At 40.7% G+C, this 131028-nt stretch overlaps 1 protein-coding gene across 1 annotated transcript; it reads left to right on the top strand.

Moving 5' to 3' along the window:
* Positions 1-9585: 9585 nt before the first annotated feature.
* RNF150 (ring finger protein 150) lies at positions 9586-124523 on the top strand. Its single transcript, XM_009097501.4, has 7 exons — positions 9586-10067; positions 75233-75483; positions 81492-81563; positions 81975-82057; positions 88187-88283; positions 93814-94024; positions 117537-124523. Exons 1-7 carry the CDS (start codon positions 9602-9604, stop codon positions 117653-117655), a joined length of 1299 nt encoding a protein of 432 aa, XP_009095749.3. The 5' UTR covers positions 9586-9601; the 3' UTR covers positions 117656-124523.
* The last annotated feature ends 6505 nt before the right edge of the window (positions 124524-131028 follow it).

Here is a 131028-nt window from a genome sequence, read left to right as displayed (position 1 = left end):
TGTCTTCAAAAACTTGCCTAAAGGCTGATTTTCTAAAAGCCAAAAGGCTTTTGATAAATATGGCAAAATATTTCTCTTAGGCCTCTCTGGACTATTTGGAAGCAAGAAAGCATTTGGGGAAAAAACTTCTTGATGGCTTACATGTGGCAGGACAGGTAGGTGCTACTAGTACTAAACCAAGCACTCTGCTTAGAATTGAAGTGTTCAAGGTAAAGAAACCAGAACAAGGCTGTGCTGCGCCTAGAAAAAAGAACATTAGTTTTTTACTAAATGCATGCTTTCCATGCATATTGTGATGACTTTTTGTCATCACAATACAGGCAGGGCAGCTTTGCTACCTACTGAAATATTTGGATAGTTTTTACTGATGTTATGGATAGAAGGAAGACAGTGATTTATAGTGGAAGTAAGTTTTTCTATATTCATGCGTAGCTTAGAAGTCAACTAATGAATTTCTACAATCTTACTCTGAAAATCAAAAATTATTTTGTAAAATTTGAGAATCATAATGAAATATAAACCTCTTTATACATTCTTGAAACACAAACAAGTCGAAAATTTGCCTTTTTTTTCTAATTTCTCATAAAACATGGAGCTAGGAATAATACCTGATATTAAAAACAATGTTAACAATTAAATGTTAATAACATCATTAGCATTGTAGGAAATCAGAGTAGGTGATCATAATGGACTCTCTTACAGGAACCCTAATTAGTCTTTGCTATCTGTATCAAAAACAAACAAACCCTTACTGACTCCAGAAAAGCCTTTCCTTCTCCCAAGACGATGTTATAATGAACCATTACATTGACTAGTATGACAACAAAACTTTTAGTCTCTTCACAAAAAGCAGCTTTTAGACAACATATTGACTAAGGCATACACCAAATAAAGGTGTAATGTAATAAAGGGATTTCAGCAATTTAACTCTGTCAGACAAACAGCAATGTTATTGCAAACTGCTGTGCTCAATTCTTTAATTTAAAAAAAAGTTCCCCATCAGAGATTAGAACTAGAACTTGATAAACAAACTTTCTTGAATGTTTTTTTTTTTTTACTGAAAGTGTACTTATAAATCATTCATCAGTTCTTCCCCTGCATAGGCCATTTCTCTGTCACTCCAGCATGGCCATTTCTTTGTCACTGTAATTGTAGTGATAAACCGTTTATAAATGTATGAGGTATAAGGACGCAATACAAAAGATAGGGCTGTTATCTAAACTCTAATACAATGTCTGAAGTATTTGAGTGATGAGTTCAGAACACTTATTTTTGAAAACTAACCTTACAGGAGGACAGAAATCTAAAGCACAAAGTGGATGAGAAGAGGCAATAGCCCAAAATTTAAAATCTGAGCTCTATCAATTTTTAAAGTAAACACTCTGCATACTTTTTCCTTTAATTCATTTCAAAGTCTCAATAGGCTGTGGTCTAAGCTGCAGTCCAGGTAACAAATACCCTTCCACTTGATCCAGGGAAGGAAATAAGAAAATGAGACAGCAAAATCCTAGGCTCTCATTTTTTTTAATGGGCTTGGCATTCCTAGGATTCAGTGCAATTTTCATTCAAACTGGTGGTAAAAATACCATTTGAAGAGGAATTTTAATATCTACTTATGATAGTACTTCCCTTGAGGAGTAACACTGCTTCTAAGAACCTGTTCAGTCACAGCTTTCTGCAGCAAACAATCTTAAGAAGCATATGTTTAAGGAACATCCTAAACTATTCTTAATGTACCACAGCATTTTGGCCTTAACCTACAGATATGAAAGTCTGGAAGTACAGAGCTCGTAAAACTCTCTGTGGTAGCACCGTCTGGTGTCTTCTACTAATGCTATTTATGCTATTTTTAGGGAAAGGAAAGGAAAGAAATATCCTGGCAACCTTTGAAGCTAATTTTGGATAAGGACAAAGGGGATTTCCTGGATCATCTCATCCAAACCTTGCTATTGCATGCCATCATTTAATAATTCCTTCACATCAGTTTATCATGTCTTCTTTAATTCCAGTTAGGTAATGAGAAAATTACACAGTTCTGTTAATTAAAAGCTTTTCTATTTTTATTTTCTTTTATATTCATTTATATATGATCAACTTGCAGTCTTTCTCTTAAGGGCCAAATCCTAAATTGCTGTTTTCCTTCCACTGCATTTAGCTTTCCTGATATACCAACAGAGACCATCAAATCCTGTTTGGTTTTCCCCTTGTTGCCAAGCTTTTAACTTTCTCATAAATAATTCTTTATTCCCTCAGTCTCCTAGATGCCCTTTTCTGCATCTTCTACAAGGGCAGCTCCAGGTAGGTTTTCTCGAGGCATCACATGGAAAGGTTTGTATGGCCCCCATCACTGCTGATCCTATCTGCTAATGCATTTTAACGCCACATTTGAAGGGGGGGGGGGGTGTTAATTTGTGACACGTCGTCTTCATGAACCACTATCCCAACCAAGAAGCTTCCAGTTAAGAGCAGAAATATGTGTTTCAGTCTGTAAATTCATGACCTGGCATTATGCACTATTGAATTTCATCACATCTCTCTCAGTTGGATCAATAAGATTTTGCTGTATTCCATACATGCCTTTCTCTTGATTGCCAATGGCACCTTATTTTATGTTGTCAATTAATTTCCCATTTTGTTTGTATGCACAGTGGTCATTTATGGTCCTGTTAACAGTGATCAATCCCAGGAATCTCTCTCAGGAAATTTCTTTCAGTAACCTCACCCATCTGTTTTCAGGAGAACATATTACTGTCTTCCATTTGGCCAAGCATCTGTGACACTGTTTAAATCTTCTGTTTAAGGTCATTAGCAAGGTGTACTAGTACAGAATGCCCAATTAATTCAGGTATATACTTCCCATCTCTCAAGCAAGACCAGGAATCTCTGCATATGTTTGAATTGCCCCAAAAAATACCCTCTCACCATTATCCTGGATACATCTTTTTTTCATTATTGCAGGCTTGATGGTGATTGCTCAAGGAGCAAGATGCACGATTTGTGTGACTACTGTCTGTTGTACAGCATATTCACTGACATGTTTCAACTAAAATAGTGCAAAGCAGAATCCTGCCGATAATTTGAAAACTGCAGTAATGTTTTTTATATATTGTCCACAATATACGGGGGGGGGGGTTTCTGCACAGAGATTCAACTCTGTGTTTCTTTTAGGCATTAGAGAATAGCATGAAGCTGGCAACCTCTGCTTCCAAGATTTATCACTGCACCACAGAAGTTACGAGCCACCTAACAAGCACTTAGCATGACTGTCTTTGCTCCAGGTCACATGAGTTTCCAGCATGATCATCTCTAACCACACATTTCTCTGCAGCTTCTGCAACAGGTTCTACTCATTACGCAGTCTTGATTAATACTTTTCCAATTTGTCTGTTTTTTTAGAAAGAATCTCTTTTATTCATTACAGTTTGGTTTAGGTTCTTCACAACATTTTCCCTGGAAGATGATTAAAACACTAAAAACTGACACCATTTTGGAGCTGTGTGTTAAGATACTCTGCCTCAGCAGGACTGTGCTTCACTGTCTGTGTCTGACAGCACTAGAGCAGTGAGCGCAGAAGCAGAAATACAAATCTGAGCACCATTGCACTGTTAAGCTAAGTGCTGTCTCCAGTTGGTCAGGGTGACTGTTTAAGGGAGATGTTCATCACAGAAGTTCCCTCATTTCCCCTCATACTGTGGACTGTGGAAGATGTTAAGTTTAAAACCAGAAGTTTGGGGGGGGGTCCAGGTCAATCTTTGATATTTTTAATTACACATGCTCTGCCTTAGAGGGAGACAAGTAGGAAAGGAGCAGTACATAAGGTGAGAACTTATAACCAAGTTCCTTGAGTCCTGTAGGAGAAGCCACCTGGCCACTTTGGCAGGAAGTGCCCCCTTGGCTGCCCTGCAAACCTGGGGTGGGATTTTGCCTGTTCACTTTTTCCTGTGAGACATCTAAATACCTCCCTTTATAGGAGAGCAAGGGAAATAACCTAATAACAGGCGAAAACTAACATTTTGATATTTTTACATAGCAAAGGAAAAGCCAATATTCTGACTAAGGGCTGAATAAATCTCTAGATGAGATTAATGAGAAATGTGGAAAATGCTGAAAGTTTAAGGGAGCTGAATGAGCTATTACAAAGAGAAAGAAATTACAGAAAAGTGACTCTTTCTTTCAACATATTTTTAGGAAGCTATAATAGTATAAGGAACAGGCAGAAAGGAGTTCATCAGTAGCCATCTCCTGGGGTGTACTTTACCAAAAAATAGTCTCTAAAGAGAGACACTAAACAAATATGATGAAACTTGGCAGGTTTTGCCTTTGGAACACAGTGCTTGGGAGCACTATCTCACTATAAAAACTTAATAGAGATCAAAGAAGGTAAGGCTCCTTTGAACTATTTTCATAGTTTTTAAATTAAAATATCACTTTCCCTATAAATTCTATGGAACTTATCCTTTAGCTCCACTGTACAATTTATTTTGGCTGTAACACCGATCCCTTTTTGTCTGGGACATAACTCAGAAACTTTCTTTAAAGTGTCAAAGTATTCTCAAGAACATTTCAAATTTACCTAAGTAAATGAAACCAGAACAAAGAATGTTACAGAGAAGTAGAATTAAGGAGTATCCCAGTCTAAGGCAGGATTCTGGAATAAAGTGACAGGTAATATAGCTATTAGCATATGAATAGGAAGATGGATGGAGTATTATCAATGTCAGGTAGGACAAGAAAAGATGTATGCTCAATTAACTCTCTAAATGAACTGACACTGTGGGGTTGGTGACTCAGAGCACAGTATTGGCAGCAAATAGGTGAGGGGATGGTATTGTTTTATTGTTTGCATGGTCTCCCAGTGTTAACATCTCTTCTGCTCTTCTCCAGCTGTAGAAAAGAATAAATTTCAATCCAATAGCCAGAGAAGGCAAAAGAACTTCTCATGAGCACACGCAGAGAGGTCATATTTGAGTCAGCTTTCCTGCTGTCCATCAGCATCAAGAAACCTTCAGATTGCACTGAATTTAGCACTAACCCCAGGTCTCTCCCAATCACATATGCTAGGGCCTTAACCCCATGGGGACAGTCACACCCAAGGCAGAAGGAACTGACCAGAACCTCCTGAGAGGAGAGATGAGGGACTTCTCACCTACCCTGTGCTGTGTATCTTCCCTAAGTTTGCTTTTGCCTGTGCCCAGTTCAATGCAGGATGACTGACCTTTGGGACTATCTAGGTCCTGTATATAATAAGGCATCAAGTTTTCACACTCTGCATTGTTTCCTGGATGATCTTCTCTCTAGTGATAAAGGGAGCCAGTGCACCTGGTATAGGCTTTTTCAATATCCTGCAATGCCACCTTCAGTATTCTTCTGGATAAAGATTCCTAAATTCCAGGTAAATCCCCACTTTGGTAGAATTTAGGCAGCCTAGTATTTTAAAGACTAATTTTTAAACCTTTTGCAATTTTACCTCTTGGTAAGGTCCACAAAACACTATGGGATTCCATAACAGAGGCCTTTAGTAACCTGGTGAGATTTCTCATCTTTAACTAAAGAAGTTTCTACTATTTCTTTTGAGATCATTTGTGTTTTGGTACAGACACACAACCCAGCACAATGCAAGCATAGCAATTACCTTTTAAACCAAAAAGGGTATAAACTAATGACTTTTACTTCATGAAAGGGTCAAGTGTTGTGGCATATGCCAGAGATAGTCATGCAGTGAATTTCAATGTGTCCTTTGCTCATTATCAGCTGTTGCCTAAATCCCTCTTCTGAGTTTCTATACATTAAGAATCTGGAGCTGGAGTTTCCCACATGCCCACTTCTCCTCTACTTATTAATCCTATTTCACACACTCAAGTTTGAATATGATGGTCTTGTAGCTTTATGCAAGGTATAGTTCAGATGGAATTATATTATTATTATTTCACTTCAGAAACATGGAAAAGGGGGAGTAGAATTTGTCATATGTTGTTAAATTCATACATAACATTCAAAATCCAGAGATACATCCCTCATCACCCAATGCTACTGATACTGTAAAATTATTTTCAGTAGGATATAAAAGTAGAGATTGTGCTTTTCACTGTAATTTGGGCAATGAGATTTGTGACAACGCCTAGTATGCTTCTATGGGTTTCAGTTTTTTTGAAAGAGAGAACATAGGATAGCGTGGGGTGGTGGCAAATGTCTTGCTAGCCTGAGAAGAAACATTTACAGCTGTACTTAATAGAACTGTGTTCTTGTGCCAGGACAGAGCTCTGGGGAAGATATTTCTGTGAACAGAAACAACACAGGAGGCACCACTATCAACTATGACACCACACTGGGTGATTTTAAGTCAAAGCATTGAGCTAGTTAATTGTAGTTCAGCTTTCAGCAACAAAGGTAATGAAGTATTCTGTTTTCTTTGTTCAAGAGTATTTTCAAGGTGAGAACTGACCACTAGATTATAAATTAATTGTGAAGAATGTCACATCTTACACTTGAAGCATGCTTTTGATCGGTGTTTGTTTATTATGAATATAAGAGCAGATTGTCTTTCACTTCCCAGGACCATCTCACTTCTGAATTTTCTCCAGTAGACAGGTACTCTTTAATCAACTCCTTTTGCTCTGAGCTGCTCTGTCTAGTTTAAACTTTGGTTCCTGTTATGTTTTATCCTCTAGCTTAAAGAGCCTATTAGTACCTGCTGTTATATCCCTGTGATGGTACTTACACAATGTAATCACATCACCTCTTTTCTTGAAAAGCTGAATATATTGGGCACCTGAAGACTCGCCCTGGAGAGGAACTAGTTCAAATTATTTTTAGGGTTCCTTTCTTAACTTTCTCAAGGTTCTCAATAACTATTTTTAAAATGCAGATAACAAAACTGGACAGTTTTCAACATTTGTCTCACTGGTGTTTCAAGCAGATCAAAATTTTACTATTTCCTACTTGTTGCTCCTCTGAAATATCCAGGGATAGCTGTATCCTCTTTAGGCCCCTTTTCCTAGGAATTTAGGACAATTTTTTCCTACTCTGACCCCCACACCCTTCCCTGTGTGCAGAGTAAACCACACACTGCTCCAGAGTGGCTGGCACTTTGTCACTTGGAGATGTGTTTTTACATTAAGCTCCATTAAAGCACATTCTGTTTCAACTAAGTTCATCTTATCTGGTCCTTAAAAGGTTACAGTGTAATGAGGATGTCATGTATCATTGAATAGCACACTTGTCAACAACCTGTAATGGACGTGGCTGTGTAACTTTACTAATCACACTGATAACTTCCTCACAAAAACATGAATTATATTTGCTTGGCAGGCCACTTCCCCATAAAAACATTTTGTCCATACATTGGATTTTTTTTTTCTCTCTTGTTTTTCTTCAAGTTGGTTAATGTCAGCCTAATCAGCCTGTAACTAACTGGTCACCATAATTAGTTTTTCTGGACCTTATCAGGAAGCTGAACACTAAATCTTTCAAGATTTTCCTGTTATGGTAAGGTTTACTTGAAGTGTTAGAAAGATAGTTACTCTCTCAGTTTTGTACATTCTTTTGGTATTTTATTGGTACATATGTGCCATTTTTCTGGGTCTTCTGGTTTTCATATGTTCTTAGAAGATACTTCTTCTTTTGTGAGTCCATAATCTAGCAAACATGTTCTCCCTTTCCTTCCAAATATAACCCTGAAGTGTTTCTTTAAAAAAATATATATTTTTTTAGCTTTCTCTTCCACTAATACTCCTTACACTTCTAAATATACAAATGCTTTGTTGCCCATAGCCCCTGCAGGCATGGGTTTTCCCCTTGGGGCTTTTGCTTCTCGGATGAAATCTCAACACTTTCTAATTAATATTGCCATCTACTTTTGCATTTCAAAGTTAGTTATACACAGTAATTTTTTCTTCTCATTTGCTGACTTTGCTTATTCAAGAATGGGCTTTCAAGGGAAATTTTCCTCTTGCTTAATGGTAGACTTCTTGGTAAATTACTATATTTCCCTGTAAACTCCTCTATTTTATTCTCCTATTCATATTTTCCTCCCAAATGCACTTTTTTCAGCTTTAGGGAATTAACTCTTTCAAAGCAGCATGTGTGTGTCTAAAACATGGTAAAGGCTTGTTTGTTTGGATCATGGGCAGGTGTGAACATAATCTGGAAAGAGGCAAATATTGACACGAGTGAGATATTCAGGCACTCATTGAATGAAAGTGAATGATATTTCCAGCAGCAGGTTTTACTAAAAGGAGCTACAATAGGCACTACCTATAAATCATGGAAGACATTCTTTTGTTACTGAACACAGTGATAAAAAAGTGGAATTTGGCCATCATTTGCACTAGTATAGACAGACACAGAGTCTAGCTGTGTTTTGATCCTTTCGAAAGGTGTCAGTCATGGCCAAAATTCTTTTGGGGTGTTTCATTAACTGAAAATCCCCGTCTGGGCTTTCACCGAACCAGAAATAAGCACATCGCTTAACTGCCTCCAAAAAGCTGCATCATTCTTTCTGTGGCTTTCTGTGCTCCTGTCAGCCACATCTGATTTTAGTAAACTCGCCTGTCCTTCCATTCCGGAAAGTACAGCCGGAAAAGTATTCGGTGTGTACTTAAAAAATCTCTGTACAAGCGACCATCCCTCTGAGCTGCGCGCCATCGTTACACTGTAACTCTGACATATGCAAACTTCTTAGCGTCTCCCGCAGCAGTCAGGAAAAGTGGGAAAGCCAGAGCAAAACTGAAGATAAAGCGGGCGCTCGGAGGTGCCGAGCTGCGCTCCCGGGAGATGCCCGGATCCCAGCACGGGCGGCCCCGGGACCGGCCCCCCCGCTCCCAGGCCGCCGCCAGGTGGCGCCGCCGCGCCGCTCCCGCCGCCGTCGCTTCCCCCTCCGCCGGGAGCCCCTTTGCCAGGAGCCCACTCCTCCGGGAGCCCCTCTACCAGGAGCCTCCTCCGCCGGGAACCCCTTCGGCAGGAGCCCCCTCCGCCGAGAACCCTTTTGCCTGAAGCCCCTCCGGCTGAAGCCCCTCTGGCAGGAGCCCCTCTGGCGGGAGCCCTCTCCGCCGGGAACCCTTCCGCGGGGCCGGGCAGCGCTGCCCCTCTGCCTGGAGCCCACACTGCCGGCAGCCCCTCCACCGGGAGTCCCTCCACGGGGCCGGGCAGGGCAGACCCCACCACCGGCAGTCCCTCCTCCAAGAACCCCCTTCGCCGGCAGCGCGTCCGTGGGGCCGGGCCGGGGCCGAGGCGGCACTGGGAACTGCGCCGCCGTGTGCGCGTCTGGAACTCCCCCCGCGCCGCGCCGCCCCCTCCGCGCTCTTCCCCGGTCGCGCTGCCAGCAGCGGGGGAGGCAGCTGTGCGGGCAGGGCGAGGGAGGGGAGGAAGGAGCAGGAGGGAGGAGGAAGAGGGGAAGGCAGAGACGGGGCCAGCCCGAGGAAATCAAACGGCCCCGACATGAATTAGGCAGCGGCTGCAGAGGGGAGGGCCCCCTCCCCCGCTCGCTCGCTGGTCCCGCACGGCGCCGGCGGGAGGAGCGCCGCCCCGCTTGGAGCGGCGGCTCGGGGCGCGCACGCACACACGGACCGGCGGCGGCCGGGCGGGAGGGCGGGGGGGCCGGCAGATGAAGATGGCAATGTCTGTGATCCAAGCGTGCCGCAGCCTGGCGCTCTCAACATGGCTGCTGTCCTTTTGTTTCGTGCATCTGCTGTGCCTGGACTTCACCGTGGCCGAGAAGGAGGAGTGGTACACGGCCTTCGTCAACATCACCTACGCCGACCCGGCAGCCGGCAGCGCCGAGCTCCGCAGCGAGAAGAGCGAGTGCGGGCGCTACGGCGAGCAGTCGCCCAAGCAGGACGCCCGCGGGCAGGTCGCCCTCTCCGCCTCGCCCGCCGACCGCTACGCCTGTGACCCTGGCACCCGCTTCAATGCCCCGGCGCCGGGCAAGAGCTGGGTGGCCCTGATCCCGCGGGGAAACTGCACCTACAAGGACAAGATCCGCCACGCCGCCGCCCAGAACGCCTCCGCCGTCGTCATCTATAACGTGGGTTCCAGCAACGCCAACGAGACCATCACCATGCCCCACGCAGGTGAGCCACGCCACCCCCAGGGGTGTGTTGAGGGGGCAGACGGATGGATCCCCTTTTCCAGCCCGCTCTGCCCTCCCGCATTCTTGGGGTTGGAGTTACTGCGGGAAGGTGTTCTTGCACCCCCTGACAAGGAACAGAAAGGGCTGTGGGCGTCGCTGGGTTTTGGGTGCCCACCGTAGGGTCCACGGAGCTCCTCTCCGTGCTGCCATGGCAAAGGATGGATGTGCTGCTAACATATCCATAGCAATGCACGCCGGTGCTCTAGGAGGGATGAAAAGTTTGGGACATGCAAAGTTTGGGTCTAGTCAGAGGAATGGGACGCTGATCCCACTGTGGGTTACCGGTGTTTCGTTGTGTCCTGAGAGTCCTCTGGCAGGTGCCGTGTGGGATCGAGTGTGATTGAGAGATTCGAAAGAGGAGAAGTTGCAGTCTTGTGGTGCAGGCTTATCAGGAGGTGCAATAAAGTAGAGAACACGGTGTCCACAGTATTGGCTGCAATGATTTAAAAGCTGTGAGATTGAGTAGGAATATCGAGTATCTGATTTGGTGAGAACATGAGATATGTTGTCCAGGACTGGGATGGGGGGAGTGTTTCACTCTCCCAGGTGAATGTTCTGGTGGAGTTTGTGCTTGCAGTGTCAGCACGTGGGTGGTCGCATCCCAACATGTGCTTTTCAACTAGAACCCAGTCAAAATCCAGTCGTTCAGAATAGCCTAAACCCTGATTTATGCCCACCAAAAAAACCCCACTGTTTCTCTACCAGTGCTTGATCTGAAATAATGTTTTAGAAACAGTTCACCAGATTTATATTTAGGGACAATGTTTTCTGCCAGGGGTCACTTGTCTTTTATACCAGCTGCCTATGCCACAGAGATAAGATGCCACCTATTGCGAAATCTCAGTTTGGTTTCCATCCAGTAACTGATCATGCCCAGCTGTTTCATGCTAGTTGAATCTTAGCAGAGTTGGGGTAAATTGAAATACAGAAATGCTGCAAAACAGGATGTTATTCTAATGACATGTTACATTTCCACAGTAAACTAGTTAGCTTGGATGTGCTGAAGCGCAATTTGTTGCCCAACTGTAGTGCTAAAATAATGCTGGTAGAAAAGCAGTAATTTTCAAACCTCTTGGGTCCAGCCTGTTTCAGAGATTAACCACTTGTATTGGGCAAATTAGTTTTTCTTTGGTAGGGTTGATGGAAGATGGGGCTTTTTTATAGTGTTTTCCTTTGGTTTTGTGAGACAAAGCAACTCATAACCTCTTGAGCTTCCTAAAACTATGTTTTATAACCTGCCCATGGTTTAGCAGCTGTTCAGATTATACTTCTTGCTACTTTAAGTATCACAGATTATATACTAAGAAGTATAAAGTAGTAGGAGCTTGGCATACTTATGCATACTCAAAGTAAAGCTCAAGTTGTTTTAAAACTTAAGATGCAGCATAGTTTATTCTTTTCTAGTAAGTTTCTCTAAAACTGCCAACATGCTGGATTAATTAATGGTTTCCCTGTTTATAAAGTATACACTAAGCTGTTTTCCCACACAAATAGTGTTTTATTAAGAAACGGTGGGAGTAAAAAATGTGTTTAACCTTTTAAAATGTTAGAGCTTTGGTTTGTTTTAAAGTCTAAGATGAAGTAGGGGAGGAAACTTTTTTACTGCAAGTGTCCTTAGATTTTAAAAAATATGAACATAGTATCAATTATCCTGGGAGCAGCTTCTTCTAAGTCATATGATTCCAGCAGATTTGTCCTGAGAATCCTTTCTGAGTACTGAATTGATACCCAGCAGTGGGTTTGTACAGCACCAGTGGCTGAAATGAAAAGAAACTTTCAGAAATTAATCTGGACTTGTGGAATATGATCAGTGAGACTGAAGGACTTTGCTCATAGATTTGATGAAGTTGTCTTCCTTCTAGGGATTTTTGTTTAGTGAAGTTGAATAATGGTTGTTTGGCTTACCTTAGAGAAAACCTATCCTCTGCACGTGGTCAAAACTAAAAGGAGTTTTAGACCACAAGTCTGATGGAACAGAAGAAAAAATAGTTATTCTTAGATATTTTGCAATCTAGCAGGGATTCAGAACTTTACTCTCCCTCGGTACCGCTGTTACTCTGGGACAAAGTGAATGGTCAGGCTGTGTAAAATTGTGGCTGCAAGTTTCTAACTTGGAGCCTTTGACATTTGTTTGTTCCCAGTCTAAATGATAGCGCAAGATTCAAGGGAAAAATGAATCAGTTTCTCGGTTTCTGAGTTCAGCAGCATCTGCAGTGCTCTGCCCACGCGAAATCCTGGAGTGAGAAGTAGAAAATTCCATCCTGGAAAATACTTGGAGGTTGAGAGGAAAGGGTGAAATATGACCTAAAAAACAGTTTTAAAGTGAAAAGAAATATGATGTTACTTCCATATTATTTTTTATTTCTCTCTCACAGATATTTTTGAGGTTTCATAGAAGCTTACAACTCTTCCTATACAGAAAAGTGTATCCTGTTGCATAACAAAGTGGCTTCTGCCCTTACTAAATAACTTTTAAGAGCAATACTACTCCTAAGAGTTTTTTTTCCCCCATGTACATTCTTCTCTTCTGTATGATTTGCCTTCTTTCTCTTATTGTCACTTTCTCTCTGTGCTTGTTTTTCTGCTCCTCTCACCCTCGTTTCTTCATCTCCTGTGCTTCACTCCCTGCCTTAACCATGTTACTTTGCCATTTCATAGTGCTTTGCCCTTGCCACTTTCTTCCCAAGGCACTCTTTCTCTTGCCAAAGGACTTACCTCATGGCTCTGTGTTTAATTATATTTCCTGTTTTCTGCTGCAGTGCATGCCAATGTCCCATTGCTCATGTAGTGCCTCCTGATTTTGAAATCTATAGGCAACTGTAGCAAGATAATGTGTGTGAAGTTGAAGGAGGCTTCATAGACCTCCCTCCCACCACCCCCAAATCAAAACCAGGGTAGTATTATATCAAAGCTTGTTGTGGAAATCTTAAAATGCAACCCTTCTGGATTTATTTATAGAGCATACAGCACAAAGTATGCAATTTGAACCAGTTCCGTCACCCTAATGAAAGACTTTGCTTTCAGGGAACTTGTACTGAGGTCACTACTAGCACACCCAGAAGGATGAGGTGGAGTTATGACATCTACATTCACAGGGAATGTGGAGCTTTGGGATTTTTCTGCTAGGATGTCTTTAGCTTGTGTATCATCTGCTACAGCCTGTGTAAACTGGCATCTTTATTTTTATTGGCTTGAAGGATGGCATAGGAGCTGTGAGTATGACTTTGTTTGCATTTTGACTAAGTAGACTCCAACCAGAGAAGGAAAAAAAGCACCTAGAATTTCTATTTCAAGTGCTTTGCATTTCTTCTATATCAACTTTCCTAGCAGAAAAGTAATAATATAGTGGATGTTCTTTTTTCTCCAGAAGAAATCCATAGTGTTGGCTGGGGTTTCTAATTGAAGTTTTTTCTTACTCAGACCAAAGTAACCATTATCTAGGTTTGGAAAGGCCCCAGCCACTGTGTCTACATTTAATAATTTAGAATTAATTTGCAGTAGTCTTACTACCTGTTGTAGCTTATATCTTAACATTTCCTCTGACCTCTGAATAGAGACAGTGAGAGCCTTCCAGAAGGTAATTCAAGGTGAGAACTTCCTTCTCTACAGTTTGTATTTGAGGGAACCTACATGGACCCTTTCTGATTTGGGAACCTGTCAGGTGCTTGGGGCAAGGAAGGTTAACTGTGATTGTACATGATTCATATGTGGGTAAAAATCAAATCTATAATATTCTACATAGTTTCTAAGATTCAGTTGGAATTCTGAGGTGCATCAGATTATCTCACATATTGTTAACGTGTGAAGTAAATTTCATCCTATGTATTTTGCACCAGGAACATATGTTAGTCAGGCAGACCCTTTGCAATAATGGGCAAATGCCTCTTTTGTTTTGTAGTGGCTTGTACACACAAGGGTCACATAAGTGGTCTAAGATGAATTCTGACTTCTCCCCTCCCTCTCTGGCCCTCAAGTGCAGTGGGTGTATGTGCCAGACTGCCTGAGGAGGGTATGGCCATCCCATTGCAAATTCAAATGTGTCCTTCACACGTGCTGCGAGGACTCAACCTGGGAGCATTCAGCTCAATAACAGTCTCTTCCTTTGTACTCAGATTTTTGTTCCTTGATCACTGACTAGTCTTACCTTTTACATGTTTTAAGATGTGTTGCCAATAGCTTGGGCTTTGGTCTGCCCTGTAGATTTGTACTGATGTGCAAATTAAAAACCGAAGTTGAAATTTTCTCTCTTTACAGACTTAATTCAGTACTGTAGCTGCATTTGTTTCATTATTAAAACAATTGTTTTCCTAAACTTTTGTGAAATTCTAATGAGGAAAATGTGCTGAGATCATTCACACTGAATTTACCTATGGAAAAGTGTGAATTAACTGGGCTGGAGATTTCAGCCTTCCAGAGTCTGCCACAGTTTTTTTCTTTTCCAGGCACCCGAGATTGATTCCTAATAGAAACTTACTCAGTGGGAAAGGGAGATGGAAGTTAGTACATCTTTGAGCCCTGTCCATTGAGGCATTGCTGGGAAGTACTGCCATCCTTAGCACTCAGAAGAGCTGCTGCTTCCATCACGTAGGCCTGGCTTTCTGCAGAATTTGAAAATCTAGTTCTCTGTGATTATCAAAATTCAGGATTTCTAGCTGACAGGCTGTCCCACTGCATTCCCTGGTGAGTCATGCTTGTGCTGCTAGTTCTGCTCTGAAGAGGTTCTAGACTGCTTTACTGCCCATGTGTTCAGCTATGCCAGGTGGAGAGGGCACTTGTGCTGTTAGGTAACTAGTTCAGGTTAAACTGAATTGAAAGGAATTTATTTGATCCCCAAGGACTAGAACAACAAAATAATACTAGACCCTGGCACTACTTGGGGCAGCCACTTCAGCTTGAGCACTGAGTTTTGTCATTAGATGAGACACTTTCTACCTTGCTGAGTCTTGCATCTTTCAGCCTCACAGCTGGGTCCTGTGTCTCCTTCAGGGCTCACTGCCGACTGTGGGAAGTCAGACAGTGGAAGGACACTGAGCTTTGCATCAAGTAATAAGGTATAGCTTTCCCTACAAAGTGATGAAGTATTGATTCATTGAAGATTTCATTGATCGTCCGAGGTTGTTGATTGCAAAAGCAGTTAGATTTCTGCTTTAGTTATCTGCAACATTTATATACAGTGACATTCATACAAGTGTTGTCTTCAGATCTCTGCAGTAGGAAGTGACACAGCAAGAAGAAAATCTTCCTCAGGAACAAAACTGTATCCACATCCACACTAACTGCTGACTGGTAATCTGGAGCAACTCCTTTTGGTATTTAGTCCTTAGGAGAATGGCTTGCTTTTGAGAAAGCAGTGATTTGTCCTAGTCCCATTGATATTTTGTCTTAAAAATGGCATATCTTAGCTTGGGTTATTAGAATATTGTGGCAGTCTGTGGCTTAGTGTAGCTCACTAATTGATGCAGATATATTTCTGTGCTACCTCCCTTCACATCACAGAGGATGGGAACATTTTCAGCAAAGAAAGGGGGAGAAAACTAACTAGTTCAGTGTTGGCACTCTTAAGAGTCTTTTCCTGGTGAGAGAAGAGGACACTTTGTACTTTTCTCATGTAAGCAGGGCCTAAAAGAACCCATTATTGTGCAGCACTTGTCTGATGAAGCTCATGGTGCTTTGTCATGTGAGATGACTGAGTTTCAAGTGATGTTTGCCTCTGTAGACCACGAACCAGGCTGATGAAGAGTTAAGTCTTCATGAAGGGATAGCCCAACAACTTCTCCACTTCCTGATAATTTCTGCATAGCGAACCTGCACAGAAACAGCAATCATTTCAAGACAAGCCCCACTTCTGCTCTTTCAGCTACATTTGAGTAAAAGTCACTTGATGACTCCTTTGGTGCAGAAGGGAGTGAACAATACAATCATTGACTCATAGAAATCAGATACGGAAAAGACTGAGTAGTCCATGAAATCTGCCACCTTACTAATGCAGGGCTGCTTCCTACAGTGTTAGCATCCACTACCATCACAGTGCTTTTTGCTTAGCATCTTGCAAAGGAGAGAATTTTGTGGTGCTTCAGAAACAAATGCAGTCTGTGTAAGGCGAATGGTTCTGAGCCAAGAGATACAAAATGTACGAAGATGTTAATTAGGAATACTATACCTTGCAGTAATATTAAATTCACATAACTTCCACGGAGGCACAGCAACTAAAGGATAAGGTGAAAAGCCAACTGTATCCATTGTATGTCACAGGGGAGTTATATGGCAATTGTGAGAAGAAAGAAGTGGCAAAATATTCTGCAGTGGTTGTGTGCAAACAGGCTTTACTGTGCTATGTCTTTATTCTGCTGTGGGATGTGATCCTGGACTTTGTTCATGACCAGTGCTCTCATTTCACTCCTTAGTGTTTTGGTTTCTCTGGAAAAGAAATATCGATGGTTCAGCATCAGGTCAGGCACTGCACAGTTTGACTGGATTCTGAATGTGGATGAGCAGGGGTCAAGGATTCCTCAGAGTATCCTACCTTTCGTGAGTGCATTTGGATGTAGTATCTCATAATGTAATTCTCTTGAGAACGCAATTTCTCTTACCTGGAGGAGAAAACCCAAACCTGTTAAATGCAACCTTAACTTTAAAAATACACTGTATTAAATCTACCAGCTATATATCTACTGTCTGATGCACTGGCCACATTAGTATAAGTAGAAGTAATTCTTCAGCCAGATGAAAATTACTGAGTTGGCTTCTTACCAACTGCTGGAAACAATGTTTTTTAGTTCAAAAATGGATGGGGGAAACACCTCTTCATTCACCAGTTCTAAGAGATAGGTTGTAAATATTGTTTGCTTATGAAACATCAATACTATGCAGCTGTGTTTTACAGGAGAGGCCTATCAAAGGCATTCTTTACTTTCTGTCTCCTCTTCAGTAGATTATTCGAAATAAACCTTAGAAAACTGAACTGAAGAGAAATGAAGGAGATGATGAAAAAATTAAACTCTTTCATTGCTATTTCACACTGAAATATGAAAAGCTAGCTTACTCTATTCTGTGCTACTTGAAGATAATAGCTTTTAAAAATAATTGGTTTTTTTCTTTTCCCTCTCAAGAGTGGCCAGTAAATAATGTCAGTAAACTGAAGTGCTTGTTCATTTGCCTCTGACAGTATAATCATAGTGATATTCAATTATACTGCTAGACCTGAGAGTCTGTCAGAGTTTTGGTCTTGAATTTGATGTGTTTTACTGTGTTTATGTACAGGATAGTCCTGCTGTAAATTGGAAGGGTATTTTCAGTTTGAGGCAAAATAAGAAGGAAAAAAAGTTTATCTTTTTAGTTTCCAAACCCCAGAAACAAAAATTGCTGCCATGTAACTCCATAGAATTCTGGCTTGAGTATGTCTTGTATCCTTCTTAAATGTAGATAGAAACATTACATCTGCATAGGAATGCAGTTCCTCCAGGGATACATGGAATAGGGTTGGCTGGCAAGTGCTCCCTTGTGCTACACACTTAATGAGACGTAGCTTTTTAAAAATAAGTTGTATTCCATGGTTTATGAGCCTTTATCATGAGAGAGGACCTCAGCAGTTGGGTGCTCCCTAACAAAGCAGGTTTTTTGTATGGTTTTCTGCCAAGATAGCCCCGTACTACTGACATATTTGTCTATGAACCATCGTCATTTGTCACTGAAATGGGTTTAATGATATAGGATTTTATTCTTCCTCCCTCATAATTTGTTTCAAATCTTAGCCTTCCTCCCTTCTTATGTGCTCTTTGGTTTGCTTCTTACTGTTCAAGTCTCTCCTTACAAGCCATCTGTTTTTTGCAAGTCATTTTAAGAATATCTCACCATATATATGTATTATATTATTAAGGGAATTATGCATCACATTAATCTCTGGCTTCCAGCTTTATAAATCACACATCACTAAATTGTGCTCCTCTATTTGTTGTTTCATTTTGCAGTCCTTGTCCAAAAATTTTTTTTTTTTTTAATATGGTCACTGTTATTTTCCATTGAATGTGCCTGACATTACGCAGCCAGAGTATTCAGAATGGATTCGAGACTCTAGTGGGTAGTGTAATCTTTAATTAACATATATACCTAATCTTAAGATTGCTGTAAAATGTGTCAGCATTAGTTGATTATGTGGGTTGCCTGGGTTCAGACCCAGCACAATGAGCTCTGTGGTTTTATTGTTTTGGTTAAATTGATTTGTGGAGCACTTGAGAAGCTTTTGCACCTAATTGTTATTCTCATAGTGGCAGAGCATTTCCAGATTCTCAGGATCAAATCTCTGGGTGTCTAACAAGTTGCACTATAAAAGATTTCTTGCATTTTCCAGTTATGCAAGGGTTCTCTATCAGTATCTGATAAAGATCTCTCTGATTTTACATCCTGTGATGCTAGCTAAAATGTTCCTATTCATCTTCCTTTTCCATTTCAGTAGCTTCTATTAGAAGACAGGATTTATTTCTGCTTTTCCTTTGCCCTTTCAAAAACCTATGTGTCAGAGAATTTTAAATCTTCGGCCATATTTCTAGTACATGTCTGTGTTTGTACTCAAAAAATAAATCAGTCTTTAAACAGGACGGTCTAATGCTGCAGACACATACATGATTGCTTCTTATACTTGCACAGAGTATGCTTTCCCCTCTTGTGCCTTTTTAAGCTTTTATTATAATCTTATTGTCTCCTAGTTTTACCAGACATTATCATGTTCCTTGATAGAGGCAGCTTTTGTGAGACTCTATAATAATCTCTGTGCCTGGTCTCTTATTGCTCTTTATGTGTCCATGTGTTTGAAGTACCATCTGCTTGTCCATCAAATCCATACCTTTACTAAACACTTAATCAAAATTTCTTACTCTGGAAAATGAGGAGCTGTCTGAGTAAAATGCACTATGTCTTTTTACAATGCTGTCTTTGATGTATTTGCCTTGCCTTATATTTCCTTTAATCCTATACCCCTTTATTTTCTACCTAATTTTTTCTCTCCTTTGCTTTGTTGGGTTTTTTAAAATTATTATCCCTGCTTCCAGTAAATCTTTTCGTTGGACTTCTCACCCTTTTTTTCCATGCCTTCCTTTATGCATTTTGCACCTGGTTTTCTACTATTTTGGTTTTTTTCCCTTTCTGCCCACTCCTTACCAGGTTGACAGAAGGAGCCAAAGGCTACTTGCTTTGCATAAGCATTGACTGTAAGAGGAAGCAGAGCAGGATTATGCTTTTTTAGTGGCTTTTCCTTTGCGTCTGACTCTGGGTTTAAAGAGCATCTGCTGTCTGCTGTTCAGGGGGGCTTAGAGGAGTGGAACACTAGCAATGGGGAAGTCCTCAGAAGAGTGACAGACATAGTGCATTTGCTGTGCATAGAAGGGGTTTGTGCTGAACATTCCTAAGTCTTTTTCATTAATTCTCAAGAGACTAAATTATGGTCTCCTTTCTTTCATGCTCTTATGGAAGAAGATTAGGTTTCCCTGCACACTGGATGCTGGAAAAACTGATGGGAAATATTTCTTTTCAGAACTGTTTTTCTTAGGTAGTGAAATGGATTTTCGACAGAGTTTTGCAAAAGTTTTTGCTCTCTGGAAAAGTCTTACAGGTCTGGTTTGAATATAAATTTTCTTTTAGTAAATATTTTATGTTGCTGAATTTCAGTTTCAGAAGCAGTTTGGTTTCTCTTTTCCTTTTTTTGGTGATATATTACATTTTAATCAGCTTCTACCAGCTTTAGATACTAGCACCCTTCCAGAGCACAGACCTGACTTTTTCCCGACTCACTTTTCTCTGGGAATCTATGCATGCATCTCATCATCATCAGTATTATTTAAAGGTACTGACCTGACGTTTGCAGTGCTGAATTTCTTTTCCCTGTGACTGTGTGACAGCAGCTTTCTGTCTTCCCACTGTGCAGTTCCTAAGCTGTGTAGGATCTTTAGCCCTTGCTGCTTGTCTTTACTAGCAGATTTCAGCACTGTGTCTAGATACACATGGGAATGATACTCAGTGTGAGGTAAAGATTGCTCTCACAGACAAGGGCATAACAGGGATCAGTAGCTGTCAATGCAAGTGAAATAAATTCAGGCTTGTAGTATGATGCAATTTCCTAAATGGTTGCCCACACCTTAATGTTATTTGCATGGGATTTGATAGTTCTCTAAATGCCAAATCCTGGTAAAAATACCCCATTCTCTGGAGAAATTATGGTGGTATTTGTACAAGGAAGGTTAAAGAAGGTGTTCATAGTAGTTTTATGGTTTTAGGGTACTTCTGTGGAACTACTACCCAACTCTTTTCCACACTTGGAGACTCAAAACCGCTCTCGCAGCAGCACTGTATGATGGGCAGAGATAAACTCTATGGAGTGAAACATCAGCTTTTTACAACAGAATCTCTGCAAAGCCCTTAGCTGGGTGACAGTGATGAACCAATGTTAGCTTGGTATTTCTTTGTGACTGTTGCTTATTGGGAGGAAACTGCAAGAAAAGGCACTTGCAATAAAAACAGTCTGAGCCACTTCTATTTTTTGTGTCTGTAGATAGGTAGCAAATGCAGAGAGATGTCTATAAGCATCCAACCATTTGCTGAAGTTTGTCTTGCAGCATGAGAGATGTAAAAGCTTTTTTCTTCTAAAACTTTGAACTGTTGACTGCCAGCACAAGGAGATACTGTGATGGAACGCAACCTAGAGCAGCAAAGCTATCATAGGTGAGGATGAAATAGCTCAAAACATAGTTCAAAACATGATGGTACCATCATTCACTTTGCCAGAAAACAGCTGAAATAGCCATTAGACAAAAGTCACATGGATGAACCTGAATCTGGAGAAGTGAATTTATGTTGATGAGAAAATAAAAGCCATCAAAGTAGGTGGTGACCCCTGTGGTTTCCCCATCATGTGGGAAGTCTTCCTCTCAGAGACTGTGAAATGTCTTTGACTAATCCATATATCTTAAACCTCATTTCAGTTCTGCACTGACTCCCATTTCTCACTGGCACCCACTGTCATGATCTTTGGCATTTTCTTGTTTGCTGCTTCACTGCTGTTTGTCCCAATCCTTCCTTGCTGCCTTTACAGGTGGTAGGATCATTCCTTGAGATGATGATGTTCTTGGTCAGCTCCAGTTTGAGCTAGTATGTTTTTTCTCTCTTTGCATTTAGCAGTTTTGCCTGTTTGGGAATGGCAGGTTGCATTACTCCCAGAGTGCTGCCCAGCTGGATCCACAGGTGAATTAGACAGGGAAAGCCACCAAACAGCTTAACTGCCTGTGAAAGCCATGAGCTCTTGTCTAAGGCAGCTGGGATCCTCTAGGGCACAGTGATTCTTCAGGGAGCTCATCTGTCATCTTCACTCTCCTGACTTACTGACCCCTGCTTAAGAAGATACACAGGAGAATTTCTTTTTTCAATATTAGTGGGGGTTTGTGTATTTTTTTCCATCTAAAACATTCTCTTTTCTTGACTGTATACCCCAACAGCCTTTTTTTCTCCCTTTTTCCCCCCCTTTTTTTTCCTATATTGGTCTAATGACCAGAACTTACTGAGATGCAAGGTATAAGAGCCCAGACAATTTTTAAAACAAAAATATGACTACATAACTGTTTATTTCCAAGATTATGGCTTATGATGGTTGTTAGTGCAAAGAAATTTTTGTGACAGAGAACTGGTCTTATCTGGTTTCTAAATAAGCATGACATCACTTCTTTCTGCAATAATTAAGAGCTTTATTCCCATTAACTAATTTATTTAACCATCTTAATGCTATTAGACTTACAGAAAATAACAAAGCAAGCACTGAATTTTTAGTGGAAAATATCTCCTGTTGAGTACCTTGTACATTTGAAGTGTAGCATCTGTTTTTAGTTCTTAACCAATGCTGTGTTGAATTAGCACAATGATTACTGTTGTCTTTCCATATTCTGGCCACTAACCAGGAATATTTTTTGCCAATGCAAAGACAGCTCTGCAAATTCTATCACGAAGCTGTTATCTTTGCTCTCAGTAGCCAAATGTGTTGTGGATTAGCCCACAAAACAGGAGCTACTGTGCATGTGTAAAGCAATAGTCTTCTTGGTAGTAATGATAGCAGGGAGGCAATTTTAATGGGATCTTATCTGGACTAATACAGCAACTCCTAAAATGTCTTCCTTGCAAATGAGACCAATACTTAAAAACCACTTCTCACATTAGTAAGCTAGTGATTTGGCTATCATAAAAGTCAGTAGTAGGTATTTTTAAATTATTTCTAATTTTTAATTACATTAAATTAATTTGGAGAACACTTCATGGCCCAGTTGAGGAAAATGTTTGCGCAAATAGTTTTAGTTAAGCTCACATTTAGTTCTTGCTGAGAATGTACAAGAAGTTAAGCACCTTGACTGAATGTCACTGAAAGTGGTTCTGTGAGGAAATGTCATCTATGAAAGATGTAGAAGTGTCTGACATAGCCCAGAGGCTTATTACTAAGAATATTAGTGTGGTCATCTCAGGTGAAGCTTATGCCCTCTTACAGCACTGTGAGTACTCGAGATCCTTACAACAAGCACTTAATTTGAAATTATAAAAATAAAATACATATACTTTATATAGGTAATTAAAGTGGTTCTTAATAAATACCAATTAAAAGAGATGGTTTAATTATTTTTCCTTTCTCCACATAGTTTGGCTTCTCCCTTCTGGCTTATCGGCCATGTCTGAATCACATGAAGCAAAAGTGCCTCTCAGCTTCCATTGAACACTGTGCCCCTTCCATCTATGAAAAAGCTGGCCACCCAAACCCTTTCAAACCCAGATGCTGTCTGTTCTCCACTGTGTTTCATTTGATGTTTGTCACCAATGCATGCAGAGGAACAATCACAGCTGGCTTAAGATGACTTAAAATGTGTATCAACCAGTCATTTGTACTTGCTAGGTGAGCTAGAGGAGTTAATGTCATTTTGAATAGCCACACAGCATTTCTTTGCTAATCAGGGAGTTGCCTAAATTGGAAATACAATTATATCTAAGGCCAATCACACAGCAGCAGCTCCTTAATTTACACCCATTCCAGTCTGGGAACAATTATTGTAATGTTTTGCAGTATTGGTTCCAGTAGATAAAATTTTGCATCCTTCCTTGTGGCCTTATCAGTCTGTCAACTTCATTTTGCTTTCAGAAATTCAGGACAGGTTTCCTTAATGTTCCCAGCGGTACATACCAGTTTTGGATAGAACTTTTAGCCATTTAGGCATTTGTTTAGGTTATGTTGAGATGATGGGAAACTGTAACCAAGGAGGAAGGAAGTGTAAAATTAACAGGTGTTCCTCCTTTAGTCATTCCTAAAAAGCTACCTGCCATATATAGTTAAAGGGCTCTTCCTGGAAATAATCCAATTATTACTTCTAATTAGTTTTAAGTACATACAGGTGCCCCACAACAACTGTGTTAACTTCACAGAAAGACTTGCTAGACCAGGCAAATGTTAATTTAGGATACACAAGTGTTAATGAATACCTGAGGTGACTCCTTAGTGTCTTGAGTGCTTTGCAATTCTGTATTTATCACCACAAGACTCAAAGATGTTCCATAATCCATAATGTGAATGGAGGTGGAGGTGATTAGTATCTGTTTGTAAGTGTTGAGCTCTTCACAGGATTGGGCCCTACTTTGCCTTCTCCTATCTCTCCTTGATTAATAAAACAGAATTGGAATCCATCCATCAGTGAATTATTTCAGGTTTGATTAATTTATAAATAAACCTGATGTTCATGCTGTTATCCAACAGTTATGGCCACTGATTGGCAAGAGTTTCAGGATCTGAGAGTGCATTAAGTCTTTATTCATAAAGTGCACAATATTAAGTCAACTTAAAGAAAAAAGTAATTACAATTTCATTTTGGTTTCCATCTTTAATAATGGCGATGTCCCTATCCTGAAATAGATAATATTCACAGCATGTAAGCACCTCCAGGCTCTAGCAGTGAAGAGATTGTACTTTTTTGTTTTTGGGAAAGGGTGCTGCTCAGTGCAGACTTGCTAGCATGAAAACTGAAAGAATGTATGAAGTTTTAAATAGGTGGGTGAGTTTTAGGTCCACTTTTGCAACTGCTTTGAGGAAGCACACAAATGACTGGAAAAGTCACAAGAAGTTCATGGGAAAGAAAAACATCTCCAGCAGCAGTATTCTGATCTCAGTTGCTCATACATGGAGTATTGGGATTAGACTGGGCTCTAAGCTGACTTTTCACAGGCCATACTTCCCATATGCACACTGCTTTCAGACCAGCTCAGGTGCTGATTTCTGAACTTTCAGGTAAGTCACTATTTAAGAGTCTCCAAAGTTCCCATTTAATTTAATTACATTTTTGCATGTTATGAAAAGAATTCCTATAACTGTCCTGCAAATTCCAATTCCCAAATCTTTCCTTTAGAAAAAGCATTTTAAGATTGCTGATTTCCACAAACGCACTTACCTGTGCCACTGATTTGTAACCTTCTGAAATCCTAACCATGCTGAAGTCAGTGGCAAACCTTCCTAAGGATTTCATTGCCAAATAATTAAATCAGGAAAATGAATACCTGAACTCATTACATCTTCTGCTGCCCTCATAGTATTTAACACTTCGTCAAGTACAGAAGAGTCACCAAGAAACATAATACCAGGCTTTCACCAGTATTGGCAATGAAGTATCAGGAGTCAGCATTTCATGTGAATTGTACACATCTGTTGGATTCAAGCAAACCATCAGACAGCACCAGAGCTTCATGAAGATAATTCTGTAATTGCATAAAATGATGGGTCAGCCTGTGAGTGCCCTGGGCCTATAAATATTAACTGGCATTGAGTTCTCCAGCACATTCAACAAAGGGTCCATCTGGCCTCAAGTGAATTTATAAAATATGTAGTCATTGTTACATTCATGATATAGGGAGAAGTTCATTTTCTTGCCTTTTGAAGAGCTTGAGAATAGTAGGTCCTGTCTTATGTGTATTTCTGACAGTGGGCTTCAAAACTTTCTTTTTTCTGAAATCTGCTGTCAGCTAAAATTTGGTTACTGCAAGGCTTATGGCTTTTGTGTGAAGTGAAAGGAATTGGAAGCTGTGGTACTGTTAGAGCTGTGTTAGGAAGGGGCTGAGAAGCTTGGTGTGCAAGATGCAAATCCCTGCTAGCTTGTCTCCAAGGGCAGGGAGAGAGGGTGCTGCCTGACAAAAGTCATAGTTGAGCTAAAATCTTCAGAATCTTGAGCAGGTACTGTCTGGATGCACTGCAAAAATACCTGCTCTAAATTTGGAGAGAGAGAGCAATATCGTTTTCACACCTTTCTTCACTAACTGGTATACTAAGAAGGAATGGCAATGATGACAGCCTCGTCACGAGGGGAATGCTTCTGTGGTGGTTGTTATGAGAATGCTCAAAATTAGCATTCACTGTCTCCAGTGAAGGAGTGGAATCTGTGTTTTATGCCATCCATCTATATACCAAATAAATGTGGACAGTTGTCACAGAAATAGTTACAGAGACAACGTCTGTCCACATTAAGCCTAGCAGAGGTCATTTCTAAACTGCTCCAAGTCTGACCAAGATGGCATTTAACATAGGCTGAATTTGTTCCAGACAGAGGTTTATTAGTTATTAGATCTTGAAATACATGGCTGGATGGTGATCTTTTCTTTTTTCTTTTTTTTCCACAAGTTTTCTAGAAATACCATTCAGCTAAAGAGACCACAGTGTAGGCAATACCACATGGTGATTTCAGTGCCTTCATCCTGACATGCATATTGTGTTTTGAGTGATGCCAGTCTGTTTTGAGAGCTTGTGGGATTTTCAAAACCACTGCTACATTAATCTCATTTGGGTTCTCTAACATACTTCACATCACTCTTTTTCAGAGTCTGATTACAAGGTACTGAATGATGTTTTGTAGTGCAAATGGGCTGTTTTCAGATTTTTCACTATACCATCATTTTGGAAATCTTTAACTGTTTAACCTCTCTGTAAGCCTTCAGCATGCCATATTACAGTGAAATTCTCTGCTAATCAAGGTTGTTGCTAATGAGAGAATCACTGTCTCTCATTCAGTAGAGGCACTGAATCCTGAAGACATCTTGCCTTTTGATCTCCTTGATCCAGATTAATTGTAGGAGGCTAAATTCAGACAGAAATATCAGATGCACAGCAGTGCTTAACAGAAATGTTACAATTACATACAAGTATGAGAAATCAAAGGAGGGATTCAGATAGGTGGTTGAGCATAGAAATAACAGGGTAGCTAAAGTTCATGATTTCAGCTTGTAGTTCTGATCTGCTCGTATGTAGACACTGAGTCATCAGAGGCAGAAAAGTAATCGAGGAGCGAGAACATAAGCTGTCATACAAGAACCAAGGTAAAAAGAATTACCTGCATTTCATGTCCTCTCTCTGTGGGCTGAATTCATCTCTGATGCAATCCAAACACAGAGATTTCAGTAGGGAAATATAGCCTTTGCCTTATCTATTGCAGATAGATACAGCATGGAAAACTCTTATAATCAGCAGGTACTGTAAAAAGATCTGCATGGGTATTCATTTGTGACTTAAAAAGAAAGAATCTAATTAGCAATGTACTGTGGTATCAGCATTATGTTACGTGATTTTGTTTTCATCATCCTCAAAGCATGCCTAAATCTCAGAGAGAAATGAGGAAAACCATATAATCAACCATACAAAATCAGTCACAGCTGTACAAAATGTAGTGTGGGCAAAAACATACCTATTGGTGAAACCTAAAAATATTGACAGGTAACTGTGACAAAGCTTTGTTGTTTAAATGTGAACACGTGTAACACACACTAAGCATCAGCAGAGCATTATGAATTAGCCTGAGAAGCATGTGCTAAGAGGAATGTATTTCTGACTGAAGAGGAATTCAGTTCTGATTTTATTTCTGCATTGCCATGTTCTTGTCAAAGTACAGAGGAAGGACTCTGCCTGTTTAAAGCAGATTTGGACCCATTTATGCATATCACTCCCATGTAGGCGTAAATATCTTTATTTAGGGGTAGACAGCATGAATCTTTTGCCTGTGGGAACAGATGTGTGTATGCCTGTGTCCTTACTCACATACATGTATCTCAAAAAATGGTAACCTCCTCCAGGGAGACCAGCTACAGCAGGTAACCCGCACCTGGTGTCATACTCACAAAAGAGCCAAGGATGTAGAGATCCCATATCATTATTTGGCCAAGAATGATCTATGTAGACAAAAACAGCCCTATTTTTGATCTGCACATGGCATGGTGGTAGTACTTTTGCTGGTTTGCTTTGTGATTCATTTCAATTATAGTTCTGCAGGACGTGGGAAAAAAAGAAAAAAATAGAGCTTTTAAAAAAATTTAGAAAGTTCTAAGAAACCCCTCATCTGTCTCTTTCTCTGATTTGGGGGAATTCAGGAGAGAGTTAGAGAAAACAAATTGTCTCAGCCAACCCGAGTCCTTAACCTTTCAGGTATTATAATGCAAATAAAATTTGTTGTTCTGAAATGTAAATAAAATGTCTTGTTTTGAAATGTTAACAAAATGTTGATATAGACAACTCGTAATGCAATCCTGCAACTTGTACATGCACAGGTGTAACAGAGTGGGGACAGGAATTTGCCTTCTATTTGTCAGCTTTTCAGAATACTAAAAGCAAGAGATTCCATCTGGAGAAGAGTTTCTAAGTTTCTGAGAAAAACAAGATTAACATTGTTCATATATTGTTCCAACTGCTTGATTAGAAATGAGTCAGAGAGTGGTCTCTGTGTTCTTCTCCGTCTGGATATGTGTACTCCCTGGTAAGCTCAGATATGAAATTAAAAATCCTGTTAGAAGTGTTTAGATCCTTAGGTAAAAGCCTTAACTAAAAGACAAGGTTCCTTGTGGGATAATGAGAGATTTGTTTTACAGTGCAGGCCCTCATGCTGAAAATACTCATGCGGGCATGTATGATGGATGTAATGAACTTGCTTGATCTATTTATAGCATTACTCAGTGTATGTTTTTACCCAGATGGTGCTTCTTAAATTTCACTGGACTGTGTGTATGAGCAGCAGTTTACACTAAAGATCACACTGCAGAACAAGAGTCCAGGTAGCAAGCAAATATACTTAATTAAGTAGACTTTCACAATTAATTAATACAATACTTATGACATTTTTATGGTGTCTCTCTGCAAGAAGGATTTGTAACTTTCAAAATTGCTAGTAATAACTATCTCGTTTTTGTTTGGATAATTTCCTTTCCAAGGATAAATAAATAACACTCAAAATTGAGAATGGAGAAACATGCAAAAATGGTGGAGTTGCAGAACTACTACTCCAAGAGTGTGCCTAGGTGTGGATTCCAACCCTCCAGCATCTTCTTCATTCTGTACTGCTAGATCATTCCCATCCCTACAGCACCTTGCTTCTCCAAGCTTCCTATTTGATAGTTTTGGTTCCATATGTTTACTCTTTTCATATACTTGAGCTCCCACCAAGACTGGTTTGCTTTCTTTTTTTAGTAAGACTGAAATTTTCCTCCATTTTCAACTGAAGTCTATTTGTATTCACTTCTTTCATAAGTTATTCTTGTAATTCAATTTTTAAAATATTATCATTTTCAAATACTTTCTGAAATTCTGCTTTGATCTACCAATTTGTAGTTTTATACATTAAAAAATAAAAAAACCATGCCTGTCAAAGGGAAAAATAATCCACTCAATTACATTAAACATGCTTACATCAAACTATAGTTCGACCAAATGTCTTTTCCCATGTTCCTCCCCTCCTACTGAAATAATAGATTTCATGTTAAATGCAATATTTGAATAAAATACATTTTTGGGGTTTTTTTAACATCCATGGGCACTGAAAGGTGTTTCATCTGCTGATAGCCCGGTGCTTGTACAATGGTACAACGAACCAATGCTGGTACAACGAACTCACCCGAGACAGCTAATTTTAAGGCTTGATGGGACAGAGATCCTGACTGGGTGTGGTGATGCCTGCAGCTCTCTTTGGGAAGGTTATAAATGAAAGCTCAATGGGTCTAGGTTAAAAGTACAGGAGGTTTTTTGTTTGGTTTTGGTTTGTTTTTCTCTGCACCATGTGTCAGGAAGCTGGCTTCCCTTGTTCTGTTTGTTACTTTAAAAGCATTTGAAGATATAAATGCAATGATTTAATTGAGCTCGGTGATTGCCAAGTATTTTCTGTGACTTTTAACAGGTTCAATTACTAGATTGGGATCACATCAAAGGAACTGCAGGATTATTAGCATTACAAATCTGCTTCCTGATCAGAACTACTCAGCACATTGAATTTAAGGAGGAGAGATTAATATATTTCTGTAAAATGAATGAAACCACCTTCTAAAATAGCCTCTTGTGTACTCCATATAACTTCCCTTTGTAAAGAGCCAGGTGCTGTGAGGTACTGATTGTCAATTTTAAGCTAATGGTTCTAACTTTGGAGGCTCTACAGAAAAGCACTGAATATGGGAATAGTGCCCCATTTTCTCTTGTTCTCTTCCTTCCTTGTCCTTCTTCAAGCTGTGTGTCTCCCACTCCCATATTGCTGTTTGCTTCCCTTTTAGCTCTTCCAAAATGAGTTGGGTTTCAAAAAGACTTTTTTAAGATTAAGGAAGAAACTAGTTTTTTTTTGGTTTTTTTTTTCTGGACCTTATCAGACCTGATTCACTCTGCAGTCCCTTAGCTCCATGCTGGCCTCGCTGAAGGCTTAGTGAGTGGCAGTGCTGTGGCAGGAATGGCAGCCCGTGGTGAAGAGGACCATAACTCTGGAAAATGGCCTTGTTCCCAAAAAAAACAGAGGGTGGAACTGCATATGGATTAAGTCTTATGTTGAGCATCAAGTGCAGCTGTTTTTATTACACTATCTGCAAAACAGAGCAAGTAGTGTGCAGACAAAGCTCAAATGCCCCTTAGCAGCTTCCTAATCTGAGGTCAGTTGAGAAAGGATTCTCATTCCTGGATTCAACTTCCAGTTTAGGGGAAGGCCCTGTACCTAAATCCTTTGTACACTGAAATGTTTGAAATGGTTTGGGCTACAGAAAACCATCTGATGCCTTTGTTAGAGGACCAAGGGTCTGGAATTAGTGTAAATATCTCACACGTGGGAATGGGACTGTCAGTGTAATGTTTGTGCCCTAGCTTCTCAGTGTCAGACTGTTGACACAGTCCTTTTCTGCCATACATCCTTAGGCTGTTCATACTGGTTTTTTGACAGCATTTCTGTCACATCAGCTGCAGCTTCCCACTCTCCAGGTCTTGGCATGCCCTGTGGGTTGGCTGGCTCGATGATATTCCCTGTTCCCACAGAACCATCTCTTCCTGTAGAATAGCTACCATATCCTTGATGACCTCCTATCCTGTTAGCAGTTCACCCTCACTTTGCCTCTTTCCTCTCTCTTTTGACTGTGATTTCAAGTCATATCACAGCCACACTGTTCCAGGGCATGCATTTTCTCTTTCTTAGCCATGTACTTGCCTGATCATGTTCAATTAGTGGTTTTCCAAAGGGTGATCTCTGGTCTTCTTGTACAGTTTCAGTAACCGCATCTTCTTGAAGCTGCTCTAATATTCTGACATGTAGTGGAACTAAATGTAGAATGCCCATCTTCCTGTCCAAAATGTTGTAAGGGGCAGGGGAAGATTCTCAAAGGAAGACAGCTGAGGTCAGGGAAGAGCAATTACTTATGCTGGAAAATCTGTGAATGCATGTTAGGTGACTCTGCCTCTGGCTTCTTTGTGGTGGTGAGGGTGTTCGTAGTTCCCAAGAGCACATACAAAGTTCATGCTCATTCCTCGTGTGACTGCTGAATGACTGGTCATCTCATGTCAAATTTGAAGGAGCTAGAAGCACAACTCTTCTCGGGGAAGTTTTCTCATCAAGGCTAATAGCAGCATCTTTATGCATCTCCCTTCTGTCCTTTATGACTTCAATGAAAAATTAGAAATGGGCTTTTTCAACCTTTCTTTTGTGTACATAAGTACACAATGGCCTGCTTGGCCATTGTAGCTTCAAAGAACCATTATGCTTTCCTGCTCTGCCCTCCTATAGTCACAAGCCTCTCAGATCATCAGATGCTCTTCAGACCTAATAGCAGAAACTGAGCAATGTAAATCATGTCAAGATTGTGAAGTCCAGGTTAGCTGTAACTTGGAGTTGTTGGCTCTTCTGCAAAGACCCAAACAGGCATAATTCAGTCCTTAAAATCAAGGTAGGTCTTGTTTTACGGAGTTGTATCTGATCAGTCTAATTCATGAGTACCCAGCTGCACATCTCTCAATCACAATGAATTAGTTAATTTTTTATCTGTATTACACTGTCTAGGCTGTGGACAGCATCTTCTCCTTGTTATTTTTCACATCTCTGTGTTTTCTTGTGACTTGACAGAACTGAAATTATATCATTGCAAATAAATAGGATCTCAAACCTAAAGTAGTTATGCAGCTTTGAATATGGCTTCTTTGAATAAGACTTGGTGAATAAACTTGTCTGTGCTTAGGATTCTGGACTTTTTTAGTCCTGTGCTGTTTCCTTATCACAGATGTATTTTAATTAATTAATAGTTAATTATTTGTAGCACACTTGGCAAAGGTAGAGATTGTAGCATTTGAGAGATAAAATGTGAAGGTATTCATTGATTGCAGTAAGAATGGGAAAGCATTTTTCTCAGCACATGAACTGGTTTTTATTCTGTTTTGTAGATGAAGATTTTGGAGATGGAATATGCTAAAAATGGAACTTAATATGCTTCCACATTTCATTTGAATAGTCATCAAGCAACGCCGGTCTGTGTGGCATCGGAGTATTTGGTCGTAGTACTGCATAAACATGGATTGTTATTTCTTTGGCTGTTTGGGTCTCCCAGAGTTCAGTACATACTTCACATTTAAAATATATACTCACTTTGCATTTAAGAAGGGGCCTTTTGTATTAGGAAAACTTACACAAAGATCTGTGATGGACAATGGAGAGTAGCAGCCACCTTTATTAAATATTGCTTTTAATACATTGCTCTTAATACAATACAGGTTACAGAGTGGGGTCAGATGAAGATCAGTGAAGGAGGTGGATGAGGAGAAAAAAGCTGATACTAGAGTCTAGTATCAGTATAGGCTTATTGTGAGGCTCTCCATCACCAGCTGGAAAGCAATAATAGTAAAAAAACTTATTATCACAGAATCTTGTTAGGAAGCACATAGTCAGTCTGCAATTATTTAATCTTAATGCAAGAAAAATGCATTCTTTGTGTCTCTAGAAGAAAAACAATTAGTTACCACATTAATATAAAAAAGACAAGCATCATTAAATGGCTTTCTGTATTCTTATTCTGCTTTCAGCATTAGTTTTCTGAGTGCCGTGTGTATCAAAGTTATCATTTACAACTCTGTTATCTACATGTCAGAGAGCAGTTTATAGCTCAAGCCAGTTGTTTATTTTGTTGTTTAAACATAACGAGGAGTGCAGTTGACTGTCCAGTACACATACCTTGGCTTGGGATGTCTTTCTCTGGCATAGGATTGAAATGGTCCTGCCTCAAGTCAAAGACAACTTTTTTCTATGGCTCGGCATAAGACAAGTCAAGCTGGTCACTGATGCAAGTGCACTGCTCTATGAGGGCCTTTGACAAGAGGTTTTCTGAAGGAGTCTAATAACAAGTTTCCAGATTTCCTCATTGTGTAGCACATTGTCTCAGAATTACATGTCCTGTGCCATCGTTTCACACAGTTTCATTGACTCATCAGAGGCTGGTTGCCAACATTGTGCTTCATCTGTTAATGCTGGGAGAACAATCTCATGGAAAGGCAGGCATGCATGTTTTGGAGCTATTCAGAGCTCCAAACAGGACGAGTGCTGCAAAAGAGGAAATAGAAATAGAAATGACGAAAACCTACAGGTGTTTGGAGAGCCAGAAGGCTAGTGCAGGAGCTGCCAAAGAAAGAACACATAACAGGAAAAAGAAGTGGATGAGAAATACAGGAACATGAGATGTGGTAGAAAACCTTATGAAGGGAAAATTTTGAAATGTTTGTCAAGGCAAGCATTGTCCCCACACAGGAGTAGAGAATGTTATTTCCTAAGGTCTTTTCTGTTTCACCACAGTTTGATGATTTGATTTTATTAGATAGGGCGATTTTACTTCTGATCATTCTCATTTTCCCAGCTGAATGCTTGTGATCTAGCAGAAATATCATAAGTTTATGGCCTCATATAGAACTATCTCATTGTAATGTTGGATAATATTTGATAATGCTCAGTAGAAAAGGAAAGCTCATGGTCTAAAGTAGCCGAAATAAAATTTGTGCTAAGTATTTGCTACAAGTATTTTAAGTGGTATTTTTATCAATATTTTGAAAAGAAGTACCAATTCATTCCCAAGACCTGTGGAATGAAGTTCTGCTCTGTGTGTGCAGATGTTAACTTTGGTATGATCAATACACAGTGAGAAATCAGTGCTGAGTTTCCTCCCAGAAGCCAGCTTAAGGAATACTCACCTAGAAAACAGAGGGGTAGCACAAGTAATGCAGCTCATGTCTCAGGAGAATCTTGTCTAGCTCCAACTGAAGTCTTCACTGAGGACTGTGGTGTAGTCAGGTCCTCACAAAGAAACCTTTGGAGGGCAAGCAAGGAAGAAAATGCTACAAGTTGCATTTCCATGAAGTGAAAGCAGAATCCTAAATAGCATCTCCTCTGTGTAAAGTATCAGAGTAGGGTAATCTCAAATGCCTCATTTTCTGCAGTGCTTGTAAATATAACATCACACACTTGTTAGTAAGAGGAAAATGAGGTTGAATTTCCCTGTGAAATATTAAAAGATTGCAATGACACAATAGTGCAGAGGTGGAGGGCTCTGAATGTGTTCTGACATTACAGCTGTCAGCCTCCCTGTACATGCAGATGTCATACTGTCAGAATTCAATAGGGTGAAATAGGTTTTCATTTTAGATGAACAAGAACTCCAATTATAACCTCTTACAATTCCAATTCTGTACTCTGTGAATGTGTTTAACATCAGTTCAGCCTGTGGCATGTTGCCTGGAACTACAGTGCTAGTTGCAGCACTCTGCTATGTGTACAATAGGGTGGAAAAGGAACTTCCCTTAATCTCCCTGTATTTTTTTTTAAATGAGTCTTTAAACCTTCAAGTCGTCACTCTTACTGTCAGTCAAGAAATTAATTTCTCTTGATAATAGGTGAAAGTCCCACCTGGCCAATTGAGAGCTCTGTGGTTGTTTAGAAACTATGGTATCTGATTAGCTAAAGAAAAGAGTCTTGTTCTATGTTTTAACATTTCTGAAATAGATGAGATCAGAGTATGGAGTATCGTGGAGGAATTGTGGTAGCCCTGATTGTAGGAATAAAATTTTAGTTGGCATTTTTCTTGTATTTCTGAAGGCAATTATTTTGCTGAAAAAATCATGTAACTGGTGGCAAAGTCAATAAACTCTTCTACATTGTATATGTGACCCTGAAAAAATCTGCAAATAGGTCCTCACAAGAGAATGTTCATGCACTGAAATAAAAAAAAAAATGCTGCCAGGTCTTATGTATCTGTTTTAATATCGGGACAAAAACACAGCTAAAATATTTTAAACAATACAGTTTCTAAAAAGAAAGTGTTTCCATTTTAATTCCCTCTTGTAATAGCTTGGAATCACAATTGAGTTCCATTATCTTTTTATATTTATGACCTCATGCAACTTCCTGTATTACTTGTGCAAAAACTTTGCTTTTTTCAGCCAGATGGGATAATTTGTTACACTCAAATCTATACACTTTTAAGATATAAAGTTCTTATCTTGAAAGCTGTGCATTTAAATTTACTAAGTTTCTATCTCCATTTAATCATAGTCCTGAGTAGTAAGTTCACTTGTGGTTGCCTGTGTGCTTAAGCCCATGTCTGTTACTGTGGCAGTGAACAGTTGTCCTTTGAAGCCTTATGTGAAGATGAGAGAACACTCAAAGTACACCAAGACTTAAGAGCTAGAACAGAGCTTGCCTTATTCATCTGCTTGTTTGCTAAATGTGATATCACAGAATTTTGCTTACAGATTAAGAAAATTTGATGTGCAAGTTATTGAAAATAACTAGTTAAAGCTTCATATGTCTCTCTTCTCTGAAATTCCTTGCAGAATAAAAAAGTCAGTAAAAAAAAAAAAAATCTGTCACTGTAGCTGGAAATGTTAGTATTAGCATTAGGATATATTTCAACTGTAATAGCCAGAAAAAGCAATTTGTTTTGAAATCTCATCTGCCTACTATGGCATATACATTTCTATAGCCTTGCAGCTTTGTTGTGTTCATGCAAGTATATGGTTTGCTGAGGATTTTCTTATTTAAAACATTTAAAAATATGTAGATTAAATCAATATAATAGATAATTGTAAAATAGAATATATTAAATCAAAATAATAGATTAAATCAACACAGTTTAGTCCATGTATCTTTATCTTTTGAGTTACTATCTTTTAAAAAAATACATGAGATGTAATAGCTACAAAATAATACATTGCTCTAACAGATTGAAGTATGTAAGAGTATTATTTATCAGACATTTTGTCAAATCCAGACCTGAAAATAATCCATATCTGGGCTCTGTGATAAAAATAGCAGTCAGATATATTTTGATCATGAACTAAAATGAAATTCAGCTGTCTGACAGCACTGTTGATCTTTTCCTGTGTGCCATTTAATCTGGTAATGAAAGGCATGCTATCTCCCTCCCCCATATGTTTAACTGGAACAATTTTTTCAGGTGCTAAGCACCTGTGGTTCCAAACCAAACTAAGTGCTTTTTGTAGCACAAATTGAGAATTCTGTTTCAACACAAAATGCTCTTCAACAAGTCCTTTTTATTGCCAAGATGACTGTCTGCCCTTGTAAGCTCTTGACAGTGCTATTTTGGGATTGTTTCACTAGTTAGCTCTGGAATGATTGGAACACATCTTAGCAGCACAAAAAAACTGATGAAAAACAAGTGTACTGTACTCTAGCTCTGACATGCCGGTAGGTTATTCAAAATCATATTATATTTGCTTCAGATGAAAAACCTTTAGAGAAAATAAAGTGAATGAGCAGTGGAAGTGGCATTTAAGGCATGCTCGCAGAGTTTAATTCCAGATTAAGCTTTGCTGTGTGAATGCCAGTGTACTCACTCCTTTGCCATAAAAAGATCTGTCTATATCTTCACTTCAGTTGATTGTCAGAATGTAGAGAAAATGCTCACCGATGGAGTCAGATACAGAAATAAGTGCTTCAGATTAGTACAGTCAGAATTTGGAGTGCATGGTGACTTCTGCTCTGAGAAATAGTCCTTTCAGGCATTTATAACAGGGCTTGAAGCAGAGAAGCTGTTTTTTCATTTTGTTTACTTAATGAAAAATAGTATTTTATTGATAGAGAAATCCCTATGAGATCAGAATATGTTTTTCACAAAATGAGTGTTTGACATGTCCCATAGTAATCAGTGCCTGGCTTGACTGTGTTATCTCGCTAGCACCCAGTCTAAAATTACTGGGAAAAATGCAAGTGAAGTTGAAGGCAGAACCTGCTGCAGATTTACTATCCTTCTTCCACCCCCAACTGGGGCTCTCAAGAAATGAATATACTTGACAAATTTGAATAAAAATTAATAAAGGAAGAGGCATTCAAATGCAGAATGTGTCACAGAAAGTTACTGATGATGTCTTTTAGGAAAAGCTAAAATAACAATGAGTTACCTCAGCACAGAGAGCTTCAGGAAAAAAAAAATCCTCCCAAACCTGTATCATATACTTCATGACATAAATGTGTGTTTTCTAGTTACACTGCAGGTTCTTGTACATGCTGTTCCTCACCAAAACCCATGGAAGCAAGAATTTATTCCTGAATCTCCTGAAGAGAATGGGCATAGTGGTCTCAATGGACTGCAGCCCTCCTTGGTGATCCTGTAGAAGGGGAAGTAAGATGCATGTAGCACTTGTTATCACCACAGGTGATGAAATAGTACATTTTGGGGACTGAACCTGTTTATGCTAATAATAAATGTTATTCTTGGTCAGTGCTGAACTGAATCGTCAAGAGCACTCTGTTTTGCTGAACTGCTCTGTCCCATAGAACTGGAATCAAGTAATGAGGTGTCTGAATTACTTTGGTTTTGCTGTGGCCAAGTTCAGCTAAAAGTTTGGTAGTTTTCTCGATTTGTTCCATGCTGGTTTAAAAGAAAAACATAAATGCAACACACAACATTTTAAGCATGTGTCCTTTTGTATAGGTGGAAACCTTCATTTGCTTAGTTTGACCATGTTGTAAATTTGTTTTGTTGCATATCACTGCTCCAGGTTGTGTCCCTTTTAGTGAGATTTACTTTATTATGCTAACTCTAATCTTATATGAAAAGTTGCAAATACTGAATGGCTATGGCCTTTAAGGATTTAACTTTGGTCTTTTTTGAGGGATGCTGAGTGCCTGCAACTCTTCTACTAGCAAAAACAGTGACTGCTCAGGACCTTTGAAAAGCACATCCCAAATCTACCTCTTTGAGAATAGTCCTGATCCTCAGAAGCCCGTATCTTGTTATTTTAGAGCTATTAACAAAGGTGTTTATCTCTGGGCAAATTAAGTGTATAATTAACGGCATAGTTTTGAGTCTTTCAATAATAAGAATGAGTTTGACCCTGAAATATGCAATAGTGTATCCCCAAGCTGCCTTTTTCTAGAAGGCATCACCTGAAGTTTATTAAAATCAAACCTTAATCAACAAAAGCATTTAAATTTGAAGTTTTTCTAGCAGGTCCTTTGTGCAGTTTGGATTGAATGTCACCTTTACCCCATCCCTGTGTGTGTTTTTCCTTAACACTATTTGTCTATAGCGATGTGCTTGCTGATTCAGGCCTATTAAGCAGGTTATAACAGCAATGGAATCATTTTCACTTGAACCTACTGTCATGATTTGAAATAGAGATGCCTGCCAAGGAAGGCGGGAAATTCCTTTGAAATAGAAAAATATGATTCCCTCCCTTTCAAATTATAAAATTTTGAAATTACAGAGCTTTCAGGCAGAGATATGAGAAAACAAATAACAGTTCTTTACTGGAATATATAGATATATATTAAAAGGCGAACACAGATCCCCACAAGCAGCAGCGTTGCGGTGAGCAGAGCCCAGCACAAACCCACCCGCAGCCTCGCTCGGCCCTCGGGCACTTTCCCCTCCGGTGCAGTTCCGGTCACGGCCAGCAGGGGCGCTGGTGGCTCCCGGCCGGGCAGGGCGGGTGCGATGATTCCCCCGCGCCTGCAGGGGGCGCTGTGGCGCGAGCTCGGCCGCCTCTCCACACGGCCATGGCGGCTCGGGCGGCACAAAGGGAGAGAGGAGGGAAGGGGCTCCCTTTGCAAAGCCACAGGAAGGAGCCGGTCTCAGTGCCCCTCCGGGTCTGTAATGCACTACAGCAGGAACCGCGGAGCAGCAGGCTGGAACAGCAGAGGTGGGCACACCCAGGGTGGCAGACAAAGTGTAGTGAAAACTCCAAAGCCATGCCAGGAGCCGCGGGGATGGAGCAGATATGGGATGTCGGGTTAGAGCGTAGCAAAAAGCCCAAAGCAGCGGCAGCAAACAGCTGGGCTGGGCAGCGCTGCCAGGCTCCCACAAGCAGCCAGGGGATGCTCCCCCCTGGGGGTCGAGGGTCGGGTCCCGGGGTTTCCCCTGAGGACCCAAGCAGATGGTGAGGGCCTTCCCAGTGGGATCGGGTGTTGGAAAGGTCCCAGTTCAGTGGCCACTCTTACGAGCAAAGGCTCACCCACGGTAATGAGAAGCAGTGAAGGACAGAACTCTGTGTGGCAGTGAATTCTCCCCATAGAAGCAGCAGCCCAACCATCTCACCTCTGGTCCTGAGAGCAAGAGAAAAAGAGAGAAGCTGAGCCCAATCCCTCACCCTGCAGCTGAAATCTCGAGGTATCTCAGCTTTTCCCAAGAGGAAATCCCCCAGTTAAGGGACTGCAGCCACCTGCACCACTTCCCCCCATCTTGGCCTCATCCTTTGTCTTTCTTAAGCATCCATTGTTCAGTTCTCTTAGGCAACAAATGGGAGAAAAATTCCCTAAGAGAAAGAAAATAAGAAAAGGAACAAATGTTAACCTCCAACACCTACTGAGAAGTAAATGTAGATTACCTATAAATAAGCAAAACTCACTTTCTTCCTCTGTTGTTGCAGAAGTGTCAAAAAAAATACCAACAAGAGTTGATGATAGCAGATAAAAGATGGTTATATTTAATTTAAAAAAAAATGAGTGCAGTTAACAGTAGACCAGAATGGGGATAGAAAGCTGGAAAATAAACTTGACTAGTTGCATGTTGTCATTGGAAAAGTTTCTGTAATCACCAAGTCATGGATTCTTTGAGTCCTTTGGTTGTCCCTTTCTCTTTAATACTGACCAAATATGCTTCAGCAGGTCCATGGAATGCGCAGTAGCTATTCTCTCTGTGAGAGCTGTTTTTTAAGATGCAGCAAGGCTCGTTTGTATGGAGGCCTGGGTAGCAAGAACACTTGTCAGATCATAGCAGTTGTAATGAATTAACCCGCATTCCCTTCCCAGTGGAGTGAAGAAAACCAAGAGCTTCCCCAATACTTACTGATCTCTTTTTGGAGAGTTTCCAGTGGAATAACTTCATTCCATTTTCAGAGTACTTTCTCTTGCATACTGAGGATTTGAGTAATATGTAAAGTGCCTGAGTGATTGCAAGCTCCTAGAGGGATAAAATTAGGACTAAGCTTCCTTGTGAGAGATCCCACACTTTTTAATTATTAAGGATGAATATGGGAAAGATTATCGACAAGACAGGACATGAGATGAAAACTTGGACAAGAGATGTACAATATATTGATGGTCAGGAATAATTGGTTTTGGCATATTAATAATCTGGTTTTAAACCCTTTAAACATTATTAAACTGGATATATAGAAGTAAATGATCCAGCCTGCTCCTCTGTAAACATGGAAGTCAGGTTTTAACTGGTGGGTAATTTGTGGATCCTCAATATGCTCTGTGGGTTAATTTTACACTTCAGTAATTTCTCTGAAGAGTTTTTGCAGTGCAGCAGCAACCTGTAACAAGAAGCTCACAGAGCAACAAAAATCAAGGAGATGTGTTTTCAAGATAGCCAGTGTTCCCCACTTGGAGTGGTATTCCACACAATCCCCAGCTGCCAGTGGGGAGTGTACAGTTGCCTGTGGTGATGAATGGGTGGAAAATCAGATATATACTTTTACTTATAAACACTAAAAAAAGTAACTCTATAATCTTTATTATTGGGAAGTGTACTGCATATGGATCAGTTGGAAGTCCTGAGTGCTGCATAGATCATGGGAACTAAGTACTTCAGGAGGCTGCACAGAGAATGAGACATTTCTGGCTGTAGTTCTGGTGACTACACAGATTTTCAGTCCAAAAATCCAATTGAGAGGATGTTGACTGTCTTAGGTTGCAAATGCAATATGTGGCCAGGGGTGTATATTCTATTGACATCTGTAAGAGGTGGGGCAGTTATCTTCTGCTAATCAGGCCACTTCTTAAAACCAGTGGGGCAGTTTGCTTTATCTCTTCCACAACCCATCCTCCCTCCAGGAAATATCTTCTGTTAATGGGCCATGGAGTGTCACTGCATGGCTGATAAAATTCCATCAGCCATTGTGAGATGCTCCACCCTGGGGGAGGAGCCAGACATTCCTACCTGGATATGATCTGAGATTTGGAACACCACAGGCAGCCTTTTCCCACTGCATTCCCAGAGGAGCAGCTTTCTTCTCCACTGGATTCCCAGAGGAAGACCAGGCCCATCTACACCACCACCAGACCTTCCTAGGAAAACTCCACCCTTCTACAGGATCACTGCTTCAACAGAACCACACCTGTCATTGCAGGAGGGCTGCAGCCACCATTTAATGGGACTGCTACCAACACCCTGACCCACAGGGTGTCAGGTCGTTTTCTTGTACTATTGCATTTGTATTTTAATTTTCCTAGTAAGGAACTGTTATTCCTATTCCCATATCTTTGCCTTAATTTCAAAATTATAATAATACAGAGGGAAGAGGTTTACATTTGCCATTTCTACCTTCCTTAACGGACACCTATCTTTTCAAACCAAGTGATAAAGTGGTGTCTCTCATCCTGGACCTCTCTTTTCATGTCAGGGCTCACAAACTTCCACAGAGCTCCTGGTGCAGTCAGCAGATTTTCCTGACAAATTGTGATATGCAACTGTGACAGTAGACTTGGATGCTGGCTGTGGTTTGTCTCTGTGTTTGTGCCTGTTGGGAAATGTTTGAATTTCATTGTCTATTCAGCAGTTCAAAATCAGGGTTATTGGAATGTTTCATTAGGTATCTTTTGATGAGTTTGATTTTGTCTTCTGTTCTGAAAGTTGAAAACATATTTCTAATCAAGTCAGAATTCTAAATTCTCATTAAGATGATTTTGGTCAAAAAAGATGTTGTATATTCCTTGGAAAGGCATTCACATTGGGTGAGGGTTTAATCTAAATTGATGGAATTAAAGAGAGATTATATATTTGGTACTACTTAACACACAAAGATTGATTGGTCAGGTATAACAATAATCTTTCTTTCTCTGAAAGCCTGTTTCAGATTGGATTCCTATTTCAGTGTCAAAGATAACTTGATCGGCTTGTAGCGAGCTGTAGCTGAATTGTACATAATGAGAGAGATTTGTGTGATGGGAGCATCTGTATGTGTATGAGCAAGAGGAGAAGAAGGGAGGGATTTTAGCTTGTTTAGAAAATAAAATGCATCATTAATCTAAATATGACAGTAGCATAAGCTGTGAGGACTGCCTTCCAAACAGCATGCTATGAGTCTGCTTTTTCTGCTACTCTGCCAGCTGCACTCACATTTTTGCTAACTGCTGGTTTGTTTTCCTGGCGCTTGGGTGAACTGACTGCTGCCTCTGCCAGAAAAAAAGCATTGTGGGGAAAGACTGCCTGAAAAACGGCCTCTGAAAGAATGATCTGCTCAGATGCAGTGCAGTGGGAATGAAGGGGCAGAGAGGAGAGGTGCCAGTTTGTCACTGTTCCCTAAATCTGAACACCAGGGAGAGGCTTCATGTTGTCTGCCTGGAGTCTTCGAGATGTGTGCATTTGGGAGGGATGTGTCAAAGCTAGTGGAAGCTTGATGAGAAAAATCTGTCTGCAAATCTGGGTTTGTTTCATTTTTATTCCTTGTTGGGAGTGATCTTTAGAATCATCACCTTTCTCTTTTGCTTCCCTTCTTCAAAAGCTAAATGCAAAGGGAGCTATAGGAAAGAATTTGAATACCTAATATTTTCATGTTTTGTCACCACACTGCTCTGCATACGTGGTAGTTTTCTCTCTTCCTTGAATAGACATTTCTCCTTTAAACACTCGGCAAGTGTTTCTTTTTGTGGGGTTCATTGCTTGTTCTTTTTAAATAGCAAAAAGGTCATAGGCAAGTGAGTGCAAAAGCTAACAACATAAAGTAAACAGCAATTACGAATAAGAAATGCATGGAAAAATATGCATGTGTGTACAGAAAGTTTTTACATAAACTGAATATAAATACAGTGGAAGCATAAGAGGCTGAACTGCTGCCAGCAGGATAATTATATAATTGAAGTGCTTGTCTATGAAACTGCTTTTTCTGTGCTTTGATATATAGCTTCACTAATGAGGTGGGTCTCAGTCCCAAAATTTGGTCTCTGTTCCTTGTGTAATATTCTTCATATATACAGCTGAGGAATATGCCTGCAGCCTTTTGGAAATTAAACACAGTCCTTCTAGGTAACACTCCTTGCCTCTGACTGGTTTCTGGGTCACACTTTTTGCCACTTCTCATCTAAGGGAAGACGGTGCTGGAGTTGGAACAAACAGAAAATTTGAATAATGTAGCACACACAGCAATTCACCTCTCTTTTCCCACAGGAGTCATGTTAATTTAGATGTATTTTCCTGATTGCTTTTGTGACTGAGTTCTTCTTGACCCTTCCTTTGCTAAGTAATCATACTCTTGTGCTTAAGCAGGAACTGATCTTGTGGGCAGATTGATGTGCGGATGAATTCCGTGAAGGTCAGGAAAAAGGATGAGGCTGATGGATATGTGTCTGTAAGAATCAGGTTGTCTTGGTGTTGTTTCACACCAAAGTACTGGTACTTTGAAAAATAACTGAGTCTAAGTTGAATATTGCATTACCTGGGACCAGGGAGATTATTCCGGCTGAAAATTTATTTTACTGTTTTGTTTCATTTGAAGATTATCAGACTTTTTTTTTTCCTTGCTCTCTTTTAGTTTTCTCTCTGAATTCTCCTCATTTCTTTGAGCTGTCCTTGTAACTTTGCTGCCTTCTCATGCATGCACATGCATGTTGAGAAGTAAGTTTCAGAGCTCCATTGTTTTCTTTCAGAAAGACAAAAAGATGAGAGATCCTCAGGCTTTCTGTCTCCTCCTTTGCCTCTTTCCATATTTCTATTTCTTGTCCCCTAAAAAGAATCCCACAGACCAGTATTTCTTTTCTTGGAGTTGCTATTTTTGCTGAAGACATTGATGTTGCAGGAGCCTGCTGATAAGTGACTGTCTCTGATCCCTAGTCCATGTGTCTCCACCACAGTCCCAGGGCTTAATGCAGATGGGCATGTTTTGATGAGGTTTTTTCTGTACTTTTTAAGAGAGTAATAATTAATAGCAAGATTCCAACATGCTCCTGTTTCCTAACATTCTGAAGAGTCAGTCCCTGTATATTTGTGTGGTAATATGTTCTCGAAAATGAGGAGGCTTCAAATCTGGAAACACTGCATTTTAATAGGTAAGTTTAGAATAATTAAAAGTGTTTTGTTATTGGTATGCTCCAGATAAAAGCATGGAGACTAAAGAGATGGTCCAGAAATTCCAGATGTATATCACAGAGTCACTCAGGATTGTGCAATATGTACTCAGAAAAGAGATCCCAGTGAGATGAGACAGCATCTGTTCACTGAACCAAGAGGACCTGGTCTTCTGTTCTGTCTGGCTTGGCTTTGCTATTTATGCATCAAAGTTGGCATTTAAACCTTTACCTTTTATGATTCCTCAGCTTTGAAAAGGCACAGATCTTGAAAAAACAGGTGACAACCATTTAAAGGATGTTGTATTGCCAGAAAACATGGGATTTATGCACACAGCCTCAAATGGGAAGTGTGCCACCAGAGTGTCATATGTGTCTGCTGTCCAGAAGAAAAAAAAAAATAGCTTTGGGTGTGGGATATATTCACTTAAACAGAGATTTCCAGTACCCTTGTAGGCATTGTAGCTTGAGCTCCTAGGGGTCCTGCATTGTAACTGCCATCCCTAGGCAGCTTCCTCACATACTCTAAGGAGCAGAAAGTGGCACAGCACACCTCTTTTAAGGCCCTGGAATTTGGTGGCAAGAGGAGGTGTTTGGGGAGACTACTGGAAATAATGCCAGGAGAACTGGACAGCAAGGGAAGAGTAGCTTGAGCACATGATAAGGGAGATGTGAATGAGGCCTATAAAAATGGTAGGTTCCTTGTAGCAGGCAGATAATTAAAGAAACTTAAAATATAAGAGCCTGGTTTTTATACACTGGCATGTGCTTACTGACAGAAGATCACATTAGTGACTTCCTCCTGCTGTAGCAGAAAAGTAGTTCAGGCTGGATTTGTCTTTCCATAGATCTTTTAATGTATAAAATACATCGATGTTCTGTAAGTTGGAGAGGAATTTTGTCAAGTCTAAAGGGTTCACATACTGCAAATTCACTTATTTGTCAATACTGTAGGTGACTAATATGAACCAAATTGATGGTTCACAATTGTTTTGAAGTAGATTGGTCTTAGTGTGAGGAGATATTTTCAAGGAAGTAGGAAGCCCAAAAATAGGGGTAAAGAAAATAAAGGCAGCAGAACCATGACTGGAGAGTCATTAGCAATGATATCACTAACTAGGCCAGACTTAAAATCTAAATGGGAAGACATGTGGATTATGCAGTGGGGAGTGTATCTGAATAAGCCACAGAGGAGTGCCAGTTTTATGAATTCAAATAAAAACTACATGCATTTAAAAATCTGGCTGTACACAGACTGACTTGGGAATGAGTCAGCCTGGTGACCAGGAGCTGGCTGGGAGTGCTGCTCAGGTTGGAGCTGAGCCAAGCCACCACTGCTGGGCAAACCTGCACTCTGTGACAGCCCAGCCTAGGCACGGGCCAAAGGAAGAAGGGAGGAGGGAGCGGGGGAAAACCAAGAGGCGGGAGCCTGGGGAGAATGGTTTGCAGGACTGTGTCTCTGCAGTGGCTGCAGAGCCACGTGCTCTGAGTCCAGGCACGGCACCGGCAGCTGGCCAGGCTCTGTCCTGTCCTGACCTAAAGCTGTCTCGGGCATCTGCCTGATCTGTCTAAGCCTGGAGCTGGCTCCAAGTTGCCCGGTGAAGTACTCACAGTTATTCTTAATGAGTTATCAAGAGCTCAGATCTTAGCCAGCAACATGTGGTCAGTACATTTGAATTGTTATTTTTAACTCTGAAAAGAAAGAAAACAGTTGATTATATTGTTTAAGCTGTGTTTCTTCTAAACAGGAATTTCCTTTTTAGCACTGCCATATGCCTTAGCGTCTCCTTTACATCTTTCATAGTTTTTAGTTGCAGTATCAACTACAAATCAAAAATATCAGACATTTTAGCTGACAATGCAGTACATGCTTCTACAAGGCGGGGTAGTTTTCTTTCTTTTCCTAGCTCTGAATGGCAAAGTAGATGGGACACAATTACATACTTGGAACAGGTGTGACAAAGACTGATATTAGCAAAGGACTGTGGCTGAAGGATAATTAAGATTTTGCCATAAGAAAGATAGATTAAAGCTTCTATAATTAATAAAATATATTGCTTAACACATTAAATATGCATCCAGTCATGGTCCATAAAGAGCTATATCACAAAACTTACTAAGATCACAGGAAAAAAATAATATGGGGGATACTGCCTGGGAATATAAAGGCGCTATGACTGAATTTTATATCTTCCTTTCAAGGATAGCTTTGATATTGTTAAGTGTTGTTATTTCTTGACCAAAAGGTATATTAGATGGTGTCTAATATTTGTGCATCAGTGGCATATGTGATATAAAATCTAGATCTGCTTAAGGTAATAATTTTTGAAAAAGAAAACTATTTCCTTAAATTTGTTATAATGTTGTTCTTTCATTTACCAACATATCCTTTTATACTGAGAGGTTTTTTTGCCTAAATCTTTACTAACATTGTTCTGAGCTAGAAGGAAGAGGAAGAGATCCACCTGCCAGAAAAAAAGACATGCCCGGTTCATGTTGTAGTTAAATATAGGAAACAAAAAAGCCCAAACCAAACAATGAATACAAATGGTAGGCAGGTATGAAAGTGGGTTAATTACATGTTGAGCTCTGCACTTCCACTGGCAGTGGCATACATTTTAGGGGTTTTTTGTCTTTTTTTTCCCCTATAGTTAATGTGTTGGGGTTTTTGTTCAGTTTTCTAAAATATGCTATTTTCTTATTGTTTTGAACTTTCTATTTCAGTGCTTTACAGAAGCCTTTTTTTACCGTCAGCACTGCTCAGGGAAGCTGGAACAAGGGGACTTTTTAAGAAACTACTATCAGTGTTACAGAGGCTAAAGTTGTCCTCTGAATTTTTCAGTGTTGAATAATCTCCCAAAATGGAAGAAGTAGTGGTGCTAATTAACCCTCCTTATAATATATTAAGAGCTCTGATTCCTGTGTAGTTAAATTTTTTAAAGAAAAAATATAAGAGATACAATATTAATGAAATATGAGTAGGATTTTTATTCTTAATTATTATTTTTATGTAGCATTGTTTATGCCTGGAGGATGACTGCAAGTGTGTCAGAAAGTAAAAGGAGAAAAGTTGAAAATTATATTTTTAATGTTCCTCTCCCTTTCTTACCCACCATGAATATTGCAGTCCTCTGCTATTAGTTTTATTGTATTTCAAGGTACTTTTTTTACCTCCAATGATGTAGTTCATAGTCACATATTTCATTGCAGGCCTCCAACCCTCGTCATTCAAATTTTCATCAGTTAAGTTCCTCTTTCTAACCTGTTTTTCCAACCTGTCAGTTTTTCAAAATGAGAGCATAAATTGGTGTCGATTTCTTCTTTGTCACTTTTCTGTGTGAGACTTGAAAGTGTAGTCATTGTAAGTTCCCACTTTCTTTTTCATTAAGGCTTTTTTATTTTTCTTTTTTTCCGCAAAAATCTATGAGGTCTAGAAACAAGAAAATGGGAGGTTCATGCAGAGCTACTTATTTTTTCCTTTCTCCTCTCACTTCCTTAGTACTTCTGCTTGACATTCAGGTCATTTTTATCTGAGGACTTGTTACTGGAAAAAAGAGGAATATCTTCCCCTCAACCTCATCAGTGTCTTTGGACAAGCCCAGCACCCCAACTCTTTTAGAGATTGTTGGAACATCCCACACGGGGAACATCCTATACTTGCTGAGTGCTTTTTGGCTACTGAGAGCTTCAGCAAGGTATGAGGATGTGCAGCTTCTGCTGCAGGATCCTAAACGGGGGGGGTTATTTCAGGAAAGACTTTGGAGAGCTGTGTGTTCTCCAGTCTGCTTTGTAGTGACATTTGCAGGCGGGAGGGACAGGCACATAGCAAAGTCACTAGGGAGTAAGCACAGTCACCACCTTTCTAAGTGCTTCCATGAATTTTCCAGCCCAAATCAGAGCTCCGATCACAGTCAAGTTTTCCAGTTATGTTAGAAGTTAATTGAGCCCAATACATTGATTTCTTGGTATATTCCGGCCTCCTGCTGGCCAGGTTTGCTCCTGAGCAGGCAGCACGGGCCAGATAGCTCAGTCCTTTGGGGACAGACTGCCTGAAACCCAAGCAGCTCTCAGCTGCTGACTACCTTTAGCAAGCATAAGGGTTATCAGCTCTTTTTGGTGATTATCAGCTCTTTAGAGTTCAGCTCTTTTGCTTGCTAAGGTACTGCTGGCCAGCCAGCAGGCAGACGCAAGAGAGGAGAAGGTGGTCCAGGCGTTCCACAGCGATGGCTTTATTGGGGGTCTGTGAAGCATTCCAGCAAAAGCTCTTCTTGCCAGAGTGGGCTGAAACAGCCCATTATATAGGGCAAAGGGGGATCAGAAATTGTCCAATAGCAGGGGTTAAGGAGAAGTAACTTATGGGGTCACAGAGAGATAAGCTGGGGTCCAAAAGGCAGAAGAGAGGGGCTTCTTTTGCTATTTCACTGTGACTTGGCATTTTAAGCCTCTTCCCTCCATGGGCCCTAGCAAGCCCAGAGCTTGCTACATGGGTACATTTAAGATTTTCATTACATTTCCACAACATGGTTTCAGGTTTTAAGGTCAACTCTGCTTGTTACAGAATCCCCACAGAAAGATAAGATACAAACTGTACTGTTTCTTGTCTTTTCCCTCTGTGCTGTTATGAATATGCATGTACTTAGAAAGAGGAGCTGGTTTTGTTCTGAAAGCTCACTCTTCTACACTTTGTATAAGATAAGAAAAATTCTTATACCTTTTTCCTCCTTTTTTTTTCACTCGCCCATTAATGAATTATTCATAAAAAGATCTCAAAAGACAAAGCATGAAAAAGTAGAGTACCTGAATTCCCTGAGATTTTCATTTTGTGCTGCTTTTCAGTAAAAATGTGCTGAAGTGATACCTACAGCCAAGTCTGTGAAAGGCACAGTGGAATATATAAAATGTGATCCTGGGAAGATCCAGATGTGTTTAATTGCAGGAGCTCTGACTTCAAAAACACTTTTACAGGTACTTGTAATAAGCACTCCAGCTGAAGGCTCATTTTTTGAATGCAAAAGAGACAATTCTGTGAGAGGAAGCTGGGTTATTCACCTTTGTCAACTTGTAGTTTTCTTTTCCCTAGATTTATTCCCTTCTCTTTTTTTTTTTTTTTTTTTTTTTTTTTCTTCATTATTCCTTGCTTTGTGGTGCTTGCTTGTAGAAACCTGTAATAGGTAATGATGTAATGGATAGAGAGTAATAGAGAGAAGGACAACAGCTCTGCACACTTAAATCTCTTAGGCCCTGCTGGTACCAACATTTTTCATACAGCATCAATTTCAGAAGATCTTGCTTGATGATGGAGAAATCTTTCATAGATTTCATGCTTGGTTGTGTCACAGATTATACTAATGGTTCTAAGACCTTGTTAAAACAGGGAAACTAGTAAATCTGGAGAAAGAAATGAAAATAATTTAAAGATTTTCTCCTCATGTTTTAAAATGTCTGATGGTAGCATGACTTCTCCAAGTCTATAGAGCTATTGTGGCAGAAAAGTCCTAAATAAAAATAAAAGAAATCATAAAGTTTTTGTCTTGATGCAAAATTCAAATGTGTTGTTTTGGCAATTGTCAGCACTTGAACCACCCTGCTTTCCTTTTTTTTTTCTTTAATGTGCTTCAGAAATTAAAATAAAGACACGGAGAAATTTATTTCTAATACGCAAAACCTGTGAAATCCTCTCAGCTCATAAATGATGTATTTGGCCTCTTCAATTTTATGGACCTTGACTATTATTCAAGGTGATCATGAAGTAAATTTCTAGTATCTGAGGTGGAGTCCTGTTGCTTTTTAATCCCACTGCAAATGAGTATTCTCCATCTTTTCTGAGTTTTCATCCATCATGAATTCTCCATCTTCTCTGAGTCTTTCAGTTAGTACACTTAAGATTCAGGAGAGATCTTCTGTCATTAGAGCATAATGTGATGAAGCATTCAAATATTACTTTTTATATTTAATAGTGTTCGTAATATGTGTCCATTGTGATTAGTGATCTTTGTGATTAGAATCACAGTACAGTTCCCATGATGGTTTTCTTCGGATTCACTCCTTGTTTGTGTGTCCTGCACTCTGAAAAGCCCCATTTAAGCTGGTGTTAAAAGGCCATGTTCTGCTGCATCTTATATTGAAGGCTGAGTGATTTAGAAGAGGTGAATGAATGTTCTTTTCATCTAGAACATAGAAAAAAATTTGGATTTCTGACTTTTTTTACATTAAAAAAAACCAGTATACATTCAATTTGGATAAGAAGAATGGAAATGGCAAGGCATTTCATAAAATTTTTTTGCAGAAACTTCAATTTTACATTCTCTACCAATGCTTTAATAAAAATTTTTAATAGAAAGGAAATGTTGATTTTTGTTTTCATTTTATACTCACATGGATGACTCATTCTACAGGGAGTAATTTTTAGTTGTCTGATCTGTCATCAGGTCCATGAATCCCCACACCAGTTGTTTCTGCTCCTATATTTTAACCACTTTTTAGTTAGAAAAGAAAGAAGAATACTGTTCTGAGCAAAAAACCACTACAATGATGATGATGATAAAATTTCTAAACAATTAGATGAACTGTAACAGAGTTACTCATTTGTAAATGCAGAATGAGAATAAACATTAAATGGAAGTAAATATACTAATACTTGAAATCTGACTAGCAAAAAAAAATGTTGGTTTTACTAAAATGTACCTATATTTTACATTACTACAGAATGTGATTCTAATATAACTTAAGCTGATCTAAGGTACTGTTTCATTGTATGTTGTTTGTAGTTTGTGTGTGGCAAAGAACCAAAACATCCCAAGGAAGTTGTATGTTTGTTTGTCTTTTTATTAATAAGCTGATGGCTAAATAAATTTCCATTGTTAAGAGATTTAGTCAAATATTCATGATACAGACACAGGGCAGTTTCTTTTAAAGGCTGTGTAAGAAACATCTGGCCAAACGACTGAATATCTTTGAAAATGGCAATTTCTGGGATTAATGGTCAAGGATTCTCATTGTAGGCACTAACTGTTAATGAGTGTCAAATGTGCACCTGTTCTCCCCTCTCCACAAATGTTTTGCATGGATGATGTTGTGCTGGCTGCTTGTTTGTACTGTAACTCGAAGATCACTCTTCCTGCAGCTCCATTTTATTTCACACATCTGCACACAACAGGATGTCAGTGCTGTTATTCACCTGTGATCCAGTGGCCCCACACATATGCACTAAATCAGTCCCTTAGGCTGCACTTAAAAATTCTTCTTGTACTTTTTGCTCTGTATTAAACAACATAGTCAACTCTTTCGTCAGTATTTTTCAGTTCTTCAGAATGTCAGCAATTCTGAGATGCCTTCCATGCCTGCCAGCATATAACACTGCAGCCTAAACAAATGTAGCAGAGTTTACACTGGCAATGCAGTGTCAGGATTGCGACTTTTTTATCTTTGGATGGATTTAATGCTTCTGCAGGAAGTGAGCTCAAGGAGTAGGTGCTCTACTAATAACAGCCCATGTCCAGCAAAGAAATTTGCAGAAGAAAGGCCTCAGTTACACCTTTCTAGCCAAGGCATAGCAGATCTTGCTCCTCTAATCTCCCAAAGTGCAGTGATTTCTGAGGTACCTGTGCTAAGCCAGGCCTTTGCCCTCAAGGTACTAAACAGGCTTACAGAGTGAAAATCAATTGTCTACACAGTCCCTAAAGACCAGGTTAGTCCAAGGCTGTCCTAGATATTTGGGAAAGTTTCAGCAAGTATTAAGGCTGGGCTATGACTTTCAGAACCAGGTACCTCAGAAGTATCTATGTGCACATCTCCTTTCCTCTTTGCAGGGAGCAATGTACTTTACTTATCTTACTATAGTGTATAATACTTGCAAAATTCTTAATGTCACACCGAATAATGGTTGAATTTTGAAGCTTGGACAAAATAAATTCTTAGAACCTGTGTAAATGTGAAAAAAATAAGCAAAGAATACACAGGTCCTAATTTCGAAAAATCCGCAAGTGTTGCTCTGATTTTGTCAGCTTGTTGTTGTCCAGCTGCTCAAAAAAAGCAGCAGCTGCTGTGTCTCACTGCCTGCTTCTTTCCTGGTAGGTGCTTTATGATTTAAATCTCTTCTTTGGGTGGAGAAAAGCAGATGTCTCTAATTCAGCAGCAGCCGTTTACATTGACTTGACAGCAAGAAATAAAACCATTTGAAAAGGATCACTGCAAGGATAGAGTAGAATAGGCCTGACTAATAAAAAGCTGCTGGAAGCAAAAGAAAAAGAAGACATACTACTGGGGTTTAGCTCTCTACCTAGGACCATTAAAAACATACATGCAATTTTATGCATTTAGAAGTAAATTGTTGTTAGATGAGGTTTGTCATTTTAAAGGCAGGTTTTCATAATATACATTGCTTATAGTTCTAGAGCAATATCGTAACTCAGCAGCTTTCATGTTCTATGCAGGCATTTTAAGCAAAGAATAGGCTGTCTCCTCTTTAAATCCTTTTGCCATTTTTGACTTAAGAAGAAATGCTTCCAAACTGCAAAGACAAGAGAAAGACCAGACTGTACTGCTTAATATTTATGACTCTTTAAGCCCTGTGCTTTTAGCAGAGTGTGGTATGGCTAGTGGGGAGCTCCCCCCTCAAATCAGATTATCTAACAGTTAATCTGTTTTGTTGATGTTCTGAGCAACAGCAGCTCATGCAGGAGCAGACTCAGGGCAGGAGGGGGGAGCTCTTCTGAGAGCAAGCTGTTTCAACCAAGCATTTTCCTTTTAGTGATTCGTAGGATTAAATTTCAGGCTGTTGCCTATGGAACCTGGCATTAACAGCCAACACATTCATCACATTGGCTTTTCTCTTCAGCTTCCCTTATGGAAAAAAAAAAAAATAGAGCCATAGTTTCACTGTCAGTCTCCCTTGACCAGCTTCTAAGGCTGTGATTACATTTTTCATCACTTTTTAATACTGACCAGACCCTGGGTGGTTAAATTCACAATCCCATCATCTTTTTTCTTTTCAGTACATACAAAATAGTCCTGAAATGAGCTGAAATCTATCTGTGCTAATGTTAGCCTCCTTCCTTTATAGACAGACTTAATATTTCTCAGCATATGTGTGGGAACTATCCATATGTAGCAAGACTGTTTCATTTTCTCCTAGAGAACAGATGGGGATTGGGATATGTTTATTGCACTGTCTTTTTCTTATTTTGATTAGGTCCAGTAGATATTGCTATGGCTGCTGAGTTCCAGTTTATATAGTGCTTGGTAGTTTGTGGGTCTGAGTGATGAAGCCTCTTGTCTTCATCTTCCTCACTTTTCCTGACATACAGGGGGGCAGGGAGGACATAAGTCTAATTAGAATTAATGAATCAGTGTCTTGTACATGCTGCTCAGAGGCTTTGCTCTCTCTTATCCACATTACTGCTGCAGCCAAAGAGCGCACCCCAAGGGCACCCTGGTGCATACCCTGAGTGCTTTATCAGTATAGATTACTGCAGTGTTCTCATGCAGGGTGAATCTGGATTCTGCAGCTCCAGCTTTCACAAAGCCTCTTTGCAGGGGAAAACAAATGATGATGGCTAGCACACAGCATTTGCTAGGAGGTGAAAGTTTAATGAAATCAAGAAAATGTGCAGTTCTCACAGGTAGCAGTGAATGCAAGGGGGATGTTGAGAAACAGTCAAAGTCTGGTAATAGGCACTAAAACTACAGATATCTTGCCTTTTCAGGACTGCATTTTGCTTTACTCTGTGAAAATAATATAGGACTGTGTTTTGACATCACAGACATGAGATTTCAACCAGTACAGACAGGGCTGAACTAATAATAGCCTAGGGGACAAGACAAAAATTAGATGACTCTGTGCCTTCAGCTCCAAGCCTCCTCCTCCACAGCTTGCTTTCAAACAGGTTGAATGATGTAGGGACACTCAGTTTTCAATTCTGTGTCTTAATGCAATATGTGTTTCTGTAAGCTCAGATATGAGTATCTCCTGGTGTATGTCTAGCTGTTATGCATTGAGGATAGGAATAAGAGATTTTAAAAGTCTGTATTTTTCCTGGAGGTATTTAGAAGATGTGTAGATGTGGCACTTACAGCCATGTTTTAGTCTTGGACTTGGCAGTGCTGGTTAAATGGCTGGACTCAAAATCTTTTTCCAACCTTAACAATTCTATGATAACAGGAAAGCTCAGTGTGGAGTCACAGGGTCATAGTCTGTGTATATCTTTTGGGAATGTTGTATTTACTTAGCTGGACTTGCTAAACTTGAACTAACAACTGCAGGGAAGCATCCTGTCTCATTATATATCTATGTTATTGCTACCTGGATATTTCTGTCCATGGAGAGTGTATAAATGTCACGGCAGGGCTTTGTATAATCTGGAAGATGCCATAGTCAGAAGAAAATCTCCTTGGGCTACTGGATCAATACAGGTGGTTTTTTAGCGTCTAGACAAGTAGCTAGAAGGGTTGTGGATAAACCTCAAGACTGGTCCTCTCCATTCCATTTCCAAAGGTTGGTAAGCAACCATGTCTGGGGCAGCCCAGGTTCTTGGATCATCTGTTTGTGTGTTTGCTCTGAGTTTGGTCTTTCCCCACGTTATTTTTTGGGTCTGCCCTATGTATGGTTCTAGACTCCCATCCCTTAGTCATGTTGTAAGTGTAACCTTTTCACTCTTCTTTGATTGTCATGGTCAATCACTCTAAGTCTGCATCCCATTCCTCCCTCATCCCATTCTGGGGGATTTGATGGGAAGAGACACTTTGTCCAGTGCCAAAGTGTGTTCAGTTCCAGCCTTCCTATTGAGCAAGCAGCTCTGAAACACAACCAAAACAAAGCACCCCTTTGGCCCCATGTAGTTCAGGCACCATTTTTATTTAATTTTGTAGCCCAGGGTCAATCTACCTTGGCCCAAGACAGAGTACAAATGTCTTTCTTTACAGTTCCAGGTTTCTGCCTCTTTTGGGTCTGTTTCTCCAGTACCTTCTAAGTAGACTTGTAAAACTCCAATAAAACCAGCAAGGTTTTACCATCAGAGAATTTGACTAATATTGTATGCCAAACAAAAAACATTTTGAAGATTAACTCTGTGCCTGTCATCAGTATGTACTATTGCTTATGGAATAGGTTTGTTTATTTGGTGACTTTTGACAGCTACAATTTAATTTTACCAACTCTTTCTTCCTAAAAATGAGAAACTAATTGTATTTGATAATCTTAGAGGTTTTTCCAACCTTAATAATTCTGTGTTCCTATGAAAATATAAAATAGCAAGAGCAAAAATGGATTTTGTGAAAATATAGGATAGCAAGAGCAGAAATTATACTTTTTTATGTAAACAACTTGGTTGTAGGGAGTTAATGAATTAAACGACTACTGAAAGACAAAAAGCGTTGTATTATTGACTAGAAATGTGAAGGGTCATGTATAATTCAAAACTTAAGTCCCCCAGGAAGAGTTCACATAATGCACACAAACTGCTGAGCAGTTTAATAAACAAGCAAACCAAAAAGGGCAGTGTTTGCTGTAATCCAGGCATCTATTTAATGCATACAGGTATTTGCAGCCAAGAAAAAAACAACATGAGTTTTAACACTGAAGTGTTTCTTAGTGAGAGGAATTGAAAATATCACTGTGGTTAAGTGGATTAGAGCAATAGAGCTGTCTTCTTCTCTTAAAATGTAAGAAAATTTTATCAAACCCTTGGGGATTAATTTTTCCAGTCAGGGGTAGTGATACAGGAATTTCTAAACTGAACGTCTGTGTTTGCTACACTCTAGCAGTATTACGGGTTGGTAACTACTGAAGCCATTACCAATATACAACCTGGTAGCATATGCCTCATTTTCAATCAGTGTTGTAGATATCTCAGTGATATGAGGGCTTCAGTTCCTTCTGTGGTTTCCTTTTTCATGAGAGCTTGACACTATGGTGATTTCTATAAACTTGACATCGTAATGAAAGCTTGGGTGAACCAATCTTTTCTCAGAGTTGATAAGAGTATTGCCATTGATCCATGAAAGTCACTTTGCATCACTTAGCCCAGATTCTACTTTTGTTTTTTTACATGGCTTTTACTGGGATGGGAATTGCCATCCCAGTAAAAGCCACTGAGGTCTATCTTCATGGGATAGCTAAACTGCTGTCTTTCTTTGAAGGGTCCTACTGACCTTTAGCATTTTGGGTAGCACTTCTGGTCAAACTAGCACCAGCTTGCAAAGGCTGCATGTTCCAGTCAGCAGCAGGACTCCCTGCCTTGGAATGACTGCAGTTCCTCTGAGGCTAGAGGGAAATCAGCTTTTGTTTGTCTTTGTGTGCTCCATTTGGTACTGTCTAATCTGCCTGACATATGAGAACTGATTTGAAAGCTGCAAACAGTATTTCCTACTAAAATGAAATCTGAAGAAATCAGACTGAAGAGAACCTTTTATTTTTGCATGCTTTTTTTTTTTTTTTCATGTGTTTCTGGACGGCTCATTCCTTCATGGGGAATGAGAATATCATGGAATGACAGATTTCAAACTTCTAGGTCAGTGCAGCCCACTGTACTAATTGCCTGGTGACCTCCCTTTTGGATCCTTGGTAAAGCCTGTCTTTTTAACAGCATGTGCTTCTGCTGCGACCTCTGATTATGGATATTAAAATAGTATTCCTTGACTTTTCTCTCACTTCTTGTGAAGGAATAGGTATTGGTTTGCTTATTGGCCATTATTCCCTGCGGGCTTTCTCCCCACCACTTTTCAAGTGAGATTCAACTGAGATGAACAGATTTGTGGTTTGGAGCAGCCTTCAGAGTGTGGAATAGAATTCTTTGGTCTCCGGCAAATGTTGTCCAATGGCTGTTGGTGGATTGCTTTGGAGGGCATTCATCCTGGATTTTTTTCAACCAAAGTTATCCTAAAGTGGCAGCCCTAGTCTGAATGAGGCAGGTAAAGTCCATTTATTGTTTTAAAGAGCAAGGCATCTGCAGAGGATTAATCCTCTCATCTTTTTTGACTATAAAAAGAGCATTAGGCATCCCATGTTCAAAGTGTTGGGTTTAATTTGTCCGGGTTTTTCCCTTCTCTTTCTTATAATATTTGATTGCCATATTTTGAAGTGAAGCTCACAAACAACTGATCCACCACAATGTCTCAAACATTGTTTCAATGGGGCTTTTCTTAACCTCCTTTTTTCTTGCTTGTAGATTTCTACCAAACATTTTTAGGAACCACCATGATGTAGCATGTAAGTGCTGCAAACTAGTAACTGAGGGAATCATGTCAAAATAGCATTAGAAGGGACCTTTAAGTCATTAGGCCAGTGTTCTACTCTTCACGGTAAAAACAACTGTTGCTACGAGGCACAAAGTTTTGGTTTGTACCTTTATTAACCTGAGTGCTCTTACTCTACTCTTTCTGTGCTGACTTAAATGTTTTCCATAATGCTCCAGGATTCTTTTAAAGGCCCATCTTTTATTAAGCTAGGTGTATTTTGTTCGTAGATGGGATAAATGCTGTCTGAAAATATCTGTACCATTTGCATGGTACTGAATCTTGCATTGTTAATAACCAGACAGTGCTTTGTAGACCAAAGTGCTTGTCCTCTGCAGGAGGGAAAAAATATCTAAAAGAATGCACTAACAAACTTGAAATTGTTCGCAGTATATACTTTGTCTGCATCTTTGTAGAAAGAGCATTAAAAAATCACCAACAAAATTCTGGTTAAGAGAAGAATTTCATTCATTTTTAGGTCCTTTCTTTGTTCTTTCTCATTTGCCCCCTGGAAGTGACTGTCCAGGTTTGAGTGTCAGAAAGAATATTTCTGGTATAGAAGTCCTCTATGTGTTGACTTTTAATGTACCAATCTTTGAGACTGCCAGGCTCACCTTCCGGGGAAATGTTACGTAATTGAAGTGTCACGTAAAGTGTGTTGCTTTTTGACTAAATTCCTTTTAAATCTTTGGTATTTCCCTCTTTTATTTCTGAAGTTCCTTCATTTCATATCATAAGCACTGACCTTGCTGAACCCTTGCCTATGAATTGCTTTGAGACTGGGTGACCACAAACTAAAGGGAAGTGAGAGATTTATTCAAACTTGGCATTAATGCAAGCAAGTGGCATTTAGAGGCTTTGACCTTAATAATAGGAACCCCAAAACATCTACAAAAATCAGGAAATTGATGTTTAACTGCTTTAAAGCTAGAATCAGAAAAATTAGCAGGGAAGACTGAAGGTCATGACACAAGACATTTACACACCCAAGCACACAGACAGCAGCATTATCATTGTTAAATGTGTACATAATGCAGTAACTTTGCATTAAAAACAAAATCCATATTCTTTGTTCTGGTTGGAAAGATAGGTGCCTGCCAAGGAAGGTGTGAACCACCCTTGAAATGAAAAATATGACCCCCTTCCCTCCACATTGTTGTAACTTGGAAATTAAGTGCCTTTCAGGCAAAGATATGGGAAAAGGAATAACAGTTATTCACTGGTATATATCTATATCTATCTATCTATAGAAAGATATAAAACCAGATGCACATCCCCACCAGCAGCACTGCGGCGAGCAGAGCCCAGCACAAACCCACCCGCAGCCTCGCTCGGCCCTCGGGCACTTTCCCCTCCGGTGCAGTTCCGGTCACGGCCAGCAGGGGCGCTGGTGGCTCCCGGCCGGGCAGGGCGGGTGCGATGATTCCCCCGCGCCTGCAGGGGGCGCTGTGGCGCGAGCTCGGCCGCCTCTCCACACGGCCATGGCGGCTCGGGCGGCACAAAGGGAGAGAGGAGGGAAGGGGCTCCCTTTGCAAAGCCACAGGAAGGAGCCGGTCTCAGTGCCCCTCCGGGTCTGTAATGCACTACAGCAGGAACCGCGGAGCAGCAGGCTGGAACAGCAGGGGTGAGCATGCCTGGGGTGGCAAATGAACTGAAATGAGTAAAAACCCGAAGCCGTATCAGGAGCTGTGTGGATCAAGTGGACATGGGATGTCGGGTTAGAGCGTAGCAAAAAGCCCAAAGCAGCGGCAGCAAACAGCTGGGCTGGGTAGTGGCAGACAGGCTCCGCAGGCAGCTTCTGCATGCATGCAGGTGGGAGATGCTCCCTCTGAGAAGGAGGATGGGGAGAGGGTGGGGGCTCCCTTCCCAGTGAGGTTGGGTGTTGGAAACGTCCCAGTTCAACAGTTGCTCTCACGGGCAAAGGCTCACCCATGGTAGGAGAAGCAGTGGGAGGTCAAAAGCTCTGTAGTGGCAGCAAATTCTCTGGGCAGCAGCAGCCTGGCACCAAACCCCTCCTGTCTCCACTCCTGTCCTGAGAGCAAGAGAGCAAACAGGGCCGACCCCAGCCCCTCATCCCCCAGCGAAACTCTCTCAGTATCTCTGCAGTTCTCAACAGGAAGCCCCCCAGCTAAGAGACTGCAGCCAACTGCAGTCCTCTCCCATCTACTTCTTTTAGTCATCTTATGCATCCTCATTACCATCTCTTAGGCAACAAATGGAAGAAAATTCCCAGAGAGAAAAGAAAAAAAAAAAAGGAAAAATCCTAACCTCCAACAATCCTTGTATTGTCAAATTTGTCATCTTTTGGGAATGTCAGGAAATCCATGAGTTTTAACTCTTTGCACAGTCACAGCTTTGATGGAAAGAGACTACATGCTCCAGGGTTGCTGCTGCCCTTGCCTTAAGCCACTGCTCAGCTACCTGCTGAGTACAGCTTCTTGGCAAAACTGTGCTCCCATGCCTTCTGCAGGTGCAGAATGATGCCAGAAGAGCCACAGAACCATATTTTTGAGCCTTCTGCATTAACTGCCAGAATGATAACAAGTTTTTTTGCAGTGCACTATTGCAAACTTTGTTTTACATTTCCAGCTGAAGTACAGGTGAAACAGCTGTATTCTTGGAGGATCTAGTATCTCTTCAAGTTCTGCAGGACTCTGTGTCGTAGTGACTGTTCCCATGAAACCAGGCTAATCTCTGGGTAGCAGATAGGAGTGATGCAGTAATTGCTCATTTGAGCCAAGAACCTCTCACAGGGGTAACACTGTCTTAGTTCTTGATTTCATTTCCAGCCTTTGCTTAGTAAATGTCTCAAGACCCTGTGAATAAAGGTAATTCCAGGAAAAATGGACTGGAAGTGTTTGCAAAGAAAAACACCTGAAATAAAGTTTTTAGCTGATATTTTCACTGAAGGAGATGAGTCTGGTGTTCCAAAGAGTGGTTTTACGAAACCCAAGATGTTCTTTGCCCAATGTAGCATATATCAACAGAAACGTGGAGTGGTGTGTATATCCTGCATATCCTGCATTCCCTAATGTGGTTGGAGATATCTCAGCTTGATTTGAATTGTGTCTTTTCTTAAGTCATTTCCCATGCAAATACTTGAAAGGCTAAGAAGCAGTAAATGGAAGAATAAAGAAGATTTATTTCCCTGTATCATTAAAATATGAAGTAAATAGCTCTATCAAATTTGATAATAGTGATGTAAAAAAAATGGCATCTTGAAAGAAATACAGACCTTACATCTGAAAGACACATCAGAGCTACAACCCTTTTCTTATCATATCCACATGCTTTTGACAGTGGGAAAAGGGTTTGCTGAGCAGATGAAGAGGGATTTGTTGATCTGCAGGGGAATGTTCTTCAATAATTATAACTTGTTTTAATTAATTATTTGGAAACAACATCTCTGAAATGAAATTGTGGAATTGTTTTAACTAAAGCATATACCTGGCATTGATTCATTCAGATGCTGTGAAAAGTGGTGTTTCATGAAGTCATGAAGTCTGCACTTCTGTTTTGCTGAAAATGACAACCTGTACAATGCTGGACATACTTCAGGATTTTAAGAAAACATGTAGCTCTTATACCTGCCCATATATTTGGGGCCCTATTCTCTAGGATGTCTGTAACTTCCATACAGAATCAGTAAGAATTGCTCATATCCTGTGCTGGGAAAATAAGGCCTGTGAGCCAGTCTATTAAAACCCGTTGTATAAAGAGCAGTATATAAATAAAAACAGACAGCTTTTTCAGTGGTGGTAGATGTTTTCCCTTCCCTTCCACATCTGACTTTACATCCAAAATGTCCAGTTCTGCATTAGCCAGTGCAGGGATTTCACTTTTATTTCATTGTGGGGAGAACCAGCTTTAAGGAGAAAAGGTGTGTGACTTCTAGCTGGAAGTACAGACCTTTCCTTCCTGATTAAGGTGAGAAAATAAGGTTTATATGGCATGTAATATAAATGCACCTTTGAGGTGTTTATATTACTGTCATAGCAAGGTGTGCATTAAAAAGATTTTTAAGAGAAGCTATATATCCAAGCTCCACATGGATTGCAGAACTATAAGGTTCCAGAGCATAGTTGTTTCTCTGTATTGCATTAGAAAGCATTCCAGTGACTTTCTCCTTGTGAAGTCAGGAAAGATAAACAGTGTGCCTCTATAGAAATAGAAATATTTTTCTCCAAGACATTTAGACTTTCACATGCTGTTGAAGATTGTTTTTCTTTCATTTTTATTTTTTTTCCATCTGTAAGAAGGCCTGCATATTCAAAACATTTTCAGGCTCAATGTGTAGTTTTAGCTTAGGGTGGGTGTATCTTGCAGAGCTTGAGGTTTGGTGAGCACTGCCAGCTATTTCTGGGTTCACATGGTTCAGTCATCTCGTTGAAGCCTGAAAAAACACTTCTCTTGTGTTTAATTTGTGGAGTTTTTCTTTTTTTTTTTTTATTTTTTCCCAGTATGTCTTTGTTCTGTTTCTTGTTTTGAATTCAGCTTTCTGCTCTTGAGCTCAAGTTGGATCATCACCTTGTGAAAGATCATATGTGTTTGGTAACACACAACTTGTGTCTCTCCAGTCTCCCTCCTGGAGCCAAGGATGACCGGCTCAATAATAAACATTAAAGGATTCATTAGTGAGAGTCACGTGTGAGCAGCAGCCTCTGGGATCTTGAACTTCCATCAAATAATCTCATTTTATCACTCGTGTTCCTTTAAGCCAAAATACTAGTGGCAGTTAGAGTTGCCAAGACAAGTAGTGGTGACTCAACTTAAATAAACACACACGTATGCATCCTTGCTAAACCCTCGTTTGGACTTCTGTCCATGTGGAAAGAGACACAGAAAACTTAGTATTTTGTTAAATTTTCTTCTCAGCAGAATGTGCTTGACATAAGACCAGGGAAGTTTACCATCTCTGTTTCAAAGCTTCTGAGGAGCCAGGTGCACATCTAAAATATCACAGAGGGATTTTTGCATTTTTCTAATCTGATCTGTTTACTAAGGATAAGTTTCAGTCAGCATGCTCCTCCCAAAAAATAATCTTTCCCTGTCTAATCACTCTCACAGTTTAAAACTGCATAATTTATTTGTGATTTAGTTCTGATTTGAAAAGACTATCCTAATACTTTAGCTATACATTTTCCAATGTCAACAAAGACCCTCTTATTCAGATCAAATGTGCATATACGTATATGTAGATATAGATAGATATGTATATACACATTATGTGTGTACACATATTATCCAGTCATCTCCTGGTTCTGTTTTCAATGAAGCTCCTCAAATTCTTCAAGTCTCTCCAAAAACCCCTCTCCACAGCCACGAGCATTTCCACTATTCTGCTTCTCTCAGTTCTTCTTTGCTTCTGCTCATTGTTTTCTGTTCATAAATCCCAGGACTGTACTTTTCTTTGCTACTAGATTACCTCTGAACTCTACCCTCATATGGCAGATTTTATTTTGGTTGGCTATTCTGCCAGACTTTCCAGTTTTCAGTCTCTTTTTTTCTCCTGTTTTTGTTTTGTTGGGCTTTTTTTTTTTTTTTTTTGATTTTGGGGTTTTTGGTTTGCTTTGATTTGGTTTGGTTTGGGGTTTTTTGGGGTTTTTTTGGTCTTGTCTTTTTATCCCCTGATTTGTTTTCCCATTTTGACTTCCTTGTTCTTAGAAATACCACCATGGTTGAAGAAGTGCATTAAGAAATGTGCAGGGCCACAGATGATCCCTGACATCCCTCCCCTGGTACTTGTTCTGCTTTATTGAGCTATTTTTTGTAAGAAGCAGACTCTGTTGTGGGAAATGGCTGGGCTGGGTTTTCCTCAGAAGCATTAATAGGTATGTGTTGGGAGGTACAGAAAACACATGTAAGAACTAAAGTATCAGAAAATATTCCTTATATTCTTCAACTCTTGTTGAGTCCTCAGAGAGCCGGATTAATCTCTCCTGTGCTTTAATTGAGCCAAAAAGTGGGATTTTTAGACATGGGTGAGTTGGGGAAACCAGAGCTGTATTCTCCTTGGTTTTGCTCTGTGACTTGGACACTTTGTCTCACTCTCAGTTTATATTTACCCACCATTACAGCCACTCCAGAGAGATGATGATGGTGTTGCAGCAGCAGAGAATGACAGCCAGCCTTTTGGTGGGATTGGCTGTGAAAATTTCCAGGGATGGGGCATCCACAGCTTCTCTGGGCAGCCTGTGCTAGCTCAGCACAGTCCACGGTGCCAGGCAGGTTAGTTCTGCTTGCTGGTGCTGCTAAAGGCTGGCATAGAGAGAGCTCAGGGGCTCTGATGGTGAAGAGGGAATTGTAGCTGCTTCAACCATTCTTTTTCTGTAGGAGTCAGGGCTCAGCCTGGTTATTTAGTTAGACTGAAGAGCAGCAGACAAAGTTATATCTAATTACAGTTATTTCAGAGCTGGTAGTTGAATCAGTCAGTCAGAGGAATATTATCTAACACCAAGAGAGTTCATTTGGGTAAAAGAAACCCCAAACAAACAAAAAATCTAATTAAGAACACCCTGTGCCACCCCAAGCCAGTGTTTTTAGATGGCTTGTTCTCAGTTTTGTCCCAATTGTTCTTAATGATGTCTGTGTTGGTGTTAATCTCTGTTGTTTTTATCGCATAAACCAACTGGTTGCTAAATTTTGTGTGTAGATAACCCTGGCATCATAGTTAAAAAGGAGTTTTTTTCCCCGCAGACCTTTTCCCATGATGTACAGAGAAGCCTATAATGTACTGAGAGCTTTATTTTACTCTAAAAGCTACCATAGTTCTTAAAAATTTTTATGATCTGCATTGGTGTAGATAATTAACTATGTCAGTGTGTTCATCATATAGGAATGACTTAATATTTGTCTTCTGCTTGGTTTTCTTTCTTTTTTATTAGACATTTTAAGTATTGCTTACTCTAATGGATCATAGGGACAGATGGAAAATTGCGAAATTGACAGTGATGGAGACTAATAAAGTAAAACTTGATTTCTTGACAAAGGAGATGGATTTTATTATCCACACAATAGACTTTTGCCCTGACTTTTGTCTGATTCATACTGATTTTACTTTTTTATTTCAGCGTGTGGAACAGGTTCCTAGTTTTAATCAGCTTTTTTACCATGATGCCTGAAAATGAAGGCCAAAGTTTGAGTAGCTCTGCCCCATCCTCAAAATGGAATGTTTCCCTAACAAGGTTCCTGAGCAAACAAGATTTCTCCAATAAAAACCAAGAGAGACTTTGTTATTCGTGCTTATGTCTGAGGATAAATGAATTAAGACAGGGCCCCTGTTGCTGGACCCACAAGAGGGGCTGGGAAGACATAAAGAAAAGGGTTGCTTGAACTGAAAAATAATTTCAGTATTTCTTTGTACTTTTCTGAATGATTTTTTTATCACAGATTAAAGCAAATGAGGTCTAACATGAAAACTCAACTGCTGCTTTTGCAAAAGGTGCAAAAACTTGTGGCATCAGTCTCCCCTGTGACACCAACAGGAGGTGACAAAGAAGGTGGATCAGGCTTGTGGCAAGAACTTACACTGAGCATGAAAAATTGAACCCTTTTTTCTCCCTGGGGAACTCTTTCAGGTGGCAGCAACTACAAAAAAATGTTGTCAAATGAGCCACTATTAATCAAACCTATCCAACCCCTATATAGAAAAGTATGTTCAAAAGTGTGGGATGGCTTCCATATGAGGATTGGCTAAGTAAGACAGGGATCACTCAGCTTAGGAAAGAGAGAGCTAATGGCACATATTGTAGAGGTATAAAAAACTCCTACAAATCTAATAGCACTGAGGGGTGATCAGCAGTGTTGGAGGGTTTGAACGTGTGCTGGTGATATGCTGCCTCAGCTTTGGCTTATTTCACTCTGCTGATGTGTTCCTCACCTTCTGCCTGAGATGTTACTTATTTATCCTTTTGTTTTGCTTTTTACCATTTATTTTCCCTCTTTTCTCTCTTTTTGCTTCATTTTAATTCATTGTTCTTATCACAGACTGATAAAAACAGATTTTGCACCTCTGGGGACATTGTTATTTCCCTGAGTGAGGAAAGAGGAAATTCCCTGAAGTAATTTTATGAAATTTCTGGATTGTTGCTCTGAGTCTGTTTCTTGTCCAGCTAATTCAGGGTCACTTGAACTGGAGTATGCCCAGCAATGTTGCCTAAAGCCACAGCAGATGTGCCATGCTCTTTTCTAGCTCTTTACTCTTTCAGCCTGCGCTTTTTGAACCACAAACCATTCTAGCCTATGCAGAGCCATGAGAGCTGTGTGTGGCTTCACCCAGTGTTGTCTGAATCTCTTGGTCTGGAGATTTTCATTCATCTTCTCTGGAACAGAAAGACACATGCCCTACAAGGCTGCTCTGGCTGGCAGGTTTGATGGTGTAGGAGGAAGAAGTGCATAGTCCTGCCTCTCCAAACAGGAGACAGCATCCCTTATTCCCTTACCTCCAGTCTGCAGACCCTGGTGTCCCATTCCTGAGTAACTGTGGAAGGGGATCACAGGGAAGCTGGGGTAGACTTGAGCTGTCCTGCACAAGAATTGGAGCGCTGAAGTGACTCTGCTAGTTGGTATGATGACCTGCTGTGCCTAGGAGGTGCTGGGAGAGCCCTCACCAGCCTGCAGGTGCCAGAGCACCTTTGAAACTGGTTGGACTTGCACGGGGAACTGATACAGTTCCAATCTTTGGATCAGTGATCAGTGATTGGAACTTGGGCATTTTTGTTGAAATAATATTTTTGCATACATGACTTCTTCTCTTTTTTCCTGTTTTAATGGCTTGGAAATTTCCTGATTCTCTGCTCTCCAGGGGAAAATGTTGTTTATGTAGTCTATGTCACTAGTATTTTCTTCATGTTATGAGTAAGTGCGCAGGATTGGTCAGTACATGAAAAAAACCCCTAATTCTGTGTCTAAGTTAAGATTAGAAGCTTCATAATAATGTATATAGTAATAATAATTAATCTCCATAATAATGGCAGCATTTTTTTCTGTGTAGAGAATATATATTTTCACCTTTCTAAGAGCACCAGGCACGTTAACTGGTTTGTGTTTGCATTTTACTCTACCCTGACTACATAAGATGCTATTTAAGGCATATTTTCTTTTGGCACAATTCCACTGAAAATAACAAAGCAGCTTCTGCTTTAGACAGTGGGGTGTGTTTTGCCAGAACTCTGAAAAGGTTGTATTTACTAATAAATTATCCCTGTAGCATATTTTGGTCTGAGTTGGAGCATAGCTGAGCTGTGAAGCCTGTATGAAGGGGTCTTTCTGGCCCCCAGTACATAAAAAAACTCATAAGTATCCCAGTGCAAATTTCAATACAGAAAATAAGTGGCATATGCCATTAGCAGTATATATATGGTTTAGGAAAGGAGGAAAAAATCTGGGGAGGTCTTCAGTACAAAGACTTAGCAATTATAATGAAGTACTATCCTGGTTAAGATAACAATGTCTCGACAATTTGTGCCTTAGGTTGGGCTGGGATCTAAGAAAACCTCTTAAAGAACAGCATCTTTTCTGTAATTAAGTATGAATATGTATCACTACATTGGTTCATTAGCACTGGTTAGTTCAGCAGACTGATGAGCTGATACTGTAGGAAAGAAGCCCAGGAAAAATGCAGCTATCATGCTGAATTTGATTTTGTGAGCTTTGTAGCTGTTTACTTCTTTTTCCTTTGCTGCAGTTGCTGCATAAAATTTAGAGAAAGTCAATATATTCTGAGCTCTTACAACCTTGGCAAGATCAGCATTGATTGCAAAAACATGAACAGAAATTTCGTTGTCCTAAACAGCAATAAAGTGTCTGAAGCTGCTTTCCACAGGAAAGATCACAGTCAGAAGCATCTTGCCTCTCTTGGATTTAGCATCAAAAGAAGTTAACAAAGAACAGCTCTGCTGGACGTTGTTGCTGTCAAATGCAGGATAGAATAGCAAACTTTTTTATTCCTTACTTAAATACTGTAGTCAGTCATTTACATCAGTACATCTTTTTTCCCTCTGTGTTACTTAATTATCCTAATAGATACTTGTGCTTCTGCAATGACAAGTGTTTTATAGCAATAAGATTGTCTAAGGAAAAAAAATAGTTTGTGTAAAAGAATTTCCTTTTGCAGTGCTGTAGGGAGAAGGTGTCGCTGCTCTCTCCATGGATGCTGCATTTGCCTTTTAAAGGGCGCCTGATTTATATTTAAATGTTTTGGTAGATGGGTGAAGGACCAAGGGGAGTGCTAGCAGTGCCAAGGAGAAGTGGGAAATTAGTGAGAGGGTAAGCTGAAGAAAATATCTCTCTTCTTTATAACATATAAGGAAAAAAAGTTAGAAATGGTAGTGGGAGGAGATGAAAGCTCTTACATCATTGCAAAGCAAGGGCTCTAGAATCAAAAAAGAAAAACTATTATATGGTGAAATCCTGTGTTCTGATAGCTTCAGTATCTTGATATCCACAAAAACAGGGCTATGTGCTGCTAGGCTGTATTTTTTTCTGGCCTTCCCCTGCATTTTTTTCTTCTCAGGCTGGGCACCCTGGAAGGGCTGCCTGATGTGTCTCAGTTTTAGCAGTGGGAACAGAGAACAGCGGCATTCCTACTTTGCTGTTCTGCTGGCATCTCTCCTCCTCCACCCAACAGGGTGTGAGGGCAGAGAGACTGCTGCATGGGGGTGCCTGGGGGATCCAGTGCCTGTGGACTGCAGAAGTGGGTGGACAAAGATGTCTGTGTCCTGCTCTGCAGTTTCCCACACTGTAGGATGAAATCCAGCATAAAACCTCCCCAGTCCCTTGCCCTTGGTGACTGTAACACCTTTCTGGGATGGCACTGGGAGAAGAGGTGGCTGAGCCCATCTGCAGGACCCAAGTGTGATGTTCAGCATGAGGGTTGATGGAAGATGCAGTCACCTCACATGTTGCTGCTGCTTTCCTCTGCTTTATGCTGTGTTCATACTCCTGTGGGGGAAGCTGGACATTGGGTGTTCACATATGTGGTACAGAGCTCAGAGCCATCAGCCCACCCTCCTGCCTCCACATCAGAAATGCTCCCTTCTGCCTTGGGTCAGTCCCTCTCTGGGGCTTTGAAACGCAAGAGGCACCGACTGCCTCAGCCCCTGTCCTTCCTTGTTCATCACTGGTCTCAGAAACTGGTATGGTTTCCCTGTTTTGCCTTAGACAGAGACTTCTTAGTATAATCAGACCTCTGACTTTGGCCCTGTTGGTTTGGTGTGTTGATTTGAATTAATCTTTCTTCTCTCCACAGGAGTTAAAAATTTCAGTTCCCAGTGTGAAAACAAAACTCTGTGAAAACAAAACTATGATTTGAGACCAAAGGTCCATCTGTCTAAGATGGCGTTTCTCATAATGGTGAACAGCAGCTGCATAGGGAAGAGAATAAGCATGGGGTGAACATTGAATCCTGCCTATCCAGAATGGCTCTCCCAGCCTTCAGCAGTTTGTGATCCCTAGATGTTTTTTGTACCCAGTTGCTCTTGGATCTTTTGAACACCTAGATCCTGTGGTTTAACCTCTTATGTTCTCATGTGAGGCCCTTGCTCTTATATTCAAAACCGCCTTTTTGGCTCACGAGTCTTAGGTGAGGAATCTCATTGAATAACTTTGGACAAGTTGATCTGTAGCTGCCCACATCTGTTATGAAACCTCATTAGAAATTGGTGTCCTTTCCTGTCCTCTGGCACTGAGACAGTTTATCTAAGAGATTATAGATGTCAGTCTGTAGTCATTCACCTGTGACACATGATGTGTTCACTATGTATTACTGCCACTTACTGTATATTGCTCTTCTCCTGCCAGTGTTTTTCCTATAGTATCATTTATTAATACTTCAGTTGGAGGCCAATGCCTTGAATGCCCAGTAGGGAAAGGTTCCTGCAGAGACCCGTCCTTTTATCCACTTTGATTTCTTACCAGTAATGTAACGTTTCCCTTTTTGCCTACATAAGTGTCTAGGACATTGTTTAAACAGTATTGTTTCTTCTTCCCCAAATTGGGTGAAGCTCAGAGATCAGGTTTTTAAAAATATTGCTTTGATTTTCAAATGTACTTTTTGAGTTCACAAAAACATAATGTAAGGCTAAGTTATTGGGTTTTTCTAAGAAAAACAGGTAGCAGCTGTTAGTCTGATCAATTTATAATTGCACCATGCAGAAGAGAAGAACTGAACTTGAGCTCTCAGTGGATGGTCATAAAGACTTGAACCCTTGTTGCAATTATGAAGATAGTAGTTCAAGGGCACATTTTGCAACTGAGATAGTAGTTCAAGGCCAGCTTGGATGGGGCCCTGAGCAACCTGATCTAATGAATGGCAGGGAGGTTGGAAGGAATCTTTAAGATCCCTTCCAACCTGAGCTTTTCTATGATTCTGTGATATTAAGGCAATTCACATGGGCATTCTCATTAACCTATGTACCATTTCTCGTGTAACTTCATCGGAAAAATACCAAACACAAATATAAAGCAATACTCTTTTCAAAGAGAACGTAGGAGGTAGTATCTTCTGATGGCCAAACAGACTGTTCTTGGCTGTAGCTTAGACAATCACCACAGCACCATCACCATGGAGTCCTCTTCATTCTCTTCAATAGTAATTTTTCAGCTGAGTTGCTATTCTGGAGAGGAAAAAAAAAATAGTATTTTTTAATAAATGTTTGTTCTTCGCTCCAAATTTGCTTTAAAATATTACCCATCATTCAGACCATAGCGTAAAATCCATTCACAGGGAAGAAGGCAGCAGCACAAGCTGTGTCAGGAGAGCTCAGTGGTTGGCAGCACAATGAGTCCTTATGCAGAGGGAGCACTGCTGAGCTCCCAGAAAGCATCAGCATCACCACCACCACCACCACCACCACCACCACTGAATTCCCTGACACTGCCTGGGGCTGGCACAGACTGCAGGCTGAGCCTGGGTGGGATGTGGAATTTGTTAGATGTATGTCTTACTTCCTTACAATAGGTGCTGGTTACTGAAATGGATTCCTAAAAACGAAATAATTTCTTCAAGAAGTAAGGAAGAGTTGCTTTGTCTCTTGCACCTTCCTGTAAAGCTTCTGTTCCTGGGCTCGGAGCCAGATTGAACACTGGGAAATTTCAGGGCAATTTCAGGGCAATGTCAGGGCAATTTCTGAATTCAAAATAGTATTTGGATTTTCACTTACAAAATCTTTACTTCTTGATTTTTATCTACAATATAAGACAAATCTTCATTTATATCTTGATAGGATATCTTGGAGAGAAGACTCTATATACCTGCCCAATTGAAATTCTATTCAGATAGTTCAATTAACTTCTATGACTGACTTCTGGCTGTTGCCAAGCATGAAGAATTAAACTGCCTATTCTAAAATATGTCAGAAAGACCACATTTTAGAGTCTCCATCAAAAACTGACAAAGCATTAAAGGAGCAGTCCTGCCACTGCTGGGCCTGACTGCTAATGAGAAGAGAGGACTGTGTTGACTGTCACCTCTGAAAGCTCCCAAAGCAAAATCAAGGAATATCACAGGTTTGTAAACACAGCCTGCAGCTAAGGTGTAGCATTTGTGTACATCTTCTGGGTGTAAACCTTGTTCATTTCTTCTACAAAAGCCACTGTTACTGCACTAAACAGTCTTTCATTTCCTCTGTCACTAGTGAATAGATGGTTACCCTTGAAGTTTGCAGGTTTTGCATGAAGGCATACCTGCTGAAATGTATTTCCATAGCCAAGTACTGCGTGGAGAGGGTGGGTTTGGAGAGGGTCATCTAGATCTTTTTCCGAAGCATGCATTTTCTCCACCCAGAAATATTCGATTAGGCATGTATGCTTCAGCAAGTTAAAATTACTTAAATCATCCAAATGCCTTTGCTTTCCGCCTTACTTGTTTCATTAGCAAAAAACACTGATATGTTAAATATGTTTCCTAGCCAAAAAAAAAGGAGAATAAAATCCATTCACTACAGCCTAAATACCTTTGATTTATGGATCTCTGATTCATCCTGACAGCTGCTTAAAAATTCATGTCAAACTCTGCATTAATGTTGGCCATAAAAAGAAAAGAAATGTGTTAGGTACAAGAGTGCCACAAAATGCAGTTCCCACTGTGGGTGTGTTTTATGGAAAGCAGGGTTAGGATTCAACTTGCCAGGGAAGCATCAGTACATGTTACTAGATCCTTTCTCTTTTTTAAAACTTTGAGAAAATGTGTACTGGGGCATAATAATGCACCTCTAACACTGATGTCTCTTTATGTTATTTCCTTTCTTTAATTTGCATACTTTTATGTATGTTGCAGTTTATGTGAAACTGAGATAATATAAATGCTTTGTTTAAAAATGAATAAAAGAGAAAAAATTTATTTTTCTTTTTTCTTCCTAATGTGAGCATATTTGAGATTAAAAACATAGCTTAGTAGCATGATTGATAAATAGCATTCTCTAAAATGTCTTGGAAAAATTATCATAAAATCAATAAAACATTTAAAAAATCTGATTGTTATTTGTCACTGCTCTGGTTATTTTTTCCAACAATCCCTCATTACAATTGGTAATATTTTCCAAGAAAATAACCAGCTAGTCTGAAATTTTAATATATTAAAGGTTTGAATAAATAAAAGCAGCTGCTTTCCTCTTGGAATAACAGTGTCTTCTACATTGCATTTCAAAAAAGTTTTATTTAGTATATATCCATGGCAAGTTGCTTATTGTCCTGTGTCCAGAAATATATTAAAGCTATATTAAACTATAATATAATTGAACATAATGATTAAATCATTAAGATACTACCTCTGTTTTCTACTGGAAATGGGTTTGTCTCTATCTCCATTTTCATAGGCTTTCAAGTGATATCCATGCAGTGTCGTAGGTGGTACTGACCATGATATTAAAGGTCAGTACTGGATAACTCAGTTGGAGAGAGTGCTGGCTTTTGAGGGCAGTTGATTAAATTCAGTAATTTTGGCTGTGGAATTTTTCACTGTGGGTCTTTTTTGGCTATGTATGAGATTGGTGCTTTGGTTTTCCTGTAGAATGAATTTAATATATTATTTTTTTTTAAGATGGAGAAAAGAACAAAGGAAGCCATGTGGACAGCTCAGCCCTGCTCCAGACAATTTTTTCTTTTTGACTGCCGGAAAATTACTGGCATGGCACCAGTGCCCTTCTCAGCCACTTTGAGACTTGGCAAATTTTCCCTAGGCCATTAGAGTAATGTTTGCATTAGCTTTTTGTAATAAATAGGTATCAGAAGAGTTGCAAGGCTAGATTTATCTTGACTGCTGATGGTGGACTCTTGGTAGAAAAAAATAAAGGGGAATAGCTGAAAAACAGTAATGCTTTATAGAACAGTATCAGCAAGAAGGTTAAGTTCCCAGTCATGAATACCTAAAACTCCTGACTCGGCCAAAAGTTTGATCTTTTCTGTTTATTGACTGACCTGTTCATAATCAGGGAGGTACTATGATGGAAGGCCTCATGAGAGAAAGAGGGATGGTGTTTGCACTTCTGCTCTGAGACTTGAGAGAGGAGGGTTCAGTTCCCAGCTTCATAGCAGATTTCTCTGACTAGCAACAGTCTGCCACTGCTATTTCAGTACCTCCAGCTGATTCAGGCACCCAGCAGAATTTTATAAAGTTTCCATCACAATTAGTGTTTTCTGCTGAACACCCCCCCTGTGTGTATATCCAAAGTCCTGCCAAACACCTCATGGCCTTTAGCATCCAAATCCGTTTGAAAACCTAGTTTATACCTCCCAAGGTTTCTTAGTGAAAAAATGTCTGAGCTGGACTTTGAAGACCAGGATACAGTGCTGAACTGGTGAAGCTCACATTGGGTACCACCTTGCAGGGAGAGGGATGCTGTTGAAAATGCAAGTTACCCTCCCACACCTCCATTTGTGGCCAAGTGATCCCTTCCCATCTCCATGAATGCTCTTATGAACATAGTGCTCTCTCCTCCTGCCACAGTCAAAATACAGACAGACATGGGCAGCTGATTTCCTTGGATTTCATGTGAAATTCTGAGGCCCCACCCCAGTGTAGCTCTTTGAGTTCAGACACCCCCAGTTTGTACTTTTCTAAATGCCAGTTTGTGATCATTTCATTTGCCATTGTTCCTAGCACATTTTTGCATATTTACAATACACCCTGTCTGTCCTTAGCTACTTAGAACAATTGGCTATTGCAAAACATAGTTTAGGTGTAAAAATTGTCCGCATGCTTGTCTCATGAAGTGAGAGAACAGAATATCCCTAATATTATACTGTAAAGCAATAATCGTTTATTTGTGAGGCCATAAAAGGCATTTAACAACCTGGTGATTCCTAGATAATTTCAGATCACATATATTTCACGTACACAGGAGATTTAAAATTGGAAAGAAAATAGTTTCAGCAATGTGTTATGCAAGTAACGTCAAAAAGTGCTGTATAGAGAGGAAAACTGGTGTGGAGTTGAGGATAGCTGAAGATCAGTGGAGAGCCCATTCACAGAGTCATGACAGAAGGCTTGGCAGGACTTTAGGAAGTCCCTACTTCATCCCATTAGTGGGATTTTGCTGCCTCAGCTGTGCTGACATGCATCCTTGTGGGGCCGTGCTGCACGCTGTGTCAGGGGCTGATCTGGGCTGCAGAGGCAATTTTTTGTGGAATTAAACAGTAATCTTGACTTTAAACTTTATCAGTTGGAGAGTCTAGCTCTCAGCAAAGAGTCCCGAATTGCTGTATGGCTTGGGCTGTGGGGAGCCGTTGGAAACAGGTTGAGCTGCTCTTTGGTTCCCAGCCTGGTGCAAGAACAGTGATGCTTTGGCGTATTCTGATTGTGAAACCATGTGGGAATCTGTGATTGAAAATGTTTCTGATCTGAATGCAGAATTTGGAGGGGCTTCTCTGACAGACTCATGACTCTGCAAAACAGACTGTCATAAATGTATATGGAGTGTTGGATGCAGTGTACCTCTCTTTCTGCAGTGCTTACAGAAATACCATCCAGATAAGCCTCAGCAGTGCTAGAAATCTGTGTTTATGTCAACCCATGGAACACATTTTATGTATTTCACCAAGATTAGTATGTAGAAACACATTGTATAACTGGTTTCAGTTGAAACCTTCACCAGATCCGTCTGACTTCCCTCTTGGTAAACAGGAGGGAAGAGCAGAAGAAAGCACAGATTTCTTATTACTTTTTTGCCAAAGCTGGACGAATCAGAGGACTGGGCAATCACCAACCATAGGAAGTTCAACAAGGGCAAGTGCTAGATTCTGCACCTGGAATGAGGCATCCCTGGATATAGGGAAGACATTGGGAGGAATGGGGAATGAGAGGCTGGAGAGCAGCACTGTGCAAAGGGCCCTGGGGCTGCTGGTCAATGGAAAGTTGAATGTGAGTCAGCAGCGCCCTGGCAGCCAAGAGGGCAGCTGTGTCCTGGGGGGCATCAGGCACAGCATTGCCAGCTGGGCAAGGGAGGATATTGTCCTGCTCTGCTCTGCACTGGGGCAGCCTCACCCTGACTGCTGGGGGCAGTTTGGGGTGCCACAATATAAAAAGACAGGAAGCCATTAGAGAGTGTCCAAAGGAGAGCCACGAGGACAGTGAAGGGCCTTGAGGGGAAGTTGTGGAGGAGTGGCTGAGGTCACTTGGTCTGTTCAGCCTGGAGGAGACTGAGGGGAGACCTCACTGCAGTTATAACTTCATCAGGAGGGGAGCGGCCCGGCAGGCACTGGTCTCTTCTCTCAAGTGAGCAGTTATGGGACCCAAAGAAATGGCATGAAGTTATGTCAGGGGAGAGTTAGGTTGGATGTTAAGAAAAGATTTTTCACCCAAAGAGCGGTTGGGCACTGGAACAGCCTCCCCAGGGAAGTGGTCACAGAACCAAGCCTGACAGAGTTCAAGAAGCATTTGGACAAAGTTCTCAGGCACATGGTGGAATTCTTGGGATGTCCTGTGCAGGGTCAGGAGCTGGACTTCAGTGATCTTTCTGAGTCCCTTCCAACTCAGGATAATCTGTGATTCTATGATTGCCTTTTGGGGATCACTTGTTTTACTTAAGGTTCCTTTTCTCTCTTTGTCTGATAGGCTTAGAAGATGTTGTAGCAATAATGATTCCTGAACCCAAAGGAAAAGAGATAGTGAGCCTCCTGGAGAGGAACATTACTGTGATGATGTACATAACCATTGGGACACGCAACCTGCAGAAGTACGTCAGCCGGACCTCGGTGGTGTTCGTCTCCATCTCGTTCATTGTGCTGATGATCATCTCCTTGGCATGGCTGGTCTTCTACTACATCCAGAGATTCCGCTACGCAAACGCCAGAGACAGAAATCAGGTAGGCAGGGCTGGAGTAACTGTGTTTCAAAAAAATCACCACGGGATTTATTGTAGAAGTTAAAAAATTGTCAATCTGTAATAAAAACAGAAAACCAAAAGAAAGCCCAAGAAAGTAAAAATAGGAATATAAAAATGACGGTGACTGGGAAAATCTAAGACTTATGTCAGTATAGATGGGATTCAAGGAAAAAAAAGAAATTAATAATGTATGTATATTATGGGGTTTTTTCCTTATGCAAAACACAATAAAATAGAAAGGTGATTTTTTTTGGTGAAAATGTTGTTGTGGTACATATAGCCAAATGTCATAGCAATCTGTATAACTAAGGACCCTTGAGATCAAAATGCTAACTAAAACATTGTGAGGTATGTGTGTGTGAAGCAATGTTCATAATAAGTGAAGAAATGGGGGGAAAAAATCTATTCTCACTTTATTGCTTCCTTAGAAGGGTCTTGGGCTAGACAGACAAATATGTTGCTCTTCATTTGACAATAATCACTGAACAGGACTGTAGTGATAGCCACTAATGTTATTAAACTATTGTTATTGGTTTTGGCATCTTGTCCAAAGCCCTTGAAAGAGATAAAAAGCCTATAGACCTGAAGAGAAGTCAGTCACGGTGGTTTTATAAAGCACTGCCCCTCTTTATGGTAGTTCAGCAGTGAATAATAATAGCAACAATAATAATAAATTTAATATTTTCCTGGCCAGATGCAACTATCTCAGCAGAACTGGGAAGATGAGGCTTGTAAATTTCATTCTAATGGTTCAGTAGAAAATGTTATCAACATATGAAATTTGAAGAGATAACCATTTTACTGCACTGTAAAAAATGCACTTCAGAATGCATTCAGAGAGGTTTCTGAACCCTCAATAAATTACTGTCAGGGCCAGGAGGGTTACCTTGCTTATATACTGCAGAAAAGGTAAAACTTGGAGTGTGAATAATCATCCTGTACAGAAAAGCCCTGCTGCACACTCAGTAACAAATACTTGACATGTCGGAATCCCTCACCTTCTCCCATTGAAATTCAGGCATCCTCTGAGATACAGAGCAGCTGCTCTGTATTTACAGACAGAAAGAATGTATTTTCCATTTAAATATACAGTCTGGAATTTTGGATAGCAAGAACAACACTATCCCAGCTGGACTTTGAACATCATTGGCAGCAGATTCACTGACTGCAACGTCTGTGATAATTTTTAGATGCTTTGTCTGCAAAAGCACGTGTGCCTAATTTGTGTGTGTGAGTAAGTGTGCTTTCAGTCAAGTAATTATATAGTCAGCTTAGCAGTGTAAATAGACATACATAAACATGAAACTCAGCAAAATAGAAAGCTCAGTCAGGTAATATGTTATAGTTTGAAACTGATGTGTTTATATGTTCTGATATAAACTGATTTGTTTATATTTCCTTTTCAGTATTTCCAAAGTTTGAATGAGACTGCATGTGCACAAGCAGTTGTCCTATGGAGGAGTTTTAATAACTTGGTTATTATACTAGTTATGTTCTTTAGAAGAATTAGAAAGGGTGCCTCCTAAGGAATTACATATTATTAATTATTAATATTACTATTTTTGTGGGAAAAACTGGGGAATAATAAGGGGCAACCTAAAAAGTCTTCATGCAGTTTTCTTCATACAGTTTTGTCTGACTTCTAATCGCTTTATTAGCTCTTTTCTATGAAAACAATAGCAATATACAAACAAAACTCTATTATTTGTGTTAATGGGTTGCTGTGGCTTTTTAGTTTTGTTTCTTTTAGTCCTGGCTATGGAATATAATGATGTAGGTAGTTCAGAAGAGCTCAGCTTTCTCTTGCCCTTCAGCTTTCTCTTTCCCCTTCCCAAAGTGTTCCTGTTTGTTTTCCATCAAGTTCTGGGGTTTTGTTTCTTTACCACGTTTTCTTGTAGCTCAAGGATGGGATCACAAATTTCTGATTAAAATCATACTGGCCTTTTGTCAAGCCTCATAAACACTTTTGTCTAGTCCTTCTCTATCTGGTGACTCTGCTTTCCAGGTCCGCTTCCCTTCTTTCATTAGGCATAAATTTCTGAGCAAGCAGTAAATCCAAAATAAAGTGATTTAGTTATCCATCAAGAAAGCAATGAGTCCAGCTATTGAGAGAAGCATCTAGAAAGACTGAAAAATCTCCTGGAATCATTTGCTGTGACTCCACAGTGAGATGAAACCTGGACATAGTCCATCTACATCTTCAGCCACCACTTTTATTCATCATGTATGCAAAATCTAAGTTCACATGCCAGAAGGAAGACACAGCTTACTCCAATTAGGTGCCTGATTTTGATGAGTGGACAATCAGGATTTCAAAGATTCTTGCTGAATGCCAGAGTCTATTCAATGCAGTAGAGCACAGAATTGTCTTCCAATATGGGCTTGTGCACCTACAGCCAGTGTGTCAGCTACAAACATGGTGAGACATCAATTTTTATTTTAATACATTGAATTTTTAGAGTACCTCTAGCACAGACAACTGTACATTACATATGGAAGTAGAAGATAGGTAGTAATATTCACATGATTGAACCTTTTTTCCCACCTAGCAAGGTGTCCAGAAAGTCGGTGGTTGCCTTGATGATGAATCCTTTGGACATGAAGAGAATAAATTTGTGTAAGAAAATCTGTTTCCTCGGCAACTTGTTCCTGGAGGGCTCCTGAAGACGAGACAATTGAGAGATTTTGTAAAAAGCTGTGGAAATTGTTTAAATCAAGAAATACCACATTGTAGAGCTAATTAGAAGCAGAATTAGAATTACATGACAAGTTAAGTTCCAGAGATAATTCAGCAAAATATGACCTGATGTTACAGCCCTGTAACAGCCAGGGCACAGACTTGAAAACAGCTACAACAGCAAACCAACCCTGTCAATCTGACAGAGTTTTTCAAATTTCACCAGTAATACTAGAGTTCTCTTTTTATTGTTTGTGAGATGAGAAAATGAAGAGGGGATGATGTTTCAGTGCCAGATTTATTTACCACATTTTTCCATGTCCCTTCTTTCCCTTGTCTTGTTGTTCAGAGGAAGTTTTCTACACAGTCATTTTGAAACTGGTTGGACTCCTGAAGTTTTGCAGGATAGTGGAAGCCAAAGCAGGTTGTGATTGCACTGGACTTGAGGAGGATCTTGTGTTTCCCAGGTTAATCTTTAGTATGTGACTGTGAGCATTTAGAGCATTTATCTCAGAAGGAAGACTGGTGGCTGTGGCTTGGAATGAGAGTTTTGGGCCATTGAATAGGGATGTCAATCTTTGAAGCAATTTGGGAAGATGCTTCCCATGATGGAGTCTGCAGCCTTTGTCTGTGATTAGATGTGTCCCATACCTCATGCTGGTGATGCATCTCATTCTGCACAAGGCACAAGGTGATCTCCTTGCAAAGATGATAGTTTAGTAAGGCCATTAAAGGAGAAGCACTTTCTGTAACTTCTCCACAGCATCTACGGTCATTTACTTTCTCAGGAACACATAAGTGGTCCTTTCCATGTGACTGTCCTTCCTTTTTAGTGAGCATTGCCATCTTCTCAAGACCACTGCATCTGACATGCTTAACTCCTCTCAGTCCAGTACTGAATGTTGCAGCATTGCTAATGAGATTAAGAGATTTATGACTGTAAATCTCTAAGCCTCACTGTAAACCCTTAAACTGCTGTAATGCCTCTTATCTTTTAGGAAAAAATATTGATAGCATGCCTTGCCTTCAAATGGGAGAATCCTTTGAAATTATAACTTTCGTCCAAGAAATTCCTGTTCTTGCAAAAACTAAATTACTCTCATTTACGTTGAGTTATGAACTTATCTATTTACGATAGATAAGAGAAAGCAAACATGAAAGCAAGCAAATCAAAGATGTACAGGAGTTTTTAATCTTGTCCTTTCCCCTTCAAGAATGTGCAAAAAAGAACTGAGACATTTCATTCATTAAAGTAATGATAATGATAAGAAGGGATCACAAGCACTTTCTGAAGCATGACATAATGGCTCTTGTCTGGCTGTGTGTTATCAGTCTGTCTTTGATTTACATTAAAGAACCAAATAGCTGACAAGAAATGTTTCCATTCTCATTGATTCTTTTATTTAAGGGAGACTCTGAGAAAAATGGACCACAGAAAGAGATATTGTCTAACCACAAGATACTCCTTCACATGCAATAATTAAGTTGCTGGAAAGCTCATAGGTAAATCTCCTGATAGCCAAGATTGTTTTCAGCTCTTTAGCCAGATCTGAAATTGCACTCTGCTTTCAATATTGCATGTGTTTTGTCAGCCTTTCCAATCCAACAACCTTACTCTCTAAATTTAATCTAGTGATTTTAATTGAATCTGAAGACCGAAGTGGCAAATTACTGGTCATATCTGTGTGGTGATTAGGTCTCAACTTATGAATTACCTCAAACTTCCTTCTGTTTTTGGCCTCATGCTCTCACCCCCTCCAGCTGGAAACCCTTCCTGCTGACAAGCCCCTCTGAACTCTGGCGCAGGAGTTTCCCAACTCAGAAAGTTGAATGTCTTCTGAATCACCAAAGGCCCTAAGTCTCTCTTGTCTCTAGCAGCACATGGCTGGAAATGTGGCCGGGGAGAGAAGGTGAAGGGAAGAGTTCGAGTCATTTATTGGTGGCAAATTGGAACATGCTGTATCATGAACTGTTATAAAGAAAACATTGGAGTGGGCATTGCTGCATGAAACCATGTTGAGAGAGGCATAGAAAAAATGGGGAGTGCCCAAAGCAGGGTCACCAGTATAGTCTGGGGACAGAAGCACATGGCATCTGAGGAGGGGTGAAGGGAGCATACTAAGCTTGGTGGGGAGCCAAGGAGGAGGAAGGTCTCTGCTTCCAGCTGCAAAAAGGGTGGTCAGAGAAGAGTCAGAATCAGCCTCTTCCTGGAAGTGCACAGGGTAATGGTCACAAATTACCAGAAAGGGAAATTCCATTAGTATGTTTAGAGAAGAAAAAAGGCTGAGATTGGTTAAGCACTGGAACAAATTATCCACAGAGGTTGTGAAATCTCCTTTCTTGGAGATAGTCAAAACTTGACTAACACAGCTCTGACTTTGAAGTTGACCCAGCCTTGAGCAGGGGGTGGGAATACATGACCTCCCAAAGACTTTTCCAGCCTGTGAGTCTGTCTCCGGACTGCCTTGTTGCTGGATTAGCACAAGTGAGCAGCCAGGTCCTTGGAGCACTGATGCAGGAACAAGCTCCATAGCACAGGGTGCTGACCAGTGTCCTGTGATGTTCCTAGCCTCTTGCAAGGAGCAGACAGGTCCATTTGCAGTGTCTGAGGACAGGGTCTTTTGTGTCAGGCTGTTATTACATACTTTAATCCTGGTGGCTGTGACCCTGACAACACAGTAACAGTGTTTTGGAAATATGGGAGAACAGTCAGAAACATCACATGGTAATCACTTTGTGGTCCACTGGAGGGAATGATAGAAAGGCAGAGAATGAGCAAATGGTTATGTCCATACATATGCCCAGCCAGTACATTACTGGAGGACTATGTAGTGCTTTACCTGTAAGAAACTGAAGATGCTTCCACCTCATTTTTATAAAGTAGGCAACTCTGTATTGCAGGAAAAAAGACAGGAGAGATTATTCAGAGTTTTTGTTGTTAAAAAATCAACAGCTCACTTTCAGAAGTTGTATCCTGCTGAAGATCATGAACTAGTTTTGGAACAATGTAAGAATAATTGAGAACAATGTAGCATTTACTCTGCTTACTGCCCAGTTTTTGGGTTTTTTTAACAAGTGTCATTAAAAAAGAGGGAAGAAGTAGGATTACCAAATAATGGACTTGTTACCTATATTGGTACACACTGCTGCAGTGTAGCGCACCTACTGTGCCCTTTTTATGAATTGTTATGTTTATATTTATACACTATGCTGTTCCATGTACTTAAAATTATTATGAAACCTAGGGAGAAAAAGTTTTGATTTCTGCATGAAGAGATGCTCTTTGCTTAAGAGCAAATTTTGTATTGCAGCGCCGGCTTGGAGATGCTGCGAAGAAAGCAATCAGCAAGCTGCAAGTCAGAACGATCAGGAAAGGTGACAAGGTAATTTTTCAAAATGCTTGTTACTAAATTAAACTCTGCTGAGGATTCCTTCAGACCTCTGGAACTGTGAGGCAGAACAGAAATGCCAATTGCTTATTTAGCTACTGTGTCCTTCAGGTGGGGGAGGAGTGCTGGTAAGCAAGTTACCAATGAAACGGAGTGCAGAGAGGGGGTGATTCGGTTAAAGAGGCAGAAAATTCTGAAAGTTAAAACATACAAACTAAATCTGCATGCTTCCCAGTGCAAGTTTCCAGCTGGAAACATGTCAGAAAATCTGACTTGCTGGTTTTGAAATGCATTACTGGATTTGCAATGTGCTTCAGTGACTATTTTACTTTATCACATAGGCTCTTGTATGAAGAGATTAGCTAAAATAAAAAATAAATATGATGAATATTCTCTTTCCTGTAGGAGACTGAGCCAGACTTTGATAACTGTGCTGTTTGTATCGAAGGCTACAAGCCCAATGATGTTGTCAGGATATTGCCTTGCAGGTAAATTAAATGTGCTTTCAGCTCTAATAATTTCTACTTCAAGACAGTCTGCTCTCAGTTTCACACTGATGAGATTACCTGAGAACTTGGGGAGGGAAGGGTGAGTTTATTATTTTGGCCTATTCCAAATCTGTTGGTAAAGATATCTGAAATGCCTCTTTATTCAACATGAAGTGAAACTGGTGATAGTGGTGAGACCCTGAGGGTTTTGTATGGTAGTCAGAAATTTTGTCTGACCTGAGCCTATAACAAAGTCTTTAGTAGGATTTTTAAACTAAAGTTTTGATTTATCTCTTTTCCTCACTGTTTTTTTAGTTAGAATGAATGCCTTAGGAGAATTTGCCTCTGACTTGAGGGTGAGCCCTGACCACAGCAGCCAGGGATAGAGCAAGCTCCTGCTCCCCATTGAGCTACTTCTTCTGCTGTCCTGGGCCTGAGAAAAAGATGACTTTTGTCAGAAAAAATCCCCAGCCATAGAAAGAGATGTAAGGAGTAAACCATGCCTTGTGTGAACACGCATTGTGCAGCACATCCACCTGCAGTGATGTGACACAGGAGTGCAGCCTCTGGCCACCCCTAACGGCTGTGTTCATCTTTCTGCTATTGTACTGACATTTGTGAAGTGTTACCTGATGGAGAATTTCTCTAGGGAAATCAGTTTCTTAGGAAATTTCCTAGGATCCGTTGCCCCTAGAAGAGCAACACAGCAAGTGCTTGATTTCTATAGAAATACAGATATGAAGTGCTGCACATATAGAGCAGAGATTTTATTTTTTTCAATAGAACTTCTTTCTTCTCCCGAGTCATGTTCTCTGGCTTGAGAAACCAAAATACTTGTTTATTTTTCTGCTGTTTTGTACCGTAGTAGATATTTGAATGTTACAAGCTGTCCATTTCTGCTAGTTCATGTGATTCATTAAAGCTTCATTAAATTTGTTTACTTCCATCACTAAATGGCTAACACAAAGCAACAGATTAATCATAAATTTGACCTACTGCAAATCCCCCACAATGACAAATTACATGTGAACTCTTTTTTTTTTCTATAAACAGACACAAACACATCACTTCATGAAGCAGAAATACAGAAAAATGAGAAATTACCAGAAAATGTGGACCTTGGTTTGGCATGCCTGCTTCTGTTTGTTCAGAAGCAGAATAAAGCTTGGAAATTTTGCATGATAGACAGGCAATGTTTTGAGGTAGATCTACAACAGCCTAAATATATGTCTAAGCTTTAGCTTTCACTTGTGTCCCACCTCATAATTCAATGAGCCTTTGTCATCCACCGCGTTGTGTCAAGCAGAGTGAATAGGAAACACAGAGTTAACAGGTGGTGTTTAGTTCTTGGCTGACTTAAAAGGTCACCCAGAAAATGACTCATGCTAAAAGGGTAGCAGTAGCAGAACTGTCTTGTAAAATACGCACAGTCTGAGCCTTAGCAGTCTGGAGTTACAAAAACTCAAAGAAGTTTCTCAAGCAGCTGTTTCACCAACTCTGGCTTTCCTGCTACACAAACGACAAGGGCAGTGTTTTACATACTTGTACAGGTTTGAACTTCTGAAACATGAAATGGTACTCATGATTCTTTCTGCTGTTTTCAATCTCATCTCCTCATCCAAAACAAAAAGGAAAGTGGATTCATTTCTGTTTCTTTGAAGTGAGTAGGAGAGTGTTATATCTTGACTGACAGTCTCTGTAGTTTTCCTGCTCCAGTATCCTCAGTTAAGCTGTGTGCATTTTCTAACATGGGAACCTCATTAAACCTCCAGTATAGCAGTGGATGAGCTCTGAAGTCAAAAAAACCACGTTTACTAGGACTTGGGCTGTTTTCCCAAATGTCCTCCCTTTTCTGCTGTCACTGGATCATTGTTTATATGTACCCTACTCTGGAAAGCTCGGAGAAGAATTCCAAGTGAACTTCTGCTTCTTCCTCTCTGTCTTCATCAGGCAGCTCCCACAGCTGACTGAAGTAATAAACTTCACTCTACAGCGTGTATTAAATAAATAAGGAATGACATTTGATAAAAGCAAAAAGTGTTGACTTGCAGCTGGTTTTGAGTTTAATGGTAGCAAACATCTCTGAAGTTGTCTTTAAGGGCACTGACACAAGATCAAATGTAACCAAGTTCATTGTTCCTGGAGTGACATCTCTTGTCACAGCCTTATTTCATTCTGCTTGTCTTCCATCTCCAGTTTCAAAACACCATTGCCTTTTCTGCTTTAGCTTTGGAGAAGGTACTGGTCCTACTGCTCCCAGTGTGTCCCTTTTACTAAACTTTTACTAACTTTACTAAACTTCTGTAGAGAGGCAAGGCATTTCTTTCAGCCTTATCTCTGCTGAGTGCCTCATAGGTTCTTGTTATTGCTGTTTCATTTCTTTCACCAATAAACACATTCTCTGACCTTGTTCCAACTCATTCTTTTTCCCTGAACCTTCACTCCATGAACAACTGTGATTTCAGAGTTTTCACTCCTGCTTTCTCTTTTTTTAGCTTCCTGTGAAAAGTATTTCATCACACATATTCTTCCCTTTGATTCCTTTCTCTCACCCTCATCATTTTCTTTTGTCCTCCTCAGAAGTAAATAATACTGTACATGCACTCCCCCAAATCTCAAACCTTCTTGTTGGGTACTACAGTGCTACTCAATCTCTCACAAAAATTCTAAATCCTTCACCTCAGCCCTAGGTCTAATCCAGGCAAGTGATGCTCTTACTTAGGGTTATCAGGGAAGTACCTCTCTTTTTGCATAGGTGAGACTAGGAATGGAAGGTGGGAGAATAGTTTTGCTTAATCTGGGAAAAAAACCTCTCAAAATTGTTGGCAAGCTGAACACTTTGCAATAGTTGTACTAAAAAAAAAAAGGTATTATATTATTATTATTGTTATTATTTTGGGCTGAGTGCGACATGATTTTTTTTCTTTTGTATGATTAAAATTGCATCTTTAAAAAAACCATAAATAGATTCCAATCAAAAGCAATGTCTTGTTAAAAAATGTGAAGAGCTATTTAGATTATAGTAAATTGAATGCTCTGGGACTTAGAGGATCTTTTGCTTTGTGCTCTGTGAGCTGTGCACAGCCACGTGCAGCCACAGGAGAGTGCAGGAGGGATCCCAGGAAGGCAGCACCTCTGGAGCAGCACAGGGGCACTGGCACGCACATGTCGTTCTTGGCAGCTTTTTCCAACACACTCGGCAGTCTCCCAGGATGAAGACTGCAAACCCCCTGATAATTTAATGAAGTGCTTTGTTACCTTGCCTGTGGTGAAGCCTTTCTTATTGTGTAACCTGGATCTCACTTGCTGCAGTTTAAACAACATCATTGTGATTCTTATCCCTGGGAGAGGTGGGGAACAGTTGTTTCCTTTCCCTTATAAAAATCCTTTTGTATGAGTTTGTGGCAACATCTCGCCTTCCTCTCTGTCAGCTCATCAACTGTAGTTCTTTTGAGAAACTTCTCAAATCAACATCATCATCATTTTGCAATGAATGTGGTTTCACACAATAGGGGAAAAAAACTGCATTTTTTTCTAGCTTTGACTTGGATTGTCAAAACCATGTCCTGAGCCTGAGCTTGAAACATCTCTTCCTGTCATCCTGTAAGGGTCATTACTTCTGAAATTGCCCATGATGGCTCCATCCTCTCCTTCCATTTAAAACATCAGTCAGAACTGAAAAGGGAGGGATTTTTGTTGCAGCTGATGTTTTTACATCTTTGTCTTACTATGGGACAGTGAAATACTGGAGTTGCTCTCATCTTGCTTTATACTTCTTTTGCTTGAATTTGGAACATAAAACAATTGACAATTTGTTGAATGCCATAAGCATGTACATAGTACATGTGCATACCTAATAAACTTTCGAATTCAAATCTGCAAAGCCTGACGCCTTGCTTTTCTGTGCAAATGTGTACATGTTCAAAACAGATATTATAAGAGCTCTAATTGTACAATGCAGTAAAAAAATTCTGAAAGGCAAATCTTCATTTGATTTCCAGTAGCATTCCATTATTCTGTGGATTTCTGTCTAATAATCAAGTTGCCTCTGCAGTACATATTAAATCTGAAATTAATGGAGTCATAGTATACTGTCCTAAATTAGTATTGAGATGTGCAAAGTGATAAGATCTGTCATGTTTTTAAATTACTTGGCATTGTTAGAATTTATTTTAGAATATTGTTTTTGAAGCCAACTTTAGGAACACTGAACTTCAGATTTTAAAGTCTTTAAAGCATGAAAGTGTTCCAAGCTTTTGATGATGAACAAACATCATGAAATTCTCTAATATGAACCCCAGTTTGACTGAGGCTTTCAAAACTGGAAATTGAAAATGAAAGGAAATTTTCTGGTCTATGGTAAAATGTCTTAATGAAAACTATGTATTTTTTTATTCAAAACAGATTTTGGAAATCTGTTTTGTTTTCTGAGAGATTAATAAATATCTCAGGTTTTGTAAATGGGCTGATTATTTTAGCACAAACATGCTTCAGATGTTTGCCAATAAGCATATTTATTAATTTGATTATATAATTAAAGAAAATCAATCACTAACAACAATTTCATTATTATTTCATGTAGCTGAAAGGTGAGACATAGTGAATTAACATTGAACTAACAAACTCAAGAAAATCTGTTGGTTAGACTTCTAAATGTAAAATTACACATGCCTAAGAACTGTATCTTTATGCTTTCACCTATTCAGAATGCTTGTCTGATGTAGAAGGAAGGAAATGTTAAGCAAGACAGAGACCAAAATCTGGTTCATTTGTTGTTATCCATTATGTCAGGTCGTGTTTGGAAGTACAGCTGTAAACTTCAATAGCCTTAGTAAAGTAGTAGCTTAAACTTTAAATATCACATTGCTTCATTTGATTAATCATATTGACATACAGGATCAAATGAGGTTTGATACCCCAGCCAACTGATATAATTAGACTAGGTCGAACTTCCAAGAATATGTTTGCCCTTTCCCATGGTTGTATAAAGTGACACAAAGCACAGGACTGCAATAATTTGCCATGTAGTGACACATCTGCTGACCTGTTCAGCTGAATAAGTAGCAGTTAAATATTTAGAGTTACTTTGGCACATTAGGTGTCTCTGGTTTTCTCAGAGATTGCATTTCCTTGTAGAGACTGGTATGTGCCATGCTGCAGGCTGAGCCTTAGGATCATACAGATATTTAGGTATTTCTAGTCTAACAATAGACCCAGCACTGCCAAGCCCACCACTAAAGCATGTCCTCGAGTGCCACATCCACAAGTCATAAAATACTTCCAGATAGCACTTCCTCGGGCAGCCTGATCCAATGCCTGACCACCCTTTGGGTGAAGAAACGTTTTCTTGTATTCCTAGAAACAGAATATGCTCTCAAGAGAGAATATTCTGCCAGTCTGCTAGCCAGATACACACACCAAAGATTTCTACAGTCATTATCAGTTTGTTAAAGGCAAAGCTAAACAAGAAATTTTCAGGTGCTCCACCTGATTAATGTCTAGGAAAAGTGGTGCCCAGCAGCTACAGGGCTCAGGTAGCTGCTTCAGACTCAGAACAGGATTAACAACAATTTCTTCAGGGCATAGTGTAGAAGCTCTCTCTGATGGGCAGGTTCTAAAGAGCAGGGAAGTCAGGGAGAATATTTATAAAAGCATTGTAATGGTTTTTCTGTTGAAATAGAAAGTTGGTTTTTTTCTAATTCAGTTTTTTTCTTTATGCCTCTATCCTGAAAAATACTAGACCCTCAATGGCTTCACATTTAAATTATGTGTAATCAGGTTTGTCTGTAGAACTATTAAGAAAAACTAACATGATTTTTACCTTTTCCAGCAAGCAGCTTTTGTTTACTGGCAGCCTTTAACATTTAAAGAGTATTAGGTTTCCTAATGCATTTTGTGTATTTTCCCTAAGTCTGAGCATGTACATCTTGAAATGTGCACATGTGCTTGAGTTGCTGCAGGAATCATTTTAGCTTTATGTGCATAGGACCTAGTTCTGCAGTCCTTGAAGAGGTCACAAACTGCACCAGTTGAAATACTGTCTCTTAAAAGAATTCAGAATCATCTGGTTCTAAGTGGTAAATTGTGCTGTGGTGCATTTGAATTAAGATCTCCTGGTTTTTATTGCAGGCATCTTTTCCACAAGTCCTGTGTAGACCCCTGGCTGCTAGACCATCGTACCTGCCCGATGTGTAAAATGAATATTCTAAAAGCTCTAGGGATTCCGGTAAGCACTCTGCAGAGCAGCCCATCAGGGCAGAAGGGAAACACCAGCCACCTGAGTATATCCCTAGCCTTTGCATGTCTGTTCCCATCTTGCTCTTTTTGCCATATTATTGAATAATTAATTGATTTATTAAGGGAAGTACAATTGGAAATGTCTGACTCTACCTCTGTCCTGCACCCCACTAGCATTAGCAAGGAAGAGTGTGTGTATGGGCGTTGGTTGGGTGTTGGGATTTCTGTGTCTGTGGCTGCCTGCTTGGTGAAGCAGAAGATTGTTCACTGGTGTTTTGGTGGATTTATAGAATCTTTCACATAGCTTTCAGAACTGGATTTATTTTTTTTATCATGCCCTCAGTTCAAATCTGAAAGCAGAAAGTCTCTGAAAATAAAATTTTCTCTGCTATATTCATCAAGGACAACTAATTGCCCATTCTGGGGAAGCAAGTCCTTTTTCTGTCAGATTTCTCTAAAGTCTATCTGAAGTAAAGTCTGTACTCCTAATTCTAGTTAAGGGCCATTTCTCCCAGTTACTAAGCATGTGGTGGAGCACGTGCCATACAAGAAATTGTTAAGCTCTTTGTTATTTGGAACATTCAAATGTGGTTAGAAAGTGCCAAAGTAATTGATCTTTCTAAGTCACGTCTTTGCATTCAGATAGTGTATGTCCTGTCTGCCATACACTTTCCCAGCTGGAGCTATCCTGGAGCTCAGGGGCTTCGCTAGAAAGAAGTGAGTCACTCTCCACCACTGTGCATTGCTTGTGAAGTTCAATACTGAAACATCTCCAGTTGATGCATTACCAGGTGCTTAAAAGCTCCCTGAGTTTCTGTCAGTGATGCACCAGTTCACATTTGAAAGAGCTATATAAAGTAAAATAGTTCACGTGAATATATTGGGGTGCTGGTATAGCCATTCCCAGAGAAATCAGTTTCATGGACACTAGGAAGCAGGTTGCAGGCAGATATGTTAGTAAACCTAATATAATCCAAACTGAAAACATGCAAAGGGGAAAAAGAAGGGGGGCACTGTAGCTAGGGTAATGCATCAAAAAAGTTTGGCTACTTTTCCAGCTAAATGTGTATAATGTCTTTAATATATTTAGAGGTGATGCAACTGTAAAATTGGGGCTTAAGATGAAAAGCCCAAATGAAAACTAGCTCTGCCATTCAGCATCTCTGCTGATGATCTCTGACCTCAGGTTAAATACAGAAATATTTCCTCATGTTCTATCTCAGCTCACAGGCCTGCCATGAGCAGTTACACACAGGGTTCTGATACCTCATCTCCCTACCCAGTGTATTGTTCCATTCCCTGTGCATCTGACAGCACCATACCATTTCTGCTCTCACACTGGCCCGTTCACATTTTTGTCCAAGCACTTCATTAATGCGCTCTTAGTCCAGCTTCATAATCAGGGCATATAGACAAACCAGAGCAGTGCTTTCTGGAGGCCTGCAGTGAGTTGTTAAAAGCTTCCCAGAAGGTTTAGTGCTGTTAGAATTTACATCCAGAACACAGCTTTCACTGGCTGCTGCTGAAGGCTAAGCATGTCCGCAGGCTGCTGCTGAAGGCTAAGCATGGCTGAGGCTGGGCACAGCTAGTGGAAAAAAAACATGCCCAGAGGCCATGTGTAGAAGTTTTGGTTTACATGGCTGGATTTCACTGCCTGTGAACAGCTCTGGAGTGGCAGGTGTAGAAGAACCTAGTTGCCAGGAATAATTGAAGCACCATTACATTTCTTCAGCCACTGTTTCCCTCCTCATACAGTACAGCAGAACAGGGATCTATCCTGCCCTCCTCACTGAGAGCTTTCTGCATAGAGCATCTTTGGAAATAATTGTACTGAGCATGTAATTAAAGATGCTGCTGTAACCTACGTGAACAACTGGTTCAAATTAAGATTTCCAAATCAGCTTTAGTGCTGGTCTGTCTTAACACTAAAAATAAAGCACTTGGATGTTAATGTTCCACTAGAAAAGGTTTTTTTAGGGGATTTTATTGTATTAATTTCTGTTAAAATTTCCTGTCAGTGTTCTAAGACAACAAGCTGAAAACAGCCCTCTTCATCTCTTGGAGGAAGCATATTGGCGTACATGGATCATTGGATATGTTCATGAAGGGAGGGTCTTATCCCTCAGTGACTTACAGTAGCAGCTGCTGTCCATGGGAAATTGGAGTTGCTGGTAGCCTTTGTGTCAGGTTTCCTCTGGTTTACAGCAAAGGAAGCAGAGATATAAGAGCATCTGGTAGCTTGAGGGTTAAAAATTCCTATACTGCTCTCAGTTGCTCCTCTTCCTCTCTTTTCTCTACCTTCTCTTTCTGAAATACACCTCAACTTCTGTTTATTCCTTTCCTACCTTATGCTCTCTCCTGCTTCTCCTCTGCATAACCCCTCCTGCCCAGCCTGTGTCATATTGAGCTCCTGCTCAGCTCCCAGCACCTGTTTTCCACCTGCACAGAAGTCATGTTGTCCTCACCCTTCTTACTGCCCAGCACCAGCTGAGGACAGCCCAGGGTAGACATCATTGCCAAGGTATGCTTTCTGTTGCTTTCTGTGAGCCAAAAAAGCCACCAGCACACATGAACTGGTGTTTTTAGAGACTCATCACTTAGCCAGATGTCCATAGGCTGCTGTGGGAAAAGATGTTGCCCTCAAAGAACCTGTAGAGTTCTAGGGCTTCTCAGTGAGAGGTGGCAAACATTTCTGTACAGTGGATAAAGCAAAATGTCATTACCTAACCACATTCTTGAATCTTGCTGAGCCCTCTTAGCTGAAATTTCCACACACAAAAGAAGAAAAAAGCCTTAGGCAGGCATCAGCCTCTGATGGGAGACTTGGTGCAAATTTGCCAAAGCCCTATTGCAGGCTTTTGCAATGGATGGAATGAGGAAATCTTACTGTAGACAGGCTATGGGTTTTTTTTTCCTGCCAGCTGCATGTTTGTGCTATGGTTGTTATTAAAGACCTGGCTTGCTTGTCTGTGGATATATTGTGCTTCATTTAGCAGGAAGACTTTGGATTTTCCAAGAAAGGATTGGTTAAATCCCAAATATCTAAATGTTTCCATTCAATTCACAACCAAACTCTGCATTTACTTCAAAGAGACTTCAAATATGATCTACCCTAAGCTCAGATTCCCCAGGCAGCCACGAGGCACCAAAACTCCTGCACTCATTTTCACGATTGCTGAGCACCCCAACACCTCCACGGCACTCTGCAGCTCCAGAAGATTATTAACTATCTACCAACAAATGGTTGGCCTGACCTTTTCCACTCTTTGCTGGCAAATCCAACTCAGACTACACCTGCAATTTTTGAAAAGGATTACCAGCGAAAATGTCTTTCACTTTCAAAGAGCTACCTTGCTATTGGGACAATCATATCATGTAAAATAGTTTCTCTCTGCTTCTCCCTCTTTCCTGCAGACATCTGCTGGATAAGCAGTCAGCTGCATTTTTGGCAGCAGATTGTATGACTTGAAGCTATTCACTAAGAGCCTTAGCCAAACCCTCTGAAGTCAATACAAAGCTTTCCCTTGACTTCGGTGGAATTGTGCTCTCAAAGCGCTTACATGCAGGGCACAAGTGAAACCAATGTAATTAAACTTAGCAACTGTATCTGGGTCACTCTGGCAGCCAAAGCCATAATGGTTTGGGGTTTTTTTTCTGATCAGAATTTAATATAAATAGTTTTATAGCATGCTGCTTAGTTTTGGGCATTTTTTCAATTAAAATGATTCAGGAGTAAAGAGATTAATTATCTCAACCAATATTATTTTTGTATCTTTAATGTTTGTTTTGACTTTCAGTTATAATCCCCTCTTTAAAAGATTTAAAAGTTTGTTGTAAAACCCATTCTAGGAATAACTGGAATCAGAGCAAAGGACAGACAACTGGTCCCCTGAAAAATTGAAATAATTTTTCCTATAGGAGAAAGGAAAATAGGCCTTTTGTTTTTAATATAAACTGCCATCAAAGATAAATGAAATTTAAAATGAAATTCTGAAAACATTGTTTTATAATAGCTAAGAGAGAGAGAAAGAATAATAGATCTAAGGGATAGTTTTGGGTCCCTGTCCTACAGATAAGTGATTGTACTTCACTTGGAAAAGTACAAATTCAATGAGTTTCAATAACACCTGGTATAGTTGAATGTGCCTTTTTTATCCCAAATCTGAAGCATTCTTGCTGCTTGTGGATAACACTGGAGCCAGACAACAACAATTCTAGTTTTCATTTCAAACTTCAGTTTGTGGATACAAGACTGCTTAAATTGCCTGTCTTTTTCATTAGGAACACTTGTGAAAAAAATACTTAAAAGGTGACTACAATCAAACAGGGAATGTGTGATAAAAGAGAAAACATGCTAAGTTCCTGATTGTGGGGGGACAAAAAAGTAAACATATGCTAACCTACTGTACTTGAATTCAAGGGGATTTCTCTTGTGCTTATAGTTAAACCTCTCTTTAAGCCTTTGCTGTATCATATTTTGCTTAGTTTCTTGGTGCCTGCTGTTGGAGATAAGCAGATTTTCCAAAGTGCCTTGGCATATGAGACGACTCTGACATTGGCCATTGGAATGTTGGGTTTCCAATCTAGCTGCTTAAGCCCTGTCTCTGCTTACTGCTGAGCAGAGGGAAGGCAGAGGGAGCAATTCATACCTAGGGTTAGGGGATGAATCACACAGAAAAAATGTCTCAAACCCCTGAAGTTAGAGGAAACCTAAGTGACTGATCCAGACTAGCTGTCTGGTTCCCGGAGAATTAAGATAAATGGGAACAACTTAAATTAACATTTCCTAACTTAACAAGGCATCTGCATATTGCAGCTCAGTCTTGCTTTGTCCCTCTGTCACTGGTCTTGCTTCACATAGCAAGAAAGACTGTGAATCAAAAATGTTCTTCAGTTTCCCATTCTTGTGTGCTTGTTTCTTTTCTCATAGTTGTGTTTTGTAGGAAACATAGTATTAGCAAAGATGATGTCTTGATGTTTAGAAACTTGTCTTATAAACAGTTTTAGCTTCTAGTTTTGCACCACACACATAGATGCATCCAGAGGCAGTTCTTATTGAATTCATATTCCTGTAAGCTCATATACTGGCTCTGTAAAATGTATATTTAAAAAAAAATAATGATCATTAAAAATGATAATCGTTCCCCTTCAGCTTCTGTCTCTGTTTACATTTGTGATCTGATTCAGCAATCTGCCATGTTGAGCAGATCATACCAATAAGTGAGTTACTTTTTTAATGTGCATATTCCCAAACCCTTTTAAAAGTATAAATAAGAATGTTTGGCAATTGTAGGTGACACAGTTTAATACTCAATATTTCCATGGCATACTTTGGGTCTCTTCCAACAGATTGTATTAAGTTTTAAGTACATGAATACAAAGTCTCTGTGTGTTTATTCATTGTATATTGTCATTTTTCAATACTGAAATAAAGCCAAAAAATCTGAATAAAAAGTAAGAAGTAAATTGAATTTTTTTATCAGGTAGGAGCTCAATTTTCTCCTTTTTCTTCCCATTAGCCAAATGCAGATTGCATGGATGATATACCTCCAGACTTGGAATCATCCATAGGAGGACCACCAACCAACCAGATCACAGGAGCCAGTGACATTACCGTGAATGAAAGCTCCGTGGCCCTGGATCCCCCAGCCCGGACCGTGGGGGTGCTACAAGTCATCCAAGACGTAGACTCCTTTCCCCAGGCTGGCGAGGGTAACTTCACAACAAGCAGTAAGTTCCAATTTCTGGCAGGATTTGCACTGAAATAAATGTCTAGAAACCCCAACTACAAACCCATCTCTAGTGAGCCACCTTTGAGGGCTTTTCATTGGAGCAATGACCTCATTTTAAGCCAGCAGGAATCTACAGGGTAAGTAAATTTAATTATCATGTGTTTGCTGTACTGGACTGATGGTCAGAGTTCCTGTATTTGAAAGCCTGAATGCAGTTAAATAACACTGATGATTTGTACAAAAACGGAAGGAGAATTTTACATGTTTTCAGTGTCTTTAGTTTTCACTTGTGTAAGGTGTGAAAGTGGTACCATTTGAACAAGTAATTTTCAAAATGTCTGCATGTCTCTCTGTTCCTAAAAATTATGTTCTCTGTTGAAAATTTGCTTCTGACAGTTTAAAAGAAATGTTGTCAGCTATTTTGAATGAGGACTGTGCTAGTCTAAAATTCTCATTTTTAGGAAAAATAGCAGATCAGTAGAAAATACCTATCTGTTTGACACTAGTTGGTGTATTGACAAGACTATTATAGAAAATCATCAGATATACTTGAAGGGAGGTAGAAGAAGTGATAAAATACAGTTTTGTGTATAGAGTTTGTGTAGGTTCTGGAAAAATTATACATTTCGAGTGATTTCTAGGTACTGCTAGTGGCCTGGGCATGAAAAAGAAGGTAAGTAATAATATTATGTGTAAAAGGTAGGAGACACATGATGGCACTAGGCTGAAATGATTTTACATTACTCTTCTTTGGGGAGAGACTTGATAATCCCATTTTCTCTCATGTTGTCATGCCATTGTCATGGAAGAGAAAATAACTTCTAGAAAGACTGGCCTTGTGACCTTAGATACTGGTGACCCAGATTTTTACATTCTGTTTTGTGGATTTCGGGTTTCAGTTTTGGTCCTTTTATGGTCTAAATTCTGGATCCAGCAAGGGGTGAGCAGCGAGGTTATAATCCCAGCCATCTTCTATGGCCAGCTGCCAGCTGGGGGCATTCAGTTTTCTCAAGTCTCCTTGAGTGCTGGCAAGAGCTGTTCAGAACAAGATGGCATTTTGTTCCTTCCTGTAATTGTTTGGAAATGCATTTAAGGCTGATTTTAAGAACAAAGGAAAGATGGCATCACGTTGTAATAAAGACTAGGCTAAATGCTGGTCTCTGCTCTGCCCTTTAGCAGTCCAGAAGCAAGTAGATCCTCTCATGGATAATGGTCCTTGCCCCACAGTTCTCTACAAGAGAACTGTTAAGGCTGGGAAGGAGGGCTGTGGGGTGCCCCTTACACACACAGCTGCACAACACATGCTGGGAAAAGCCAGCAGCCTGGTCCCAAGCCCAGCATGAGGAGCAGTCTGTGCTTTTTATCCCAGGATCTTGTCAGGCTGAGAAGCAGCTCTTCTGGTTTCTCAGCAGGCGTAACAATGGTGTTGAGGCTGCCAGAGAGCACAAGAGCTCAGTAACTCTCCAGGCACTCTCTTCCATCCAGATTTGTTTCAAGAGACTGCAGAAGGACCAAAGACATTTTTAATTCATTTTCCAAGTTGCCAGCTAAGTTAAGTAACTGGGTGAAAAGCTTTCTCAGAGCCAGCAGAATACTGTGAGGCTACAAAAATGCTTGATTTTGCCTTGGTGCCCTTTGTTTTCCACCTTACCCTCCATTTTCCCCCTTACCTTTGATAATATTGGACAGTAGACCTGAAGACTGGACAATCCTCAGGACTGGCAGCAGACCCCACAGACAAGGAACTTCCAAGACCAGGTACACAGACAGCAAACTACAGAGCATCAGGAGATCATCATCACCTGAAGAGACTGGCCAGGCCCAGGGAAGGACTGTGAAAAGAGTTTTTTCCTCGTTAAATGAGAGAGAGCAAGAGAAGTGAGCAGGGAGAGAAAACTGGCAGGTGGCCCAAGCTCTGTGAAGATTGTAAACCTCACACTGTCAGAGATGTGGATGGGAAGCAGGCCATTCCAGTGGCTTTGAGAGGAAGGAAGGCCTGAGGAAAGCTCAAAGCACCTTAGGACCTTCAAAAAGCAGAGGTATGCCTGCCTATGCTGTGGTTATCACACAGTCACTCAGGGAAATCGGGTTTAATGCTTAGTTAGCTGCTGTCATTCATTCATCATTGCTCTGTAGACATGAATCTGCATCTGGATTTTTCTTCTAAAGGGCAATGCAATGCTTGAATATTTTTCAGTGGTGGGTGTGCAAGTTTCCCTGCTGTCATCATATCCAGTGTGGTGCATTTTGCAGTAGTTCCCAGAAAAGTCACTTAGTCCCTTTTTGCAGCAGAGCTGCAGCAAAGAAGAAGTCTTTGGTTAGGGTTAGGAAGGCTGAATTCCAGCAGTTATGGGAATTTGACTCTCTAGTTGCCTCATGGGAATGTTGAGGGTTCAAGCAGTTTAAAAGGTAGAACTTGGTATTGTAGGCAACCTGAACTCTTAAGGCAGTGGAAGGGGAACATCCAGGACCTTATATATAGTTGTGGTATGAATCCAAATTCTAACTAAATCAGAGGGCAACTGTAGGCTAAATAACTGCCATAGCTGTCAGAGTAGATGGAACTTTGTAGGCGTTATGTCTCTTTTTTGTATTTCTTATATCCAGAAAGCTCAGCTACGCAACCACAGAGCTGGCTGAGCATGCCCTTACTGTGAACCAGCCTGCCTGGGAATTTCTAAGTGATGATTGCTCCTAGAAATCTTTGCTGAAGTTGCTAGGTTTCTTGCCTCTTTATATAGCATTACTGATGCAAACCTACTCCAAAGCTGAATCTGCAATGCAAGTTTTTTCCCCCTTGTTACTGAATCTGTGCAAACTCCAAGACTCCAGTGCAGCCTTGACATGACCTCCTTCACCCAGCACCACAAGTCCTTGCATCATCCCTTGTTCCTCACAAAAGTTCAGTGGTCCAGGAGGTAAAGGACTTGCCATCTTCTTTCCACCCACTTCTGCAACACTTTTCACTTCATTGTTGTTACATTCTTTTTTGTCTGTTGATTAATCATTCTGGTATTGTTCCCTTGGTTTGGGTTTAATTTCCTGTGTTTCCAGTGATTATTCAGAGCCAGAAGACCTCCCACAGTGTGTCTGGAGGGAGGATATTCCCAGAATACTGTTCACATTGGGTAAAATTCTGTCTCCATGGTGGTAAAGCTCCTGCCTACTTCAGTGGGGCCAGATTTGAATTTCTGGAACTCAGCCAGTGCTTTTCTTCTTATTTCTATGTGTATGCTCAGCAGACATCATGCCTTCTCTCTCTCCCTTTTGCTCTCCATGCTCCCGATACCTGTGGGAGCCTTGGAAATGTAATGAACTATGAACATCTGGACAGGACTAAGCCCTAGGGCTCCTTGCTAAACCAAGAATCTCCTGTTTAGTAGCACTGAGCACTTAAAAATGGACCAGCACTTTCTCTCAGCTGCCTTTTAGCAAGATCTAAGCCTTCATCAAGTTGCTTGGGCATATCCATAACCCAAAGTCTCTTCAGTATTTAGTCATAGTGACTGCCCTCTGTGGTGGGATATTGTGTAGGACCCTGGGGTAGCATGTTGTAATTTCTCTAACAGGTTGCTGAAAAGGTATTGATGGAAAAAATGAAAAACTGGAGTTTTGAAAAAAAAAAAAAAACAAAAGAGGGAGAGTAGGGGTGGAGGGGAAATAGTGTGAAATACATAGGAGTTCATCTCAGCTGAATGTACTGCTCTGACTTTTTCAGCTCTCCAGAGCATTTAAAGCCTAAGGATCTTTTTCTGCAATAATCATAGCAATCTGTGGTGCCTAATTTTTAGTAGTGAGTTATGCAAAATGCTAACATTTTTGGAAACCTCAGTGCAGGTGGAATTTCCTGCTCTACATATGGTAAGAGTGTGAGCTGGACTTGTCTAAGATCTGAACCTGAAGGAGCTCTGAGCTACACCAGCTTCAGAGGATTTAAGATTTGAGGAGACCGTTGCTATATTCTTTGGGTCAGGCTTAGCTAAGACTGAATGATATGGTTAAAAAAGGTAGTTTTCTGGGAAAGTAGCATCTAGATATTCTAAAGGTATGATGACAATGGCAGGTGAAAAGTAGTTATTAGATTTTATTCTTTTATGGCATCCATGGTCATTTATCTCCCTCAAGCACTTACTAATTTCTGCAGTAAATAGCGTGCACTGTCTTTGCCAGTAAAGTTTATCTCTTCATAAGTACTTCCCATTTTTCAATTTAGACAACCTTTTATATTCCATTCAGCAGGATATCTCATCCCACCGCATAGGGCCTCAGAAATCCCTCTGTAGTTGGAGGGAGATCCATAAATAATTCTACTGTACACATGAGCAGGATTTTTAGTGCGAAAAACGACAAACTTTCCCCCGAGGTGTCATATCACCTGCAAAGTCCACAGAGTTTGGCACGCTATATAACAGTGTGGGCAGTCCAGACAATATCAGTAGTTCCTTTTCTGCCTCTCATTTTATTCTTTCCATAAAACCCTGCCAACGTACAGCTCATCATGACTGTGAGGACCCTTTCAAATCTCTCTGATAACTCTTCATTAAATCTATTAATATAACTTTTCAGGTAATTATTTTGATCTGTGTATGTCTAAAATATCTTTGTGAAGAATAGTCAGCCTTTGGAAGTGGATGAAAGTGCATTATAAGAATCTGATCCACTGTTGTCTTGTAACCACTTGACTGTTCCTCCTTGCTATGAATAGTGGGGTTTAATAGGTGGAATGTAAAGGGGGAGGAAAAGGTGGAAAAAATCCCTAGATACTCGTTAATGCAGCAAGTTAACACTTACATTAGCAAGCCCTAATACTGTCCCAGAGAGAGAATACTGATGGGACCTAGTTTAAGACTGAGCAGATTGGGTCCCATGTGCCTAGCGTGTGACATAAGTCCTGGTGGCTCTACTAAAATCTTGTGGGGATATTGCACTGAATAATTGTCATGGACCAAAACTTCCAATGAGCTGAGTTCCTAGATTGTTTTGGGACCAACACTGATGCCAACACAGCACTGGTGGTTTGAAAGAGTCACCAAGTGAAACACAGCTGGCACTAAAAATGTGCTCTGGGTTATCACATACACCTACAAGACTCCTGCCAGACTCTGAAGGGACAGGGAAGTTTTTCTGTTATAAAACTGCTCCTTCTTTCCAGATGTTGAGAAGTGAAATACAAACTGTTTCTGCACAGAAAATTGCAAAATGGGATGTACAAAACTGCTGTGAATCAAGGAGGAAATTTAAATTCTAATTTATTTTTTTGTTTTCTGTTTCACATCTTCTGTGTCCATTGACACTGTGTACAGAGCAAGGATGAAGACATCAGATCAATAAGGTCCCTTGTCCCCACTGAGCTGTGATATGGCTCAGAGGGCCTGGTAAGCACTCACAGCAGTCTGAACTAACCTAGGGTCCCAAAAAAGGCTGCAGATGCCACGAAGACTGCTTAATATTTGAGTCTAGGAAGAGATATAGAAGAAAGTGCTCACTTTCAGTGGTGAAAGCTCAATTTTTTAAGTCTGCTTGTACATTTGAAGTCTGTGACAGTCCCTGGCTTGCCTCTGTCTGTCCCAAATTACATTCCTGCCTCCATGTTGCTTTTATGTTGTGTAGCTGCCTCGGAAGCCCAGTCTAGAAGCCAGCCGATTTCTCCTGGGTGGTTTTGTTTCATTTGGATCAATTTTCTGATCCAGAAGTTGTTGTGCCAGTACAATAGGAAGAAAGAAATGTGGAGCACAAGAGAAAAGAGGGAGATAGAAGCCAGCTTTCACAACACTATTTCCAAAAGCAAGCACACTGTCTGCATCACAACTGAACCCTACACAGCTGTCTATTTTGCTCAAACATCATAATGAACAACTAGGCAAAGAAAGGATGAAGCTTCAAATCTCATTTGAATGCTCATATCTGAGTATATAAGCATTTTATTAATGTTCAGAGAATGCAAGAGACATAAGGGATTTATTATTTATGACAATGAAACTAAGGAAGGAGAAATGCTCCTGTAAAGACTGTAGGTATTTGGTTTGCTTGAGAAGGTTTTGGTAGCAGGGTGTCTACATGGGTGGCTTCTGTCAGAAGACTTCCTAGAGACTTCCTAGTTGTCCAGTGGGGCCAGTGCCAGCTAGCTCCAGAATGCTGGAGCAGCCTGTATTTTTGGGATTGCACCCCATGGAAGGGACCCGTTCTGGTGCAGTTAGTGAAGAACTGTGCCTGTGGAAAGGACTTACATTAGAGAAGTTTGGAGGCCTGTCTCCTACGAGAGTGTCCCCATGTTGGAGCAAGGGAAGTGTATGAGGAGTCCTCCCCCTGACAAGGAAGGAGCAGCAGAGGAAATGTGATGAACTGACCACAACCCCCATTCCCCTATGCTGCTAGGGGGAAAACAGGCAGAGAATTTGGGAGTGAAATTAAGCCCAGAAGGAAGGGAGGAGTTGAGGGAAGGTGTTTTAAGATTTATTTCTCCTTACCCTATTGTGATTTGATTGGTAATAAATTAGATTAATATTTTTCCCCCAAGTTCCTCTTGTGCCTGATGGTAACTGGTGAGTGATCTCTCCCTGTCCTCAGCTCCAGCCAATTGCCTTTTGTTGTATTTTCTCTTCCCTGCCCAGATGAGGAGGAGAGAGATAGAGTGACCTTAGTGGGGTCCTGGTGTGCAGTCAGGGTCCAGACACCACACTGTGTTGGTGCAAAAGTGTGTCCTTAAATGTACCATTCCCAATTGCTCTGAATGTGCATTGCATGTGTGCAGGGGAAAAGGGGACCTGAGGGCTGGCACCAGTGGTAACATGCCTTGTATCTTTGTCTGTATTCCACTGTCTTTAGCAGGTATCTGGATAAAACACTGAACAAGAAAGCTTTTAAAGCAAAATTGACAATGTAGAGTAAAATACAAATGTGAACTTCATACTAGCTAATCTCTTTTATTTATACTTGACAATAAAAGCCTTGCCTTGCAAGAGATGTTCAGTATCTTGCATACAATTGACTTGATTATTTACACTTGTAATATCTGTGGAGTTTTCATTGTCATCAGTTTTTATGAAAAAGCCTCCACTGAAATCATCAGGAAGTGCTGATTAAGATACAATGTGCTACTCTGATTCTGAATCTTTTTCTTATCAGTTCAGAAACAAAACCAAATGGGAGATGCAAGGATCCAGCTTGGATCAGCACCTGAAAATAAGAAGTAATAAGTATGGCAGAGCAGTGGTTCTACAGTAAGGTGGGCAGAGGAAGGGGAGGATTGCAGGGTGCCTCTGGTTGCTGCTGTCATTTCAGATAGGCAAGGCAAAAGTAGTGCTCACCTATACTGTGCAGAGCTCAGAGACCCCTGCTGGGGTCAGGCTGTGCTGAATCACTCAGTGCATACACAGATATGAGCCCACTTCCAGCAACCTCACAGGTAAGAGCAGATCATAGTAAGCAAACAGGTCTTGTAAATTTAGTGGGAAAAGAAGGACAATGAAAAGGCAGCTGTGCCTCTTGGAGGGTAAAAACAAGAGCCTGAGGTGCAGAAGGTACTGAGAAAGTAATTTCTGCAGCAGTCACTCTCAATTCTGCTTGCATGTATTTTGTTCTGGTTGCATTGCTTCATGAGTGTCCATTCACCTTAGTGCTCCTTAGTGAAGGTAACTCAAACGAAAGAAGTCAGGCAAGAGCTCTGCTGATAAAATATTTCCAGTCATTGGTACATAATGTTTTTCACCGTATTCATCCAGGCTGTGAGCCTGTGAACGTGCAAGAGAATCATTTGCTCAAGGAAGCTTACTGGTTTCTCATAAGAATTTAAAGGATCAGGTGCATGCTTACACCTGTAATTCCTGTGTTGTAACCACCAATTCTGATTTCTCAAAAAACATGTGAGAGTTGCATTTAGAAGAGATCAAGTGAAAGGGAGGAGGGAGTATGCATGTAACTATGTGATAGTTTTTGTATGGCAGAAAAAGTCTTGCAGGAGATGTTTGGCCTGCAAGAAGCATCCAGAACTGCTGTGGTCTAAATTTTCTCCAGTCTCCTGTAGGGGCAACAGCCCAAACTTTCACATAAAGTCTCTTAACACTTCACGAGTTCAGCCTTAAAAAAAAACAACCCAGTGGTATTTGCTCAAAAAATACTAGTGAAGTTCTACTCGTTTTTTCATCACTTTCCTCCAACCCTGCAGAAATTAGGGTGCTTCAGGGATCCTCCATGGTTGCAACAGTAACCAAGCCACTTCACCTAGAAGTGAGAGTTCTCGTTAAAATCTTAGTTGATGGACATTCTGTTGCTCTGGATGTGAGCAATTCCAAGTGAAGATAGAGCCTGAAACTGATGTTTTGAGACTGATAGGCCAGATGGACAAACTGGCTTATGAGTGTTTATAGAAAATGGGAACGGTTGGAAGAGAAGAAGATCAAGCCCAATATCCAAGAGGAAATATCCAACTTCTGGCATGCATGTTGGAGGATTTTCTCCTACCTGAGAGCCTGGGAATGGGAGGGGTGCATAAGCCCCTCATCTAGGGATGCTCAAAATAGGACCCACGTGGATATATTCCTGACCAGCTAAATGCCATCTTTGCCACTCCAGTGGCAAGGCTGGAGAAAATATATCCTGGTGATAAATAAATATATCCTGGGGAATATACTCAGGCTATACTCAGCACAGTGCACAATAGCATCAGAGTTGCATTAATGAATATCCACCCAAACTGGCTTTTTATTGTGATTGTCTTTTGCAAGTGCCAATATATTCGACTGTTCTTTTCGTTGTAACTCATGTTAACATATCTGAGGCGCTCAGGGAGTAGGCAAGAACACAGGCTCTGTTGGGTGGCAATAATTAACCCATGAATTAATATACACAATGTGCAAAACAACTTACCTGGAGACCTCTGCAAATTTTTGCTTTATTTTCCGCTCTTGAGGTAGCATAGTGCTATAAGACAATGAAAAAAGTGCCTCCTACAGGACAAGTGCACAGCAAATATATAGAATAAGGGTGCCACTGGCAAAGTCAGAATATGAAAAGCACTTAGCTGAAATAGCTTTACTAAACTTTTTAAATTGTAGCATCTCAGTGGGGGGAAAAAAGATCACACAAAGGGTGGTTAAAATCTGCCAGTTCCTTGCACAGGTAATTAAATAACACAGTGTTATTATAAAAGTATTTTCAGCTGCTAAGGTTTCTTTGGGAGACAGCCACCAAATGTGGTGTGTGTCACTTATACATGAGAAACCTGACTTCAGATTTTGCCCCCAAGTACTCAGGATATTGAATTCAACTAAGGTGTTGCTAAACTTCATTACTTCCCTGTAATTGCATTTTGAAAAGGCACCAGCAAATTATTTTTCTGTGCATGAATACCTGTCAATCTGTAAGACCAAAATAGCCTTAAAGAAGGAAATTTTAGGAAAATGGCCCTCTACCAACCTGTTCTGGGAGAAGGAACATGCTTCCAGCTATGGAGAAGCCTGAAGCCTAAGAGTGCACTTCCAAGAAAATAGTTTTGGAGGAAAGCTTTGGGAGAATGGTTGTGTTTTAGTTGTTCACCCTCAAAAGTTAAACTGCTATAAATGTATATTCCACAGGGCAGAAAAAATTACATGTGTCTGCAGTAGTTCCTTTTGTCTCTTTTTTATTCCTAAATTAATCCTTCAGTTTTTGTTTGATTGTGACTGAAAGAAACAAGACCACTTCCCTTGTAAAAAACTTATATTTACTATAAAATGGTACTCAGTTTCTAAAAGCCCTTTTTCCAGACTAGATATAAAATATATCAATATTTAAATCTTGTGTTTTCTAACGGCTCCTGGGGTCTAACTTGTTCTGGAACTGCCTGGGAACCTCCTGGACATGAACATTTTTCAATGAGAGGAGTGGAAAGTGAAGAAACTTGAATAAAAATGAATGGCAAAAGGGGTTAAAAGCGAACTTAATGCCACAGAGTTTTGACTCTAACTTTACAGTAGTGGAACAAAGGGAAATAATAATGAACAGTGCAAAGGCATTTACGTTTTTTGAAGTTACCTGGTTGGTTTCCAGGTGGTTAGAGTGGTTTTGCTACTTTTATTTTCCTAGGGAGGTGTCATTATATAGGGTAAAAAATTGTTCTTCTGCCTCTCCAAGGAGTGTTAATGCTCAGAACACAAAAGAAGGAGGAACAGGACTATATAATAACTTAAAAAATTGAAACAGAGACAAAGGTTTTTCATGCAGAGAAACAGTGGTTTTAAGTTATTCTGTTTCAATTTGAGTTTCACATGTAGAGTGTTAGGGAGGTCTTGATGCTAGTGGTGGTAGCCAAGTGACCTAATGAACATATTTTCCAGTAAAATTCCAGCTGCAGTTTGTTGAAACTTAAATTGACCTTTCCCATCCACTGCTCTAAGAAGAAACTCAGAAAATGGATGGCTTGGGTTTGGCCTTTGTCATGTTCCCATGAGCATTTCAGCAAGCATCCCTGATAAAAGTTGGGCTTTGGAGGGGATTTTCTCATGCCAGAAGTTGTTCAGTTGAAATTACATTGTGACTGGAGGCTTATTTGAAAGGAACTGCTAACGCCCCTAGATTTATATACCCTAAAACCGTTTCTATGGATGCCCCTGCAAGTTTCCTACCAGCCAGACCCGAGGCTCCAAGGGCACTTTGCAAATGAGAAATTATCCTCAGATGCCCTTTTGCCAGCTTTAGTGGCCTCTAGGTGAGACTGAGTTCCCTCTTCAATGTTGGTTTCACTCCTTGTTGTCCTGCTTGCCCCTCTCTGGCTTTTGTCACACCCAGCATTTTGCAATCCAGCAAATGGAGCTCACTTTTTAGTCATGTTACTTGTGTGATCCATGAGCAAGGAAGCAAAAGGAGTAGGTAAATGAGGAGGGAACATGTGTGCACTCTTGCTTTAGGCTGGAGAGACAAAACTCTTGGTTTCAGACCTCAGGTTAAGAAAAACTGCTATGTTCTTTCTAATATGGGCTCATTTAGGACAGAAAGGAAGGTAGGCAGGAAAGAGACACAGGATCAGGAGGAGACTCACATTAAATAATTTGAACTCTTTAAATCAAAATTGTCGATTTGGTTTCAGTTGTTGTAAAGGCTGATTTTATTACTCTTTTTCTTCTTTACATGAAGCTGTTTTCATAAATTCTTTTCAGACAATATGTGAGTGTAGCAGGCCAGACCTGGCACTTCAGATTTATTTTTAATGGGAAAAAAAATGTTGAGCTATTGCATGATTGTCAGAGGAATGTTCCAGTTAAAAGGAAGTTGGCATCAACTGATTTAAATTGTCCAAAATTAACATACAGGATAAACAGCTGACCTCTTCCTTTATGAGGGCTTTTCTTGATTGTTGTTCTGTACTCGTGTGTTCTATGTGAGTGCACTGAATGTGCATTAATGTACTCAGACAAGCTTGTTAGAATTTTATTTCTACCACAAGACATAAGTAATATTTTGGGCATCTCTGTTCCAAACAAACTGTGGTTCTATACACCTCCTAGTCATATTTTAATCCTCATCTCATGTGCTCATGATGGGGTTTATATGTGCTCATGTTTCTTTCCTGTCGAATGCTTTTGATTAGATAAAAAATATTGCTTAATCCTCTAAGTAAACCGTGAAAGCAACCTAAAGAAGATGCAAAGGACATTAAAAAGGTCTACTTTTCCAAAAGGAAAAGTTTTGCTATAATCTCTTGGTTTGGGGCTTTTTTATTATTTCTAAACTAATGAAAAGAGACACATTTCTAATAAAAACAACTATACATGGACAAATTAAATTGGGCAGTTTTGCTTAACTTTTCAGGAAGTCCTTGTAGAGGTGTTCCTGATGTTTCCAGGGCTGTTTCAGACTGTAGAAATCTACTTTACTTTTCCTGCTAGTACTCTGTCCCATTTATATGAGGGTTATAGATCCTGTCAGCTGACAATGTCGTCTCCTACCTGCCAATCCATAAATATCAGCAGCAGTCTAAGTAATTTGCACCCTCTGCAAAAGACTGACCCACAAACCTAGTGGCACACAAAGACCTTCCCAGTACACAGGCTAGCCAAATAGTGAGAAGTTACAAACTTTTAGGTGTAAACATTCACATTTTGCTGTTGGGGGTCTTGATCAGATTTGCTTCTCAGTCAGAGAACTAGCCTCAGCTGTAGATACATCACTGATAGTGAAACTATTGACTAGGCTACAGGGAAGATCAGATCTGGGATTAAGCTGTTCAAAAGCTGCATGATTACATTGGAATATAAAATGTGTTGCAGGGTTTGATAGGCTTGTGATAGGCTTTTAAGGAAAGGAGAGTTAGCAGCTGAACTCATCTGTCACTGCAGGATGTTGAAAAAAAAATGTCTGTGGTTTGGTGTTGCATGAAGGGCTCTTTTGAAAACTGGGTATTATGGCTTTTAGCTGCCACCCATCTGCAGGTCTGCACGGGCACAAAGACAAATGAAGTGGCTGGGGAGATGGTGCAGTGAATGATGCTAATTGCTAGCAAATCTGAAAGGGATTGTGTCATGCAGCCATTACAATTGTGGAGAATAGACTCAGCTACGCAGGACATCTCTTCCAGAGCAGGTCTCTTACTGCTTCCACTTCAAGCACAGAGTAAGACTCCCTGTGTTAAAGGTACTGTTACACTGAACTGGTTTCTACACTTGCCTGCACTTGTTCCTGCTGTTGTTTTAAAGCATCATCACATAAGGCTCCAGAGGAAAACAAATTTGAGAATAGTGAAGTATTTGAGGTTAATTAGTTTAAATGAGACATTTTTGAAAGCTCCAGAAGTCGGTAGTACCTCATCATAAGTGTTGTCAGTGGTCAGTAAAGGTCAGAGCTGTCCTTTCTGTGTGTGTATGAGGGAGGACCAGATACAAGAACCTACCAAAAGTGTATCTGAAAAGGGGGCCCTGGAAATTAAGTGTGCACTGTTTTCAATTAGGATTAAAACTTTCTTCTGTAAGAATTCTGTGGAAGTGGATGTTAAAGAAAGCTTCCTTGCAGAATTTTTAAATAGGGAATTCAAAAGAGGAAGTGTAGGGATACTGTAGAAGCCCATGGGGAGGAGATTTAAACTGGTAGAATGCTTTGAAAGCACCTACAATTTATTTTTTAAAACTACTGCAATTTTCATAAAATAAGAGGTGACACTTCCGCTTTCATGTTATTTTCCTTCCTTGCTAACAGACATATAAACAACAGAAATTGCTTCTTCTGTATGGAAAAATGGATGTTCTTATGTAATTGATCATTCTATAATCTGTTTGCCTATGTGCCCATCCTGGAAGAGAAGAAATAGTAAAGCTATAGGGTATATCTGTAATGATCCGTTCAGGTTCAGGTTCTTACTTTGTTTCAATATATGTATCAGCCTTGTCCACAGAATATTGTACTATTGCTGGTGCCACACCATCAAAGAGATTGCATCTACAACCTGATGGAGCTTGAGAGACTGAAAAGCATGTTCTTTGCTATTAAAGTGGGAATTTTTACAGACTCATTGAGAAATTGGTGGGGCTCCATAATTTTGGAATTTTTTTCCTGTTGTTACAAATTTGTCTACAGCTGAATTGCACTTAACTCAATCTTTATCTCTTGAGCTATAGTAAGTAGATAAGCTGTGTCCTGTGACAAAATATATAACTAAGATGTCCAAATCAAATCAGGTTAGACAGTCTTGTAAAGTTAAAAAACATATTTTGTCTGAGTTGTGCTGTTTCTGTCAAGTATTCTCTTTTTCATGGTCGTGCAAGAATTAATCTTTAGCCTAAGCAGTGTACTTTGGTCCAATGTCGCCCAGGTTTTTGGGGACATGTACCTGACAGTCCTGTGAGCATGTGGTAGGAGAGTGTAAATGATCAATTTCTGCAAGTCCCCATGTGTGAGCTGGTGGTAGGGACCCTGATGTCACTGTGAGGTGTCAGAGGGTAAAAAGAAAAAGGTGTGACATACAATCTGAGTCTCTGCACATGTCTGTTGTTTGTGGGCAACCCTTGGGTAGCCTGGAGGATGGGGAAGGGTGTGTGGATGGATGAGCATGGAATGCTGTCCTAATGTGCTCTGACTTGTCAGGCACAGTGGTCCTACAGCTGTGCCCTGCTTCAGGTACTGGAGCTGCTGCTGCAGCGGAGTCAAGTCCATTCTCAGGCATGTTGTTTCCTTGTACTGAACAAAAAGGAAGACTGTTCTTCCCTTGAAGTAAAAGTTAAACTTCAAAGCTGGTAACTGTTAGAAGTTGTATTTTACTAGTGACAGCAGTAAAAATTACTTATCTGATATGCAGGTTCCTCCACCACCTCTGTAGGGTTTTTCTCTTCTGATTTCATGACTGTGTATATTTTTTAAAATATCTAATGAGAAAGACATCCCTGGGTGAAATTTTAATTATGGCCATTTCTAATGGAATTGAATTTCAGCCAAGGTTCACTGTCACTGATATGCATGATGAGGAGGGAGTTCCTACCAACATGCACAAAATTAAAGCCCACAAAGTTCTGGGCTAACATCTTGCCCCTTTATCCGAAAAATGGTCTTGGCATCTCAGGTGAAGCCCAGTGTCAGCAGCATTGGATAGGAAGGCACCATCATGTGTGAGAGAGGGAGAGAAGATAGGCACACTCTTCATTCAAATAATTCCACCACTGTTGAGCTCTTCAGCCCCCTCCTTGCGCATTTTCTCATTAAATCCTCGAATAGATGCCCAGGTATTTTTTGACTCTTTGGATGTTTGGTGTAACTGTTCTTGAGAGTTAAGTATCTGATTCCTCAGTACTCAGTGCTTTGCTGGTGACCTGGGCTTTTTGAGAGCTTTTGCAGTAGAACGTATTTAAAGAGAAAGACTGGAAAATCATGCACACACTGCCATGACAGACAAACTCAGGCAGACTTATGTGAGCTTTTCCAAACGCCTCCTTCAAAAATAAATGGGAGATGTTTTTGAGACAAGGTGCTCTTCTCTGTTACAGCTGTGTGCATTCTTATAATTGGAGAAGCAGTTCATAGTGATTAGGCAGAAATATGGGGGGGTTTTGTTTGCCACAGCAGTCTTATGTTTTACATCAAGCTCTACTGTGTGGATTTTCACTGACTAGTAGCCACCTTCCACATGATCTGAAGAAGGAGTGAGAAGTTTCTAACATCCTATAAAAAGCTGTGTGTCCACTTCCATGTCCTAGTCTCATTCTCTGCCTGTGGTATGTTGCTCTTCCAAGCACCAAATATTTTCTTGCATTTCCCTGCAGTCCTGAGGAGAAGCAATCTCAGCTGGTTTTTTGCAGCTGCTTTCTGCCATGGAGTTCCCCAAGGAGAGGTCACAGCTCTGCAGTGTGATCAGACCAGAGAAAAAGGTTTTGGAAACCACTATCTTACATTGAGTCTTCTGGTTTAATATTGTATCCAGCTGGGGATACCCCTGCAGCATGGTTGCTCTGAGGGATTTGTGTGGTGTTGGCCGGTTCATCTCTAAATCACCCCTTCAAAGGATGTTCTTCCTGATGTTCCTTAGGAACACAAGAACTGAAATTTCTCTCACCATAACACTCTTGCTCATTCAGTCCAGTATTTGAGTGAGGCTGTTATTTCCTTCTTTCAGGCTTGCTGGAAGCAGAGCACACTGCTGACATGGGTTTTTAAAATATAGTTAAGGAAGTTCAGTCACAGTAGCAGTCCTCAGGATAGCCCATGGAAGCTAAGATGCACAGGATTAAACTGTGGGATTAATAATGCTTGGATGTAAAAGTCCCTTTATTCTGCCGTCCTGCCAATAGGCTATGTGTTGTACAACACACACTCGTACATACAGCATTTAGGGCCTGCTTTTATCTCACACCTGCTGTCCCTTCAGAGTTTTGAATTGCTGGCAGGTGAGTAAAGGTGTTTGCTCACTGCTCAAAGGGTATGCTCCACATGTTTCACCTTGGCTACTGGGATAATCCTTGCAAGATCCCTTACATGCCATTAACATGACAAAGCATGTTTTTTCTGTAACTTTATCCCTTCATGCTCACTGTTTTGCAGTAACACCAAGGAGTGCTGGTCATTCAGCAGCTAAGAAAACCAAGTAAATAGTCCCTATACCACACCTGATGTTTTAGATGTATAACAGCATGGTTACTGTAGGGACAGCTTGCAGGTGTTGAATGCAGTAACATATTACCAAAGGCAGCTAAGGTACTTGAAAATCACAGCTGTCATGTACTTGCAGCCCTGTGCTTCAGTGGTTTTTTAATCCTTTCCTTTCTTATGGGAGATGTCATTTTCTGATTTTCAATCAAGGACATGAATAATTTTGCATGTTCTAAATAATTAAAATTGGTACCAGTTGGTACTTTGAGTGAAATACCTGCACATTTACTTATGGAACTTCTCATGGGATCAGAAGAACATGGTGTCCTGACCAGAGGTGCCCCTGGTACAGTGCTTTCGGCACTGAGGATGGCCAGTAGTGAACAGTAAAGGAGGGTGTGCAGCAGCCTCCCACTGTCCCTCTCTCCTTCTTGACAGTGGGAAGACCTGGAAGGAGAAAAGAAAAGCAGCTTTGCAAAGGTTTAAGAGGCTGGATGCTTTCCTCTTGTTGTAAAGGAAGTAGAGTGGTTCTTGTCTGTCAGTGAAATAAGACAAGAGTGTAGGACTGAGGTATGTGGTCAAAGATGGAATAAAACACTTTGTAGTGAATAAAATCTAATTGGTGGCATCCCTGTCTATGGCATGGGGTTGGAACTAGATGATCTTTAAGGTTCTGTCCAACCCAAGCCTCTCTGTGATTCTGTGAAGACCAGATGTGCAGATAAACTGTGAAGGACCTTGAATGTGGGAATGAGCTGATCCAAGAGCATAAAGTGCAAGAAACAGTATGATGACTCCATTGACTGTTCTGGTGATCTTTGTGACCAAATTTTGACTGAGTTTCCAGTGGGAAAAAGGAAAGTCTAGTCATGTAAAAAGAAAATGATGTTGCAGTATGTAGGCCACAGAAGGAGTTTCCCTGCTGGTCCCAGGAACACAATGAGCATGACCCATCAAGAGTAAGAACAAAGAGAAAATTAAACTGAAAGCAAAAATATTCTATTTTCTTGTGTCAGACCTGGCAGAGGTATGTTTGCCGTATCACAGAGAGGTTTGGCAGCTGATCAAAAGTTCCCAAAATGTCAACTTGTCTCTCACAGAGACAAGACTGATTTCCAAAGCGTTGACTACTAAAATAATGTTAATATGTGCTGTGAATTTCAAAGGCTGAGTATTCTGATTCCTGGGTAAAATCCCAAGGATTTACTATCTGCTCATTAAAGATATTTTATATATATATATATATATATATATATATACACACAATGGGAAAAAAGAAGTTTTAGTTTTTGAGCCAGTTGGGCCCAACTACTTCTATACAATAACATCTGGTATGTGTTCTGCCCCCTTTTTTGCTCAGTCTTTTGCAAATGTGTTTTCTGTCTGCTCCCTGTGTTATTTTCCCTTATTTAGATAACTTTTTTTTCTTTCTTTTGGAGAAAGCATTTGGGTGCTGATACTTCCTGCACTCTCTCTGAAAATGAGTGTATTGGTCTTGCCAATGACCAGAATGTCTTCTCAGGTAACTGGTGTTAAAGTTTATTGCTTAAGTACAACATGCTCCAAATTTAGGTTTCAGAAAATTAGTTATATTACTAATAAAATTTTCAATTTTGATGCTTGGCATGAGATACTGGGGTGTGATTTCCAGATGATGATGATGATGGTAGCCCTTCATACTGCAGGATGTTTAAAGACAAGGAACCATGTGTTCGGCTGTTTTTCATTAAGAAATGCTGTATATTCTCTCAAACCACATACCCTAGAAAAAGATTAAGGGAAGAAATTTTGTTGCCCTTTTTAAGGGAAAAAAAAAACAAGTTTACTTTGGGAGAACCTCCAGTGTTTTACTTCATATCCAGACCCATCTATCACATCTCTCAATCATTTAGGGGTTTGGTGCAGGTAAACATATTTTTGAAGTGTCCTCTTGAATTAATCTTGCCAGGTCATGGCATGTGGTTCTTTCCCTGTGTGCTGGTGTCTGGGTATTCTTTGCACAATGTTTCAGACATCATCTGCTTTACCTCCTGGAAGAAGCTCTGTTGCCATTAGTACATTCGCAGAGCTGTGGCTTGTTATTTACACAACTGACTCTAACCTTTCCTTCCAAAAGCAGTTACCACACAAGTACTTGTTTCCCTTGCTGCTCAGATAAATCTCCCTCTGATTCTAGGGAACAGCAATAAAATATTTCCCCAGTGCTCTGCTCTCAATCATAGCCAGCCAAACTTCTTCATCCATTTTATTAGCCTCTGTGTACAGAAGGACTGCATTAGTAGCAAGGGGTTTTATAACCCTTTCCCTCAAATGTATCCCCACTGTTTCTTTTGCATTAGAGATTTTATAGGCATTTTTTTACATGTATTTTATTTTATGTTATGTTAGTGCAGTTATGGCCCATTCTAAAGTGTTACAATTTTCAAGATGATACAGAATGAATTTGAGACTTATAAAATGATCCGAGGAGAAGGGTGAGATGATTAACTTGAGAATAATTTTAACAATCAGTAGTAATTTTAAAAGAAGGAATCTTAGTGATAAATTTGATTGGTATTTTTGTGAAATGAGTTGCCATTTGAGGTAATAATTTCAGAAGATGCTTTTCCTCTTAGACTAGAAACAGCCAAATGATGCAATGGCAAGGCCACAGTAGGAGGTAACAATAAACTCTGTAATGGTAAAGTGCTTTCTTAGACAGACAAATTAAAATAGAGTACTCTAGATATGGTCTCTCTCATAAATCAAATGTGATTAATTGTATCTTGGTTGTTCTTATACTGGAAACAAAATCTGAATAGCACTGCTTGCATCGGCATTCTTCTGTGGCTTCAAGCTGAGCAGAATGTGTTTGATAAAGATCCCATATCAATGCCTCTAGTACTCTGGATATATTTTCTGATCAGGTCCTCAGAGGAGAGGAGATGGCCACATTTCTGGTTTCTTATGAAGCAAAATCCTTCTAGACACATCTGAATGTTTTCTTAGAAGAAGTAAGCCCTAGACTGGAATAAGGTTCATGGTATTCCATGCATTTTAGATACTTGTCTAGATCTGGGAGCATAACTAACACCAGGGATTTAATGGTTTTGTTTAAATCTGTCTTCACAAACGGAGGAGTTCTGAAATAAGATATATTTCACTACAGTGAGGATGTGAAATGAATAGTAGTACTTCTCTGCTTACTCTCAAATGGGTGTAACAGCAGAGAGCTACCCAAAGGTCTGGAGAAGGAAAAAAGTGCCATCTTAGACAAACCTTTTATATATTTAATGCCTAGAAACTTTTGTTGTTAACATTTTAGTGTGGTCTCATTTTTCTGCTGATTTCCTAGATACAAATTGCTTATTGACATTTGAGCCCAGTTATGGGCTTTTACAGTTTTTACTGTACAGTTCGGTGAACCTGGGGGAAAACACAGCTTCTGAGGCAAGCTGGAACAATTTTAGGAGAGCCCCATGTCAATGTCTGTGTCCTAGGGACATCAAAGGACAGTATGGGATGTGGCTTCCTCAAGGGGAGCACAGTGGTGAGCAGGAGTGAGGCCTCCATGCGTGCAAAGTCCGCCAGAGTTTCATCAGCTTCTTTCTCACCCTTGAGTGGGTCATTGCAACTATATCTCAGCTGGTGCCCATGTCCGTATGCTTAGCAGAGGAAAGGGTTTGTAAATGCACTTTTCACTCACTGTTCAATGCTTAGCTCCCTCCTAAGCCTCTTGCAAGCAGTATCAAATTCTTAGAAACCCATTGCCTGACCTCTTTCTTTTGGAATATTTATTAGTGTACAACAGCTACAGACTTACACCAATGGTTATGAATAGCAGCAGCAGTGGATAACTATTACTAGTGTGCAATCTTACTGTTTTCAACACACCAGAGTAATTAGCTATTTTCATCCTTGTTTGATTGCACTAATATTCAAATGTAAGCATCACTTGATGCACTTTTCAAGAAGCAAGAGCTGTACCACCTTTGTGTAGGCTACTTCCAAGCCTACGTGGTGATATTCTTCCCATCCTACTGTAATTGATTTAAAATAATATTGGCTAGAGAAGGAGTTTGGTTACTTTCACCTCTCAAACAAATGTGTGTCAGGAGATACAAGTGAGTGGAAAAAGTCTGTCTGGACAGGCAGAATGCTGTGGTGTATTATGTTTCCCTGACATGAGAGGAATGTGGCAGGGAGGTCTACAGTTCCCTGCTGTAGGCACTAACACTCTGTCTGGAAAGCAGCTTGAGATGTGCCTTTTGCTTCATTAAGCTAAAGACTTTCTGCCCATGGCAAGAATGCTGTAAAGCACAGTGGAAGTATTATAGTGCATGTGGTTAGACAGGGTTGCCAATTTCAAGTATCTAAAATCACAAGTCAGATATTCCAGCATAAAATCTGTCTAGAAAATAGAGATTTAATTTTTAAAACACTTAGTTTCCTTTTTGCCTTTTAAGCTTAATTTATTTTTAAGTGAAAACTGAGATCTTCACTGAAAGTTGAGATCTTCATCTGACTTCAGGGCTTTAAGAAAAAAGCAAATTACAAAAAACTTGCAAAAGGGCCATAAAGGTTGTTAACAGTGAGCAGGCATCTCCTGTAGAAGCTGTGTGATGTTATAAGCTTTGTCATTGTAAATAGGATCTGAAAGGCAGGGATGCAAAACTCGGGCTAAGCTCCTGGCACTTGGAATGTAGCTGAGGTTTGCTTACCTTTAACAAATAACAGTAACTGTGCTGGCTTGTGTTACTGAGCAGCCAGCCAAAAAAAAAAAAAAAACCAGCAAAACAAACCAGCCCAGTCTGGCAAGCCTGTGTTGTGTGGGAGAGCCACAGTGAGGCAGTTTGTAGACCTTGCAGCCAGTTACCGACAGCTGATCTGTGTCTGCTGTAACTTCTGCAGCCTCACAGAGTTTCATCCCGTGTGTGGTGGGGTCCGTAGCAGGACTCCTGTTTACAGGAGCCAGTAAGTAATGCTGAGGGATGCATTAATTTCCTTATGTTGCCTACAGCTTCCAAAGAAAGTGGCAGTGCTTCCCTGAAAGGGAAGGTGTAAGAATGGTGATATACCAGTTGTTCTCCCCACTCTGCCGAAGCTGTAGCTTTAGGATTTTGAACTGCCACACTGGTAGCAAGCAAGGAAGGTGGAGTGCTTCTGTTTCTGGGCACTGTCACAGTGCTGGAAAATCAATGCCAGAGCATAGGCATAGGCATTTTTAGGATCATTCCTTGTTCCTGCCAACTGCACTTCAGTTCCAAAGAAGACTACAAAAGCCCACGCTGTGCAAAGACTAAGATCCAAGAATTTGAATAATTGTATAGGATTTGTAAAGTAAAACTTGAGTTTGTAAAGTAAAACTTGAGTTTGAGTGTATGCTGCTGTACCTCCATCGGATATTAGGTATGTGAACTGCAAATCTGGTCCTGTTCTATCTGCCTGTCTTGAACTCTTGAACTTGAGATTTTTTTCTGCTGTGCAACCCTGGAAGAAAGAACAATTCTTGAAATAACATTTCAGCATTATTAAACACAGCTCTTTGGATGCTCTGACATTTGGTGTTTGCAGCTCTGCCTGCCTCTTCAGCATGCATCTGGCTGTCACTATTCAGCCAGTCCTTTTCTTCTGCACAGCTAGTTGAGATGGAAAACACCTTGTCTCTCAAGAGTGCTCCAAGTGTCGGTTCAACATGGCTAAACCTCAGGAGCTCTGTCTTGCAAATATAAACTTGCTTTTAAGCATAATTTTCACTGTTTTTGAGAATCTTATTAATTATAGAGGAATGATAAATAATCCAGTGGTCTGAAACCACATTCTGACTCAGGGAGCTGTTACCACTAGAGATGATGCTTTCGGTGTTGGAGGTGTATGAAATGCTCTGATGTACTCTAGGATCCAGGAGCTCACCTGAAAGTTCAACGTCATTTAAGACCACTAAATCTGCAGGATGTATCATTCAGCTTGTAAATACTTCCTCCACCTCTGGTGGAAACATTTATAGTCAGAAGCAATGCCTTGAAATGTTTACTAAAGTCATATTGAAAGGGCAAAAAAAAGATAGAGATGTAAAGATGTTGTGTGCATTAATTATTTATCTTGCAATCAAGAAAGTATAAAAGCAATCCAGGATGAAAACTGGGAAGAGTTGCGAAGGAAAACACTGACTCTTTCAGTTTGAATAATGCAGACCCCATTCAAGCTTTCTCTGCAGAACATGAGGTCTAATTCCAGCACAAGTAAACACATGTGGGTGTTTTAAAATCTAAAATTTTTAAAAATCATGCTGCTCTTGAGAGGTGATTAACTGTGCTTACTTAGCTTCAAGTGAATAATTAAACTGTGAGGAGTTATTATTTTCCTGGCTCCTCTGTCATGTTTCTTACTTATTCATTCTTAGATATTCAACTTCTAGACTTTTTAGCATCAATCAGGCTCTGCTTCTATTGTTGGAAAAATAAAATATGTAAAGGAAAAACTGCCACAGATTTAAATGCATTGTATTGTTATATATAAATACCATCTTTGTAATTAAACCGCTTGAAAATATGAACCATCAAATTTTTCTCCCAGGGACTAAGCCGCCTATGAGGGTTTTGTGCCTTTGAAAATCTCCCTAGTGTGTTTTGCTTCTCCTGATTGTTCTTGGAAGAAAATTAGCTTTTAGTCTTTTAAAATCTGTTGGCTTTATTTGCTGCTAAATATACACATGGTAAGTGCTGTGGGATCAAAAAAAAAAACAAGTTGCTCTTCCAGCGATGTGATTTGCAGTTCGGCAGAGGTCAACAATACAACTCTTAGAGTATTTGGGCTTATGGTGCATTAAGGTAGATCCCTTTGGCCTGGATCAAAAACCTGCAAGGTATCTTCAATTCAGAGGAAAGAGGGAATTTAAAGAGACTGGAAAAGGATGAGAGAAGCCACTTGAGAAAGCAGGTAGCCTGGTCCAAAGTCCTGGATTTGTTTTGTCCTTGTCCAATGCCAATGTTCCTACATTAGTGTCCTCTTAAAAAATGTCCTCTGAAATTCTATCACTTAATGAGGGTTTGGGCAGATTTTTTTCATGTTGGGAATGTTTTCCTGATGACTCAGTTGCTCTACCAGGTGCCTGTGGCTTTGTCATTAGCTTGCTGTCTTTGTGGGGAGAGTAGTATGATGCCAGGTTGAGAAAGTTAAAGGGGACAGGGAAGGAAATTCTCACATGGTGGGAGGAAGTTCATGGAGGACCTGGATGAAAAGCCCTGAGAGGATTAAAAGAAGAAAATGTTACCCATCCAGGCTTCTTTTCATCATGCTTTTTACTATGAATATCTTGAATTTTGGGATAATTTGGAAGTGTTTTAGACAGATTTTGAATAAGAGCAAAGTTTGTAATCTAATCACAATCTCAGTGGCAGAGAGACCTCTGGATTCCACCTGCAGAACTAAAAATTAGTAATACATTACCAGAAAGACATGACCTTTTCCTGTCTTTTCTGCCCTCACAGATGAACAGGAGCCAGCAGTCAGCAGTGATTCAGATATTTCATTGATTATGGCAATGGAGGTTGGACTCTCCGATGTGGAGCTTTCCACTGATCAAGACTGCGAAGAGGTGAAATCTTGAAAAACAGAGCTCCAGCACTAAACTACAGGGGAGGGTCACAGGTAGGGACCGAGTCAGCTTTCTAGGATTTGGACCAGTTGTGCATATGCCTCCAGAGCACTGTCACTCCTGCACACTCCATGCTGAGATGGTCATGAAAAGCAATAGCAACTGTTGTGTCTGCCTGGATGCGGTTTCATCATCTACACACCTTCATTTGGTTCACATGGGAGATGGACACTTCCAGCTTACCCACGTGCTTGAGAGCAGTCATGGAACTCTCCAGGGGCTCATAAATGTGCAACTGAAATGACAGCTTGAGTGTTTTTTACACTTGTTCAATCAAATTTTTGTTGTGTTTTCTGAAAAGGCATATGTTTATTTTGTTTGTTTATTTGTTTATAGTTTGTTATGGATGGACACTCTGTTTTTATTGACTGACTCCAGCTTTTTCAAGAGTTCAGTCCAGAAACCTGAATTCCCATTCACTGGTCACTTCATGATCTGACCAGGATTTATTGCCTTGTTGTTTCTGCATGAATTACACGTGGCTGGCTTCAGAAGGATCATGCACCAGCACCCTGCATTATGTAACATCTGCCTTCATGAAGTGGCAGGCTTGGAAATGGTATATTCTGAAGGCTTCTATCTGTAAGAGAGCTCTGAATTAGCAGAAATTTGGGTTAAAATGGCATTAGTTTGTTTCTTACTTAAAGTTCTGTTCTAGACAAGTATTGTACAGTGTGAAGGAGAGAAAGACGAGCTTAAAGCATCACTCCATCCATGTAGTCCTGTCCTGTATTTTATGCTGTTTACAGGTGTCAGTACATTCGTGTACTTCCTCCATGTGACAATTCAGTAGCTGGAAAAAAAGATCTAGCATAACATCACTTCTTGATCTTACAGACCAAAACCAGATCACTAGGCTGAAGGAGCATCTGAGAGGTTTCTAGAGGCTGCTTATTAACAGTTCTGCATTAAGCAGGTGACAGTATTCTTACAAAGGCGCTGGAGATGCTGCTGTCAGTGTCAGAAATTGCTAAGGGAACAAGAGGCAGCCATTTGAAATGTTTAATTCCTGGTTTGCTTTGGGCCTTTTCACTTAGTGTGTGTCATTTCTTACATTTTGACAGCAGTTTTTGTCTGCTTGTTATCTAACAAGAGTTCAGGTGGTTTGTTGCCCTCCAGAGTCACCATCAATGTTTTCAGAAGTATAACAGAATATTTGCAGTTTGTATACAGATACATGCACCAAAATATATTGGGGAGGGAATTTGAAAATAAAAGAGCTAATATAAATCAAAACACCTAAATAATAATGACCTGTCATAATAATTTATTTCATCCTGAGCTCTGCTTTCCAGGTAAGAGCTCATTGTTAATTGTTCAATGTGTGATTTGGTTTTTCAGTCAGAATGCTCAACTGTGAAGAAGCTTACTGTTACACAAGACTACATAGTTTCTGTTGAGAGTCAGATGATTTGAATCACATTGCTGCCTCCTGAGTCAGTCCACAGAATCAACAATTCATCTTACATTGAAATTTCATGAAGAGGTCAAACATTTTGACTTGGCAGTGTCATGGCAGCATCTCAAAATGCAATTGTTGGGGCTCACTGCATTTAATCTCCTTGTGGGTTTACTTGTTAAATGTGAAAATCAGCTTCCAGCCAAAATTTATGTTTGTCAGATTTTATTCAGGGACAAATGTGTTTATCCCTAAAATTTTGGCTGACTTGCTTCTTCAGTACAGAAAGAAGGAAAAAATATTCTCCATGCTCTTCTGTCCATTTAGAACTAATTAAACATTTAGTGTAATTTTGTTTTATGTGCTTAGTCCCTAAATTGCAGGGTAATCTTGAGGTAAAGGTTTTAAACTGAAAGAGGGCAGATTTAGATTAGATATTAGAAATAAATTATTACTGTGAGGGTGGTGAGGCACTGGAAGAGGTTGCCCAGAGAAGCTGTGGATGCCCCATCCCTGAAAGTATTCAAGGCCAGGTTGGATGGAGCTCTGAGCAACTTGGTCTAGGGAAAGATGTCCCCGGCCATGGCAGAGGGTTTGGAACTAGATGATCTTTAAGGTCCTTTCCAACCCAAGCCATCTGTGATTCTATGAAAATGACCCATAAATGTGCTGTTACATCTTTAGAAGCCGTTGGAATTAAAATCTTTTTTCAATAAAGAGATAGAGGCAGCTGAAAATCTTGGTTAAAAAGAGTGTTCACGTGTTCCTGAGGGTGGTTAGGTTAGTCTTGGCAATATTTGTGGTTCTGTAGTCTCGCTTTCCTTATTCTTTTATGTCTTCTCTGTTCCTTGCTGCTATAGGAAAGGCCTGACACATCAATGTTGAAATTGATCCCTACACACAAGAGCTTGCACGAGGCACTGCATCAGTTCCACTTAAGCTCTGTAAATAATGCTGAAATCAAATTTAAGTGGTGCTTACATCAAATTTTGACCCAGGAATGAAATCAATTTCAAACGACTGCAGGGGAAGGAGTGAGGTTATATACAGTCAGGGCTCCTTATAGAAAGTCCACACACTGCTACAATTTCTTCTACAGCACTGGAGCCTGGGTGCTACATGTCACAGGAACATCACAAACGATGTCCAAGTTGTCAGTGATCCTTTCACATATGCACACTGTAGCTCAGCACACAGGCAGAGAACTCCTGGCCAAACTGCTTGGGTTTCAGAGGAGCTGTCACAAAGTCTTCATTTTATTTTGTGAACTGAATTAAGTTGATCTCAATGGATAGATTGACCAATTAGCTGTCGAACCACCCACAGCACAGCAGAACAAGCAAAGTCTGTGGAAAAGCAAGGCATGAGGGGAAACTCCCAGCTGATATTGAGCTGGGTCCTTTGCCCGGGAAAATCATTAAAGGGAGCTGCACTCAAAAAGGCATCACAGATTTGGTAATTCAGACTCTGCATGTATTTCTGAGAGTTAATGAGGAACTTTGTAGGGGTTCTGCGCTGTGCACACACTTTTCCTAAATATCCCATGTTAGATCTGGTCCCTCAGGGCCCACAGGTGGCCACTAGCAGAGGCAGGGTGCCAGGCTGGGTGAGTGGTTTTGACATATCACCAATTAGTGATAATGCCTTTTAGAGGAGGCATCCTAGCAAATCTGGGTCAGGAGTCTTTGCTTTTGTTTTCCCAGTTCTACCTGCAGCTTCACTCAGGGAAGATGTTGTTCCATCCCTGTCCTCAGGTGTTCTGCAGCTCTGAGCACTGTTAAGTGATGATAAAGGCAAAGCTGGGTTACATATCACTGAAGCCTGAACTTAGGAAAGCACTCAAGTCAATGTTGTATTCCATCCTTCTTAAAAAAAAACAAAATTAATTTTGGACTTGCACTAAAATTGCATTATTTTCAACAGGTCTTCTATGAGCATACATAAGCCCCTGTGTCATAAAGAAATGTTTTCCTGAAGCTTGACCTGACTGACAATATCCTTTGCATATATAACCTGTGAACTGCCTTGGGAATTTGAGGTGCCTCCTAAACGTTAAGACCCCCTGATGTGTGTTTGTAACATGTACGAAAGCCTTAATTCTGTACATCTGTGTGCCCACGCACACACACCTTGGTACTGCTGCCCCCTGAGCCTGGCCATTGAGTAGGTGGGGCTCAGCTGCTGGGGATGCAGTACTGGCTGTTCAGCCTTTCGCATGCAGCCAGGAAAGAACAAAATCCTCTGGAGCCCTCTGACAAGGAGGTGTTTATGGATCCAATTCTGCAGGCTGGTGGCATGACTGAGTGGGGAGCATCTCCTGCACCGGGGCAGTGGCATGGAGATTGTGTGGCTCCCAGGAAAAGGCACTCTTGTCATTAATTGGTCCTGTGCTTCTCCCAGAAATTCCTGTCTTGTCATCTGAAGCACTTTTCTTTTCCATGAGCAAGTGATAGGTGGGAGAAACATTTGCCTTAGTGAGGCTCATTATCCCTCAGGCTGGGTTGCAGGACAGAACCTGGTGAGACAGAAACTGCACTCAGAGTATAGTTGGATTTTCTTGGGTTTCACTGAGTTGCCTTCCCAAAGGTCTGTTCAATAGGTAGAATGCATAGGCATGCGCAGAATTTTGCACTCACAAATGACCTGATGTGTGCATGCAGATGTGCAAGGCATCAGGTCAGCATCCCCTCCCCACAGCTCACCTGTTCTGGTGGGGATACAGATCTGGCACTTACTGAGGGTTTGGGGTATTTTGTGTCCTGACTGCTTTAGGGCCCCAAAACCAGGATCAGGACTATCATAGCACTGCAATTCATTCTTTAAGCACTCTGTAGAATTAAATTGACATGTATGCTTTAAAAGTGCATTGATCTGAGTATGGAGACTGTACTGTTGTGAAATCAGAAGCAGTCATCATTTTTAGGCCTTTTATTTGAGGGAGATTGTGCACAAAGAAAAAAGGCTTTATAGAGGCAATTTGGAAAAAGGAATTATTGAAATCACATAGGATAAGTCGTCCCTTGGATTTCACTAATGACCTCTGGATCAAATCCCAAGGAAGTCAATGATGTTGGGGTGCATCCATTTCACAGGACTAAAATGGCAGAGAAATCCAGCCTGTTCCTTCCCAGCCCGTCTCACAAGTGTTCGTCCAAGGCTGAGCCTTTGTTGCAGAAGGAGATCACGGGATCAAACTTGCACAGTGCTGCTTCCTCTCCTGTGTTTTGTGCTGCCAGTATCTCTTGGAGCAGGTTGGAGAGGGGAAGGGAGCTTGCCAAATTTCAACTCCAGGGCTTGGTGAAAAAAAGGCCATGGGTTCCAGCAAGCTGGAAACAGCCAAGCTTCTTCGTGGCTAGTGCTGACCCTGGGACTGGAACTTTGTTGATGAACACTGAGCCCATGATGACTCATTTGTCTTGTAGATGCGAAAACTCATGAGTGTATTTGGGGCAGGCAGCATGATGGCTGTGAATCGGCCTGGTTAGCGTGAGCAGGAAACACAATGGGGAGTAGTTTAGGGCTGAGGGAAAATGAGTCTGGAGGTGTTGCTTTCACAGGCTTTTTCAATAGGGGAAATTGATCCAAAATAAGCACTGTTTTCATTTTACCAAGCTGTTACCTGAACTAATTGATAGTTTCAGAGAATGAGGAATGCCAGATGGACTGTTCAAGGAGGATTTGTTTGTGAAGCAGATGGCAGCTGCGGGTGGGGACAGAGAGTGAGGGCAAGGATGAGGGCTGCCCCTCTGCCGTGCCACTTACCGCGCTGGGCTGGACACCCACTTGGCCCCTTTATCTGCCCATTTCTTTTTCAAGGAAGCACTCTTCTAAGCAGGATCTGTATTTTAAAGGGAGAAATAAAGAAATGAAAGATGTGGATTTTGAATGAAAAGCCAACAGATGATTTTTCCATCTGAAATTAATCTTGTCTCCCTCCAACATTTTAATTGTGAATTGCTGGAAGTTACTTCTTTCTGTAGTGAATGGAAAAAGAAATGAGAGAAAAAAAAAAGGAGTAATAGTGTTTTCCCTTTCTTGTGTTTTTCTTGATTCTTGGTCCTGAGTAGCATTAAACACAATAGCCAGATCAAGATGCTTGTTTGCTCTGAATGTATACAGTTATTTCAGATGTCAAATGTCTAAATGTTTTGTATATGTATGCAATGCCATCCACAATACTTGTTTCATGTTAGGAACCTGAAATGACTGTACCATTTTATAATTAGATATGTAAAGAGGGAACAGTGGGTGGGAGGGTCTGTTATTTTTATACCAAGATGTTCCTTGTATTTAGTGAACACTTAAAATGGTTTTGTACTTGTCAAAATATACATTCCATCCATTTCCAGAAGAGAATTATTTCTATTTAGAGTAGTTTATAAGCAAACCAAAAAAAAAAAAAAAAAAAAAAAAAGGTGGCATCCCACTTATATGCAGTTCCTGAGCAAAGCAGCAGTATCCTGGTTTTCAGCGATGGCGACAAAGCTTTTTCCAGCCATGTCTCTTCTTACGTGCGGCAGAGCCATACCAGCAAATGCCAGTGTTATGACTGGAATTAAAATCCCAAATGAAATAAATACCACATGGATCAGTGCACAGCTTAAAAAAATAACTTCATTAAGTTCAGAGACAATGGTCTGTCCCAGTGAAATTCTCCAAAGTAATCATCCTGCTCGGGACAGCAGGAGCAGATTTACCAGGAGGCTTCAGCTCTCTGTCCCTGCCTGGCAGAGCCACCAGCCTCAGCAAGCTGGGGAGATGCAGGGTTCTCATACTCCTGCATTGTGGCTCTGGCTGTGCTGCAGCTTTGGTTTGAGAAATACGTACCAAAAGGTCATGGCAAAGCCATACTCTGGCATTTGCATGAGCCATCCTTTTTCTTGTAGTTGGCTTTTTCATTCCCTCCCTTTCCCCGCTACCTGTGACGTGCTGCCAAAGCTGTGCAGTAGCAGTTTGTGAAGATTTTTTTTGCCTTTTTTCCCTTCTGTACAGTCTTGCAAATAAACTTTTAACTCTGCTGACATTTTATAATGTATACATCTTCCTCTCCAATGCACTTTATCTCTCTTGAAAAATGTGGGAGTCAGAGAACTACCATCTTAAAGGGATTTGCCTGAAATCATGAGACACATACTTTTTATTATTTTGTGTCCTATTTGCTTTGTTAAATACTGTAAATGCTAAAGAGCATAGACAGTGACTCAGCTGGGGGAAATACCGAAATGTTGAGGCTAATACTTGGAAGCATTAATCAGTAGTCCAACATGGCTATTTTTGTTATATAGAGGATTATAATGTAAATATGTGAGACTGTGTTATTACGTACTAGTAAAATATTGCAACTCTCAAAGTTGAAATGGTGAATTCCAAGGAATTTTATTGCAGGTTTTTTAATAAAACAAATCTGAGTATTGTGTTGTATGTACTTTCTAACAGCCTGTGTAAACCTGGAATTTCCTGATGTGTGAAACTTGTGGGTTGTTTCTTCCTGAACTCAGCCACTGCACACTTTGGCATTCGTAGGAGGCAGAAGGTACCAGTGGGAAGGGACCCAAGTGACAGCCTGGTCTCCAGCTCGTTGCTGCTCTGTTTCCCTCTGCCCTTCAGCTGCTTCTAAACAGAAAGCAGCAGCTGTGTGAGAGGTAAATGCTTCTGCTACCTCAAGGGAGAGCTGCAGCCTCAGCCCAGACACGACACGATGTGTTAAAACAGCTTTAAAAGATGACTGCTTTAAAAGGTGCCATGCTTCAGTGGGAGTTGCCCCACTGCTGTGAGGGGTCATCCAGCTGCTCTTCCCTTGCCTTATCAGGCATCACTATGCACCCCTGGGAGCAGGGGGAGGAGGAGAGCCCAGGGGATTGTTGTGTCATCCATCATAGGTATGCTGCTTCCTAGTGGTTTGAGTAAAAATCCTGCCTAAATGTAGTTTAAGAGACTTACAGAAAAGTTTTCCAGGAGATGCAAAAGAAGGCAAAGAGAAAACCGTGTAGGAGCCAACTCCTGGCTCAAGCTACAGCCCTGCCACGGGTCCCAGCCTGCCCCCATCCTGGCGCACCTTTTTTGCTTTCTGGCTGCTGCCGCCAGCACACACAGCTCTCTTTTCCAGCCACAGCGCCGCTTTCGAGGGGACAGCATGCCAGATCGGCTGGAGCCCTGGATTGTATTTTCCCCCAGGAGCCGGGAAGGCAGCAGCTGTGGGCCAGTTCACTCAGCTCCCTGGCTCCTGCTGCCTCGGTGCTCCTGTGCACCCACCCCCGTTCCGTTCATCTTTGCTCTGTCCACGACAGAGGGGCAGCAGCTGGCTCAGAGCAGGAAAACCGCGTGCGGTTTAACCTGGCTTTAGCAGCAACGCCGGGAATTACTTTTCTCCTCTCAACTCCTGTCAGCAGCACAGCCTGAAGCTCGCATCCCACCAGCCCTGCTCCAAGGGCAGAAGCCCTCCACACCGAAACAAACCCTGGGTTGCCTTTGGAAAGAGGATTTATGTCTTGCTAGCCAAGAGATCCTGTCTCGCTCTTCCCCGCACATCTCGCTGCCAGCTGCTTTGTTCCCTGTCTGCATTTCCTGGCTGGCCCGGGGGGAGCGGCAGGCAGCTGTGCGCAGATGCTGTGTCAGCCGCACGCACCGCACAGCTGGCGGCAGCAGGGGCAGCGCCGAAGGGGCCCAGCAGAAGCGGAGACGTGCGGAGCTGCCGGCAACGCCACCAGGGCCGTAAATAGCGAATGGGCATCAGGCAATTCATGCCTGGATGTAAGCACCTACTTGGGGCTCGTGTTACATCACTCTCCGCTCTATATGGAATGAATTTCTGGTCAAAATATGGAAATAAAGCTGTGCTGCTCTGTGCGCTGTTGCTTTGTGGGTTTTTTCCAGAAGGAATAAGGCAAATTGTATTCTCTCCTCTGATTCAAGGAGATGACACTCAGGTGCATCACAGTCAATGGAGAGGATGTGAGATTCAAAGGGAATTTATCCAGGTTTGCACTGCACAGCAGTATGTCCAATGCAGGGTCCCGTGATATCCAAACCATGCTATGAAAGAAAATGCACTTTTAGGGTGCCCATAAAGGAGATGCATTCACCTGTGCTGGGTCTCAGGAAGCCACTCTGGAAAAAAAACACTGAGAAGGCAATTCTCTAACACAGGGAGATCAGGTTTGGGGGCATCCCTGAGTGAACAGGACTTCATGGCCCAAAATAAATCTAATGAGCCAGTGCATTTATCAGAATTCAGCTATAAGAAATCAGTGCGTAATAGGTGAGGCTATAATTTTGCACAATGCTCATTCCTCAGCTTCAATCTCTGTGCAAACAAGTTGCTGGCAAGTCCTGGCAGCAGTGGAAGAGGGCAAAGTGTCACCACCCTCACATGCCTGGGCCACTCCCTGCTGCAGGCCGCTGCATGGCCCCTCTGGACATCCTCCTGGACGTCTGCATCCACAGCTTGGGTTTACAGTCCATCCTCTCACCTGAGAGCAAAGGCAAGCTTGCACAGGGAGGCCAGCAGCAACTTCTGGTGACTGAAACCCAGGCAGATATCCCTCCTCCTGCTCCAGCTAGGAAGCGTGTCCATCCTGGCATAGGGACAGAGCAGCCATCTGGGAGTGGTAATGCCTTCTGTGTGCTGGCAGAGCCCCGGCTTTCATCTCTTGGGACCCAGAGCTCAGATGAAGTTGTTCCTCTGTCCCTGCTTGGGGCAGCCATGCTGGCTCCAACCAGCAGCCCACTTTGACTCAGCCAGGGCTGGGAGCAGACACCTACAAAGGAGTAACACCAGGAAAAGGCACCTCCCTTCATGCTGCACCTGGTTTTAAAAAGGTCTACTATATTATGGAATCATAGAATTCTTCAGGTTCAAAACCACCTCTAAGATCACCAAGTTCAACTGCTAAAGCAGGTATAAGTGCTGCTTGGCTGCAGGGGCTGAGCTCACTTTGTGGGATGCTGTTCCATACCTTATCAAGCATTCATTTTTGGGCTCCCCACTACAGGAAAGACATAGAGGTGCTGGAGCGTGACCAGAGAAGAGCAACAAAGCTGGGGAAGGGTCTGAAACACAAGTCCTATTAGAAGCAGCTGGGGGATTTTATCCTGGATAACAGGAGTCCCAGGGAACACCTTATCACACACTACCACTCCCTGAAAAGAGGCTGTAGCCTGGTAGAATTTGGTCTTTTCTCCCAGGCAATGAGTGACAGGACAGAAGAAACGACCTCCAGTTGCAGCAGGGTTTTAGATGGAATGTTAGGAGAAATTTCTTTCTGAAGGGGTGGTCAGGCATTGGAATAGGCTGCCCAGGGAAGCAGTGGAGTTATCCCTGGAAAGGTTCAAAAGGATGTAGATGTGGCACTCAGGGACACTGTCCAGCAGTGGGCTTTGCAGTGCTGATTGGACTTAATGATCTTAGAGATATTTTCCAGCTTTAACAATTCCATAGCTCTATGATTCTATGTCCTTGCTGCCTTTTTCCAGAGCTCACTGCCCTTTCCTTAACTGCATTGCATGGAGTCCCAGGCAGAGCACAATGTCAGGAAAGGAGGATGGAGCAGAGGCCGTGGCAGTAACACAGGTACTGCCAAGGTATTGCCCAACATCACATCAGAAACACTTTCCACTCCCATGGGTTTGGGATGCTACATGCATGCCCCAGCCCTGAGCACCAGCAGTGCCCCCCACCTGGATATCCCGGGGCTCCTCCAGAGGTGCCGAGGGGTGCCAAGCCTCAGCATCTGGAGGCAAAGGAATAACGGCTGGAGGAAATGGAAGGGAGGCAAGAGCGCAGCCTCAAGGATTAAGAAAGTGGTTTCCAAAAATGAGCGGTAAGCGGTGTTTGTCGCTCCGTGGGGACACATCTCACATCCCACATTCTGCATCCAGCATCCCGTGCCGTGTCTCTCCAGCAGGAGGCTCTCCCGCCTCGCGAATCCCTCGCCCAGCCTCGGGTGCCCTACCAGCGCCACGGTGGCTCTGGCACCCACCCGCGCCTGGCTTTATTTATTGAGCCAAATCAGTGACCATTTACAGCGTTAAACAAGCGAAAAGTCCCTCTGTGGAGGGTTTCTCTGCTCTCCCTGGAACGTTCTCCCTTGCGCACAGCCCAGGGAACTCCCTCCGTGTCCGTCGTTCGGGAAGCCATCAAACCATCCCCTCCAGGTTTGGGCGTGAGTAGCTACGTATTCTGGAGCAGCACAGCACCTACGGAATGGGCTGCAGGTCACTACATTAAAAAGATGCAATTAGCCCTTGTCAGCCGCTCGGTGAGATACCCCGGGTCACCCAGGGTGAATTAGAAGGGAAGCCCAGGAAAGCTGTGTCTTGCCCAGCAGCCCGCAGATTTGTTGGAGGGGAGCAGAAATTGCTGCCCCGGGTCATAGCCAGGGAAAACGAAGCAAAACCCAGCCAGGATACCTGGTGACAGTGGCTTTAGCAGGAAAGGGACAAAAGTGGGACTGGAGACCAGCGCTGCAGCCCCCACCACAGCCTGATCCCTTGGGGGAAGGAAATGGCACATTCCATCTACACTTTGACTAAAAGATGTTCAACTAAAGTGGTTAAACTTCTGTTTGTGCATGCACTTAAACCACTTAAAAGCAGGTTGTTTTTGCATGGCTTGGGCTATTGATCAGACTGTGCAGGAATAGATCCAGACATGAACTTCCAGAGTCACCCTGCATTGGGAATTGCACTCAGATTGGAGTGGAATTTTGAGGCAGGTAAAACCCCAAATTAGAGCATGATGCTCATTGTAGTGTACTGGATCCCACGTCCTATGTCAGCCCAACCATGAGAGGCCTCTGTCTGTACACAGACACATTTATTGGACACAATTCCACCAGATCTAATTCAGTGCCATTCATCAGCTCAGCTATCACCCCTCCTCTCCAGGCTGGTTCGTGTTCTCGAGGTACAAGAGAGGCTGGCGGTACAACTTCAGAGTGTGAAACACTTCATCCCCCAGCCCTGGGGTGCATTCATTCACCAGCAGAGAGGTTCATGGCACCAGCTCCCTCCTGCCAGCGGCGCTGCCTGGGAGCAGGGGAGGTTATTCACACCCAGGCAGGCAGGAGATGAGTTTCGGTTTCAGCCTGGCTTGAGTGTGAGAGTCAGAAAATACCAAAGAGCAGGTGAGGAGAACTGCACAGAGGTTTGTTGGCTACAGTGCTGCTTTGATGAGGGTGGTGGCTTAAAATTAATTGTCCTAAAGGACAATAGAGCAGGGAATTTTCCTAAGGAAAATTGACCCTGACTGACTTTCAGCTGCTTTAAAAAGGATCATTAGTGTTAAGGGAAAAACAAACAAACAAAAAACCACCAAAACAAACAAACAAACAAAAAAACCAAACAAAAAACCCTTCTCTTTTTGCTTTAGCAAAGTCTTCAATACAAGCAGCTACCCAAACTGCCCAGATGCATGTCGACAATGACCAGCTGGCTCCTGCTTGAGCCGGGTGTGTGGGAAGGAGATGCTCTGCAGGCTGGAAGGTCCTGCCACTTGCAGTACCTCTGGGGGCTGGTGGTATGGACCCACTGAGACTCTGAAAGGGCAGTACTGCTTGCTTGTTTACCTTTTGCTTGCTGTGCTCCGGCTTTGTTCACCTTCTTTTTGATAGAAGAAAAGGATTCAGAGCAATCTGGGGCCCTGTCCTTCAGTTCTGTTAAGGACTTGGCTGTGCTTTGACTGGTAAAAAAAACGTATTTCTTCCCTGAAGCTGGTTGTCCCTTACTGGAGTAGTTTTCCCAGCTGTCCATGTTTCAGCTAGGATAGAGTCAATTTTATTCTAAGTAATCTCTGCACACATTGAAAGATATCATGATTAATACAATTATTATCAAAATTACTACATACATACCTATCCTAAAAAGAATACTTTAGTTAAAAACCCCAGCCACTAAAAGGCTCAGGCTTGATCTTTATAAACTAAAAGCGTCCCTGATGGCAGCCGCATTATTGGATTTAGAAAGGCTGCCAGAATTGTAATTGTACCAAAAGGTTTGATTCTTATACACAGGGTGATAGGGAGAAGCATTCTTAGACTGATTCCTTCTCATGTATTTAAAATGAACACAAAAATCCAATTTCACAGAACTTAAGAATTCTAGTTTTTGGGGTTCCACCAATGGTGTTTCAGGAGGGTAAGGGATCTAATTTGATATGATTTGATCTGCTTTCAAAAAAAAAAAATTTTTTTTTTTTTTAGTGTAAAGTTCTGGAGGAGCTATATTCCCCCCTAATTTTTTGGTTTTTTATAACATATGTGTTTCTCATTATGAACATGAAGGTAACATCAAAGCAAAACAATATGTAACATAACAATAAACTTTTACGAAGTAAAAATAAATCAGATAATAGATACAATTAGTAGCACGTGAAAAATAGAATGTTGATTTAAAACAATGCATTATCAATTTCTTTAATATTGTACTATCACGTAGAGTCTGTAGTAATTGGCAGGCTTTATTTTTTAAAATGAGGGCTTGGAAAATCATTATCAGGTAAGATTTCCAATTTCATCTTAACAGGAAGTTTAGCTGTTATAGGTCTAAATTCGGTAAGTCAAAATTACTTGAATATAATTTTAGTGCAGAAAATTTTCTCTACTAGTTAAGGCCAGGACTTGGCCAAGGTCCAGGTGTTTAACTGGAAGAGTCTTTTGAATATATTTCAGAAACATCTTAGTAATAGTAGTTAGAAAAATAATATATGTCTTATAAATAGTTATACAGCAATAAATGAAGGCTTGTAAAGTAGCTGGCTTTTTCATTTAACGTTAGTTAGTTAATGGTACTATAGACAAATAGCAAATGAATAAAGTAATGCTTGTTATAAAAAGACAGTGAATTCACATCACAAAATCAACAGCATAATCAGTGTTACTTAATATATTATTAAAAATTGTCTTAAGAAATTGAGGTTATATTTCCATAG

The sequence above is a fragment of the Serinus canaria genome, chromosome 4 (genome assembly GCF_022539315.1).
Source record: "Serinus canaria isolate serCan28SL12 chromosome 4, serCan2020, whole genome shotgun sequence".
In the NCBI taxonomy this organism is placed as follows: Eukaryota; Metazoa; Chordata; class Aves; order Passeriformes; family Fringillidae; genus Serinus; species Serinus canaria.
Note: the sequence above shows the minus strand (reverse complement) of the source record. Positions and strands in the feature narration are given on the sequence as shown.

Bases quoted from the DNA above. Each gene is read 5' to 3' on its own strand.
- RNF150 (XM_009097501.4), top strand. From the start codon at position 9,602: ATGAAGATGGCAATGTCTGTGATCCAAGCGTGCCGCAGCCTGGCGCTC. The intron at 75,484-81,491 runs GTAGGCAGGGCT...TTTGTATTGCAG, and splicing joins ACGCCAGAGACAGAAATCAG to CGCCGGCTTGGAGATGCTGC. The intron at 82,058-88,186 runs GTAAATTAAATG...TTTTTATTGCAG, and splicing joins GTCAGGATATTGCCTTGCAG to GCATCTTTTCCACAAGTCCT.